General features: G+C 34.7%; 4 protein-coding genes and 1 pseudogene across 13 annotated transcripts; 2 read left to right on the top strand and 3 right to left on the bottom strand.

Moving 5' to 3' along the window:
- Positions 1-8,909: 8,909 nt before the first annotated feature.
- LOC148283770 (toll-like receptor 6 pseudogene) lies at positions 8,910-12,414 on the bottom strand (annotated as a pseudogene). The gene is made up of 2 exons (XR_015825509.1): positions 9,788-12,414; positions 8,910-9,253 (listed from the first exon to the last, which is right to left on the bottom strand). The product of XR_015825509.1 is annotated as a toll-like receptor 6 pseudogene (transcript).
- A 29,606-nt stretch (positions 12,415-42,020) lies between these two features.
- On the bottom strand, positions 42,021-70,301 carry LOC148283769 (zonadhesin-like). The gene is made up of 10 exons (XM_088243299.1): positions 69,622-70,301; positions 64,163-64,357; positions 60,832-61,029; positions 58,777-58,965; positions 56,449-56,652; positions 54,132-54,296; positions 52,844-53,050; positions 52,324-52,488; positions 47,602-47,870; positions 42,021-42,080 (listed from the first exon to the last, which is right to left on the bottom strand). Exons 3-10 carry the CDS (start codon positions 60,974-60,976, stop codon positions 42,021-42,023), a joined length of 1,404 nt encoding a protein of 467 aa, XP_088099425.1. The 5' UTR covers positions 60,977-61,029; positions 64,163-64,357; positions 69,622-70,301.
- A 7,101-nt stretch (positions 70,302-77,402) lies between these two features.
- On the bottom strand, positions 77,403-128,401 carry LOC148283767 (uncharacterized). The gene is made up of 6 exons (XM_088243296.1): positions 128,338-128,401; positions 125,577-125,793; positions 82,672-83,211; positions 81,333-81,536; positions 80,772-80,978; positions 77,403-77,729 (listed from the first exon to the last, which is right to left on the bottom strand). Exons 2-6 carry the CDS (start codon positions 125,659-125,661, stop codon positions 77,542-77,544), a joined length of 1,224 nt encoding a protein of 407 aa, XP_088099422.1. The 5' UTR covers positions 125,662-125,793; positions 128,338-128,401; the 3' UTR covers positions 77,403-77,541.
- Positions 88,772-109,275, top strand: LOC148283768 (zonadhesin-like). Its single transcript, XM_088243298.1, has 8 exons — positions 88,772-88,879; positions 91,789-91,980; positions 93,821-94,030; positions 96,908-97,087; positions 101,298-101,471; positions 105,117-105,290; positions 107,673-107,840; positions 108,374-109,275. The coding sequence occupies exons 1-8, from the start codon at positions 88,819-88,821 to the stop codon at positions 108,379-108,381; spliced, it is 1,167 nt and encodes a 388-aa protein (XP_088099424.1). The 5' UTR covers positions 88,772-88,818; the 3' UTR covers positions 108,382-109,275.
- Positions 120,919-143,852, top strand: LOC148283766 (zonadhesin-like). Of its 9 annotated transcripts, XM_088243287.1 has the most exons (12): positions 120,934-121,529; positions 124,383-124,580; positions 132,745-132,948; positions 134,417-134,584; positions 136,334-136,540; positions 138,446-138,613; positions 138,783-138,980; positions 140,619-140,789; positions 141,793-141,996; positions 142,075-142,242; positions 142,410-142,607; positions 143,659-143,852. In XM_088243287.1, the coding sequence occupies exons 1-12, from the start codon at positions 121,394-121,396 to the stop codon at positions 143,832-143,834; spliced, it is 2,196 nt and encodes a 731-aa protein (XP_088099413.1). In that variant the 5' UTR covers positions 120,934-121,393; the 3' UTR covers positions 143,835-143,852. The 9 variants fall into 9 exon arrangements, with proteins under 9 accessions (XP_088099417.1, XP_088099415.1, XP_088099413.1 ...); XM_088243289.1 differs by lacking the exon at positions 136,334-136,540 and having other exon boundaries at positions 120,925-121,529; XM_088243288.1 differs by lacking the exon at positions 140,619-140,789 and having other exon boundaries at positions 120,946-121,529; positions 143,659-143,851.
- Positions 143,853-144,179: the final 327 nt, after the last annotated feature.

The following is a 144,179-nucleotide window of genomic DNA, read 5'->3' as shown; positions in this document are numbered from 1 at the left end:
GTTCTACTAAAAATGTGATTGTACCAGCAATAAGTCCTCCGAATACTTCGGTAAGCCGATTTGTTTTTAAAAATCTGTTTTGACAAATTTTTGATAAGTTTTAACTAGCGTTTAGAATCTAGGGGTGTGCAAACGATGTCTGAGGTGCACAGGGGTCAAAGCACGTAGCCTGGGAGGAGAAATCGAGTGAACACGATCATCAAATAGTGAGTGATATTTTCTGCCATTTTTTAAATGAAGAACCGGCTGTCAAAAATTTTATGTTTGTATGGGGAATTCCAAATAATTGTCGGCGAATTTCGTTTTCGAATTGCACGGCGTTTGATATTTCAATTATTTTAGTATGGAAAAATATCGGCTTAAAATACAATCTTTGAGTGAATTACTAAAATTTTAAGAATAGCGGAGTATTTTATGTTCATTTGCATGATACTTAGACTTATTTATCTGAGATTTTAAAAGGATTTTTCTATATTTACAGCTGTAATAAGTGCTAAATTGACCCCGTTATACCAAATTTTACAAATTTTATTCAAACGTTTTAACTAAAATTCATGTACAATTTAGTATGTATTTCATATATAATTTAGAAGATTAAATAGCTTTATAGCTTAATTTACAAGAAACATTTGGCATTTTCCGAATTACTCCTGCGAAATTATCAGATAGGTGGGTGAATATTTATTTTTTGGCAAGAAAGCGATAAAAATACGGCTTTTCGAAATGTCAAAAGTGAAATACATATTCACCCAGGTAAATAATTTGTAGTATTGCTTGTATGTTAACCTTGGAAAGTGGCATTTAGGGTTATTTTTGACAGTCCTCCGTAAAGTTGACTTTTTTTTCCAGTTCACTTGCAAGTGCCAGAATGACTGTAAAAGTCTTCTTTATGATTAAAAACTGCAGTTGCATAAATAATTTAACGAAGCAGGTGACTGGTTGAAGCAAAGTGCATATTTAATGGGATTATTCCATATTTCAAACATTAAAAGACGGAGAAATGGGAAATACAAAAACCCATCAGAAAGCAAAAGGCAGTGTACTGTTTATTACACTGTCCCTAATGACAATGGTCAAGTAGTCAATGTCTGTCGTGCCACTTTTATTGATATACTTGGAGGAAGTATTAAGGTATTCGAGTCCTACTAATAGAGAAAAAAACGCGGAGAGACTATACTCACCGAAAAAGGGGTAATAAGAAAAAATATCCAAAATTCGATCTTGAAGACGAAAACCAAGTCATCGGGCATGTTAAATTGTTTCCACGACAAGAAAGCCACTATTCACGAGCTAAGACAAGTAATAAATTAATTAAATTTAAAAATAAATAAATTAATTGGAGATATAAAAACCTATAAACTACGCCAATTAGATTACCAAAGCCGGATCACGGACGAAAAAAAAAAGATTTACTCAACATGATCGAGTATATGCCTTCTGAAGAAAACAAAAATTTCTACAAAAATCTTTTCCAGTAGAGAGTTATGATAGATATCTTTTTCCATTGATTAATAATTATTATTTTTAATTTACATACCTACATTATAAATGATGTATTTTTTTGTTCAAACTTATTAGTTTTACGCATCCTTGAATTAAAAATCAGACATTTTAATGGATATTGGTGATAGGCCCTATTTTATGTTTTTACGCTAGGCACTTAGGCCTGACTAATGAAATAGCAGTTGGTCTTAAGGCCTTCTCAATTACTTTGTTATTTTATACCCTTTTAAAATAATATTTAACTATTTAATTTTCACTAAACTTATTTCTTACACATTTGTACACATTTTAAAGAATTAAAAAATATATGCTGTATACCAAAAAAACTGAGTATATCTTTAAACCCTTGTAACTTTTTTTCACTTTTCTGGTGCTTAGGCCCAATTTTATTACAGGTCTTCATTTGTTGATTTGTGTCGCATGATTTTGAAGAAATCTTTAGAATATGACACCGACTTTTCCAGGTATTTATGAATAAACTTCGTACTGATTAATGATCCATTCAAATCATGGAGTAAATATACCATATTGTAAAATCTTTATCATAGGACAAGGTAGATAAAAATATGTAGGAAAATGAAGAAAGGGAGATAAAAGTGGAAGAAGGTAAAAAAGGTGGAAAAATAAAAAAAGTGGGAAAAAGGTGAAAAGATAGGGAACCTGTATAAAATACAATCTCATTAGAATATGATATATCTCTCTACTAGAATTGCGCTAATAAATTAAAAACAAATAGGTTACGTTGAACGTTCCCTTTCTTGAAGGACTACATTTTTGAAATGTGTGGTCGCCTGCCCTTCGAGTTCTTCCGCGACAGCTGGACTGTTCGTCCCGAGTTTCCAAATGAAAAAGAATTTATTTCTAGCGCACGGATATCGTATGGATGAGTTACTACCGCGGCTGTCAGATGGCGCTGAATCAGGCAACATAGAATTGTATTCCAGTACTAAAATGCTTTCAAAAAACGGGTAGTTGGACATGTTTTTTACAACGTTACAATATATATCGCGAACAGTGTTACTTAAAGTAAACATACGTTTATTCATAAATATATAATTTACAAAATGATACAAATATCAGACCTTATACAAAAGTTCGATAAAAATGTAAAAAATACATTCAGAAATTTTGAGCGGGAATGTTGCGTCCTTTATTATATACATTCTACCTACTCTAAAGTTACGTCTCGAAATGCGTCTCGGGATGAAACAAAAGGTTTCATCCTTCGGTGCACATGTACATCGTATCTACCAGAAATTACCCGGATTGATGAGCTAATGTGTTTTCGGTTACCAAGCAGACCCCTCGGATATCGATAGTCGCTTCTATCTTGCGAACAATAATAAAATATTTGAAAACAGTGCTTTGTTTATTTGGTTCTTTATTGTTTACTTGTTATTATGAGCAAGTGACTAACTTACTACTCTGTTAATGTATGTTTTTTTATTTGAATCATTGTCATAAATAATCGAATTATTTCCAATTTAAAATTCATAAATAGGGTTAAGGTTAAACTAAATGTTTTACGTTATTTAAACAGAGTTCCAGATTTAGCAATTTGTAACAAAAGTTTATTAGTATCATCTTCTGATTGCCGCTTGGTAAGTGAAGATCCTCATCACAGGACACTTTCTATTCTATTTCATTTTCATACCAAAAAAGAGAACCTTCGCACTCATACGAAGTTCATGCGTCATTTGTTTTTCTGCCAACATCGATGAAATTAATAATTCCTTATCAGTAATTAACTAGAAAAATGATTAAAAAAATATAGATACCGAAAACGAAACAAATTAATTATATGCAATTATCAAAAGCACTATTAAGACATGTGTCCCCCATGTAGACAAGTGGAATCACATAAATATCCACCAAAATATACGCCAGCCTTGATTAAGATTACAAAAAAAAATCAGTATTTTTAAGATGTGGAAGCAATATAAATGCCAATTGTATTATACAACCTATTCATTACTTCGATCCCGTCAGAAAAAAATAGCCAATCAAGGCGATTAAAGTTATAAACTGCACACTAAAATAATTTTAGAGTTAATTCATTCGTTAAATAAAAAAAAGAATCATGTTCACTCCCTAAAAGTATATTTTATAATGCAACTTAAGCACAAAATAGCCAAAAAACTGTGATACATTTTCTATGTATTTTCAATTGGTTTTCGTGCGGAATAGCAATATCGAAAGTTTAAATAATATTAATTTAAATCACTTGAATTGAAATCTTTGCCCAAGTACTACCTCAAATGCCTTGTACAATTCTAATTTAATAATTATTTTGATTATGATTTAATAATTACATTTTTTTTTAATTTAAGTTTCCTTCGATTTCGACTCTACCTTCCGGATTACCAAATCATTAGACCATAAAAAAGGAGCAGGGCCAGATGGAATCCGGTCAATTTTTATTTCTAAATGTTCATGGCTAAGCCTCTTTCAATATTGTTTTCATTGACTATAAAATATGGTGTTATTCCATCAATTTAAAAAAAGGCTATAGTCTCATCAATTTTCAAGAAAAATAGCAAAAATAGCATAAAAAACTATCGTCCGATATCTAAACTGTGTATTTTTGGTAAAATTCTTGAAGAGATGATTTATGATAATGTTTTTATAAACTGTTATAACTGTCAAACATAAATTATAAATCAGAATCAACACTAATTTATGAAAGGAAAATCAGCTGAGTCTAATTTGAACATTTTTTTTTATTCGTCTCGAAGATCTCGCGAAAGCGATGAAACAGGTCACTGGATATTCCAAATTTGTGGATTAAAGTATCACTCGTCTTTTAAATAAAAGTAAATAAATATAAATACACAATAAATTACAATGAACTTCCATCAAGAATTTTTACTTACAAACTGAAATGTTTTAATTTGTACATGTTTACAAATTTTAAAATTCAGTTATGAATAAATGGTGTCAGGTAGATGCGATTTTATGAAAGCGTTTTATAAAATAAATCAAAAGCGTCTCATCCTTAAACTTTTGTCAATAGTTATAAGGGGAGATTTGCTAAGATGGATAACTTCGTATATTCTCAATCGCTCACAGGCTGTAGTGGTTAATGGAGTATATTTAGACTGGTACACCTCTTCCTCGGGAATCCCACTAGGCTCGCACCTAGGACCATTATTTATATTATAATTATAATGATAAAAATACGATGTCAGTCACGACGAAACCTGGTAACTGGTATATAGTTTTATTATTATAACTAACATGCAGTTCCACCAAGAAATGTCAGTAGAAAAACTCAATCTGTTAATATTATATCCATATTAGGCGGCCTCCGTGGTGTAGTGGTCAAGACGCTTGACTCACTCACGGAAGGTTCCGGGTTCGATTTCCGGTGAGAACACAAAAAAATAAAAGTGATTTTTCTCAATCCTGGGTTATTTTGTGATGTAATTCATCAATGTAATTGGGCTTTCTGGCCTGTTGTGGTGTAAAAAAAATCTAATCAAATCAAATCAAAATAAATCAAATATGTAAATGACATTGGTGATTGTATAAAATATTTCAATTATTACTATTAGCTGATGATACTAAGATATTAAAAAAATATCGTACAATTGTACACTATAATAAAATAATACGATTTGAAGAAGAAACGTGCGTAATTATCGTCGAAAATTAAAGCTAATTAATTTTATCGCATATTGTTTTGCCAACCCCTTTGTGTATCGACTATCGGCAACAATGTTCTCCCATCTCCAAACTCCGGCTTTGTGCACCCTCTGGCGGCACTTGCTTTCAAAACTGCAAGATAAATATTTAAATTACCATCGGCGGGGTTGAACGAGCAGAGGAGCATGGGAGCGGAGGAGCGGAGGAGCGGAGGAGCGAAGCACCCAGTACCCGGGACCTACCTACCCACATGCGAGGTAACCTCGTACAATACATAATAACATGCAGTGCTCCAGTGCGGGGATCTGTCGATCAGCGGTTATAGCAGTTCATGGCGGATCTTGTCGCGTATCTCACCAGGGATGCTGGTTTGCTGCTTGGCTGAATTGTTGGTGCGTCCATCAATTGACATTATATTGGGCGTCAACGTAAGTTGTGTCCGTTTTTTCCAAATTTAAAAATGAACACTAAAAGTTTTAAAAAGGTAAATGTTGTACGTCATTTGAAAGAAAAAATTTGCTCAATAAGATATTGTATTTGCTTTAACGTTACGCATGTTATTTTATTTGATTACAAGCCTCCAAAATTAATAAATACACTTACAAATACACGCAATATTTTTTTACAAATCTTTTTCTATGTTTGAATGTATGAATGTTATGGAGAAGGTAAAAAAAATAAAAAATGCGTTAAATTTTTAAAGATTATTTTATTAGATATTTGTAGAAATTTTAGTTTGAATGTTGTTTTTTTAAATCACTATGGTTAAAATTGACCAAATTATCTTCATAAAGAATTGAAAAATTACAATAAATGCTGATTCTTAAAAATTAACAACACCGTTTTTTTTTCTGCGACTAATCACTGTGATTTAACAATTTATTAATACATGTTTAATTATAAGTAAAATATGCTCACAGTGTAAATGGATAAACATAAGTACGTAGGATTTACACAATGCGTCTACACGTAAAATGCGAAAATAAAGAATTATTATTATTTTACATAAACAACTTATACAGGAAAATGTAGGCTCGGCTTTGCAGGAACAATCAAACAACAATATGTATGCTAGATTAAGATATTATAAGAGAAATTCAAATGAAAAATACTTTGAATATTACGTGGATTGGGAAAATTGAGTTAGAAAATGTGAATCTAATTTGGTAAAACTATTCAAATTTTAAAATTATTTACTCAGTCACAATTGACATACAAAACTTAATTATCACAAATACGAGGGCTCTTTCAAAAGTACCCAACCTGAAGTAAAGATTACGATTTTTGTTTAAAAAATAACAGTGGTCGAAAGTACCAAACTTAAAAAGTTTAAATTTTATGTTCAAACGTTGTTCGGTATTTGTTTTACAGCCATCAATAATAAATGCTCTCTATGAATTTATAGATATGAACAAAATTGGTCATTGGTGATATAATACTTTAATTTGAAAGGTCTAACCAATATCAAAACTGAGATAGATTTTACTTTGGAAGAGTCCGCTTCTTTGTTAACAACAATAAAAATTGGGTGACAGATTTTAAACGAGGCCGTACGAGCTGCCGAGACAAACAACACACTAGTTGACCTAAAGATAACCACGCTAGAAATAGTGAAGAAAATTCACAGAACGATTTAGCCTTTTCGGATTATTTTCTCCTTCCAAACTTGAAAAAAATACTTGTTAGTAAAATATTTACTGACAATAAAGAGGAGTATGCGGTTAACGTCTATTTTGATGTGTTAAACGGTTCGCACCATTTATGGGTTTAACGTGTATGGAAGCTATTAAAGAAAACTAGGTAAAGCTAGGTTAAGAAAACTAGGTAAAGCTAGGTAAAGAAAACTGGATCTAAAAGAAAATTATGTATGTTGGAAATACATGTATTTTTCCTATTTTTTTGTGTTTCTGGGACTACCCTCGTATTCAATTTTTATTTGTAGTGAAGTCTTTGTTTTTCTGAATATTAAAAAAATATATATTGACATACTAAATTGGCTTAGGTTTGATATATTGACTGTTGTTTTCCAAAATAAAATAAATATTGTGATTTCTGTCAACTTATGCCCTCATTCAGGGACAAAACTCAAGGTGGGGAAAATAAATTCTTCTATCCTTTTCAACAAGTTTTTCAGATTAGAATGTACTTTCATCGCCTTGAATTTAGTCTCTGAATTAGTGACCCTGACAAACACTAACGACGCCGACGCCGACGCGCGATGGGCGATGGGCAAGATGGGTTTAGTTTCTATTACCGATGACTTTCGTGCAAAATAAATATGCTAGCAGATATTTTGTAATTCAAACCAGTTTTGAAGAAATAAATTAAAAATGTGAAAATCTGTCAGTCTCAATCACAACAGTACATTCAAAAGTCGTGTCAATTCTGAAGAATCTGAACCCCTCTTATTAGACAATTTAAACACAAATAATGACGAGAATGATGTCAAGAACCATCTACAAAGGTTCTCTGTTATTAGTTTCTGCTACACTCACACGGCGGTGCGGCGCGTACATATTATCTATCTTCATACAAACATAGGTATATATTATATTATATGGGTAATGTACAAGAAAGTTAGTAAGCATGAGCGTGTACAGGGTTGACATTTACAAATTTGTCTTAGAAATTAATATAAATTTATTTCGCCATATGAATTATACATAAATATAAAAAAACAGAACGTCTTTATTAATTTTGACTTACTACTATAACACCTAGCATTGATAAAATCAGTAATTTTAACTTATGTAGACAGGTAGACTGCGGTAATTGATTTATTTAACCCCTTTAAACCGGAGTTAATTCTTGTGTAGAGGTAGATAAAATATATTTTCACTTCTGTATATACTAATGAAATATTTTAGCATTTTTTATCTTTAATACATGCATGTATATATAAACTATTAACATTAGTTTTCAATGGAAACTGGGTCTAAACTTACAAAATTCATGAAATACTTTTTATTATATCGAAATATATTTATATATTCAATCAAATTGCCAGAAATAGAGATTCTAGTAATAAGAATACACACTCGCTGCTATTGAATGTAGATTATTATTAAATTTCCTTTGACATTTATCTTAAATTTAGAATGAACCCCCGGGCTGAAGGGGTTAATGAATTTTCAAAAATAAATACACAAATTAGTACAATTATAATAATAGAGAAATATCACATACTACAAATGGATTTAGAATAAATAAAAGTATTTTCAAAATCAATATGGATATTTGTGGAAATATTTGTAGTATTCATAGACAAATTTTAAAAAGAACTTTAAAAAAAAATACGTGACTAGAAAAACGCAACATGTTTGTCGTTGACAGTTGTGACGTCAAGATTCGTAATGATGTTCCAAACTAATTTGAGTGGCCAGGAAAAATGAACATAAACCATGACGTATTAGGGGCGTGGCCAATGGAATGACCGCTATGCGGGAATTGAAAATATAAAAATATTTGTTTTGCTACTTATATAATAAGCAAAAATTTATTTTTTTTACTAGGTAGTATTTCATAGATCTTTATTACTTTAAAAATGCAAAAAAACTGACATTTCTCTATTATGTAAGTTATGGTGAAACGGGTAAAAAAAATATTCTGTTAGCACCTCTCAAATAATCCAATGATCTGTTATTAAGGGGTAGACGAAATACATATGTTCGCATGAATATTTATGATTTAACTATTGTTATAAATGTAATACAAGTAGTCACAGCCTTGAATAACAAATGGAGGAAGTCTGAGATACTCCGTTAAACAAAATAAGTTCGACCTCTCGAAATGCGAGTCTGTCCAGCACTAGATCGACTCGAGTCCCGAATAATAGTCGCACCAGAACATTCCGCACAGTTGGGGAGACACATGATCGCTTCGGGTGCAGGCGGGTTGCCGTCAGCGTGACGCGCGGACGACGGAAGAGTCGCGCGGGACGCAGGCGGTAGCCCGCAGCTCCCGCTGGCGCCGCCCCGCGGTCGAGGGAGCGAGCGCGTCACCGACGAAGGAGGCCGCTCGGCGAGAATATCGGGCATTGCGAACCGAAGTTTTTCCCAAAATCTTTTCTCACCCCAGTAAAACACATCGTGTGAACGCAAATATCCTAGAAGTTCCGCATCTAAATTAATTGCGCTAATCTTAGTCGTTAAAATGAAAACTATTTTATTATTATTTAAAGATAAATTTTTCGATTTGAATGTAGATAACAACGATAGCCGTAAATCGTGACTTGACCATTCTAAAGTCAAAAAATTGACTGTCAAAATAATAACGATTCTTTTAGAAACATCTGCGCTACGTGAAATCCTGTCAGCCAAATATGAGTTTTCTGACAAGACAACATGTACGTCTCTATAATGCAAGCACAGAGAATAGCCAGATTGTTCCATTTCTCGCGATATGTCGTTGGTCACAAAACGTTCGTCCTTAATACTGTAAATGAGATATGCGTCGTACATTTTTTCAGACATCATATCGGCCACATTAGATAATGTGTTTTCTTTAAATAATCGAACGCCGTATCGAGAATGAACCCACAAGCGAACATCTTGCCGAAACGCGTAAATTAAAGCCCCCAATACGCACACTGATATTATCAAAGTTATGAGAGCGGCGAATACGGAAACAATATTTTGACCGAAAAATATGGGCTCTGTGAAAACATCTCTGTGTTTGATGGATGTTGCGAGAGAATCCTCCATTAAACTGCCGCAGCGATTCAAGACGGAGGATATGGTTTCCCTCTCGAGAATATTATCGGAACAATACATTTTTTCCGGGTCTCCGGGGTTAGTTCGCAGCCAAGAATCTAGCTGCGCAATACTGTGGCAATCACAGGACCACTTGTTACCTTCTAAAGACACATGCGCCAGACTTCCTGATGATGATGCGAGAAGCTGCCAGGGATAAAAATTTACAATTTTATTTTCATCCAGTGTCAGAATTTCTAAATTTACCATCGACTTAAATGTGTCATTTCCAATATACGATATTTTATTGTGATCTAGATATAGTTCGTTTAAATTGTACAGTTGATCAAATTCATCGCCTTTAAGCTCTTGTATATTATTGTTTTCTAAATGTAAGATTTTTAACGAGTCAACACCTTTGAACGTTCTGTTATGAACACTATAAAGATCAGTATTATTCAACAGTAATACTTGGAGTTTCTTCTTTCCTATAAAAACATGACTCCCTATTTCATTCAATTTATTTCCATCTAAATAAATTTCAGAAGCATCCATTGGAATTCGAGTAGGAACCGAAGTATAGCCAGCATTAGAACAGTCTACAATATTAGAAGTCCATGTGAGGTCATGATAACACGAACAGTTTTTAGGACAAGTCATTTCGCAGTCACAAGCATCAAAATCACAACAATGACATAATGCAAAACAGTGAGCTTCGTACCCGCATAAAAAATGAGAAGACTCGAGTTCTACTACGCGCTTGGTAATCGATCGTCTAAAATGCGCTAAAGAGCAAAATACTGTCTCCAAATCACTTACCCGGGGGTACTGACGTGTGTGCGCTAGTTGGTTAATTCTTTGTAACCATTCCATGGAACAATCGCACAGGAAAGGATTTCCACTAATATAAAATTCCGGGATTTCCTTTCCGCTTTCGACCAAACTAAGTGCCAAAGCCCCTATGTCTAAAGATTGTATCATATTATCATACAGAGTTACTTTAATGAGATTTTTTTTGTTGACAAATGTCGCTGTTTGGACGGATTCAATGATATTATTATCTAAATACAAATGCTCTATTGTATGCGGAATAACGTTCGGTTTAATAATATTTATTTTATTAAAACTTGCATCCAATATTTTTAAACCACGTGGACAAATATTAATACAATTTGGAAGATATTTAAGGTTATTACTGTTTATGTTGAACCATTGAATATTAGGGGGTAAGTCCTCATAGCGGAATATATCTATTTTATTATCTGACACATTTAACCAAACGAGAGAAGGTAACTTTTCAAAAATGCCAAATATTTCGTGAATGTAATTATCATCTAAACGAATAGCTTTTAATGACGGGTTTGAATCAAATGATTTTTTTTCAATATAATTAATTTTATTATCCGCTAAATTTAACACTTGTAATGCGGGTAAGTTTAAGAAATTCGATGCAAATATTTTAGAGATTTTGTTTCCAGCTAAACGCAAACCATATAGATGTTCGAGTAGTCCAAATGACGAGTTATCTAAAATACTTAATTTATTTTCCCCCAAATCAAGAGATTTTAAATTTCGCAATTTTCTTATTGCTTCTGGGATTGATTCCAAAACGTTTGCATTTATCACTAGATCTTCTAAATTTGATACGTTTTCAAATGTTTTTGGATGGATATGTGAAACGTTATTATGGTCGATATAAAGTTGATTTAAAACATATAATTTAGAAAAATGATTTTCCGCTAATTGCGTTATTTTATTTTGAGATAACGTCAAAGCGTGAAGATTTTTTAAGTCATCAAAAGCATCTTCGGCTATATTATAAATTTTATTATTTTCTAAATTTAGAATTTGTAAGCTGTATAGATTTTTGAAAATGAGAGAATCTAAGGAAGTGAGAGAATTTTGTGATAATCTTAAAACGATCATTCTTACAAGACTGGAAAATAAACCATTGGGTATGTATTTGTTAGTTAATTCGTTTTTGGATAAATCCAATATCTGTAGCTGATTAAGTTCATCGAATGATCCTGATTCTAAATTGTACAGGGAATTATTTTTTAAATAAATTTGCTTGACGTCTTTACAGTTACTAAAAAGTGCACTAGGAAAGGAAGACACACAATTACTCGATAAATTAAACACTTGTAATGCTGCAAGACTGCTGAGTGCCTTTTCTCCAATAGAAGATATTGCATTGTTTTGAAGGTAAAGTGCCGTTAACGACCGCAAACTGAATAAACTGTCACTCTGAATGTTAATGATATCATTCCAAGATATATCTAGTTCCTCTATTGCTGAATTGCATGCGTTGATGTTTCCATGGTCGGCAAATCCACAATGCTTGATGTCTTGAATACGATTACTGCTCAAATTCAAACTTTTTAGAACTTGAAGTGGACAAAAAACTTCAGTTGGCACAGTCCATATGTTATTATTAGAGAGATCCAACTGCTTGAGTTTACTCAAGCCCCAAAAACTATCATTTGAAAGTTCTAAAGTCATAGATGGCCAATCATTATTGTGCGTTTTGAGAGAAAGATGTTTAAGCTCAAACAAATTGGCAAATGTCTTTGGTGGGACGTGACGAATTTTACAATATTCAATTTTTAACTCGTCCAAACTTTGTATATTTGACAAAAAATCCGAAGATTCATTATAAGTTATAAGAGAGCTTTCAAAAAAAATAGCCTCACTACAATAAAGGTGAAGTATAGTAAAATTAAGAACGTGTAGTGAAGAAAACTTTGTACCGTTAATTGTTCTGAGATTACATTTCAAAGCGGGTCCCCTAATTTCACATTGTCTATTTAGGTCGTAACCCGATGAAAATTGTAGCAATAAAAAACACAGGAAAAGTCGAACCACTAGCGATATCCACACTCTTAAAAAGCACATTATTTGTTCATCTATCATAATAACTCAGAACAAATATTTTGTAGGTTTTGTTGTTAGGGACACTAATATTGATTCGCGTGATTTTATTTATCAATACACTATTCTCATGACTTTATTTGCTAGTTTAGCAATCACTCGACAGCAGAGCGGAGTTATTGCAACAAGTTTCGTTGCGATAATATTTCTAGGGTGATATCAGCCGGAGCCCAGCGAGCGGTCGGATACACGGCTCTCGGCTGACTGGCTGAGCATCGCGGCGCCTGCTTCCGGCGCCTGGCGTCGGCGTCGTCCGCCACCCCCGCCCCCACCACTTCCCACTATATTTGTTACACGCTCGTGCAACAGTTATTTAAGGTATTCAATAGGAGAGGTTCGTTTGTTGAATTAAAAACACAAACTCAAATTATACGAATGATAATACAAAAAATACGAATAGGGGTAGAAAAATAAAAACAATACAAGATTTGTAAATACAAAAATTTCTATTAAAATTTTGGTAAGATATCAAAAATTAATACTTAAAATAGATCGAGTTCTACAGTTATTTCTTTTAATGTTCAAGAGTGTATAATATGACGCGTTTCGTCTTGTTAGAACATAATCAAACTAAATTAATTTAATTAATATGATTGTATATTTATATTCTGTTTTTCATTTTATATCTTATCAGTTTTTATTATTATTATTATTATTTTTATTTTTATTCTCATGTACTCGTTTATTCAAAATTATATAAATTTGAATAAATAAACAACTATAACAGTGTAAGTCACTCTCCAAGCACAAGTTCAAGTTTTTTTTTTTGGAGAGTTACAGTTATAACATTTACTAGATGTATTAAAGTAGATTTGTATAGAATAAAAAAACTTATACCATTTATGAAATAAATTGATTATTAATAATAATACAAAAATAAATGCTTTTATAAGGAATTTCTTTATAAATATAATTCTTCTGTACGTGTGATGTCACTGAACTCTTCCTAAACGTCTCAAACTTATTTACGTGCGGTTTTCAACGAAATATGGACCTTTGCGCTGCACGTGTTCAAAGATATTGATTTTTTAAATCTAATCTGCAAAAAAAAGTGAGAAGCATAAATCTTTTTTCATAGACCTACCGGAGTTGTATTCGATAAGAATGCACGTAAAAAAATGGAATGATATTGTTTTTTTTTGTGTTTAAAAATTTTGTTTTTGAATGTTTGTACACAACATAGGCTTTTTATGGATCCCAATTAGATTTTTTTTCTTCAGTTCTTTATAATTACTTCCTATTTATTTCTTTTTACTGGATTTTTAGTAATACTAAAATAATATTAACTGACATTCAATACATTTTTGAAAATTGCATTCATAAATACAGTGCACCCCTGTTGGTGAAAAGACCAGAGTTTGACATTTGCAAAAAGAATTCTATATTTGAAAATTAATTATTTCATGTTTTGGAATTTCACTATAAACAAGTACATACCTAGGTACCTGCTTAAATTCAATATTTGAATATAAATGATGTTTAGTTTTGTAATTCAATCATAAACAAGTACCTTTTTATCAATGAAAATCTTTTTCTCTTAGTCCGGACAGTTTTTGCTCACATTCACAACACAATCAGGCATTTTTGTTTTCACTTCTTTTAATTTTGAATTAAATGTCAAATTCACGTCAAAACCCGGCTGGCTGTGAAAGAATTACTAAATCGCATTTGATTTGAGTAAAGTGTAATAATTTAGAGGGCTCTGGGTAAAGCGATATCTGAATTTTCTTCATTTATATGTATTCCCGTATTTCCTCTCTTGATCTTGAAACCAGAGCAGCAATTTTTGCACGATTTTGATTTAAGCACGACGAAAACTCTTAGCCAATCACCTGAGGAGATAAAATGAAAAACTAACCTTTATTACAAATGTGTTAATGGCTCAAAAAAGGCGAAAATGTTTTAATAACCAAATGTTTGAGTAGGTCCCTGGATGGTTCAAATTCACCCGGTAAGTGGCGCTGCGATCTCAATGTCAAATGTCACTTAGTACAAAGTTAATTGAAAATTGTATTTTTTAGAGATTTTACGTTTGCTGAACCAGCTAATAGCAGGAAAGCCGACGTTTGGGCAGGACAACGTCTGTCGGGTCCGCTAGTATATGTTTATAAATACTTTATTATTAACATAATTGCTGTAGAATGATAAAGGTGCACAATGGTGCTAATAGTTTACGGGGGGTATTTAACAAGCATTTAGGATTTCTAAATAAACCAAGATCTTTATCTTGGTTTTTTTAGAAGACCTTTAATTAAAAATCAATTAAGGTACATTTTTTATTGTTTCAGCATTTTATTTGTGGCAAAACCTTTTGAATTTATTTAAAATAAAGCACTTTGTAATTTTTATCACATAATAGTTTAATATATGATGACACTATAAATTTCACGTACTATTAATTAAACTTAAATATAAGAGTATTGCCAGATTGCTACTTAGGTACTGATAGGGTTGGGTGGAAGGGGCCAGGCAATGTGCAGTGGAGGACAGGCGCGTCCCGTCCATAGATACTGTGGATGCGGCGCATCTCTTGAAAATTAAAAAATAATATGAATTTTACAAAAAAAACATTATAAATACGAGATAAAACCTTCAAATATGTATTCCTAAAATTCTCACTGAGAACGTTTGGGTGCACGTGATTCAAACAATATCTTCAGTATACATACCTAGCTACATATGCGTATTTCCTATACCAACGTACGTACTGAATATCTAGGTATCTTGTTTTTAATAGTATTTGTTGTTTACGCGGGATGCTGCTTGTCGAGTTGAGTCAAGTTCCCATAGCAATTGTCCAAATTTTCGCGCATGCGCTTTAGGTTCATAAGGTTTTAAATTTCTCTTTCAAGACTCGAGAGATGAGAAGTATCCAACTTGTGTAGTGCAAAGAAAAAACCACTCTAATAACGTTTATCATAAAGTTTGAAGTAGCGCATAATTGACACTTGGCCAAAATTTAAGAACGATTGTCTCGGGTCTTGTTTTAGGTATTTTGATGTTTATATTATTTATATCTTTTTTACACCTACGGGGACCGTCTTGGAAGATCATCGATGGCGATCCTCTAGCTTTGTTCGGTGGAACTAAAGCTAGGGTTCCGATAACACCGTTTTCCTAGGAAACCACACTCTAGTCACCGTTACGACGGCTGTCCACCGCATCACCGTTCACTACGGCCGTTAAAATACAGGCACCGCTGTCCTAGGAAACCCTAGCTTAAGGGACGCGGAATTGAAGTTGGATGAGGCGAGAGTGCGGGCTAACGGTAAGGTCTCCCGGAGGCGTCTAGTGATGTCCACATGCTCCAATTAGGAGCGGAAAAAGAAGATGAAAAGAAGAAAATTTACAACTTCACCTCTAGACGCGCCTGTGCTCTTTCAATTTATTGATAGTCAACTATAAATTATTATTACTCTAATGGACAACTCAAAAAGCGTATTAAATCATTCTGAATAAATCTATTGAAATAAGAAACATGGTGGTTTTTTGTCAGCATCCTTACTGATAAAAGTCGTCGCACGTGCCTGGTGGAGGGAATAGGGTATTTGTAGTCTGTTTATATCATTTTGATTTCCTGTTGCCCATAGTAGTTGCAAAGAACATATTTTAGTTTCTACATAATTCGTACATTATTTTTTTTTCCGTTTTTGGAACAAAGTTTTTGATTTAAAATAAAAGACTCGATAATTTCGCCACTTTGCTAATTCAATTCTTGATATGAATTGTCCATGTCGATTGTCTGTCTATTGTTAGTCCTAAGTATTTAAAATGTTCAATTTCAGTTAATCGTTCATTATTTATGTAAGCACCTACTAGATGACATTTTTTTCAATATTCAAAAGGGATAATATTGCATTTTTTTCATTAAGTGCAATAAAGTTTGTGTTTGTCCATTTAGTCAATATAGTAAAGTCTTCGTTTATGTCACTGTTTGTTAATACGTCAGTTTGGTTTTTGTAGAATCGTCCAATGTCGTCGGCATACATAATAATTTTTCCTTTAACCCTTAGCACCACACGCTATTTCTGGCCACGCATCAACACACGTGGGGGAACATGGTCCCCCAAAAGGAAAAATCATATTAATCAGTACTTTTTTTTATCACTAGACCGGTTTTTTTTACGAAATAAATTTAATACGTTTTATGAATGTTATAAGAGTATTTATTTATGACGCGAAACGTAAAAATAAAAATTTCTAATGTCAAGCAAAACAAGTTACAAAAAACACGTTAAATTTTAAGAGTTAACTTTAGAAAGCAGTTATGTATTAAAATTAGGAATAAAAAAATAAATCAAGTCTTTTTTGTAGTTATCTTAAAAATTACAAAACGCATGCATATAAAAATATATAAAAATACTCAAACATCTAAAATCACAAGGGGAATGCACATAGTACTTAGTAAATATAAAATATCATTCAATTTAAGGAACCTTATTTCAATCTTAATATTTTTGTTAAAATAATGTTTAAAGCCTAATTTTTATTTTTCCTGGCATTTGACATATATTTTTACGTCTACATAATGATTACGACACACATTCTTCATTTGAATTTTTGGAGCGCACTCTTGGAGTGTTGCTGTCTTTGAGTCGTGGGCACAAATGACAGTGCGATTTATTAAGTCTCTTATTTTGGCTCGGTCCTTGTGCAGGTTGATCTTCAAGTAGCTCAACTTCAACCCCACGGAGAAACTTGTTTCCAAACACCATGTTTCCAATGGAGACATTTCATTCTTGGCTCAAAAATGTCCTCATTCACGTTTTCTTTACAGTGTACAGTCAACAGATCTTCTATATGCTGAAAATTCAATTTTTTATCCAAAGTGTGCCACAAACCTACAAAAACAAATAACAAAGTAAATGAAACTACAAATAAACAAACGGAATTACACTCGTGAGGGACTAAGGTCCCCCATTGACTCGTACCTCTCAAACTAAGCACAGTAGCCGGGCGCGCGTTCACTCCTCGCAATACTTTGGGCGGCACTGGAAATACACGAACACTCAACCGTGCTACTTTTCAAACACTTAAAATATTGTCTTAAATGTAATTGGTGGGGAAGCCTACTCCTCCATGTGTGGTATTAAGGGTTACAATTGTGCAGTGACAAGTCATTAATATATAAAATACATGTCAAAAGTGGACCCAAAATAGATCCTTGTGGGACTCCAAAATTTACTGTTTGTATTTTACATTTTTTTTTCATTAACTCTTGTGTGGCTGTGATGTCACACTAGTCGACATAGGACACAAGACTTGATATATCACTCTTATTTAAAAAAAAAAATAATTTGTATTTTTTGTAATCTTCAAATGGACATTTTCAAACCCGATTTGCAAAGTAAAATTTGTACAACTATGCTAAATGTTAATACAAAAAATATTCATCCTTGCTACGCGAAGAATGAATGTCCACTAATTCAGCAACACATCTATACAGATACCTTATACAAGAGAGAGCACGAAGATAGAAGTCATAACAAGAAAGATAGAGACGCTGCTCTGCGGCGGGTGTTGTCTAAAACAGATTTAGTCTTCAGTCGGTTGATGACAGTGATAAGGGATGCGCACGCGTAACATGAGCGGCGTATTTGTGATTTTTATTTTATTTTGCTGTAACAGCGCTAAATTATATGCTTTCCGCATAAATTATGAAAAAGGAATTATTAAACATAATGTTTCCATGTTATTTTTTTTTTCAAATGTCTGAACTTTAGAATATTCCGTCTTTTACTAGTGGTAACACGATGTTACATCACCGCGCGCAAAGTGATTATTTACCACAGTCTTTTAAGAGTTAACAAAGGTATACTACTTTCGATTTGTTAAGTACGATTTTAATAGTTTGTATTCTTGAGATTTTACTCAAATATCTTTTTTTATCATGGTCTCAAGATGTACCGTATCAAAGGCTTTTTTAAAATCCAATATTTTTTTATTTAAAAAAAAAAAAAAATATTGATAAACCCTTACGGGTTACATACATTTAACAAAATGTTTTCACTTTCAAAATTCACATTCTACTGTTAATAATAATATTTTTAACATCTTTTGTAAAGGTTGTCGGAGTCTTTTGTTTAGTTTTGTCTGGTAGTTTATTGTATAATTTCAGTCCATGGTTTATAAGTCTCGATTTTCCTTTGTTTTCTTGAAAACCACGTTGGTTTAAGCATACGATGTTGAGATTTTTTATATGACCCATTAATCGTTTAAGAATAATATATTTTTCGAAGATTTTATGAAATACAGTTAAAGTTACCGTTTGATCTCCTCCTTTAAATATAAGAGTTATTCTTGCAGTTTTGAATTCTTGCAGGTAGTTTGTACCTGTCTGCTGATAATATTTGATATTTCTTCTCTACATCACTTGTTAAAATCCAAAGTTTTATATTTATTTCTTTTATTCTTTGAGCTGAGTGTTATTTTTTTCCAGAATTGAAATTTTTTATTATTTTCCAAAGTTTAATGCTGCTGCCTTCTGCTGATTTTATATAATTATGGTAATACTGTTTTTTTGATTTTCTGATTTCATTTCTGATTTTTTTTAAAATATCTTTTAGTTCGGTTACAAATTGACTGTTATTTCTTTCTTCAATCATTTGTTTATTTACTTGATTTTATATTTTTTGAAATATGATTTTAGTTAGCCAACCCTCCTTTATTGACATTGTAAAGTTTTTCACCTTGGTTTTTGTGTTCTTTTTTATTTTGTTTTCAATAATGTCTTATCACTGTTTAAAACGATTAACTTCTTATATTTTTTTTCATGAGATTTCTTTTTAATTTGACGTAATCTGTTATTTCTAGGATGTATTTTTGTTTGGCTATTATATTTGTCTTTATCGATCTAATCTATCGACATTTATCTTTATTTAGATAGAATTCTCTGTGATCACTTAGTAGAGTGTCTTTGTAGTCTATAATTTATTTAACTTCGATATAATATTTGTTAATACATGATCAATAATTCAGTTTTCTCCTCTGTGATTCCATGTTGTATAAATATAACAAATGTCAAGTGAAATTTCGTTAAAAATTATATAGTTATTAGATATTGGGCTTTTACATAATCATTTGTTAGTACAGCAAGTGTACAACAAGTGCCTAAACAAGGGCACTTTTGGTGCAGCTTGGGAGAGGCAAAGGCTTGTCCTGATCCCCAAAGCCAACAAGCTGCCTGGCCCGTTGGTATACAGACCGGGGAAGGTGCTGGAAAAGATGATCCTCCAGAGACTTCAGCCGTGCCTGGAGGCAGGACTCTCACCTCTGCAGTATGGTTTCTGACCGGGACGGTCGACGGTTGACGCAGTGGCCGACGTGGTGGGACACATTCGTAGAGACTTTGAAGGAAGCGTAAAGAGGAGCTGTTATACTGTGCTGGTGGCACTCGACGTGCAAAACGCGTTTAACTTCGCGCGCTGGGATGCGATTATCAGAGCGCTAGAGATGGACGTTGGTGCACCTGACCACCTAGTCCGACTGATCCGGGATTATTTTGGGGGAACGCTTACTTACAGTGATCCCGGACTGAAGGAAGGGGGGCAGACGTAGAGCGTGACTGCAGGTGTCCCACCGAGATCGGTCATTGGCCCTTCCCTGTGGAACGTTATGTATAACGGGCTTCCATCTGTTTGATGGATTCTTCAAAACATAGACCAGGGCTTCTCTGGTTTTTGGAGTTCCGCCTGAAACACGGAGCACATATCACAGACTTTCAACTTTCTCGACGGTAGCTCTCTGACGTACATGACGTACTCTGAAGGTACAAAGACTGCACTCTCTTTGCCGTCCTAGAGACTGCCATCTGTGTAGATGTTCAATTCTTCTTGAGCCGTCCCAGGCAGAACCTGATCATCGTAGCAGTGATCTATCGGATAGCGCTCCGCTGGATGAGGAAGTGAGAAAAAGTTTCCCACTCCCTGGTAAAATCTGTCCTGCGGCTTGCCGACTTGTCTTGCAAGGTGAGGTTCTTGTTCACCATGAGGTATGAGCATAATATGATGCTTCTGCAAGCTCCCTGATTCTAGGATTGAGTGGCATGAATCCACTCAAAACCTGGGCCTGCGTTCAGTTTTTGCCAGTCGACTTTCTTGTTGACCTTGAACCACATGCTTGAGGCGTACGTAATCAGATCAGGTCAGGTCAACAAAGGTCAGGTCAGCAAAGTTCAGGTAAGCATAGGTCAGGTCTGCAAAGTTTAGGTCAGCCTTTGCTGACCTTTGTCAGGGGTCAGCAAAGGTCAAGGTCAGGTCAGAAAAGGTCAAGGATCAGCGGAATTTGATTGGTTCGCTCAACAAAGGTCAGGAAAAGTCAGGTCAGCAAGAGTCAGGTCTGCAAAATTTAGATCAGTGAAGTTCAGGACAGCAATGGTCAGGTTATTAAAGGTCAGGGGTCAGCAACGTTAAGGTCAGCAATGGTCAGGTCATCAAAGATCAGAAGTCAGCAAAGGTCTGATCAGGTAAGCAAAGGTCAGATTAGTTCATTGAACAAAGGTCAGCAAAGGTCAGGTCATTAAAGTCGGTGTTAAAAAAGGTCAGGACATCAAAAGTCAGGGGTCAGCAAAGGTCAGGTCAGCAAAGTTAAAGTCAGCAAAATCAAGGCCAGCAAAGGTCAAGTCAGGTGAGTAAAGGACAGCAAAGAAAGATCGGTTCACATAGCAAAGGTCAGGAAAAGTCAGGTCAGCAAACTTCAAGTTATTAAAGGTCGGAAGTCAGCAAAGTTAAGGTCAGCAATGGTCAGGTCATCAAAGGTCAGGTCATCAAGGTCAGGGGTCAGCAAAGGTCAGGTAAGTTCACTTGGCCAAGGTCAGCAAAGGTCAACAAAGTTTAGGTCAGCAAAGGTCAGGTAATTAAAAATAAGGGGTCAGCAAAGGTGAGGTCAGCAATGGTCAGGTCAGAGGTTTTAAATAAATTTTTTTAGTCATTAATTTATTCTTTTTATTATTATTATTTTTTTAGGTTAGGTTAGGTTAGGTTAGGTTAGGTTAGGTTAGGTTAGGTTAGGTTAGGTTAGGTTAGGTTAGGTTAGGTTAGGTTAGGTTAGGTTTTTTTTTTTTTTTTTTTTTCTTGGTTGTGTTGCATTGTTTTTCCCTTGCTTATTATTTATCAAGGTGATATATTTGTGCTGTTTTTAGTGTTAGTGCTTTGTGTATGATTTTACGTGTAAGTGTTTGTGTACTGTCAATTAGTTTACAATCACATCAAAAGCACTAACACAAATACATGTGTCGGCGCCCCCGAATGCGACTATACTTGTTTGTGTTATGTATTTTGTTATTTGTGTTCGTTTTTATGTGAGTCATTTTGCGTGTTTGTGTTTTGTGTACCTATCTCTGTTTTCATGGGCTAGTTTCGCTTTCCGACATTCGTCCAAGTGTTAAGGGAACCTTGAGAAACCTTAACAGGAAAGGGAGGTATCTGTGGAGAAATTTTGATTAGTTTACATTTTAATATTGTTATTATCACAGAGGTTAGGTTAGGTTAGGTTAGGTTAGGTTAGGTTAGGTTAGGTTAGGTTAGGTTCTCTCTAACACCTTTCCCAACCCGTCCAGCATGCAGAGAGGTCTGTATGCAGACGGGCCCGGTGGTTTGTTGGCCTTGGGAATCAGGACCAGCCTTTGCCGCTTCCAGGGTGCGCCGAAGATGCCCTCATTGAGGCACTTATTGAACACGTCGAGCACCTCACCGGAGAAGTTCTCAGCGACCACCCGTACCACCTCGTTTGGAATTCCATCGGGTCCTGGTGCCTTGCCATTTTTCAATCGCCCGACAGCCAGGGATAGTTCTGCCCGAGTGAAAGGTGGTGGTCGGGTAGACTCCTCTAGTGAGTCATCCAACGCGTCCCCCCTCATCGGGCCATGATCAGGGAAGAGTTTCCCTACCACGGCTCGCACGTTCTCCGGCTCGCTGAGGAACGGGTCAAAGACGCGGCCACGCAGTTTCTGCCGCACAAGTTTGTACGGCAGCCCCCACGGGTCCGCGTCGATCAGTTCACATAGTTCCAGCCAGCACCGTTCTTTGCTCTCTTTAATTTCCTTTTTTAAGGCATTTTTTGCATTTTTGAAGAAGACTCTTCTCTCCGAATCTTCCGGGCGTCTTTGCGCCCTCCTACTGGCGGCGAGACACGCCCGCCGGAGGCCAGCTATAGTGTCGTTCCACCAATACACCTGCCTCCCGCGGGGCCCGCCACCCCGCTTTGGCATAGAGGCGTCGCAGCCCCTAATTATAGCTGCAGTCACCTTAGTGACTGCTTCCTCAGCGGTGTCCTCAGGACGTAGGTCAAGTTCCTCCGCGATGGCCTCGGATAGGACGTCAGCTCGAAGTCGCTTGACACTCCATCCGATTGGCGAAGGGTCAATCTGGCGGCTTCCACCATTCATAAGCTGAAAAGCTATATAGCGGTGGTCGCTCGCCGAATAGTCATCTGTCACCTTCCAGCCTTTGATCTTTCCTATTGTCGTCTCATCGGCGAAGGTAACGTCGATGACTGACCGGGATGCGCCTCTTCTAAAAGTCGGCGCATCTCCAACATTCGCCGTATGTAGACGCAGAGAGGCCGCTAAAGCGCCGAGAATCTGCCCTCGTCGGTCTGTCGTCGCGGATCCCCACTCCGCCGCTTTCGCATTGAAGTCGCCCGCGACTATGACCGGGATCCTCGCATTTTGGGCATCATCTCGAAGGCCCTCCATTTGCTCTTCGAACAACTGTGTCGAGGTATTCGGGGAGCAGTAACAGGAGTAAATCCTGTACCCGTCTACCTCTATCCAGGTCCATCCGGTTCCTCCACCACCTGGCGCAGCCTTTGTGATTTGTAGGCCTGAGGGCAAGTAGATCGCCGCCCTCGTGGTCGGATCTGGGTACCATCCCTTTTTCACACTTTTCAGGTTTCGGTACTGCTCCGACACAATGACGACATCCACCCGCCGCTCTCGTGCCACCTGCAGCATCAGATCCTGGGCAGCTTTGCAGCCATTCAGGTTGATCTGCAGGAATCGGATGGTCGAGGAAGGGCCTTCTTTGGTCTCTTTCTCGCGGATGCGAGCGCCTCTTGGAATGTCTTACATCCGGAGCTTCCACTCCGGTGTTTGACACTCTCTCTGCGGCCACTGCCAGCGCAGAGGAAACAGTGTGGGCTTCCCCGGCAGTCCACGGCTTTATGTCCTGGCTGGCCGCAGTTGCGGCACATTCCAGATCTGTCCGTGGACTGGCACGATGCCGCCATATGCCCGTACTCCAGACAGCGGTAGCATCGTGTGAGGCTAGCCCGCTCCCGGACTCGGCACACAACCAGGCCAATCCTGAGCTTACCTCTATTCAGGAGCTCGGTGGTGTGTCGTCCATGAGGAAGCACACACCAGCACACCTGGGTGCCTCCAAACGAGGGTCGCAAACTCAGAACCCGGATGTGCTCCGTCCTGTCCGGGTCAGCCTGTTTCACCAGGGCGTCCATAACGTCCCCGATAGTAACTCCTTCGTCAAGGTCCCGAATGGAGACCGTTGTAGTGGGGATCATACGACGCACGATCGTACCTTCCCCAGCAATCTCCTTGACGATCATTAAAAGGTTTGCCACGGATCTCTTGGCTTCCAGCAGAAGATCTCCTGACTTGGTGCGTCTGGCAGCTCTTACCTGAGGCGCATCAGGAGCGATCATCTTCGGATGTTTGGCCAATTTTCGGCAGATTTCCGCATAAGAGGCTGAATCTGTCGCCTTGACAATGACTGCCTCGCTTTTGCATGGTCTGCCGACATTCCCTGTATTTTCGCGTTTTTTCCCTTTATTTTTCTTCCTCGCGACTTTCTTCCACTCCCCATCTGTTGGTGGTGCCATCCGTTTCGCTTGAGCTGAGGTGGAAGAAAGACCCTCTAACGGAGAGATGGCGGGGGATGGAAGAAGACTCTTTGCCTTGGGCATTTTATCTCTTTTTAGAGCCGGTTCTGGCGGTTTTGCAACTTTTGCTTTTTTGCCATGGATCGAGATGTTCAAGGCCACATTTTCCTTTCCCGTGATGGAAGTGGGAGACGCGGAAAGATCCTCCAAGTGCTCATCAATTAATTGGAGGGAATTGGTGAGAGACACGATTCCCTCCTTCACAGGAAGATGAACATTTGTTCTCCCTAGGATAAAGACTTTGAGTTTCTCCAACTCAGCGCGATGTAGCGCAAGCAACTCTTTCAGCCGCGAAAAGCTTCCTGTAGCAGAAAATGCGGTGGGGGCCAGGTCGGCCACCCCCTCCGCACTGCGGTCACTGGCTGACGATGCCCGGGAGCCCGCTTGCTCACTCCCGACCACCGGTACTGGGCGTCCGACACCCTGGTGTTAGAGAGAATGATTCTCGAAAGGTTGCAGCCTTGCCTAGAGACGCGACTGTCGCCGCTTCAGTACGGCTTTAGACCCGGAAGGTCGACGGTCGACGCAGTGGCCAGTGTTGTAAGCAGTGTACAGAGCGGCTTCGAAGGAAGCGTGAAGAGGAGCCGGCATACTGTGCTGGTGGCGCTTGATGTGCGCAACGCTTTCAACTCCGCCCGCTGGGAAGTGATTCTCAGAGCGCTGGAGTTGGATGTCGGGGCACCTGGCTACCTAGTACGACTGATCAGGGACTATTTTAGGGGGCGAACGCTTAGCTACGATGGCCCTGGTCTGGAAGAAGGTGGCCAAACATGGAGCGTCACTGCGGGCGTCCCACAGGGATCGGTCATTGGCCCTTCTCTGTGGAACGTTATGTATGACGGGCTCCTCAGGATTCATCTCCCTGAGGACACAAAACTGGTCGCATTCGCTGACGACATTGCGGTGACAGTGACCGCAAAGACGGTGGCCGCAATGGAAGTAGCCGGAAATGAGGCGCTGCGAAGGGTAACCCGATGGATGACGCACGCAGGCCTCGAACTCGCCCGGGAGAAGACGGAAGCGGTGTTTTTCACGCGGAAACGTGGAATTGCGCCGCCAAAGTTGTGTGTCGGGGATTTCGAGGTGCCCTACAGGAGGACGCTGAGATATCTTGGCGTTCACCTTGATGGCAAACTACGCTTTACCGAGCACGTTCGCCAAGCGTCGAGCAAAGCAGCCGCTGTCGGCGAACAACTCGCCAGATTGATGCCGAACATCGGGGGACCAAAGTCCACCCGAAGAAAGCTTCTCAGTGAGGTGGTTCACTCTACCCTATTGTATGGCGCGCCTATATGGGCGGGCGCAATGAGGGTGGAGAGGACCAGGCTCATGATGGCCAGAGTGCAGCGTCGGATGGCACTGAGGGTATCTATGGGATACCGCACGGTGTCTGAAGACGCGGCACTCATCGTGGCGGGAATAGTCCCCGTGGACCTACTGGCCGCCGAGAGGCAGGCCACGTATGCGGGCATGGAGAAGGAAACCGCACGGGCTACGATGATGACTCGCTGGCAGGAACGGTGGGATTCAGCGGCGAAAGGAAGGTGGACGCGGAGGCTGATATGCGACCCGGGTGTTTGGATGGAAAGGGAGCACGGATGCCTCAGCTTCCACTTGACTCAGCTACTGACGGGGCATGGATGTTTTGGAGCCTTTTTGAAAAGAATAGGCAAGGAAGAAACAGCCATGTGCCACCACTGCAACTCTAGTGAGGACACGGCGGAGCACACAGCATTTGAGTGCACCTCCTGGGACCAACTCAGGAGGGAGCTAAAAGAATCTCTTGGGGGGACCCGTGTCTCCCCGGAAGAGATGGTTCCCTCCATGCTCCAAAACGCGTCCTCTTGGTCTAGCTGGGAGAAGTTCGCGAGATCGGTAATGCTCGCGAAAGAGGAGGCCGAGCGGGAAAGAAGGCGCCTCCGCCCTCGCCCGTTTGAAGTGGGCGCAGGTGGACCTACACTGCCCGGTGACACAGGTGAGATGCCTTAAGCTGTGTATGGTTAGGCTAGGACAGTGATTGGATAGTTAGGTGCTGTACTAGTTAGGAGCACCTGTCACTGACCGGGCTGGGCGGGCCATAGCGCCCGCGACAAATGAGGCGAGGTAAAACCTCGCAGACCGGCAACCCAGCGAAGAATATTCACTCGTGAGATCCGCTGGGTGTATATGCTACTGCGAGAGGGAGGAGTTTTTTAGCCAGTAAAAATCTGGCACTACCTGACAGTACGGGCTGCCAGGTGTCTATGAAGATTTTCTCCTCCTTCGCAAAAAAAAAAAAAAAAAAAAAAGGTTAGGTTAGGTTAGGTTAGGTTAGGTTAGGTTAGGTTAGGTTAGGTTAGGTTTTTTTTTTTTTTTTTTTCTGGTTTTATTGTTTACCGCCTTGCGTGTAATGTACAAGGCTTCGGCACTTTTATTATTTATTTTCATGTTTATTATTTGTTCATTTTTTCAAATTTTTATTAATTAATATATATATTTTTTTTTTTTTTTTTTTTTTTTTTTTTTTTTTTTTTCAAAATTGGCTTTCGCTCTTTTCATTTATGAATTTTATTTTTATTACAATTTTTCTCAAAAATTCTACAAATATTCCTGCAGTTTCTGGATTCGTAATGACTTCATTTAATTTCGATATATTTAGATCTTCTCCCAGCATTGTTTCCAAATCATGTTTATCTTTACTGAAGATCGGGCATTCAATTATCAGGTGAGGAACATCTTGGATCGAAACATTATCACATGGGCATGTGTCAGAATTTTTTATTTTAAATCTATGCAGGTACTGATTCATTCTCCCGTGTCCAGTCAAAATTTGTGTTAGTTCGAAATTTAGTTTAAATAATCCAATAGATTTAAATCTTTCGTATATAGAGTTGAAAAATAATTTTGTTATTTTTCCGTTACTTGAATTGATGTACCTCGCGTTCCACATTTCTAATGATCGCTGCCTTATTGTCTTTTTAGCAAAGCTGATCGGAAATTTATCATATTCACTAGCTGTTTTCTTTTTTGTTGCTTCTTTTGCTTTGCCATCCGCTGCTTCATTACCTTTTATTCCTTTGTGTCCTCTTATCCATCCTACTATAAGAGATTGTTGTCTTGTATCTAGTTCTTCTGCTTTGCGTTTGATGCTCACTATTAAAGGGTTTGTTGATTTTCTATCTCTTAAACTGTCTACTCCTGATCTGCAGTCAGTCAATATTGTTATATTTTCCCATCTATTTTTTGGTTTCTTTAGCACATACAAAATTGCTTCATTTATAGCTAGAAGTTCCGCTTGAAATACAGAACAGTAATTTTCTAGCTTAATTTTCCTTGCCGGTAGCTCTTTTTCTCCTTCAAAAGGAACAAAAGCAGCGCCAACCCTCCCATCCAATAGACTTCCATCTGTGTAAATTGTTAATTCATTTGGGCCTGGTATTGGAATTTTTTCATCATAGTAAATGTATTTTGCATTTATTCGAGTGGCTGGGTGAGGAAGTGTATGAATGTCAATTACTCCTTGATAATTTCGGTCATTCGGAAGGCATTTGAGTTGTTTCGTGCGTTTAACACTGTATAATTCTGCCTGTTCTTTAATCTTGATGTCAAGTGGCATGAAAATACTAAGCACTTGTGCCGAAATCATAGATATCGAGCGGTAACCTTTGCAACATCTGATTGCGATCTGTCTTTGTACAGCATTTAGTTTTTTAACATTGCATTTTCTTTCCGCTGCTTCAACCCAAATACTAGATGCGTAAGTTGCCAACGGAACTATAGCTCCATGGTAAATTTGTTGTATGACTTCCGGTGATGCGCCCCAAGTTGGTTTTGCTGCTCTGATTAATTTGTTTGTGTAAGCTGCAATTTTTTTGCAAGTGTTATTTATATGCCTAGACCAATTTAGGTTTCTGTCAATAGTTACTCCCAATATCTTAAAATAATCGACAAACTTAATTTCACAATTTCTCATATGAATAATGGGAGGTATAATTTTCTTTCGCGTAACAAACATGGCGTTGGTTTTTTCTTGTGAAAAGTGCAATTTAGTTTTCTTTTCCCATACTACTATTTTTTCTAATGCCTTATTCGCATTTGTTTGCAACTCATTTTCATTATCAGCAACAATGATGAGGAAAATATCATCTGCAAATGCCCTGATTTCTACATTGCCGTCAAACGTTATTCGTAGAATGTCATCAATTATTACATTCCAGAAACTTGGGCCGCACGCTGATCCCTGGACACATCCTTTTGTAGTTTTCTTCTCTATTGTAGTATTATAATGGGTGAGTTGAATTTTTCTATTTTTCAAGTAACTTTTAACAAGCATATACAAATTCACCGGACATTTCTTATTTTTTAACTGCAGAAGAAGAAAGGGCCACCACGCATTATCAAATGCACCCTTGATGTCCAGTGAAATAGCTACAGCTACTTTTTTACATCTTAAAGCTTTCTTCAAAGTTTCTATTGATGCGTTGAGTGCATCTTCCGTCGATTTTTGTGGAGTGAATCCGTATTGGAGATCACTGAGTTGTTTTGTATTATGCAGATTCCAGTTGATTCTATTTATCATAAGCCTTTCCATAATTTTGCCTAAAACTGGTAAAAGTCCTATGGGGCGATATGAACTTACGTCCGAATGGTCGTCTTTTCCTGGTTTCGGGATAACCACTATAAAAGCAATTTTCCACCGCGTCGGAAAATGTTTAATTCGTAAACAAGCATTGTATATCTCTCTTATAAGATCAGGATTCGACATATAAGTATGAAGGCAAATATCTGCTGTCAAGTGATCACGTCCGGGGGCTTTCTTAGGATTCAAGTTTTGAAAAATTTCTAGTATTTCGCTATCTGTAAATGGAGGATCTTCTTGATAATTTAAAAATATTTCGTTTGTTATTGAACTTCTAATTTCTGATTGCTCATCATTATCTTCTTGTTCTACATCATCAGGAAAGAATCTGTCAACTAGCCTCTGAGCGGTTCTTTCTGCTGTTTCCAATTGTTCATTCCCGTCTTTGAGAGTGGCAGTAGGCAGTTTTACTCTTTGTTTTGTTAATACTCTATGGATTGCTGTCCATGCTGTTTCTTTGTTTTGAATAGAACAATATTGCCTGGAGGCATCATGGATGATTCTGTTTTTGCATTACTTGGTTAGGTTAGGTTAGGTTAGGTTAGGTTAGGTTTTTTTTTTTTTTTTTTTTATATATGAAGTTGCATTATTCAATACCTTGCTTGTTTAGTCGTGTTGTTACCACCTTTATGTAGGCACCTAGTTGGTGGCCTAATTTTGTGATGTACAAAGTTATGTGGGTGCACAGAATGAGAGCAAGTAAAACAGGGTACTTACGTTTTACACAAAGATTTATTCACGAAACTAAACTACTGAAGCTAACACATTGAAAGAAGGATTCTAATAACTATATTAGGCAAAATAAAATGAAGTTGGTAAATCTAAATTGGCGGTAATTTTGTGCCTCGAAGACGCGTGCGGTGAGGTCGGAATCCGGTAGTTTTCTCGAAGCCGGTTTGGCCCGTTCGTACGCTCTACGTCGGCGTTCGGCAATGTTCGGCTCGTGCCGTCGTTGTCGACCCGCCACACAGCCCCCTTCCAAGTTTTGAAATCTGTTTTTCAAAACTGACGCTGTATCACCCTCCTGCCGCTACGCGTTGTGTATGCCGGTTGTTCTGTTGGTGTTTCCGTTTCTGCTGGACTGGCTCGTTCTTCCGCTGTCTGGAACGCCGGCTTGCACCTGTCCAGCGAAACCTTTTTATGTTCGCCATCCACGTCCAGTGTTACCGTCTTTTCCGCCCTGGTGATGACCTTGTAGGGCCCCTTGTAGTTCGGCATCAGGGGTTTGTACACTCTGTCGTCCCTCAGAAACAAGTGTGTGGCTCTCTTTAGTTCCGGGTGGATGAAAACGTTACCTTTATTGTGGTGCTCGACTGGCCTTGGTTTGACGTTTTGCATGAAATTTACCAGTTGCCTAGTGTAGGAGTCCGGGTCAATGTAGTCGTTCGTCTGCTCCAGGATGTCTGCTGGTAACTTTAGTTTGCACCCATACAGCATCTCTGCTACTGAGTGCTCTGCATTCGTGCGCAGTGTGGCCCTCAGTCCGAGTAGTATGGTGCTGATCGATTTTGTCCACGGAACAGGGTGGTGAGCTTTAATGGCCGTCTTCAGCGTTCTATGAAATCGCTCGATCATGCCATTACTTTGTGGATGGTAAGGCGTCGTGTTGGAGTGTGCTATGCCTGATCTGGAACAAAACAAGTTAAAGTCCGTAGACATGAATTGCCTACCCTGATCAGTTATAATTTTCTCCGGTACGCCGTATCTCGCAATCCAGTTGTCCCAGATGGCTCTGATGATTGTGTGGGTCTGGATATCTGCGATAGGGATTACTTCCGCCCATCGAGTGTATCGGTCGATACATGTGAGGCAGTACCTCAGTCCCTCTGATGGTGGAAAAGGTCCGATGAGGTCGACATGGACCACGCAGAATTTCTGTCTCGGCATGTCGATCTTGATGATCGGTGTCCTCGTGTGTTTGTTGACTTTGCTCTTCTGACAGGGTATGCAGGCCTTCGTCCAAGCTGCGCAGTCTGCTTTCATATTTTTCCAGACGCCTCTTTGACTGATGGTCTTGGTCGTGGCGTCGGCTCCTGCATGGTTGAGGTTATGCACTTGGTTGAAGAAAGATCTCTGTAGCGTTTTTGGGATGTACGGTCGCATGTTGCCTTTGTTGAGATCGAAGACGATTTCTTGTCCCTGCATGTTGGTTTTGATCAGGTTCAGAGCAGTGTTCTTGTCGTCCAAGAGTGCGAGTAGTTCGTTGTCCTGCCTTTGTTCTTTATGGATCTTTTCGAACGATATGTTTGCCTCTTGTTCGATCATGTCGATTCTTGATAAGGTATCGGCGACGACGTTGTCTTCTCCTTTTATGTATTTGATGTCCGTGCTGAACTGTGAGATGTAGTCTAGATATCTGAGTTGTCTGGGGCTTTCTTTGTCGTGACTTTTCCTTCTAAACACGAATTGTAGTGGTTTATGGTCCGTGTATATACAGAATTCTCTGCCCTCCAGATAATGTTGAAAGTACCTTACAGTCTCAAAAATGGCTAGTAGTTCCCTGTCGTACGTACTATATGAACACTGAGCCTTGTTCAACTTTTTTGAGAAGAAACTTATCGGTTTGTAGTTGATGCCGTCTGTGGTTTGTTGTAGCACGCCTCCGATTGCGTAATCTGAGGCGTCTGTCCACACTGACATCTTGCTGCTTTCCTCTGGGTAGCTAAGCTTAGTGGCGTTGATCAGCGAGTTCTTGACCTCTTCGAAATCGTGTGTAGTGACTTCGTTCCACTCTACTTTTCTGTTGTCATTCTTTTTTGCTCCCTTGAGGTAATCGTGTAGTCGTATCAATTTGTGTGCTGCTCGTGGTATGAATCTTCGGTAGAAGTTTCCCATGGCCAAGAATCTTCTCAACTGCTTAATGGTTTCTGGCTTGTTGAGGTTCGTGATGGCTTCCACTTTTGTTGGCGAGGGTCCGATGCCTTCAGCCGAAATTTCATAACCAAGAAATAACAGTGTTTTCTTGGCAAACTCGCATTTAGATGGGTTTACCACCATTCCATGATCTTGAAGTCGCTGGAACAAAGCTTTTAAGTGTTCCACATGTGTTTCTTCGTCTGGTGAAGCGATCAATATATCGTCGATATATGCGTGTACTCCTTCTAGACCTCTTGTGACTTCGTTGATGTGACGTTGGAATGTTTGTGCAGCGCATGATAGTCCGAATGGCATTCTTACAAATTCAAATAACCCGAATGGTGTGGTTATAGCTGTCTTTTTAATGTCAGTTTCATTAATTGGAATTTGGTGATATGCTCGTTGTAAGTCAATTTTGGAAAAAATTTTACAGTTAAATAAGTCATTGCATATATCGTGGATATGTGGCAAGGAATAACGATCAGGTACCGTCTGTGCGTTTAAGCTACGGTAATCGCCACAAGGGCGATAAGTACCATCGCTCTTCTTCACCATATGCAATGGAGAGGCCCACTCACTCTTGGAGGGTCTACAAATACCTTGAGCCACCATGTGATCGAACTCTTGCTTCGCCTGCCTCAGTAGTTCTGGGGACAGCCGACGAGTCTTACACATAACGGGTTTGCCACGGGTATCTATATGGTGGATTGTGTTGTGTTTATCCAGCCCTGCGTATGGTTTATTGATATCTACTAGTTGTGGATACTTCAATATGAGTGAGTGGTAAATGTTGGTTTTGTCTGTTAATGATATGGAACATGTTATGTTGTTGTTTGTGGAGATGTCAAATGCTCTGACTATCTTGCCGTTTGTATTGTCTACTAACCGTTTGTTCCTAACATCTACTAACAGGTGGAAGTTGTGGAGAAAATCTGCTCCTATAATAGGGCGTGTCGTATCCGCTATTATAAACTTCCATGTAAACATTTGTTTACATCCCAGATTCAGTGTTACCGTGGTAACTCCGAAATTCTGGATCGTAGTCCCGTTCGCTGCATAGAGAATTAGCTTAGACTTTTCTCCATGGCGTTTGTGTAAAGATCTAGGAATTAATGATATTTCCGATCCGGAGTCAACGAGGTATGACACACCGGTATCACGATCTTTAACAAAGAGACGTGTTGTGTTGGTTGAATCAGCCGCCTCCGCTATGATTCGACCATCTAGTTTTTTGAAGCTAGATGCGGTTTAAATTCACATGGTGTGACGCATTTCTTAGCTTGATCGCCAAATTTTGTGTGGAAGTAACAAAGAATAGTTTTCTTGTTATTTCCGTTGGCCCTATAGCTTGTTTTGTTGAAATTGTTGTTGTATTTGTTGTTATTGAAATTGTTACTGCTGTTACTTGTTGTGTGTTTGAATCTATTGTTATTGTTGTTGTGACTATGCTGTTTGTTGATTGTGTGAAATAAACTCTCTACCTTATGGGTTAGAGCTTGTACGGACTGTTCTAAACTACAAATGTTATTTTTATTGTTGGTACCTACTACCGCTACATTATCCTGTGTGTACACCTGTATTAGGCGATCTGCTATCGTCGCTTGCCTATCCCAGTCATCTTCGCTTATGGCTAAATGCGCTTGGATCGTCTTGGGCAGTTGTTGTATCCACAAGTATTGCAACGTCGTTTCGTCTATTTGTAAACCTATTGCTAGCGTCCGCATCTCTCTAAGTAGGCTGGATGGGTTTCGATCCCCAAGCTGTAAGGAAGAAAACAGTTTTTCTCTCCTTCTGTCCTGTGGACAGCCCATGCGTTGGATTATAGCTTCCTTCAGCCTCGTATATTTTGCTCGGTTCGGTTCCATGAGTAAAATATCTGAAACTTGTTCTATGTGCGTTTGTTCAAGTTTTGACACTAAGTGACTATAACGTGCGTCTTCTGAAACTATGTTTGCCAACTCGAATTGTGCTTCTATCTGTTTAAACCAAAGTTCGATGTTGTTCACCCATAGCTGTGGTAGTTTAACGCTAATCCTATCCGTGTGGAACATGTTGTTTGCTGTGTTGATATTTGTCAAGTCAGTGTTGTCCTTGTTAGCCATTGTTTACAGTTTAAAAATATTCGTTTTTAAAAAAAAAAATTCAGAAAAATGTATGTAATAATGATTACAGTATAAGTTAACATATTGAAATAAAAGTATTCAATAATGAGTGTAGTTGTATTAAAAAGTTAAGTTTAAATTATTAGATTTAAATTTAAATTTAAATTTAAATTTCAAACAAAAATATTTATTTTTTAAATGTCAGAGTCACTATTTGTTATGTATGTACTGTGCAAGTTATAGAAAAGAAAATTAAAAACAGAAAATTTAAATAATTATTTTACCATACGGCGGAACACATTTTCCAACTATTAGGTATTTGTATTCTCCAAGCCTGAGTGGTCCCCTCAATATTAATATTCCTTTTGATTGTCCGTTGTACAATATATCAAGTTTAAAAATGTTTATGGTAAAACTTCAAATCTGTAACACATAATAACATGCATAGCCTAGGTTAAAAATATAAACATATATAGTACAGTCACACGATATAATGTATATAGAAAAAAAGTATGGATACTAATGTCCACGTACTAAGTTAAACATTCGTCGGCTTAGCCGCCCGAATATCTGTTTGTTTGATAGTTTCAAGTTGTTTACAAAAATAAAATTTTACAAATTGCAAGTATTGTGCACGACTGCGCCAGCTGAAAAATATTTCCGATAGATTTCGCTGGTAAAAAAAAAACTTACTCCCGCAGTGCGTTCACAAGGAGAAAACTTTCGGATGCCTACGTCACGCTTGTCTCGCCATATAATATTTGTCAAAAATAATTATGTTCCGGTACCCTGTAAGTACCTCTACTCAATCTGGCACCCTATGTAAATGTTCGTGTGAATTGTTTGTGTGTTCGACTCAAGAAAAATAAAAAAAAATAAAATTTATATGTGTTGTAGGAATGTATTACTCGGCGTGCGATTTTTGGTGAGCGAGTCGCTCGAACGTATTATATTATGTTTGTTTATAATAATTTTAGTTAAATTATGAATCACCTGTTTGAATTAATCCCGGCCGAGTAATATTGTTAAGAAATTAATCACAGTTTAATCAATTCACTAGTTACATTAATTACATTTACATTAGTTACATTTACATTGAAGATTGTTACCGACAGAAAAATTCACTCGATTCGCTCGGTCTTTGAAAAATCTAATTCTATTATATATTATAATTAATTAACCTTACAATAAGTTAACCTTGAAATAGATTAACCTTGATTAATTACAAATAAATTAAAAGTGCAATCAAATTAAAAATGAAATTTTAAATTTTTCATGTACCGACCGAAAAAAAGTAATTGTTGTACAATTTTGTCAAGCGAAGATATTTCTGTCTGAAATTTTGCGCAATTTTTATGGAATTTGAATGGGGTCACCGTGATTGATTGTTTAATGTTGTGTTTTCGTGTTCAAACGTCGGGGTATACCACTTTTAGTCGTGTTGTTACCACCTTTATGTAGGCACCTAGTTGGTGGCCTAATTTTGTGATGTACAAAGTTATGTGGGTGCACAGAATGAGAGCAAGTAAAACAGGGTACTTACGTTTTACACAAAGATTTATTCACGAAACTAAACTACTGAAGCTAACACATTGAAAGAAGGATTCTAATAACTATATTAGGCAAAATAAAATGAAGTTGGTAAATCTAAATTGGCGGTAATTTTGTGCCTCGAAGACGCGTGCGGTGAGGTCGGAATCCGGTAGTTTTCTCGAAGCCGGTTTGGCCCGTTCGTACGCTCTACGTCGGCGTTCGGCAATGTTCGGCTCGTGCCGTCGTTGTCGACCCGCCACACTTGCAATGTACAAGGTTAATATACACTTCAAAGCGACAGCCATTAACTTGTTTACTTAAAAATATTTACTTTACTGAAAAACTTTATTTCGTCACTTTATAAAAGGATCAGTAAGATGTCTCGGCTGTGACCTGTTTCAAGAGGTAAGGACAGAAAACTCGTCAGAAGAAGGCGGACCGTTGCCATTCGTCAACAGATCCTCCGATCCACCTGAACAGTGTTCGGCATTTGGTGTCCTGCTATCATTGATACCTTTTATTGCCTTCACTATATCTGTCATGTATAATGATACCTCTCTTGACAAGTCCCTGTGACTAATCACTACATGCACGTCGTGTAAATCCTCATTTAGACTTCTGCATCGCGCCTCCAGTTGCATTCTCTGCAGACTAAAAAAGGGGCAATGCATCAATAGATGGGAGACATCTTGGAGAGTAACATCATCGCATGGGCAAGTGTTGATCTCAGATATTTTGAATCTGTGTAAATAACTCATAAATCCGCCATGTCCTGTCAGGATTTGTGTGAGTTCGTATCCTGCACGCTGCAGTTTCCTAAATTCAAAAGCATGGTAAATAGATGGAAAAAACATTTTTGTTACCTTTCCTGTGGGTTCTGCTAAATAGCGATCATTCCAAAGCTGTAAAGTTCTGCTTCTTATTTTTCTCTTAGCAAAACTTATTGGGAAGTCAGCAAAATCAGGAACTGTTTTTTTTAATGTTGCTTCCCGAGCCTTTTCGTCAGCTCTTTCATTGCCAATTATTCCGCAGTGTCCTCGAATCCAGCCAATGTACACATTTTGCGATCGATTTTTTAATATCTGGATATCAGTTCGTATACTCATGACCATTGGGTTCACCGAATTACGATCCGCAATCGCGTGAATACATGATTTACAGTCTGTCAAAATCGTTATATGTTTCCATCTATTAGGCGGTTTTTTTAAAGCGTAAGCTATAGATTCTCTAATAGCGTATATTTCAGCCTGAAAAACTGAGCAAAAGTGATCGAGTTTAAACTTCCTGGCAGGCAGTTCTCTTACGCCATCGTAGGGTACAAATGCTGCACCTACTTTGCCATTTAAAAGACTGCCATCAGTGAAGATCCTCAATTCGTTCTCTTTCATGTCAGGCAGCGTTTGGTCATTGAATCCATAGTCTATCTGGTATCGCTCCGCGGGATGAGGAAGGGAGAAAAAATTTCCAGTTCCCTGATAAAACCTGTCAGTTGGCAAGTCTTGCAGAGTGAGACTCTTCTTGACCTCATAAGCTTCTGCAAGCTCCTTGATTCTAAGGTCGAGTGGCATGAAGCCGCTAAGAACCTGAGCAGACACCAAGGAGATTGTTCTATAGCCCTTGCAAGACCTGATGGCAATTTGTCTCTGAATGGAGTCCAATTTCTTCCTGTTATATTTTTTATTTACCGCATCTAACCACACACTTGAAGCATATGTAATCAGGGGCTCGACCGCTCCTACGTACATTTGCTGCATTACCTCCGGTGATGCACCCCATGTTGGTTTAGCGGCCTGAACAAGTTTGTTTGTAATAGCCGCAGCTTTTTTACAAACATTGTCAATATGTTTAGACCAATTCAGGTGGCGGTCTATGGTTATACCTAAAACTTTAAAATGATCGACGAATTCCAACCGGACTCCATTCATGTGGATGATGGGCTGCTGGTCTTTTCTTCTAGAAATGAACATTGCATTTGTTTTTTCTTCAGCAAAATTTAGTTTGGCTTTTAATCCCCATTTTGTTATAATCTCTAGAGCATCTTCCGTTTTCTTTACGAGTTCATTTATGTTGTCTTCTACAACGATTAATAGGAGGTCATCTGCAAATGCAGTCAGTTCGACTCCACGGCCTAAATCCTTCTGAAGGACATCATCTACAATGTAGTTCCAAAAACTTGGTCCACATGAGGATCCCTGAACACACCCCTTGGTCGTGATTTTCTCAAGTGCAGCATCAAAGTGTGACAATTTAACTCTTCTTTGGTGATGGTAACTTTTTACAAGCATAAACAGGTTTCGAGGGCACCTTTTCCTACTTAGTTGGCACATCAAGAATGGCCACCAAGCATTATCGAAGGCTCCGCGGATGTCGAGTGAGATCGCTATTAATATTTTTTTATCATGCAGCGCCGTTCTAATTATCTTGACGGAAGCGTTGAGAGCATCTTCCGTAGATTTTTGAGGGGTGAATCCAAATTGTTTTGAACTTAACTTACCTTGACGATGAAAATTCCAGTTTATTCTATTGATGATCAATTTTTCCAGCACCTTACCAAACACTGAAATGAGGCCAATCGGTCTGTAGGATCTGATATCTTGTAAGTCATCCTTTCCTGGTTTTGGTATAACTATGATCTTTGCAATTTTCCAGCGAGTTGGAAAATGACTTATTCTAAGACATGCATTATACAAACTTGTTACTAATGATCTATCCACGTTAAAAAAATGAAGGCAAATATCAGCGGTGAAGTGATCCTCTCCCGGTGCCTTACTCGAATTTATATTTGTTATTATATCTTCTATCTCTTCTTCCGTGAATAGTGGATCGTCATCAGTATAAGGTATTACTTCTGCCATCCGTTTGATTTCGATTTGTTCTCGAGTTTCTTGCTGCGTATCATCGTCTGGAAAAAACTTCCGTAGTAGTCGCTCGGCAGTTTCCTCAGCCGATGCTAGATGTTCGCTGCCGTCTTTCAGGGTAGCTAATGGGATGTTCCTTCTTCCTTTAATCAGCACTCTGTGAATTGCAGTCCATGCTGTTTCCCTGTCTTGTGAAGCGCAGTAACTTTTCCATGACTCGGTTTTGGCATTTTCTATAGCGTTTTTGTAATCTTGTTTTGCTTTTAAATACTCAGGAAGTGTTATTGTCTCTCTTCTAATTCTTCCTGAGTTCTGGAGCTTGTGTTTACATTTTATCGCAATTTTTTTAAGCTTGTCAAGTTCGACGCTCCACCATGGGCAGGGTTTCCTTTTATAAGGTTTTCTAATTGGTATGCTTGCCTTGCACGATTCACTTAATATGTCCATCAAATTGGCAATTTTTGTTTCCAAGTCAAGCGTGTTTTTACATTCGGAAAACGATTCTTTTGTTATTTTTCGAATCCTTTGTTGGCATTTTATGTCTTTAGAAAATTTCTCCCAATTAGCTTTTTTGGTATTGTAAATGGCAGTTTTTGAATCCGTAGGGTTCCATGTTCTAGCAGAAATTTCGAAAGAAATAGGATTGTGGTCACTGAGTTGATTAAAGTTGGGTTCCACCTTCCATTTATCAACACTGTCTAATAAGCTAGTGGAACAGAATGTCAAGTCAATAACGCTCTTTAAGTGACGGTTTCCACGGTAGGTATCGAAAGTAGGCTGATTGCCATTATTTAAGGTATGCAGATTTAGTTCCGAGAAAAAATCTGCAACTTCTTCCCCTCTCCGATCTGTTCTCGTACTACCCCACCAAACGTTTTTAGCGTTCAGGTCTCCTCCAATAAGAATATTGTTAGTCTTTAGATGTCTCAGCTTATTGAGGATTGGAGAGATGTCAGAGTTGGGTTCAATATATATGGATCCAATAATAACAGGTCCGACTTCTGTGGCTATTCTCACCAGTGTAGTATTGGAATCACTAAATTTACTCAACAAAATACCACACAAATTGGATTTGCAAAAGACCACTGCTGCTTTGCAGATTGGCTTGGAAGATGTCACTGTTTGAAAAACAGTAACTCCTGAAGTTTTAATTCTGCCAGAATTGCCCGTGTAGGGTTCTTGAAGCAGCAGTATATCGGCTTCCATCCTGTTGGCGAATGCTTCTTCTTGTGCCGCTTTGCAGCGGCCCAAATTCCACTGAATTATTTTAACCGCGCCGTCGGCAATAACTTGGATCCCCTCATTTGATACCCGAGTCGTGTTAGCCATAGTTGATCCTTTCCATGGTGCGGAGCACAATTCTTGCACGATAAGGACAGTCCCTGTCATTGGCTCTGTGTTTCGAGGCGTCGGTCTTTCCTTTTACCATCTTGACACAGTTCCAACAGCGATACTCCTCCTCTTTATCTTTATTTGTGCAAGTTGAAGACTTGTGTTCGCCCGCGCAGTGCAGACAACGATCTTTGCTCTCGCCGCATCTGGAAGCAGAGTGTCCGTAGCCCATGCATTTAAAACATTGCATAATCGGGCAGCTATCTTCAACTCGCACGCGCTGATAGCCTATGCTTATTCTGCCTTGAGTTATCATTGCTTCACGAACATCATTATTAACTATGAGGACGACATTTCTAAGTCTCTCGCTATTTCGGTTTTTAAAAGTCCGTTGAAGTTTCAAAGCGTCTTTGTCCTGGCCAGCGACATCGAATATTGAGTCATTCTGTTGGAGAATATACTCAATTATTTCGTCATCACGAGTCTCCTTCTCGATTCCTTTAAGAATAACAGTGGGCATGAGTCGTTTTCCCTCTTTAGCAACCAAATTGCCTTTCGTCAGTCTCGGAAGAGCAATTCTGATTTTATCAGCATCATCAAACGTTGGGCATTTTATAATAACCTTATTGTCTTTGGCTGATATTAGCGCACTAACCCCTACCTTCAAATCTGCTGGTCTGACATCCTGCCTCAGCGTCGCCTTGATATCGGAAGTCGTCTTTGATTTATCTGTTGCACTTACAATAACAGCGTGTGAAGAGTTTGACGCTGCAACAGACGCATAACTGCTTGAAGAAATCCCGCTGGCAGTTGCATGTGGCATCATTGCATTCCTTTGAATGAGGGCCATTTTTTCTTTTAAATGAGTCACGTCCTGCAACTGGCTCCTTCTGGCCAGTTCTGTTGCCATATCAATAATATCTGTAAAAATTGACATCAGACCTTCCCGAGTTTCTTTATTGATATTTCCCTTAAGAGGATCTACCAATCGCAAACCTTTGGTAGATAGTTTTATCACTTCTAAAGAGATGCTGTCAAGCGGATAGTTATCTGCTAGTTTACCTTTAGCTGCAGGAGAAAAGATGGATGCTGCGGGGACTGGGGTTGTTGATTCTTCTGTCGTTACTGAAACAGAAGATTTCTGTGCATTAATTGGAATTTGTTTTGTGTTCCTAACAATTTTAGCCTGAACAGCCTTTTTTTGTTCCGTTGGTTGCTTCTGCGGTGCAGGTTGCTTCAATATTGGGGCTTGTTTCTGCGTGGGGTTTCTCTTCAGAGTACTTTTAGTGCTTTTCTCTAGCTCCGGACTGCTAGCCGTTCTTCTTATTCTAGTCGTGGGAGGTGAACGTGGTGTGAGACCGGACGTCTCGAAAGGATTTCCTAAAGCCGAAAAACTCTCCGGTGACGACATCTTTAAGCTGCTGTTTCAGCTAGGAATGGATGTGGGAGGATGTTGGCCTCCTTTTCCAAATAAATTTGGAAAAGATGTCTACACCCTCACTCGGAAACTTCCGGGTGAGGTGAAACCAAGCTCAACGTAAAACCGCCCAGCACCTGCACTAAATTGATCTGTTTATTAAAACAGTTCAAATAGTCGATGTGGTCGCAAGGATAGCGACCCCAAAGAGGACCTGTATCTAAGCGAGAGTACGCCGCGCCGAGAGTACAGCGCGCCGACCCTTAACCAACACAACGAAATAGCCGGGTAGGAAATAAATCCCCCCCGCTAAACGAAAGCAGCCGCAAAATACATTTAAAAAAAAAAAAAAATAAAAAAAAATTCCTAGTCCGTGGAGGAAAATTCCCCTCTGCCGTGATCAAGATAAAATCGGATCTGATCCGTTGACCTTTCCTCGACAATCCCGACACAGACGGATATCCTAATCTACCCCGGGAACAGAGTGGTCTGGAAGATAAGGTGGTGACTCCTACGCTTCCATACCCCCTGTCCACAACTGATACCCCAAACTCCAGTTACGAGGGTGGTTCCTCGAACTAGAGAAGAAGCACAGCCGGATACAAGCTAGCTGGCCCTCGAGGTCCGCGGAGTGTCACCTCAGTGACGGATGAGTGCCCCGGGAATGTTGGCAGGGAAGGGAAGAACAGTGGAGGGAACCTACGCAAACAGCCAAAAGAGTAACCACACAGACGAGAGACTCCCTTCAATACCAAGGCACGTCCTTTCCTTCGCTATACTACTCTGCCTTCCCTGTGGTACACCCAATGAGATTATATTACTACCCACTTAGGTATTTGAATAAAAAGCGGTATAACTCCGGAACTAGAAGAGATAAAAATACACTGTCACGAAGTTAAACGTACTTCATCAAATGGCGCGTCTAATGGAAAACACAAAATATTTCTACCGCTTATCACAAAGAGAGCGTTCACCGAAAAAGAGTCGAAATTCAGTTTTTGGGTAGAAAAATGACACAAAATTGATGTTTTTCAAAATTAAAAACTAAAACTGCACTTACCTTATCGATCCGCGTAGATTGTTACGTCACTAGTAACACAATCCACAACCACGCGGTGTGTCGAAAAAACGGTATATCTCGGAAACGGTTAGGTTAGGTTAGGTTAGGTTAGGTTAGGTTAGGTTAGGTTAGGTTAGGTTAGGTTAGGTTAGGTTAGGTTAGGTTAGGTTAGGTTAGGTTAGGTTAGGTTGGTTTTTCTTATGTTTTTTATCTTTTTTTTCTTATTTTTTATCTTTTTTATCTTTTTTCTTATGTTTCTTATGTTTTTTATCTTTTTTCTTATGTTTCTTATGTTTTTTTATCTTTTTTTATCTTTTTTCTTATGTTTTTTATCTTTTTTCTTATGTTTCTTATGTTTTTTATCTTTTTTCTTATGTTTCTTATGTTTTTTATCTTTTTTTATCTTTTTTCTTATGTTTTTATCTTTTTTCTTATGTTTCTTATGTTTTTTATCTTTTTTTATCTTTTTTCTTATGTTTTTTATCTTTTTTCTTATGTTTCTTATGTTTTTTATCTTTTTTATCTTTTTTTAATCATAGGTTAGGTTAGGTTAGGTTAGGTTGGTTTTTCTTATGTTTTTTATGTTTTTTTTCTTATTTTTTATCTTTTTTATCTTTTTTCTTATGTTTCTTATGTTTTTTATCTTTTTTCTTATGTTTCTTATGTTTTTTATCTTTTTTTATCTTTTTTCTTATGTTTTTTATCTTTTTTCTTATGTTTCTTATGTTTTTTATCTTTTTTCTTATGTTTTTTATCTTTTTTATCTTTTTTTAATCATTTTTAACGTTTTTCTTATGTTTTTTATCTTTTTTTCTTATTTTTATCTTTTTTCCTATTTTTTTTATCATTTTTATCTTTTTTTTGTAAAAATCGGCCCACGCGTTTTCGAGATGTGAGTTTTTATGAACGAAAGTTAGGTTATGTCTTCGTAGCTCGGTCGCCTTGCGCGTTAGCGTGTCCGACGTCATGACCGATTCCGCGCGCACGATTAAACCTAGATGGAGAGAATTTTTTTCGTCAAAATCGGCCGGCGCGTTACGGAGATGCATTACCGCCATCTGGCGGCGAAAGCCGAAACTAAAAAAAAATAAATTAAATAAATATATTTGAATATGAAATAAAATAGAACAACACGAGAGAAAAAATAATAAAATAAAAGTTTCGCATTTTGGCCGCTAGATGTCACTTAATAAAATTAAATAAAATAATTAAATAGGTTAGGTTAGGTTAGGTTAGGTTAGGTTAGGTTAGGTTAGGTTAGGTTAGGTTAGGTTAGGTTAGGTTAGGTTAGGTTAGGTTAGGTTAGGTTAGGTTAGGTTAGGTTAGGTTAGGTTAGGTTAGGTTAGGTTAGGTTTTTTTTTTTTTTTTTTTTTTTAAATAATTTTATTATCCTTCATTAATTTTCACCTTGCTTATATATGCAAGGTTTTTTCACAAACTACTTAAATGGTTTCTTAAATCTAAAAAAATAATACAAATTTTAAACATGTTTTGAGAATAAATAAAATTGTGAGTGCAGTTTCAACTGCTTTTTGCCTAATAACTTGACGTCTTAAAGTTCAAAAATGTACACATTACAGAAAATAGGTGTAAAAAAGTTAGCATCCAATGGCTCCTTATTTCTCTACAGGGTTTAATCATATTTAAATGTTCACATAAGAAAAGCATCAGAATTAGTTTCTTAAATCTAAACAAAGTACACTATTATAAAACTTGTAAAATAACTACATAAATGAGTTTTCTTAAGTTATACCACCAACTTGAAAAAGTGCAGTTACGTAAAAATTTAGATAGAATCGATACATTTACATTAAGAAGTAAACTTTCATAATTTAGAAAAAGGGAAAAGAAAAACCGTAAAGATCCTCAACAAGAATAGGAACATAGTTAGTTTCTTAAATATAAACAGAATTTTATAATATATAAATGTTCACATAACAATTAGTTTCCTAAATACAAAACATTAATCTTAAAAAACTAGTCTTAAAATTTAAGCAAGGTTATATAAATTACATAAATATGCACATGAAAATAGCTGCAAAAATAAGTTTTCCTAAGTCCCAAGTCCTAAAAACATGCTAACATGTTCTAAAAACGCCTTATAGTACATAGTTCACAAAAAGTTACAACAATTTATTGTTACTAGATTACTTTAGTAAAGTTCAGTGAAAATTCAAGTAAAAAAAAAACATAGAAAATACATATGGCTAAACTACATAAGAAAAGATTAAATATAAAAAAAACATCAGAAAAAAAAAAGAAATGAAAAACAACCGACCAATTCCTGGACGGTTCCAAAAGGGGTTTTAGTACATTGATATAACAATAAAGTAGTAACATATTATTTTTCTTAAATCTAAACAGGGTTATGAAGTACTTTAACATTAACATAAAAAGAAAAAAACAACAAAGTTAGTTTCGTAAATCCAAATATAAACCATTTCTGGAAAACGTGAAGAATAAATCGAATTGTTTCAACAAAGTAGTATAGAAACGAGATTCACACTTACAGAAAATACAGGTAGTAAGAAAATGAGAAAGAGTCGCATAAACAGTAAATAAAGAAAACAAAATAACAAACTAAAGCTATATAGTCTGAGTTATCCGATAATAGCGTTACATTTGTTGGCACACATATTGATAATCAATGAATTTGCATTAAGATTAAGAGAACAACAACAACAAGAAAAGAACAAGAAACAGAGTTTAACTTACTTATACCTACGAGCTACGTGCCACGGTTCCCCACCAGGTTTTTGCATATATTGTTACAAAATAGTATTAAAGATAAAGAAATAGTAAAGTGATGTCAAATGAAATGAATTTTTGTGCAAATGAAAGCACCTTACAATAATAAAAATAACTTTTTATTTACAGATTTTCACTTTTAGGACAAAATTTTGCAACAAAAGAAGAAGAAGCACTGTTCAGCTGCTTTACACCTACATATTAGGTTCTCCACAAAGATTATACATACATGTTATAAAAAAGTATTGAAGATAGTGAAGACGACATATTATATGAAATAAAATGAGTTTCTGTGCAAAATAAAAGCACCTTACAATAAGAAAGATAACATTATATTTACAGGTTTACATTTAAGAGTTATATTTGCACTTCACGGTTAGCAAAAGACATGGACTTATAATTATATTTACATATGAACAGTGAAAATATGTTGACATTTAGTTTAAAATGGTTTAATAAAAATGATTATGTTTGCATTGAGAAAAGAGTTCAGGAGAAAATAAAAGTTAGAATAAAAAGAAAAATGATAGTGTTTGATTTGCCACCAACAAAGTGATAAATATAAGAAAAAATAAATATTTTTTTTTTTTTTTTTTTTTTTTTTTTTTTATTTTTTTTTTAGTTAGGTTAGGTTAGGTTAGGTTAGGTTAGGTTAGGTTAGGTTAGGTTAGGTTAGGTTAGGTTAGGTTAGGTTAGGTTAGGTTAGGTTAGGTTAGGTTAGGTTAGGTTAGGTTAGGTTAGGTTAGGTTAGGTTAGGTTAGGTTAGGTTAGGTTAGGTTAGGTTAGGTTAGGTTAGGTTAGGTTAGGTTAGGTTAGGTTAGGTTAGGTTAGGTTAGGTTAGGTTAGGTTAGGTTAGGTTAGGTTAGGTTAGGTTAGGTTAGGTTAGGTTAGGTTAGGTTAGGTTAGGTTAGGTTAGGTTAGGTTAGGTTAGGTTAGGTTAGGTTAGGTTAGGTTAGGTTAGGTTAGGTTAGGTTAGGTTAGGTTAGGTTAGGTTAGGTTAGGTTAGGTTAGGTTAGGTTAGGTTAGGTTAGGTTAGGTTAGGTTAGGTTAGGTTTTTTTTTTTTTTTTTTTTCTTTGTTGTGTTATTTGATATCCCTTGCTTATAACTATACAAGGTGATATTTTTGGGCTGTTATTTTTGTTAGTGCTTTGTGTATGATTTTATGTGTTTATGTTTTGTGTTGAAGCTGTGACATGGACTATTTGCACTTTCCGACATTCGTCTAGTGCCTATCCATCTTCGTCCCGCCCGCCCACGTTTTACTAAACAATGTCGCGATTCCCAGTCCAGTGTCACGCTTCATGCACAGGCGGTCACCTTGCGGTTTTTGCCAAGTGCGCTCTGCGTACACTAACTTAGTCACCACAACATATCCAGCAACACGTGCGCATGTCGAGACTCGGAATTGGAATCAGCACCGTTGTCAAGGGAACCATGTAAAACCTTGACTGGAAAGGGATTAACATAAATTTATATTTCTATAGCATAATAACAATAAATGTAACGAAAGTTACATAATAATTTGTAACAATAAGTTATTTAACAATAGATACTTAACAAAAGTTACGCACCTACTTCATAACAATATATATGTAGCAAAAGTTACATATCAACTTCAAAACAATAATGTAACAAAAGTTACATTACAGAGTCAGTCAAAGCAACAAGTAACAACAAGTAACAAAATAACAGTAACAACTGTAAAATGGTTAAACTATAGCAATTTAAATATAAAATATAGCTATGTCTATTGTTAGTGCATGCATATCACAGTTGAAAAGTTTTGGGTACCTGCCCCATTACTTGTTCATTGGCCTTATTTTTTCTATTATTAGTTTAGCGTAAGACACGAACTTTTGGGACAATATGCTGTGCTGTAGAACTGTCCGAAAATCTTCAATTGCAATTTTTCTTTTGTTGCACTCTTTTTCCAAATCATACCTTTCTTTCGCAAACATTGGGCAGTGAAGGAGAAGATGTTGGACATTTTGCTCGCTTAGCGTATCGCATGGGCAGGCACTGCTACTCTTCAATTTAAATCTGTGAAGATACGAAAGTGTAGCACCGTGACCTGTGAGAATTTGTGTTAATTCAAAGGTGTGTTTGTTTGCTTTGCCAAATTGCTTGCAGTCATTTAAATTTTCAAAGAAATATTTAGTTACTGACCCAGTAGAGCTTGTTTGGTATCGGTTTTCCCATTCTTCGAGAGACTTTTCTCTTAGTTCCCTTTTTGCGTAGCTTAGTGGAAACTTTGTGTATAGCTTTACAGTTTTTACGTGTAAGGCTGCATCTTTCGCTAACTCGTCAGCTCTATCATTTCCAGAGAGACCGTTATGACCACGTATCCACAAGAATTTGCATTCAATGCCTCTTTTCTCGAGATTTCTCGAAGATTCTTGTATGCAGAATACCATGGGATTGTTAGGCGATCCATCATCTAGCGCCTGAATAGAGCTTTTTGAATCTGACAATAAGTTGACAGTCTTCCAGTTTTTCTTTTTGCTAGTGACCCATTCTAGTGCCTTCACAATTGCGAAGAGTTCGGCTTGGAATACCGTGCAGTAGTCTGCCATGGGAAGCTTCTTACTGTACAACTCTCCGGAATTGTCAAATGCGGCGAAGGCAGCGCCCACTTTCCCTCCAGTTTTACTGCCGTCCGTGTAGATGTCTATTTCATCCTCTGGAAATTCAAGTCTGGCGTACGTTTCTGGATGCCCAGTAGATAAGCCCACTTGTTTGCTTGGATGTGGAAGATCTGTATAGGCGATCCTTCCTTGATACAATATGTCGTTTGGAGCATTTATGATAGTATGGTTCAATTTTGTGTAATAGATATCGCTAATCTCTTTAATTCTAATATCCAATGGCATGAGTCCTGCAATTGCCTGGACCGAGGTGAGGGATGTAGTTCTATATGCTTTGCTTATTCTTATTCCCATTGACCGTTGAATTCTATTTAGTTTTGTCTGGATATTTTTCCTCTTTGCTGCTTCTGACCATACCGCGGCAGCATAAGTAATAGTGGGTTCTACTACCCCGCTATAAATCGTTCTTACTATTTCTGGGCTGAGTCCCCATGTCGGTTTGGCCATGAATGTTAGGCGATTTGCTATTTTCGCTGCTTTTTTTGTTATTGAGTCAACGTGTTTACTCCAATTTAGATTTTCGTCCAGAACTACACCAAGGATTTTACAATCTTTGACAAAATAAAGCCTTTTTCCTCTCATAAATATATTTGGAGGTTGTGCTTTTCTCTTAGTTATAAATAGAGCATTTGTTTTTTCTTCGGAAAATTTTAATTTTACTTTGTCTCCCCAAGAAGTGACTAAGGAGAGAGTTTCGTTTGTTATTTGTTCCAATAAGTTCGTATCTTTGTGCTTTATTAAAACTAGGACATCATCTGCAAATGCTTGTAAATGAACATTGCAGTGATAACTTAACTGTAAAAGTTCGTCTAGGACGATATTCCAAAGCACCGGTCCACAAGCAGATCCCTGTATGCAACCTTTGTTTGAACTTTTATTTGAGTATGCGCCAGCGTATTTAACTTCTACCATCCTGTCGGAGTGGTAGTCTTGGAAGACATTGAATATGTTCTTCGGGCACTCAAGTTTTGTTAATTGATTTAAAATATGGGGCCACCAAGCGTTATCGAAGGCCCCTTTAATATCTAAGGATATAGCACAGACATGGTAACCATTCTTTGTTGCTTCTTTAATGAGAGTGACCGCATTCACCATGGCGTCTTCGGCACTCTTTTGTTGGGTAAATCCGTATTGATTATGGCTTAGTTTTTCAAGTTTATTGAATCTCCATGAGATTCTTTTGATTAAAAGTTTTTCTAAGACCTTTCCAAATACGGGTAAAAGACCGATTGGCCTATATGAAGACACGTCTCCGTAATCTTCTTTACCTGGTTTTGGGATTACTTTTACTCTGGCAATTTTCCATAGTGCTGGGAAGCAGCCGAGTCTCAGACTCGCATTAAATATGCTATGAATGGTGTTTGGAATGCATTCGAATGTTTTTTGGCAAATGTCTGCAGTGAAATGATCGCGGCCCGGTGCTTTACTGGAATTTAAACTAAATAGAATATTTCTTATTTCTAATAACGTAAAAGGCATATCATTATCGGCTAGTAGATTTTTTGCTATATTTTGCCTAATTTCGAGTTGCTCGCTTGTTTCACCGTGCGTGGTATCATCCGGAAAGAAATGTTTAAGAAGCTCAGTTGCCGACTCCTGCGCTGAGGTGGTTTGAACGCCGTTGAATTTAAGCGTCTCGGGGGGTCGTGATTGTGAATTTCTTAATATTCTTTGTACCGTAGACCAAACCGTATCTTTATTTTGTCCCGTACAGAAATCCTTACAGCTTTTAGTCTTAGCTAACGAGATCGCCTCTTTATATTTTTGCTTGATCTCTATGTATGCTGGTAATGTTACGAAATTTCTTCTACCAGCAGCCGAGTTAACCAATTTCCTTTTTAATCTAATGACTTCTTTTTTAAGATCATTTAGTTCTGCAGTCCACCAGGGACATTTTTTGGTTTTTGAGGCTTTAATGTTGGGGATGGATGAGCGACAGGCTTTAGATATTGCATCTGTAATAGTACTTACCTGTCTGTTTAGGACGCTCGGTTCAATATTTTCGTCTATTTTTATTGAATTTAGCTCTTTTTCTGTTAATATTTTCTTTAAGGTTTTTTGAAATGTTTTCCAGTTTGCTTTGCTGGTTTTGTATAGAAACGTCGTAGCGTCATTTACACAAGTATTAGAGTCCGTTTCTAATGTAATATTAAATGTAACTGCATTATGGTCTGAAAGAGCGGCTAGCTGTCGGTCGACTCGCCATTTTTCGACTAGACCAATCATGTTTGTAGAGCATGTTGTGATGTCTATGATGCTTGTTAACAAATCATTTCCTCGAAACGTTTCGAATGTGGGTGTGGTTCCCTCGTTTAATATGTGAAGTTGATTTTGGGACATGAAGTCTGTAACTCTATCTCCTCTTTTGTCTGATCTGTCGCTGCCCCACCAGATGCTCTTAGAATTTGCATCTGCCCCGATAAGAATTAGATTTTTGATCTTATCGTTCAACAAGGTGCTGATTTTGCTCAGGCAGGAGTCGACGTCTTCGCTTGGAGTAAAATATTGGGAGCCTAATACAAGTGTTTGTAATGTTGTTTTAATTTCAATAAAAACGCTCGTAGTATCACTATATTTATCTAAGAGTATGCAGCTCTGAGATATCTCAGAGTTAAAAATTATAACGGCTGCCTTTACTGGTGAATTTCGGCTACACTTTTGAAATATTTTGCCACTGAACGTTGATTTATTGATCTTTCCGGTGTTACCAGTATACGGCTCTTGTATGAGTGCTATGTCATACTTTTGTTGTATAGCTTGTTCTAAAAATGACAATGTGGCTGCCTCGCATCTTTGGAGGTTTGCCTGAGCAACTTTAATGGTTTTTATAGATTTACTGTCCATAATCGACCATGTTTCTATATCTAACTAGTTGTCTTTGGTGTGCCGGACACTCCAGACTTAGAGCTTTGTGGTCAGTTGGTGTTTTGCTTTTATAAACTTTGTTGACTATGGAGCAGTTGTAACATTTGATTTTAATGTCGGTATTTAAGCATTGAGCAGCCTTGTGCTCTCCGCCACACTTCCAACAGACCTCTTTGTTTTTGCAATGAGCAACGGAATGTCCGTAACTCATGCATTTTTGACATGAAATGATGGCCATGTATTCTGCCACCCAGACTCTGTCGTACCCAATATTAACGCGTTCCATTTTAACGAGGCGGGACCAAATTTGCCAAGTTTGCTTCTATTACCCTCATATGACCAAAGCCCAGGCTGGATTTCCTCCATAGAGAGTTAGTTATTAATTTCTAAATTTATTTCAATAGAAAGGGAAAACATTTTTGCGAAGGATTTTTACATTATCCACATTTATGGATGTTTCGACCTGGCTGGTTTTATTGGCCACTTTACACGCTGTGTAAAAATCACCGTTCTGCCCATGTTCAAACATCTACATTTCCTCAACTCGTCCATCTATATAATAATACAGCCAGATAAATCTCACCTACATCGATAAAGGTTTCAGATCTTTAACATCAAGTTCATTTTTTTATAATTTATTGCCCAAAAAAAGTTATGTTCAAAACTCGTTTACTTATCGCAGCTGCTCCAAATTTAATTTACTTTGTCCCCATTTAGATATTTTTAATACAAAATTTTGTGACTTAAAAAAAAAACTTTTTGAAACACTGTAAAATAAAATATTTGTCAGTGTGTAATAAGTTAATGTTCCTTTAATTATGTTTATTTTATTATAAAATCAAAATTTTGAATTGGTCAACTATATTATGAAAATCCCTCTCTTCCACTCCTCCACTCTCTATTTCCTCATCTTTTTCAGAGCTCTTTTTTTTCTCATGTCTTCTATAATATTTTTTTTTTCTCTTTACTTTGTAACATGTTCTCTCATTATATTTGTGAAAAACTTTAATTGGATGTATGTACTATTTTTTATATTTTGTATTCTTATAGAACAACTGTTGTTTTTCCTTAATAAATAAAAATAAAAATAAATAAAATACAAGTCAACAGGTGTTACACAGTGAGTTAAGTGGCCACTTGAACCACCCAATGACAGGTCATAAGCCTTGTAAATGCTAAAACATCCCTATTCCCGTCTCAAAAATATGTTTTCTCTCTGTTGCAGCAAATTTGTATCTCTCTGTTGCAAAATGGGTCCGATTACGTATGCAATCATCATATTACCAAAGTTAAAGTCTATCTTTTTGAAGCACCTATCAAGCTTTCTTTAAATTTGCATTTCAATTATTTACGCAAACATTTCTAACACAGTCCATTTTCAATATTTATAAATAAAACAAAAATCAGTTGGTGGTAGAGCGAAATTTCTACCTTGGACTTTTGACTCTTGAGTTCGCAACTCCACAACGAGACCTCTCCCGGACTCTGAAAATTGGTTTTGCCATTGCGTTGCGATTTTATAAAAATTAGAGATTGAATTAAAATAACCTTCATTAAAGAAAGAAGGCTGATGATTATAGGCAAATCCAATAACTTTAAAACACTATTTTCTTTTTTACTTACGGCATTTCTCAACCTTGCGACATTTTCCTTTGTGTAGAATCAATCCAGGCTTACAATAGCATCCTGGAACACATTGTTTAGTGCAAGCGGGATTCCTTATATCACACGTGGGTGGACATGCTGAGCCACAATAATTAAACTCCATATTTGGATCCAGGCATCGAGCTAAAAAATGAAATTAATCCCTAAAGAATTTTAATAAATCGTGATTTCAAATGCCAACCATTTCTTGTGACGTTTAATTTGAATGTTTCATCAAAGTATGTTCAATTTAATAATACGGAGCAATTGATATAATCCAAAATAAAAACAAGCTAAGATCAGGCCAAAAATGTTTAAAACATTTATTACGGATGATATTTTAAAAATTGACATATTTTTTGTCTAAAAAATCTTGCCAGACACACAGAATGTACCAAATGCTTGTTAAAATTAAAAAGGTTAGATGTTCGTTCGCAAGTATCTTCACAGATGTCAGTATACCCTTATTTAGTTTTTTAATGAATCCCTGTTAACTTACGACAGCTTCCCCTAGGAACGCATGAGTTATCCCTGTCTCTGACATATCCTGGAGCGCAGTTACAGCCGCGACTGCAGATAGTTGAAGGATATGGCTGAAGGGTTGTTGATTCAGTTCCTTGTGCCCCTCCTTTAAGATACTCACAAGTTTCTGAACATGCGTCAACACATTCAGCCGGGATTTGGTTGGGTCCGGGACAAACGATAGCTGAAAGTACAAAAAAATATCGTATTTTAGTTAATCCATTTTGTTTCTTTAACCCTCCCTCCGCGGTGATGTGTAGCTAGTACACATTGCGTCTAATAATTATAATATCTTTATAAATATAATAGATATTGGGTTCAGATTTTCAGTATTCTTCTATTACACATTTACGTATCGACTGAAATAATTTGTTATTAAATAATAAGTACTTATTAGGCACAGAAAAATATTCTATCGGAAATCGGGGATAAATTACAAATATCATCAAAAGTGTACTCTCAGTCAGTCACGTAGTCCAGTACTATAAAGCTACTTAGTAGCTCTAAGGAAGTTGGCGCGGGTGCACGTTTCACCCGAGTCGTAAGCGAAACCAAATGGTATTTTTATGTTTTCAGCAGTTAGATTTAAAATAGTATCATCTTTTAATTAAATTATGGCGAATTAAAGCCATTTCCTATAAATATTATATTTTTCCCTTTTTAAATCTCTTATTCTTTTAATGTGTAGTGACTACACAGCACCGTAACGCGCGGGTGTTTTTAGGACAGTAAGGGAAAGGTTAAAGGTTGCATGAGTGTCGCTTTATCAATTTCCGCATATAATTTATTTATTTATTTAAGCTAATCGGCAGGCTTACAAAACCCTTTATGGATTGTAATAAAATATTTATGTACGGTGTCCTCACTTCTAAACATTCTTAGAAATTATGTATTTTTTATGAAAGGTAAGGTAATAATTGCATGATCTAGGCATACGTGGTATGTGTCATCTTTAATGCAATGCTGTTTAAAAATGCTGTTTAAAAAGTTCGTCGGCGTCGGTTTAAAAGACAACAGAACAGATTTTAAAAACAAAATGTTTATTCTAGAAAGCAAATTATCATTTTTTCATACGTGTGTATCGGCTCAACGATAAGTATACTCGTACAATAAAAAAATTCAAAGAGCCAACTAAAACATTATCATACATTGATCAATAACTATACTTCATCAAAGTATGCATGAAGTACTGTAATTAAAAAAAAAAAGGTTATCATTTTTTATTATTTTTGCAGTACAATAATTTTCTTAAAGTATGTACTTACGACAATCTTGTTTCAGTATACAAGTGTCGAGATGCCTGACGTAACCAGGTTTGCAGACGCACTTTCTTTGTCCACAAGGCTCCTGTCCGCAGCTGGAGGCTCCATTGCAGTTTTTATCACAAGGAGCATCGCAAGGCACCACATGGGCATTTGGATCATCGCAGCCTGTAAAAAATATTTATAAGATATTAATTTATTTATTTTTACATAAACGGCATAAATTGCCTTTAACATATATAGAACATTAACATGAAAAAAAAACATATATAAATACACAACAGAAAATGATAACAATAGTAACAAGTAGGTAAATACACATAAGCAACCAAAAATATTAACGAAATAAATACATAAAGATGAAAAAGAAAAACATTATTGAACATAAAAAAAAGTTTAAAAATTATATTGCGAGAGAAAAAAAGAAATCAGACTCGTTTTATAACTATCAAGTCTAGAACTAAATATATCAGCATTGTCCTCATACTTATTATAATATCTGTGGAGCCTAGGGATAGGCGAGTGCATGCTTGGCCCTAGAACTTGCCAAACTAAAAGGAGATCTGTGGCGAGCATGTCGACCAGGTACACGGAAACACACCAACTCCAGGAAATCTGGACAGTCAAGGAATGAATTGATCACTTTATAAAGGAATAATATTAGGTCAGTTAGGATTCTTCTATCGGAAAGATTTAAAAGATTTGTTAAAGATAATAATTATAGTAACTGGAATATGTAGATTGAAATGAATATATTTTAGAAATTTCTAAGGAGTAGGCGAGTCCATGCTTGGTCCTAGTACTTGCAAAACTTTTTATTTTAAATTTTAAATTCGGAGCTCGATTGTTGTGAACTCCTGAATCTCATTAACTTCAAAATACCTAATCAAGTCACTAGAAGTACGGAGTTGTTTGCAACTACGAGTACATACGTAGCTACTAACTATGCACGACACTCTCCGATTCCGCGTTTACATTCCTTAGCCAACAAATTTACTTGTGAAATAGACATTTTTAATACGACAATTATCAATTTTAAAACGTTCTTAAATGCACTGTTTGAAACAAATTATTAATGTCGTAATAAAACTTTCTTTTTCATACAATTCTTTCTCTGTTTTTGATGTGTATTATTATTATCTTATCTCTTTCTGATATTAATTTATAAAATATTTTTGTGTACCGTATATTATATTATTTTCACATATATACTTACTGTTAACTAATTTTCATTATTTGTTTTTAACAATAATTTGTTGATACCATTTTTTTTTTATACTTATAAGTATATGAAAATGTATTTTTTTTTGCTTGAATTCTTTACAAGTTATTTACAATTTGCTTTTTAATTCAATTACTTTTATTATATCCATTATTTTTTTTCTTTTTTACTGTGTAAAGTTTCACTTTTTATTTTGCATGGCAGTATGCTTCTTATTGTTTCTAAATGTATACAAAAAATCATTGTTTATCTTTTAAATTTTTACGCACTATGTTTGTACTCACCTGTATATTTTTTGTAAATGCCCCTTGGGCGTATTGTAAAATTAAATAAATAAAAACAAAAAGAAGATCTGTGGCGAGCATGCTGACCAGGTACACGGAAACACACCAACTCCAGCAAATCTGGACAGTCAATGAATGAATTGATCACTTTATAAAATAATAATATTAGGCCAGTTATGATTCTTCTATAGGAGAGTTTTAAAAGATCTGCTAAAGATAACAATTAATCACAATTAAATAAAGTAGCTGGAATATGTTTGTTTAAAATGAATATATTTTAGAAATGTCTTCTGACGCGCTCGAGTGAATCAGAATGTAAACTATAATGGGACGACCATACTGGAGAAATATATTCTAAACGACTTCTAACCAGACTTTCTAAAGTGACTTGATTGGTGTGATATTTTTTAATTTGATAGTAATCCTGCAAATAAATCCCAACATACTTAGCGCCTCATTTGAAATCTTGTCAATATGTTTGATAAATGTAAGTTTATCATCAAAAATTACGCCAAGATCCCTAATGAAATCAACCCTTTCAATTGTTGCGTGGTTCAACAAATAATTAAAAATCAAAGGTTTCTGTCTTTTAGAAAAGGAAGTTACCTGGCATTTATCTATATTGAGAAACAAATTATTTTTATTCAAGATATATTGAAGTCGCAAAATATTTTTCAGTCTATACTCACATAGAAGGTTTGTGAAGAAAGGCACGTCGACTGATATCGTCAAGGGCAACATTGTTTTTTTCACAGTCTGGTGGTGTTTTTTTTTAATAGTAAATTGTAATACGGCGATAATAAAATATTCTTACATTTATCGGGTAACACACACTGTCCACCTTTGTCAAGGAATCCTTGTGAGCACTGGCACCGCGGATGGCACAAATGATCGAAACCGAGCGGAGGGGGTGAACATTTCACTGTGACTCCTTGCATGTAGCTCATACAATCTGGTTCAAATGCACAATATGGGGGACACCAATTCCACTGCTCATTGATTCCGCATCTTTCGGGCGCTGTAAGTAAATCAAAAAAAGTTATCTAAGCTGGTTTCTCCGCATGCGTCCCTTTTTGAATATTAAAATGATTAAAAGCATGTATACAATACTCAGTTCACTAATGTAGATGAACTATTTCTTCAAAAATTCATTAATAAATATGGGAAAATAACATTAGACTCCACTTAACATAAATTTTTTAACATGACCCCATTAAAAATAAAAACACGAAAAAAAATATCGGGTTTAAAAGAGAGGCGTATGCTGAGGATTTCTTAAAATTGATTTTAGTGTGTTTTATTCAATTATTTAAATGGATCATTTTTTATTTTGATTTTTTATCTGTTTCAATGTTATTATATTATACATATATGTTTTATTGTTATAAGATTTTCGACATGTTGTAGAGTAATTTTTTTTCCAAAAATATCCAAAGCTGAACGTTTGAGGAATACCTATTTTGCGCTGTGTCAAAATTCAATAAGATATCGCATAGTGGGCTGGGGTGGAGCTGCAATCTTTATATTTGACCAGTTAATAAAGGTGCAGAAGGCAATTATATAAATTTTATTAAAAAAGTCTTCAAGTAGTGAATCGGGACCTTTATTTTGAAAAGCCAAAATGTTGAATGCAAGTCAAATGTTTATAAAGACACTTTTAGTAGACATATACAAAAACAAAACAAGACTTATCATCACCCATACTAAAAGCACTAGATCTAAAACTGAAAGCAAAATATACATTCCACCTGTGAAAATTTATTTTGCTCAAAGACATTTGATTTTTAAAGGCCCTCGTGTAAACAATATGCTCCCACAAGAAATATTATGTTTAGCTAAAAACGAATTTAAAATTCGAAGAAAATAGACGTTCAGTTTTAAATATGGGAAGGAGCCAGTTAGAGCAGCAAGAGTTTGTGTGTAATTCACTTTTTTTTCAGCGTGGTGTTTTTTTTAAATATTATTTTGTCAAATTTCATATTTCACTAGATTCTTGTATTTTTCTTTCAGTTTATACCTTCTTGGAGATTTTTCTACATATTTTTTTCACATGCATACTCTGAGAATTAGATTTTTTTAGTTCCATCATTTTTGTAAGATTTTTATAGTTTTTAATATTATTATTATCTTTCATAAGATTTCTATATTCAAATCATCTCTAGACATTACTAAAATTAAATATACTGTTTTATATAAAAATAAATAAATGCTGCCTATATCAGAACAGGTATTTACTATATTTTGTGAGGATAGATAGTACCCAATATGTTCGCTTATAATCTAATTTAAATTTAATTTAACATAATTGTATCACACCTAATTTTACTAAATTCTAACCTTTTTCATTGTTTTGCTAAGAGGACAAGTATTAGTATTATTTCCTATAATAAATGCCGATTTTTGGCACTTAACTGAATAATATTATTTCGAGTATATGATTAAGTGAATAAGAAAGAAAAACATATCAACAGATAGAGCTGTTTCAATTTGCGATTCGCAAAGCAAAATCTAATACAATTTAAGAGATCCGAATGAGTTATAACTGAAAATTACAGTTTTTTTTTTTTTTGTAGATGTGTACCTAATAATAAGCTAGTATTGCAGTTTTCATATATTATTCATATAGCTGACTGCATGTGACTATGGACGGGTCAGTTACAGTACCTACTTTGAAGGTTGAAAGGTTCCCGTGTCATCTTTGATCTATTCTTTTTGTAACCCTTTTCTTCTTTTTATTTTCTATTCATTTTACTTTTTGCGAAGACATTGTAATTTTTAATAAGAAACTGCATTGGCGAGTTTATTGTTATAAAGAAACAACATACTAATCAATAAATGATACTGTTTTTTGAAATTCAAACGAAAAATAGTAAATAAAAAAAATGTCGCTAATATTGTGTTATAACAACAAAGATTTTATAAATATTTTTAAAAAAATATATGCCATAGAAAAAACTTATGTACGTCAAGGAGTCAAGACGCATAAACTATAAATGAATTAGTAATAGAGGAACATTAAATGAGTATTATAATTTTCTTAGCTCGACAGTAATTTCAAAACGACTGAGATTCGTCACCCAGGAACCTTCTGCTTTGCAGCTAGATAGTTAAATAATTTTAATTAAATTTTAACAATACTTACGACATCGGAAAATGCTTATGCAAACATTGTTGTTGTCTCGCACATACTGTGGGATGCACTCGCATCCTGGATTATCACCCTGGCACGGATGCCAATCCCATGGATCTGGGACGTCTAAAGAAGCATTTTGGCAAGTCCGCATTGGCTCCATACAGGGGCTGTATTGTTCATTACGCTTATTACACACTCCTGTTAAAAAAAAAAAAAAAAAACAGTGATTCTAAATGGTACCTGAGTAGGTACTACTGGTAAAACGTATGTCCATCATCAAAAAAAATACACTAGTGAATTTGGTGGATGTATATAAAAAAAAGTTCTTTAAAATTTCAATCCCCCTCAATTACAGCGTATATTTTTTCTTGCTATATTAGGCAAGGAGATTTTAAAAATTTATTTTTAGACCATGGAAAATGCATTATAAAATATTTTTTAAACAGTTTTAGTCGTTCTTCCGTTGTCCGTTAGAGGGATAAGTAACTGAAGATTATTATATTATATCTTTTGAGCTGCAGGTCAGCTCACACATAACCTTTCGACTGCGCAGTTATGCGAGAACTGGTATAAAATACACTACGCTTTGTCTGATTCTGGATCATGAAACTGCGTAAGTGCTTTAGTTTCTTTAAGGCTGTCCCTAAGAACAGAATTTTTCAGGTCCGCGCATGCGCAAATAGAGATTTTTAATATCTGTGGAACCAATTCTAACAAACACATCCAGGCTTATTTCATTTGTATCGTGACGGTTTTATAACAAATTAACTTGAAACGATGACATTATAATATTAAGCTATAAATTAAAACTCTTTTATGCTGAAGTTATGGCATAAAATTGCTTTTTAGCTAATTGCAAAGCACCTAATATGAATTTCAGTGTTAGTAGTAGGCACGAATTTTACCTATATAAGTGACTGCTTCCCAAATCGAAAACTTCACCGCACCTCCTGCGAATGCATACCACTTTATTCATTTTGTCCAAAGTGCATGCCTCAGTTTTGCATGCTGTACGAATCTCGACATTTAGTATCATCACACATTGGCCGAAAATATCGCATTTCAATAGCATTTAGCCTACTTTTATTCAATTTTTTCCAATTGCATACTTCTATTCCATACATTAGCATCGATACCACAATTTCGTTGCAAGCTTATAATTTTGTCACCCTCCTGCAACCAACATTCATTCGCCAAGCTTGATAACAATGTACCATTTGCCTTGCTTCTGGCACTCACCTTCTTTTCAATACCTTTTTCTGTATTTTTATCCCTAGTTATCGATCCCCCTATGTATGCAAGCAACACTTATGTATGCAAGTAAAACATGGAACTAGCAGAAGAAGGATGAAAGCCGATTGAACGCGGTTGAAATTCTATCTCTTAGACGAATGAGTGGGTATCAATGTATGACACGGTTACGAATGATGAAATCAGGCAAGAGTGAAAATCTGAGTCAGGTATAAATGCTAAGATTAAAAAAGGGCCTCTAAAGTGGTTTGGTGATATAGAACAAATGAATGATGAAAGAATGCTAAAACAGGTATATGTGGCGAAGAGAATGAACGGTAACGTGGAACGAAAACGAACAAGGAACACCTAGCATTATCAGATAAACCAAAATCTTTAGTCTGGTCATGTCAAAAGCAGGCAGAAGTTTTGGGTAGTTTCAGCCCATTTTTTAATAAAATATTTTTAATGTTTTTTTTTTTTGATTAACAGTTTTAATTTGCTGGTCAAATTTTTTTAGAGTATATACCGAACACTGACGAACGTTTTTATGCAAAAAAGTCTATTTTTCAAATAATGAAGGTTACTTCCTTTTCCCCAAACACGGTTGATTTTAATAAATAAAACTTAGCGGCCTTCATTTCATGAAATTTTCGTAGTTTAATAAATGTTAAGTATCCGCCGGATATTGAGATATTATCTGGTATCCGGCCGGATAGGCCGGATACCTATCCAAAATAGTAAAAAATAAATGGTTTTTGGTATTATTTGGTTTCTTTAAATATTTATATATCTGATATTTTTCACTACTTACTGTGATTATAAGCTACTTACCGCACAGTGCAACAGGAATGCAAATATTTGATTTTGATGAAATATGCGTGTTGATGGGATTCAGCACATATCCTGGACGACATACGCATCGTCTTTTAGGACATTCCACTGTACATCCTGCTTCGGGGTTCAAATTCCCACACATTTTATCACATGGCGTAGGACAAAGCTCTAGAAGAGCGTTAGGATCTTCACAACCTGAAAACCACAAAAAAACTAAATATCTACAAAAAATTTATTACAATATTTTGAGTTTGTCCAAATGTTTTTAGACAAAAGATTGGGTTTCACCTCCTAGGAAGGGAGTCATTAAGATTAACAAATCACAATAGAAATAGAGAGTGCTTTAGAGAAAAAAATATGTAAATATAGGCGTTAACAGGGCTTATGGCCGGTTATTAGCTGGTTTAAATGGCCACTTTAAATAATGTGTAACATTCAAAATTTAGCCATTATTTAAGCATCAATACTTCTTCAATTTTTTCATCTTTTTAGAGTACTTCCTCCACATACTCGAAACCACTTAAAAGACCGTGGATCTTCTAATCGGTTTCACTTATTAAAAAAACAGTGTATTTTTGACAATAAACGAGTTTCTCTTTTTAAATTTTAAATTTTAAATTTTAAATTTTGTTTATCACGACTGCCCCTTTTACTGTAAGTGGCAAATGATATGGAGGGCCTTTGTCAGATGTTGTCATTCGGCTTCATGACCATATTGCGAACACCAAAAACTGTACTTACTAATATCACAATATTAACATATTAAAACTGAAGAACATTTAAGATAAGGTAATATAGAAGTCTAGGCATCTACAGGTCTTATGACCTGGCATTGGCTGGTTTAAATGGCCACGTGTGTTGATATATCACAATAGCCTATGTTCCAAATAGTAATTTTACAAATGTTTTTTATAAATATATTTTTTATTTTTTTGTTCATAAAAATTATTTCATCTGTTCATTTTAGTGGAGTTAAAGAGCTGAAACCTATATTGTTGTGTAGCAATTTATCTGATTGAATTTTTTCACATACCGGGCAACACCTTCCATGTGAAATAATTCATTCCTTTACTAAAATCAACAGATTCAAGAAACAGAGATGTTTAAATACAGGCAAAATGGTAAATGTTACTAGGTGGCAACCTAAACCAGCCAATGACAGCTCGTAACCCCATACCTAGACTTCCATATTTCCTTCTCGAAAATGTTCTCGGTCTGTCTTGTAATTTGTAAAAAAATTAATTCTCTTGAATCGGTTATTCTACATCGTTTCATTAAAAAAATTTTCGGGAAAATGGAAGAAAAATATTACTATTTTTATTCCGAAATGGGGACATTTTTTAATACCATGAGCCATGCAGAACATACATTTAACGCAAACTTTATCTGCATTATAAAAATAATTAGCTGCTTTCTTGGAGTCCTTTAAAATCATACAGAAAATCATTCTTTTTATTATTCCCTATACACCAAACGGACAGAGTATTTAAGTCAGCCTGTAATTTATAACAATCGTCTGTTGACTTGGCGTTTGAGAATATTTTAAAGTCATCAGCATAAATTAAACATTTAGATTTTAGTTAATATAGAAAATCGTTTGTAAAAATTAAGAATAGAAGAGGTCATGGGTGAGAGCCATGAGGTACCCCTGATGTGTTCCAGGTTTGAGTCGAAGCCATTTACAGCTACAATTTGGTGTATGTTGGTAATATAAGCCATCCTAGTTGATCACCAAGAATGTCAACGTTTTTCAATTTTTTTTCAAGTGTGGAATGATTAACTCAATCAAATGCTTTCATAAAATTGGTATATACAAATGTCCAAAAAGAGTATCGGGTATTTGTTAGTTCAATAAAACAAAAACTGCTAGTAATCAAGTTTTTTGTTTGTTAAATATTATAATACAAAATGGAAAGTTATGTCGAGAAGAACATGTAATCCAAATGGTGATCGTTACGCTGCTGGCATTCTTCTAATCTGGAACGAAGATTGGTGATAACACACTGACACAAAGCCTTTGGTATTCCTAATGTTTTGTTTCAATTTCGTTAGGTTCGTCGGATAAATCTCATAAATCTTACTTCTAAGGTATCCCCATACGAAATAGTTAAGCGGGCTAAGATCGGGACTTCTGGGAGGCCAGTTGATGTTACCTCTGCGTGAAATTACCTAATTAGGGAATAATTCGTTGACAGCTTCAATCGATTGATTTGATGTATGGCAAGTGCCCCGTTTTGTTGGAACTACATTCTTGAGTTGAAACCTTAAAACTCCTGCAACTCTGGGCAAAAAAGTTTCGCAGCATACATGTTCAATGATGGATAAAGACGGATTTTGACGAACTGACGCCTTCACCTCTTTGATTTTTCCTGGTCGCGGACTGAACAAGGGCGACCAGAGTTTTGAATTTTTACCGTTGCACCTGTGTTTTCGAACATCCGGATCCATTTTCGAATGCTATCTTCACTTGGTGCATTGCGTGTACGATACTCCGCGCGATACAAACGTTGAGCAGACACTATTAAATCACCGTTACGATAATACGCTCGTACGCGCGATGCGTCCCCGGGTACTTCTCCATTGCGACTAAAACTCCACAAAATGGCGGATTCCACGATACCCTTCCCCGCGCCCCTCCGTCGCTCCAAATCAACTTCAGCGCTAAAACGAATACCCGATACTCTTTTTGGACATGTTGTATAACATCTACTTGTGTTTTTGGAATTGGAATTGAAAAATATAATGCAAATATTCCAGTAAGTTAGAAATCGATTTTTTTTGAACAAACGGTGCTGTACGCAGAGCAATTGGGTAACGTTGTTATATATACGAATATAAACGAGAGATTTAAAAAACTCCAAAACTGGACAACACACTTACAGATATGGAAATTTTTACGTCATTTTTGTTACCAGATTTGTGAATAGGAATTGTGTGTATGAGTTTCCATAAATTTGGGAAACTGCCTTCGTTAAGAGATTTATTAAGTATTAAGTGCAGAGGTTTAGCAAGTTAATGACCACAGTTGATAATAAATATATAGGAAGGATACCGTCCAAACCTGCGCCTTGGTTTAGGTTTAATTTCAAAAACTTTTGTTCGATCTTAATTAATGAAAACTCAATTTTTCAAGAAAATTATAACAGAAAGCTTCAGAGAAGAAACTCATTATATTTAACTAATAAACTACCATTCAAGTCAATATTTTTGAAAAGTTAGCCAATGTTATAGCTGTTATAACGTTATAACGACAATACCGTCTCATTCGTAAAGTATTAATCAAACCTAACATGTCAACCCGTTAATGGTGACGTTTTGGAATACTTACATAAATCTGGTGTTACGCAGGTTGATCCTATTCGCACAAAACCTGGAGCACATCGGCATTCCGGTATGCACGGGTAATCCAATGGAGGACTTGGGCACTCTCTTACAAATCCATCCACATAAGAGGGGCAGTCCAACTCAAAGGTACAATATGCAGGACATGGTACCAATACCTCATTTACACCACATTGAGTAGCTGTAATAAAACAATTATTAGGTATTATACTCAGAGGTTTTCCAAAGAGCCAATACTGATAGAGAACTTTTGTTGAATGAGAAGATTCGGTAAATCTCATATCTGGGGCATCTACTGCGTGGAGAGAAATTCCATTTTCTTCAAATGACTTTCAAATAGATTACCTAGAAGCCGATAGGAGACAAAAATTCTGCGCAATATAAGAGATTGGACCGGAATAATACGTTTAAAAGGACTGTTCCAGGCAGCGCAAGAGAGGGAAGTATTCACCACAGTGATCGCCTACCAAAGGGGAAACCTGACACTCCACACGAAGAAGAAGAAGTATTAAACAACTCTTTTAAAGATAAACCTATAATTCCTATGAGACTTTTTATGCACATTCTTGCTCAATGCTGATTATCGTGGTCTCTGGGGATGTCAGGCACTAGGTGTTTGATATGCCTTCTTTTTTCCGGCACTGGGCCTTGTTGAAGGCAACGTTTAGTGACGATCCCGTTAGTTCCTTTATTTGGTGGTTTCATCTTGTAAAGAAAACCATCTTCTTGCTCCTTTAACTTGAACTGTCCCAGTTACTTCCAGCTTTCGGACTCTCCTTGTTCTTTTTTACAATATGTCCGAAACTAGATTCATCCATTTTCTGCATTTTATGGAGAGTTTTTTGCTTATTCAACAAACTGGTAATAAAATGTCCTGTGATTTGTATTTATATACACAATTAATTTATTAAACATTAACAATATAACATAACTTTGATTTTTTAATAAATAGTGTTTTAAGAAACCACATTTTTACAGTTAAAATTTTTCTACGCTTGCTATATAAGAAGAAAAAATAGCCCAGCATTTTTGTCAGCGCAGCGGTGGCCTAATTATGGTGGTACCGATGAATACGGTTAATGGATTAATTACAAAAGAACTTGCATGAAATAAAAAATCATGAAATGTGTTGTGATAAAAAAAAAACTATATTTGCTAAGAGCTATTTTATTTCACCAAGGGTGTAACGATGTTCCATCAGTGTATCACTTCTTTGTAATTTGAGTAGAGCACATCAAACTTGCAAAAATGGGATTGATCTGAAAGGTTCATAATGTTGTTCGTCTTCTTCTTCTTCAGCCTGTAGCCACCGACTCCTGAACGAAGGCCTCCTCCATCCCCCTCCACGCCAAATGATCTAAAGTTCGACATGGTTGGTTTTAGAGAGGTTTCGACATTTGAACGCCACGCTTGGTGAGCGAATTGGCAAGCTGATGTTTATTCTATGAAAGCTGCTACCTTTTTTCATATTTTCTTCTAGCCGATTTTTTGTAGTTTTGTAGCGCTGGGAGCTCGCTATTTACCCTTTCCCTATCTGCTATGATACTTATGGTAATATCAGTGGTATTCCCTGAGTTTCGCTGAGCCTAAAACCACTCTGGGATGCTATAGAGTAGGACTTGTTAGTAGTGTTGCTGGTGTTTTTGCAACATTATGTTTTGTAGCATTTTTAGGAACACACTCTCGGTTAGAGATGTTTGTCATGAGTGTACTACTACTACTACTATTTGAATCCCTGGTGCATGGTGTTCTACTAATACTTTTTTTTGTGATTCTATGAATTTGAATTATGATTGTGCCCTAATTAATTAGAGAATCAATATTTCCGGTTTAAAATTTAATTCGTACATTGTAAGTGTATACATGGCTGACCTTATACTGGATCAAAGATTTGGTTTAGGAACGTAGGAAATGAAATTATAAAATGTGGTCAGAGTTAAGACAAGTTTGATTTCCCAGTGCATTCTAGGTGAGGAGGATCTCGACTTTATGAACGACTCGACTCTACAACCTTTTAAAAAATAACCACATTATCTTTTTTCTCCCTTATCAAAATAATCATATTTCCAACTAACATGCAAATCCCACTCAATTCTCCTGGACATTGTATCCACAAACACTTGTCAGATTTCATTTAAAAACAACTTATTCACCTGTATTGTCCATTCAACAAGAAATTAGTCAGACTTACGTGTGCTTGAATTTTGTCCATTGGTCGTCTTCAAAGTGGATATTAACAGTAAAGCCAGTGCCTTTACTAGACACATCATACTGTTTAAACTAGTATGCAATCAAAATGCAGTAACCTTCCAATGAAATGACTTAAAAGTTATGTTTTATCCTTTTTATTGTTATAAAAAGGATAAAACATACTCACTTACATTTAATATTATTAGAGTCGTGATGTCAAATGATTACGATATACGAATGTATAAAACTGTTGCGTTTATCCAAATTGATAATAATCATATAAACAAAGCGTTGCACTGCTTTTATTGTAGTTTTTTTAATAACTGGACGCTGTTAAAATAAAATTGACGTTTGAAAAAACTATTAATATATTTAAATGGTTTTTACAGAACTCACGAAGTTTAAATAAAAAGTTTAATCTAAAATTGATCAAATAACAATACCAAGGCCACCAGATTACAAAGAACGAACAATTTATTTTTGTGTGTGGGCATCACCAAACCAACATATTTATGTTCTCAGAATTGGTGTGCGATATGTGGTGGACAAGCTGTTTTTATAGTCTATTGACTGGCGACTGAAGCATAAGGCTGATCATCTCGTCTTTGTGTTACAATAATAATCAAGGTAGGCTACACTTGGTCTACCAGTGGAGCGTTCACATTTTCACATCTCTAAAATATTATTTTAGAGTCCTCCAGTTTTGGTAAATTTACCTATGTCTCTTAAATAAAAAAACTTTTAAAGGAAATTATTTTTCTTGCTGTACAGGGCATGTTTATTCACTATTGTGAAGATACGGAGAACGGGGTGGTTTGCACTTCTTTTGGCCACATACACCATCTCTCCTCGACCGATGCGTTGCGACTCAATGCGTACGCTGGTTTAAGACAAAAACATTAAATAAAAATAAAATTCGTCCTTGACACCAATACATGAGGAAGGGAAATTGGAATAAGATCTCAAAAGTCACGTGGTCTTAAGTATGTGCTCTTCTTCTTCCAAGTCGGTCCTTCAATGCTGAGAATCGTGATCACTATGAACACTTCTGATTAGTCTGTTCCACTCCAGTCTGTCCTCAGCCCGACGTACTGACTCATCAAATTTTAGCCCCGTAGCCACCTTTATTTGGTCTGTCCATCTATATGGGATTCTACCCCGGCTTCTCCTATCTTAAACTCGGCCAGACATTATTGCCTTTTCTAGATTGTCTGGCTCACGTCTAGCAATATGTCCAAAGAAAGACAGTATCCTTCTCAAACACACCACTGATAGACGATTTGTAATATGGAGCTCTTCCAGTATCGATGCATTCGTCCTTCTGGATATCCAAGGCACTCGCAGCAGCCTTCTCTAACACCACATCTCGAATGCATAGATCCTTTTCCTCTCGTAGGCACGCATTGTCCCGTTTCAGCCCCATACAGGAAAACGGAGAATATCAGGGCTTCCATCAACCGCTTTTTTGTGTCTATTGATATACCTCGATCTCGCCAAATCTTATCCAAACGGTTCATTGCTTCTTTGGCCATTTGAATCCTGCGACCAATCTTAGGTCTACAACTGCCGTTGTTAGAGATAAGCGAGCCGAGGTACACAAAGTTATTTATCAGTTATTATTTCAAGGTCTTGCATCTGTCTTGTCCTTAGGAGACTGCCAGCTCTGTCTACAATCATTAGCTTTGTCTTACTTTTATTTATTTTATGAACCAGAGCCTTACTCTCCAACTCTATCCGTCTGAAGGCTCTGTCTGAATCCGTATGCGCTCTAATTACCCCGAATTTTCGAATTTAAAATTACTTATTTCCCTATCGCATTTTAAATATTCTCTCAAAAAAAAGTAGCCACCTTAAAACGACTTAAAATTTAAATAAATCGTAATTAAAGTAAACATTGCTCGCTGGAACATCATTTCTGTCACTTGGAATGCGGTAACATGTGTACCGTAGGTTACTTGAGGCCTCCGTAAATATCGATCGATGAGTAGTGTATCTTCGTGATCACTCAGGAAAATTTATCTCCAACTATACTGTCACACAATGAGGGTATTTTATTTTTTATTTTATTGAAATAAACAATAAAATAAAAAATAAAAAAAAAAAAATAAAATAAATTTAATTGTATTTGTAACTAATATTTTACATATTAGTTACAAATACAATTAAATATACATACATGTAAGCATAAGTAATGCAGAGTATTTAAAACAATATTATTAATTAAGAAAGAAATATAAACTATATAAAAGAATAAAATATTACCAGTTATAGAATTATCGATAAAAAAAGATAATTTGGTATTTGAAATACTTTGAACCAGTTAAAAAAAACTAAGAAAACAATTTTGAATAACATTTAAAAATATATATATATGTATTATTATTGAAAACGAATATTTAGGTAAATAGTATATGTTTATGTATAAAAATATATAATGATGTAAAAAAAATGATAAAGAGAAATATTTTTTACTTATAAATTAATTCAAGAAAAGAAACGAAAAAAGAAAAAAAATCACTAATAAAGAAGTTTAAAACATTTTTTTAACAATAGTAACAAATAGTTACCTAGAACTATTACCAATGAAATAAAGAAGAAGAGCCGTTCTATATGTACTAAATTTCATGTGAAATGAGTCACCAATGTCCTAGTACTTATTGCCTAGAGAGTGAAGTCTATTGATGACTGCATTTTTACCATATGATGTCGAAGTATTGTTGCCACAGTATCGGTAGGTTTGCCGAGATGTCCTTTTCGGTACATTAAAACTAATTAGTGATAAAAGTGCAGGGGTGTCAAACATAAAATGGATTATCTTATATAAATTTAATAAATCAGTTATAACTCTCCTATCACTTAGTCTCAATAATTTCAAAATAAACAGTAACAAATCATAATTTAAAAATTCAATACCAACACCTAATTTAAAATTTATAAATCGTAAAAACTTATTTTGGACCTTTTCAATACAATATTGGTGCCTAGAATAATGAGGAGCCCAGATTGTAGAGTTGTACTCCAAAATGCTTCTTACAAGTGACGTGTACATTATTTTAAGTGCACCAATATCTTTGAAATCTTTAGTGGTTCTGATAATGAAACCCAACATTCTTAGAGATCTATTACTAATGCTATTAATGTGACCAATAAATGATAATTTGGTATCGAAAATAACACCTAAATCACGTATTTCGGAAACGGATACAATTATGTACGGAAACGGGTATGTTACTTTAGTGCTTAAATGTGACCTACCCAAAACTTGAAGATCCAGGGCCGGTAGTATATCTTCGTAATCCCTCTGGAGAATTTATCTTCAACTACACCAGCATGGTGAAGGAATGAATTCTGTATCTTCTGATTATAATTGCCCCCTGGTAAGATTTACACTGGAGATGTCTCGAATATGATAAAATAATTATGTTTCCACGTAACCATGGATTTTTACATTTTTTTGGTATTATTTCCGTGTTAAAAATATTAATATCAGTAGTATGAATTCAAAAATAAAAATTATTTTACCGAATGTTATTAAATATTTGGAAATAACCACTTTTTTAATTTCCTGTATCTTTATTGAAGACATGATTAAATTGATTACAAATTCGAACAAGCTATTATTGTGAAGACCCCTCGTGTGTTCTTTAACATGAATATCAACACTTCTTGATGTTCTTCTAAGGTAAGCTGAAGGACAATAATTAGTTTAAATGAAAGCGGCCTCCGCGGTGTAGTGGTCAAGACGTTTGACTCACAAACGGAAGGTTCCGGGTTCGATTCCTAGTGAGATTTTTCTCAAGACCAAGTGTTCTGTGCTGTAATTCACCACTGGCATAAAGCCTCCTGGCCTTTGTGGTGCAATAAAAAATAAAAAATACAAAATACAAAACGTCAGTCAGTCAGAAAAGTCGGTAAGTGGTCATATAAAATATTTAATTACATTTAGTCAAATGTTTTACTTGAAGTTAATGCTTTAAATATTAATAGTAAAACAATATTTTGTTCAATTAACGTTTTAACATAATATAATTCGTAAGGGTTTATAAAAATATTTTCATATGCAATGCTAAAAATACATACATGAAAAATATTTTCCTCTCTTAAAACTGTGATTTGTGATAATTATTTAAATGAAAAAGTTCAGCCCCATGGGAAATTGTATATAATAAATAATTTCTTGCGTTCGCTAAACACTGATTTGAATCTACTATATACGTTTATTTTATTTTTTAAATAAAAAAACGGGCAATTGTTTCGCCTTGTTAAATAATTTTCAAACGAATGTTTCATGCAATATAGACTCAAATAAGTGTTTGATTTTGATGTTAAAATTATAATACTATGTAGTTCTACAAAATAAACGCCAACTGAATAAATCCACATTTCAGTGTTATCAGAAAGCGTCTTAATTAATAACATTAAAAAAAACATTTAATATTGTAGAGGTATTTTTTATACTCTACTAAAATGTCTCTTGCTAAAACTTTAAATGGTATATGGACTTGGCAGCGGTTTTCTCACTTCTACTCTTCTGAAGACATGTGTGGTAGTTGTGAGATCTTTGTACACGGAGACTTTCTTTTTTATCACGTCGGGGTCACCATTTTATAGAGGTATTTTATTATTTCATTTCATTTCATTTCATTTATTTATTCAGATATTTAGAACATTACAGAAAAAGACCCAATTCATTCTAAATACAATAATAAATCACAAATTACAGTAGATAATTATGTTATTAAAATAATATAACAAAATGTAAAAAGAAAAATTAAATGTTAGAAAGTGCTTTCCTAAGGGAAGGCCCACTGTCGTGAAATATGTCGACATCCGAGGCGATGCGATTAAGTAGCAAGATTGCCCTACCAACCGGCATAACCATTGGCAGGTTGGTTCTGCATCGCGGTAGGTAAAACAATCGATGCTGTCTTTGTCGAAGATAGTTATCAGGTACGAACAGACCTACATCCATCAGAATTTCTGAGTTATGTATGCGACCACCGATCACCTGGAAAAAGTGAACACCCAAATGAACGTCCCTCCTCCTCCATAATGACTGATAGCCTAGCATTCCCAGTAAAAAGTCAGTTGGGAAGAGCCAAGGATAATATCCACACTCTTTAAGGTACAGATAGCGCAGAAATTTTTTCTGCACTCTCTCCACCATCAAAGAGTATCGAGTCTCATGTGGCGACCAAATAATGGAACTAAACTCCAAACGACTTCTTACCAAGGAATTATACAATGTCCTCAAAATCTGAGTGTTAGAAAAGATCTTGGCATTTCTAAGAACAAAACCAAGCATTTTAAGGGAGTCATTACATAGATTAACTATATGAAGATTAAAAGATAACTGAGCATCAAACAACACCCCGAGATCTCTGGACGTTGAAACCCTTTCAAGTCTTACTCCGTCCATGAGATAACGATAGTATATTGTTTTGGATGCTCTTGTGTATGCCATTACAAAACATTTGGAAACATTGAAGAACAATTTGTTTTGTTTGCTCCATTGAATTATATTTTGAATGTCACACTGAAGTTTAATACAATCAGAAGAAGTCGGCGGCCTCCGTGGTGTAGTGGTCAAGACGCTTGACTCACGCTCGGGAGGTTCCGGGTTCGATTCCCGGTGAGAACACAAAAATCAAAATGAATTTTTCTCAAGCCTGGGTGTTCTGTGATGTAATTCACCACTGTAATTGGGCCTACTGGCCTGTAGTGGTGCAAAAATAAATGAAAAATGAAATGAAAATGAAAGTCAGTATTTCACAAAAAATTTTTAGGTCGTCAGCAAATAAGAGAAAATTACAAAATTTTATGACTTTACCAATATCATTTATAAAGATTAAAAATAACAATGGTCCCAAATTAGATCCTTGAGGAACCCCTGAAGAGGTATTAAATGTTTCAGATTGATACAGTCCATATGACACATATTGCTTACGATCTGTAAGATAATTTGTGAATAGCTTCAGAAGAATGTCGCTAAAGCCAATCCTCTGAAGTTTCAGAAGCAAAAGTTGGTGATCTACCTTATCAAACGCTTTGGAAAAATCGTTGTACGAACAGTCTACTTGAGCACCTTTGTCGAGTGACTTAGTGACAAAATTCGTAAACACCATCAAATTTGTATTGGTTGAACGCCCAGGCCGAAATCCATGTTGTTCGTTTGATATGAATGGTTCTAATTGGGGATAGACAAAATGATATATCAACCATTCAAATGCCTTTGCAGGAGCAGATAAAATTGCCACCGGCCTATAGTTTTCGATACATGTTTTATTCCCTTTTTTAAACACTGGAGAAATTTTGGAGATCTTCCATAACTCCGGAAAGACACCTGTTTTTAAGGACAGATTGAAAATAACAGTTAGTGGTTTTTTGAAAATGTGTACACAACTCTTCAGCACAGCGGTTGGAACAAAATCGGGACCAAGTGAACAAGTGTTCTTTAAAGAACTAATAGATTTGAAGACATCAGTTTCGCTGAAATACTATTGAAATATTTTGCGAGCCTTGAGACGAACTTTGTTTATTTAGATGCACCTCTTTATTCGGAGTAGAACAGTAAACAGATTTAAAATTACTAGCAAAAGCATTCACAATATCCACATTTCGAACGTCTTGACATTTCCAGGTCATGGAGTCCATGATCCCTCCATCCCGGCGCTTAGAGCCAATATATCTCCAAAAGTCACTGGGATTTCGCAAGATATTTGATTCGATATCGGAAATATAAAAGTCAAAGGCTGCATTTCTTTTCTGTTTTACCTCGGTTCGAAGATTACTAAAAAGAGAGTAGTAGTATGGATCACCAGAAGACTTCCACTTTTTGTGGTATCCGTGTTTTTTTCTGATGTCACTGATAATATCACGAGAGAACCACCTCGGATATCTCCTGTTACTCACAGCCGGGTGTTTCCTCGGAAAGCACATATCTAAACAATTGTAAACAGTGTTATAAAAATAATGAACAGCCTCATTAACATCAGTTAAATCTATTATGCCGTCCCAATCAGCATTAAAAAAGGAGTCGTAAAGGGAGCGGAAATCACCTTTAGTAAAATCCCATCCCCTTTCCGATGTTATATGCGTTATGGGAACGGCGGTGCGTGTGTTTAGAGATTTAACTTTGTACTGAAAAAGCAATGCAGGATGATAAGCATCCTCCTTAGTGAGAGGAGACTCGCTTCGAAAAATGGATATCGGAACTGTTGAGAAAATTAAATCTAGCGTTCGTTCCTTATTGTTAAGAATGCCATTGTATTGAGTGAGTTTCAGCACAGAGCAGAGGAAAGAAAGGTCAGTATCCACCTCCCCCCCTCGTGCAGAGTACAAATTAAAATCACCCAACACAATGACACGCTTATCAACAAGTAAATGTAAATTACATAACAATTTATCAAAAAATAATTTAAAAGATTCTACAGTACTTTGTGGTGGAAAATAAACCACACAGATAAAAATAATCGTGTCAATGTAGGTTAGCTTAAGCCACAAGTCTTCATTGGTTGTTTCCAACTCAGAAAACCGCTGAATATTCATCGCTTCTCTGTGTCTCACGGCCAACAAACACCCCCCACCCTGCCTGTGAGCACTACTAGAAGTGACACGATCTCTCCGAAACACTACAAAGTCAGGAGTAAAAAGTTCCGAGCTTAAAACGCTGGCACTGAGCCATGTCTCTGTCAAACATATTATATCAAATTCACACCAGACCACTTCATTGTAGAAATCTATACATTTAGAATTAAGGCCGCGTGTATTTTGATATAAAAATGTTAAATTGAAGGTGCGAGAAGCAGAAGTGGCGCCACCTAGTCATTCTTCCCGCGCCCCAGGTAGGCGCGGGGTCACCATCCTGTTCTTCCACTCCTTCACGTACGAGTGACATGGCCAGTGGGAAGGTTTCAAAACTTCACCCACTGCAGTAGAGGGTATTCCCACTTTAAAGGAAGCGTAGTCTCCCCTCGATTTAATTTTAAAGACGTTAAATGAGGCTGAGCTTACTAAAGATTTTAAATAGTCATGAAAACAATTCACAGTAGTGTCTTTATGGAAAGGATAAAAATGGAAGTATAACAATCTAGAATTACGATTATCTTCTTCCATCTTCATATTCCCACGCACAGGTTTTGTACGGCGCATTTTGGGCACCGTCCATTCTCCTTTTTCCTTGGCCGGTAATGGAGCGGGCAGTCCAGGAGTCCGGGTGCCCGATGTCCCCGGGACCGGCACAGCAGCCGACATAGCGGGCGACACGGACCGGGACGTCGGAGTACTCCGGGAGCCGCTCCGCGCCGTAACGGGAGCCGCGGGAGAGATCTGCGCCACTGGCAGCGACAACAAGGAGTTTTTCCTAGTTCTGTTTTTAGCCACTGACACACCGCTCAGTGGCTGCTTTCCCTTAGAAGAAACTATATTTCGTGACGCTCGTCTAGTCAATATAGTTGTCGCAGGAGGTGCACTAGGGCGAGCCGGAGCCACGCGGGTAAGAGGTGGAGGCGGGGCCGCAGCTCTAGAGGCGTAAGTAGTTTGCGACTTCGCTAAACGGCAATCCTCGGATATTCCCGCCGAGGTAGGTATACGAGCTGAGTCGGTCAACAGAGTCGGATCAGCCGGCATTGGCGCTGTAGTCGGCAGAGCCGGTGCAAGCGGGAGGGCAATATTGCCATGGCTTGTTTCACTAATTGACACCGCACTATTTGGCAACGTTGTAGTCGGAGGTAAACTCTCTAGACACATTTTTGATTTTAAGAATTGATCTTGAATTGGCGAACAATTCATTAAGAACTCTAAAACTTTGTCAAACTTTAAATTCAGAGCCCTTACTTCCTTGAGAACATTGTTAGAATTCAATTCACACGAACAAATCATATTAAACTGTAAACTTTTCACGGGAGCTCTGCACGTGACAATAGCGGACGACGCACGCCACTGAGTTTGTGATGTCCTCTATTGAACACTTTTCAAAGTTTAATTGAATTGGTTTAGACCTCCGCTATATTGCTGCAAAACTGCATGTATTCAGAATGCAGACTGTTTTATCAGTTGATTTATTTTGACAGTTGCAATATTTCAAAAAAAATGTTTTTTATTTTCAATTTACCTTTCAATTACAAGATCTTACGCCTCACGTTTATTTGCACTGTTACATCATGTCGTCCAACATCTTTTCACAATGTTTTAAACTGTTTTATGCAAATATTTGTTGGTATATGCATGATCTTTGAATCCAGCCAAAACAAACTTAGCAACTGATTGTTATTGTGGGATGGAATGAATTGAATTATACTCTACTAGATAGTAGTTATTTGTTAGTTCATGTAAAACATATGATTGCATGGATTTAATGGATTTAACCTCAAGGAATCAATAAAATAATTTAAGTTACTTACAATTTTTGGTTTATTACACACGAAAATACAGATTATACAAAGAATACATTAAAGTGAATTTGAATACTGGTTGAGGCAAAGAAGGGCTAGTGACGTGTTACGCGCCTTTATATAGGTCCATTGGGCACTGCGGCCAAACAACACATCCTCGTCTGTCACTCTCTGGTCCCCACAATATAATATGCACTTGTTAAGGAAAAAGTTGTTGTTATTTTTTCGTTGAATCTGAATAAAAATATAACATTACTAATGTACTTCTAATGAACAGGCATACTCATTTTTTTATCTTCGGGCCACATATGTATGTGATATGTATCAACAGTCCGTATGCATACTATCGAATCTACATTTTGCAAGATTTACTGGACAACAAAAACAAACCTTGATATGTTTTTAGAAGCTCTCAGATACTGTAAAACTGCACGTGTGTCTATCGTATATATTTTTTTCAAAAAATTTGCAGAAAAATAAACTATCTCGGTTAAAACTCGTTTTATTCTAGTTTAAGACACCGCCACTGATAAATCAACAAATATATTTGTTAATAAAACAGAATCATAACAATTCTTATTAGCATATGAGCCAATACCAGGTCAAGCATTAACAACAGCTGCTTTATGATTTTTTTTCTTCGGTATCTCAAAAGATAAAATTTTTAAAAAATATGACTCAAAACTAACAAGTATCCAAGCGTTAATTTGTTCAATTGGTTTGATTTTTAATGCTGATTTTTAAGACTATTTCATACAAAGAGTTTTAAACTCGTTTAAGCAATTTAATTTGAAACAACCAGCCCTTAATAAATGAAAACGCTACGAGTGCAATACCCCCCGAGGCCCAAGAAGGGTAGATAAATGCAGCTGGAAACAGTTTCAGTCGAGCGATTATTGTTAGCGCGTATCGAATCGGGCTATGGTCCCGTAGCTAGTATCGTGGACTTGCGGATCAGAGATCCGAGGTTCGAACCCCACTCTACACTGCATAGAAGTTTGGTAGGCCGCTGGTTGAGGTTGGCCGCATTAGATTTTTTTTTTCGAATACAAACGGTTGTACAGGTCAAATGATTATAGATAGAAACTATAAAAAATATGTATATATAAAAATAGTGGGGCCTGCCATCAAATAATATGCTGGCGCGACGACGCGACGGTTTAAACTTTATAAATAATAAATATATAATTTTAAAATAAATGAAATATGGACAAAACAATGAGAGAGTGGGAAGGAAAAGAAGAAAATTGATAAAGAGTAATGAAGGGTGAAAGAAGGAAAGTAGGAGTGGAAAATTGCATCTGATTTAATGATTAACAGCAAGAAAGGAGACATAACGTCTATTCTCTGTTATTCTGAATCAAGCCTATTAGTTCTCTTCTGTACCTATTATATGAAGTGTTAAATTTATCAATACTACTAAAATTCTTGCTAAATGCTTCATATTTACGAGGGATGGTAGAATGCTTTCGTTTAGTTCTAATGTTACGAATATAGAAAATATCAGACAGTCTTGTTGGTCTGGAGGGGAAACGGTAAGCAAGTAGATTAAGAGAATCAAATTTATTATTTACAATTTTGTAAAGCAGGATCTGATTAGATAAAAGAAACAAAAGAAAATGAAAGGTTCGAAAAAACAATCAATGACAAAAACGATTCCATTTATTTGTAAAAGCGATCTGATCTTAAAAATCTGAGAAAGGCAATCTGATTAAATCCAGAATTCTTAGTCAAGGTCTTGTTTATTTACAAGATTGATTTGATTGAATTTCTTCAATGTCTTTTAACATGCGGTCGGGAGAATGCATCTACCATTACTATTAAGGACATATCCTGTCTTACACCGACAGCTGTACGGTATACAAGGCTTGGTGCAGCGCGTGACTGGTAAATGTTTATTTTCGCATGTTATGGGGCACGGGTTTCCACACAAAAACACCTCAGCGTTAGGATCCCCGCCACACCCGAGAGCTGAAAACAAACAGTAATATTGACACTAATGTTGCAATAACAATATTCTCATCTCTCATTAAAATCTAAGCATTCCATAGACACATTCTCAACGCACCCTATAAACACCTTCGTGTTTACAATATGCTCCTACAAGATAATATATTGTACTTCAAAAATGTTTTGAGAATGCAGAATGGCTGGATTTCCTCCCTAGAGAGTTATTCGGACCTTAATTTGATGCAACAGAGGAAAAAAAATTAGCAGGGAAAACCAAATTAAGTCCACTTTCAGGCAAAGGGGATTTTTAGTATTATGCAATTTAAATCTAAAATTCACTTCCACTGTCCAATACAAGAATTAGAAATAAGAAAATGTTCAAAAAGGCTATATACAAATTAAAAATGAAGTTGAGTAGAAGTAAAATGGACTGTCTTATTCGCCTAAACTAATATTGAATCAATTGCTTCACAAATGTACAGTTTATGTTATATTTTGTTTTTTTATTGTACGATTAATACTGTAATATAGGTGTTCATAATTTAAATATTAACTTAAATACATAGTGTTTAAAACCGTCTGAACATTTTGTTAATTATCTCTGTATATTAGGTCTTTTTTGTTTATTCTCAAATGTAAAAATAATAAAAAAGTATAATGTTAAGTGTCCTCAGCACGGGTACCCAGTGAGGTCACATTGTATTTTTTATTAAGCTTAGTTTCTAATGGAAAATAAATAAATAAAAATGTGAGTCTAGGTATTTACAGGGCTTATAACCTTTCGTTGGCTGGGTAAGTGGCCATTTTACACACTGTGTAACATTCACCATTCTGCCTATGTTTCAACAGGCCTTACCGGTACCGATAAGGGCAGGTATAAGGGTAATAAAAACGTGAATAAGATATATTTACAAATTGAATATTACAACCAGAATTATCTTCTTTTTAAAAAAAGAGAATACAATTCTATAAAAAAATATTTTGACTAAAATATTTAAATAAATATATATTTTTTAAAGTATTACCGAAGGCATCATTTTACTTAGAAATAAATGAAGATGTCACAAAAATGTAAGTGATTTAAAATGCTTATATCTTTTTTCAAAAACAAAAAATCAAGATTTTGCTTCGGAGACTTTCATATTCAATTTATTATCTTTGAATTTTTTGTTCAATACTTTAGTCTTTATATGAAAACCCAGATACCTAAGTTTAGTAAAAATTTTAAATGGCGTAATCTGCCGGTCTATTTTTAGTTACATAAAATTATATTTTAGTTACATAAAACTTTTAAGTATATTTTTTAATAGGAATACCTTTTAAAATTATTGTTCTGATCTAATTTGTGTTTTTTTATTTTTTTTATTGTTGCGCGATTAAAAAAAACATTCGTTTTACAATGGCAAAATCGTATGATTTCCTCATTTTGCGTGCGTTTTATCAGACTACTGCTTAACCGATGTTAATATATTTCTAGTTTAATTTAGGTATATTTATTTATTCATATTTTTTGCTTACAAACTATAATTAACAATAAAAATAATGTGACCTCACTGGGGTTTCCCGTGCCGAGGACACTTAACAATATACTTTTTTTAAATTACATTTGAGAATACACAAAGAAGACTTACTTAAAAAAAACAAACATAATTAACAAATATTCAGACAGTTTTAAAAACAAGGTATTTATGTACATCTATATTATTTATGCACAATAAGTTTTTCTGGGTTATTATGCCGTGTGTCGTTCGTACTCTCTACCGACGTTTCGGATCGCGTTACAGCGTCCATCATCAGGGTTGATGTTATTTGTGTATGAATATGTGTTACGTTAGGTACTTAGAATTTTTACCGTGTCGTAGTCGTTTTTGTGTGATGTTATGTATTTGGGACTTGTACCGTGTCGTAGTCATTTAGATTAATGTGTACTATTATGTACTTAGGATCTATACCGTATCACAAATCTGTGTTACATTGCAATCTTTATGCGATTTCTTTATGACTGGGTACCAGGATGTTTTTAATCGCATCCCATCATCTCTGTTTATGTTGTCGGGATGTTTGTAAATCTCAATTGCTCCTTTTACTAGTCGTGTTTGGTGGTTCTTTGGCCTCCCTAAGATAATCGGCTCAAAGGAAAACTTATGCCCCGTTTCTATGTGGTGCTCGGCCAAGGCCGATTTTTCGGGGTAGCCGAGCCTGCATGCACTCATGTGCTCCTTTATATTATTTATATATTATTTATATTACGAAACACACAATGAAAATAACAAAAACCTAACATAAGCTATACACTTGTGGAGCAGTTGATTCAATATTGGTATGGGTGAATGAGACAATCCATTTTACTTCTATTATTTTATCTTTTTCACTATCTATTTTTTTTATAGCCTTTTAAAACATTTTCTCGTTATTTATTGTTTAATTAAATAGTGGAAGTAGGTTATAAATTTTAATTAAATAATACTCAAAATCTCTTTGTCCGAAAGTGGTTTTAGTTTGTATTTGTTTTAGTTTGTATTTGTTTAAGTTGTCTATGTGTTGAGGATCTAGTAATTGTATTACTTGTATGTGATGTATTGTGGGGGTTATGTCTTTCATTTGAGTAAGAGTAGTTTTTGAATCTATTAGTGAGTATTGTTTTAGCGTATAATTGTTTTGGTGTCATAATATGTGATTTATGGAATATTTCTTCAGTGTATATATATTTTTATTTTTTTTGATTACATAATACGTTTTGAAAAAAAAAGTACTACCAGAAGGGAATATGAAAATCCTTGCATGTACTACCCAGTAAATGCCAACACTTCTATATTCCGTTCTCAGAAATGTTATCCCTCTCTGTTGCAATAAATGTCGATTTTGAGAGTAAGTCTGGGGAGTGGAATTTGCATTGTCAACCAACATTTGGACAATATCAAAATATTTCTGAGCATCATTTATTTTATTGGCTGGTTGGGGAAAATTCTTATCTCGCAATAAACTCACTAATGTTAATGTAAATGACAAATCAATATCAGAGCAATCTGTTTACAAATATTGAGTAAAAAATTGTATACGTACGACATTTCCATCTTAGGACACATGTGTTGGTCGCGTCCCGAACATATCCATAAATGCAATCACAGCCTGGAAGGCAGCGTCCTGGTTGGCAATCAATGGGTTGAGGAGGTTGCCAATTAGCTTCCAATACGTTGTTGTAGGGACATGTTTCTGGACAGCGATTCTTGCAAGGGACGTAAACTTCGTTAGGGCCACGGCACTGTCCCGCTAACAAATTCAATCTTGGATAATACGAAGTTGCTTTTCACTGATAAATATTGAAATCAATTAATCCAACTAATTGTTTGAAAAAATTTCAAAGCACAGAATGAAAAAAAAACCAGCACCTCCGAATCGAATCAAAACTAGGACCTCAAACATAGTAGACGAATGTGCCAACTACTACATTTAAAAGCGGAATTATCCACAATTGATTTCCTTTACAGATTTTTCACCTGAGAGTATTAATCGAACCGAAAGCAATCGTCCAGGGTTTTGGTTCCATCATCTGCCCGGATACATAATAATTGAAGTGTGACTTATATACCATATTTTGAAACATTGCAGAATTCAAATACTCACGACAACTCCATGTTGGAATGCACTTCTTGTTTGGGCCGATCACGTATCCCACTTTACACGCACAACCAACAAAAGTGTTAGTTTTCATTGAACATTTCGATATGCATGGTCCTGGATTGGGATAGTTCATATTAGTGCAAGTAATGGGGCAAGGATCCCCACATCTTCTTGGCTCTGCATATGGGTCTCCACCACACCCAGCAGCTAAAATTACACCATCACAAATACCTAATTTAGAAAAACCATTTTACCTGGTATGGAAGTAAAACAAAAAATTAGTGGAAGAAGAATGAATTCAGTTAAATTGCGATCTCTTAGTCTTGAAAATCACTATGCAATAGTGTAGTGAATAATGAGATTCGACAAGAAATAATATCTGGGATAGGGAATAATCAAAATGGTTTTGGAACAAACTCATGATAAAGTAGATCGCATTTGGCGAGAGAAAGTGCCAAACATGCTTGGTATATTCACATAACCCAAAATCTGAAGTCTGATTTTGTCAAAAGCGGTCGAATCAAAGGACTGTATGACAAGATAAATGAATGTGGAAGAAGCTACGAACGTATGTCAATATGGACGCTTGTGACGTTTTCTACTCTGTATGAACCAATACGTCTATAGATAATGATGTGTCGATAGTATGGTATATTACTGCGTAAGTGTAAGTATTGGATGTTGACATAAGTTGAGTCCATTTAAAAAAAAAATAGAACAAGAGGGCAAAACAAACAAATATTACAACAAATTATTCAATAATTTATAGGATTTCAAAAATCGCAAGCAGTTTTGGCAGCTTTATTCCCTCTTATGGATAAGAACATTTTCATTCCAATGAAATATATAATATGATTAATATTAACTTAGCCATTTTGTTTTTCTTCTGGTGCTTAATTTTAAATTTGGAATAAAACGGACACAAATTAAATACTCCAAAAAAATAGGCTCACGAAACAAAATAATAAGTAAGAGCTCATTTTCATTAGTCAGTGTATTCGAATTTTAATTTTAGTGTGTGCCAAGAAAATCTTATTTCCTTTTGATTCACAATTATCAAAACATTATATTTTCTGTAAATCAATAACTTGAAAAGTTTGAAGAAAATAATGAGATGGACGAGGGAGAAAAACATAAGTAACAGTAGTACAAACCGGGCCAACCAAATAAGGTAGTTCTGGAAGAGTTGGGTTGGTTTAGATTACATTCGCTAAGTTAAAGAAACATTTGTAAAAAAATAGTTCAATTGAATCAACGATTGATGATGCTTATTATTTTTTGTGAAAAAAATATTGTAACAATATGCAATGAATAAATCGACTACAGGAAAAAGATAACTTACTGCATGACGATTTTAAGACGCAATTATAGTCTTTATCTCTGGCATAACCATTTTTGCAGATGCAGCCTTCAACACACATCTCTCGGGTACCGAGAGGGCAAGTTGGAGTCATGGTAGGTGGGTTTGAAGTTTCTTCTGGACTTATGTAGGGACAAAAGTCCTCTTGGTCTCCGAACGGTGTCAAGCAGCTCCATTTACATGAAGTAAACGATTCGTTCGGGTCGATGCACAATGGAGGTGCCATGGTCTGTGGTGCAGTTGGTGGTCCGGGTGGTATAGTCGGTGGTACAACTGGTGGTCCGGGCGCTATGGTCGGTGGCGCAGTTGGTGGTTCGGGTGCTATGGTTGTTGGAGTAGGTGCTGGGCTGGGCGGAATGGATGGTGGTGCAGAAGGTGGACTGGGTGGTACGGTCAGTGGTGCTACTGGAGGGAATAATGGGGAGGGGGATGGTGAAAGTGACGGAGGCTGTTGCGGAAAAGGTGACGGAGATAGTGGAAATGCAGGTGGTGAAGGCAATGGTGACAATGCCTTCGTTTGCACTGGAAAAATGAAATACGTTTTTGGTTAGAAGAAATTTTGAAGGAAAAATTACAAAAAGTGCCTCGAAAAAAAAAGTTATATTATTAACTTCGTTATTTTAAATTGTGTTAAGCTTAAAATTTTCTTGTGTGTTTGTAGGAATCAATATTTTTTTTAGATTATTTTTTAAAAAGTGATATTAATCTAGAATATGAACAATTAAATGAAAAAAGTAGGAAATTCAAACAAAGAAGCCGAAATGCTATTGCATTGAAATAATATCAATCTAGCTTCAAATTAAAAGTAAAACGATTTTCTGGTGTTATCGAAGTGAGAAATCTTAAATAAGGAGTACCCCAAGGAATGATCTTGGGACTTATGTCATTTTCAATCCTTATTTTATTTTATCATCATCATCATCATTCCATGTCCGCTCCCTAGTTGAAGCTTTGGGTGTCAAAAAAGAGCCCCCATGCATCTCTATTGGCTGCCAGCTCCTGTGCGTTCTCCCAAATCAGATTCTCGTACTGAAGTTCTGACATAAACTGCCGACGAACAATCAGCAGTGGACTTCTAGGACTCGATAACCTGGTGCCTTGCAAAGAAAGCATTCGTGGTTAAGGCTCTCAGGAGGCATCCGCAGTATATGGCAAAGCCAACCGTATCGCCTCCGCTTGCTGGCAATTGTCACCGGAGTTTGCTGTATCCGTTCTCTCATTACTTCATTTCTCCCAAAGTCAAACCACCGCACACCCAAGATTCTTCTGAGAAACCTATTCTAAAAACTCGGTATTTTTCTAATTTGGGCCCTAGTGAGGTGCCACGATTCGCATCCATAGAGGGGAATAGGTTTTATTTATTAATTTTAATTATTTTTTTAAAATTAATACCAAACGTCTTTCTTGAATGTTACTAGATAATAATACAAAGCAACAATTATCACAAACTATTAAAATAGGAAGCGGTGAATAACATACTTAAAAAATTAGGCCAAATCTTTTTTTATGATGCAATGGGATGGCAAGAAAAAATATTATAATAAAAGTAGTTATAGTAATTAAAGTAGAATTCAAATTCTTACACTGAAATGCAGACCACACAGAAACAAGAACGAAAATTCTAAACCTCATCTTGACTTCTTGGTACAGAAATATTTCCCAGAATGATGATATTCTACAATTATACACCAAAAACATCGTACATGAAAAGGTATTGTAATATTTTAATTACCCTGACATTAACTAATATCGTGATATAAACATAAAAAATATTTTTTTAGTACTTCGTTAATTGTCGCTCAGTAAATAATATTTGTCGAATCGTTTTATAACAAAAAAAACATTCAACACTGGTCAACAGATTGAAAAATTGGCGAAGTATAGATGTTTAAACTTGATATTTTGTTGCAACAGTGGAGAAAACGTTTTTGAGAAAGGAAAATGGATGTCTACGCATTTACAGGGCTTATTTATTTTTATTTATTTTCTTTTATTTTATTCAGAAAACATGCATTTATACATAATAAGTATTAAAAAAAAATTTCACCATAAAAAGACCAATTAAGTTTTCATAAATTATGCAAAAGATATAAACATTTAATGTGACAAAAAAATAAATAAGAATTTCCAGCGAGAAAAGAATAATTGTTAACATTTGCGTTTTCCATGGAGGTAGTAAATTAAAATAAATAAAAACACCGAATGCACACTCCGAGCCATCCACGCACACACATGAACGCACATATAAAACATATACAAACATATACATTACATGCGGCACATATACAAAGCATAAACCACTCAAGATGCACATTCAGCAACTATCCCAAATAATCGACCTCATGAAGAAATTTTCTGTATAAATGCTTATGATCTGTAATTGACTGGGTCAAGTGGTCACTTGACACATTGTATTTCATTTAATTTATTTATTTTCAGGTACATTGAGAACATTACAGAGTATACAATTAATTATCAACACATTACAAAATATACATTTCAGATTTATTAAATAGAAAAGAGAAAAAAAAAAGTCATGTAAAATTGACATACATATTACAATTTATTATATAAATAAAACACGAGTGATACTTTAATCCACAAATTTGGAATATCCAGTGACCGGTTTCATCGCTTTCGCGACATCTTCGAGACTGGTATCTTTATTAAAAAGTTAAATGTATTTATACAGAACAGAGGTAAGGATACATAATTCAAAGTTATATGTAAGTAAATTAAATAAAGTTATTTTTATCTTAAGGATCATTATCATAATGATAATAATGAATGGATATAATGCTATTTTAATGAGTTTAAGTATTTTATTTTATTTTTGGTGTCTCATCAAACTTGACAAATTAGAAATTCTCGAAATTAATAGATTAAAAAATAAACCCGACGTAGAATTACTTAATGAACAGATAACACATGTGCATTCTCCATTACTTTACCCATTGTAATATAATTTTACTAATGACTTTTTACCCTTTGTTTTTCAGAAATCATTATGTACAAAACCACACTCACGAAGGAATTATGTATGCGACCATCAATGAGTTCAAAAAAGTAAAAACCCAAATGAATATTCCTTCTCCCCAACAATGATTGGTAGCCCAGCGTCCCTAGTAAGAAGTCAGTCGAGAAAAGCCACGGGTAAAATCCATACTCCCTGAGATACAGATAACGCAGAAATTTTTCTGTACTCTATCATGAAGGAATACGTGGTTTCAATTGGCGACCAAATGATGGAACTAAATTCCAAGCGACTTCTTCCCGAAGAATTATACAGTGTTTTCAGAACCGGAATATTAAAAAAAAAACCTTGGCATTTCTAAGATCAAATCACTAACTATTATAACTTCAGCCTCTGTTTAAACTTCTACATTTCCTCAACTCTTCCATCTGGTGACTTTTGTGAGGTAAAACTGCTGAAACCTTTATCATGTGGGTGAGATTCATCCGGCTGAACCACTTCTCCTTCAAGGCAACGCCTGAAAACGATTTTTCAGTTTTAATATTTCTTCTAATGCCGGTGAGTTAAATCAACAATGTTTTTTGAGTATGTCCAAATGTTTATTGACTGGGTTCATTTCCTCCCGATGGAGTTATTAAGATCTCATTTGGACACACTAGTTGTTTAACTTAAGCTGGCGCGTTCAGAAAACTCACACTAACGCATTAAAAACCTGCAGAATGTTGATTTTAAAAAACGTTTTATTAAATTTTAACCAAATGCGCTATCTTTTTTTAATATTCGGTGTTGGATTAGAGGGTTGTGTATATAAAAAAAAAATACAATGGGTTAAGAAAATGTAAAATTAATTTACTAAAATACTTTGTTTCATTATTTCATATTTTTCAAATAATTTTTTTAAATGTTGCATTTTACTAATTATAGTCCTTCCAAGAGCAAGGGGCCATTTAATTTTGAAAAAATGATTTTTTCGAGAACTAAAATACAAAGCTGTGTAGATTGTCTTAAGTATACAAATAACAAGATTTATTGTTTATCAATAAGTGTAAATACATATTTTTTCCGATATAATTTGTACTGTGCATTTTAATAACACTGTATTTATTATTATGATGATAAACACAAAATAATAAATAAAAAACTTGCTTCTCTAAAAATAAATACTCGTAAATATATGACATCTTCTTAAGTAATTGTTTTTTTTTTCACTCTAATCCAAAAGAGATTTTTAAAAACATTTAATATGACAATATAGAACATCAAGATTTTTAAAATGAGTATTCTGTACATTAGAATTATTTTGGGTAAGTTTCGTAAAAGCGCCGTCACTACATAATCAATTCACCTATTTATGATTTGATTAAATGAGAATACCTACATATTTATAAACCAGTGTTTTTAATCCATAACGTAATACTCGTACATTTTATTATTTTTTTACTACTAACAATCGCAGCAAAATTCAGACGAACGCAGAAGCATCCTGTGTATATTGTATTACCATATCATAAGCAACCAATAAAGCAATAGTTGTCTATGTCACGCTCATAAGCGCGTCTGAGCGAGAGAGAGACATATATTATTTTTGTAATGTGTATGCCGTGCGATGACATACCATGGGCTTATTCACGGATACTACACAATGCGCATGTGTAAGTATAGCGCACGCACCAGCTTATAAAAATCCACCAGTACGCAAAACATTGTTAATATTGAAAGGTTATTAGTTCGATTATGGATTAAATCTCTTACATAAAAAACCTGAAATAACATTAACATGCAGTCGTATTTCGTCATCATTCCCTTTCCGCACCTAATGGTGCATAGGGCACTGCATTGGTACACCAATCGCAGCATATCTTGATCATTTTTTGTTACATGAAGGTAAGATGATCACTCTTACGCTTCAAGTGCCAGTCTAGGGGCCATGAAAATATTCTGGTGTGAAAACACCCTTTTAAATAAATATTTTATATCAACCATGTCGGGAATCGAACCCGAGACCTCTCGCATGGACAAACGAGCTGACCATTACACCACGAGGCCGACAAACTTAATATGACTTTTAAAAAAAAAAAATAACCTACCTATTTCTGTAGCTCAATCACAGATAACTATCGACGTGCTAATAAGCGACGTGATAACAATATCTCACCATGGTTGTTTGTCGTATTCGCGATCACAATGGAACATCCGTGAACACCTAATATTAAATGTCAAAATATTTACGTTTCGCGACGTATAATCCTTCTGCGCAATCACATATTTGAATTTCACCGTTGTAAACACGGAAAATATTCTAAATCTGCTATTTTTATTTATTTATTTATTAATTATCATGCTATTTATTGCATTTAGCCAGTGGTTGGCAAGCCAAATGTCAAGAAAAGCAGTCACCATAGTAATCGTAATTTAATTGTCACTTTTTTGTATTAGATACTCCTTACTATTTTGCAATATTGTATTATTTTTTAAAGTAAACGCCGATTCTTCCCCAATGAACTGTATTTATTTACGAGGAAAATAAATAACAAACCGACACGAGCGTTGCTTTATGATTGCGATAACTTAAGCATGTTAATTATTGTTCGTTGTGATCGCTCAAATGCTTATCATATTTTTAAGCACGTCTATAGTTATTTGTGGTTAGAAGACACAAATCTCAATTATTAAGATCTTATCTTTTAATTTTATTTTTAAAAAAATATTTGACAATCTGATCAGATTGAATTCATCTGATTTAGATAAACATTATCGAATAAAACAAATCGCACCTCCGATAAAATATAGTCATAACATTAAAAAAAAAAAAAATGTTAAAGTTAAGATATATATTAAAGGAAAAAACAAATTTAAATATACATGACATATTGGCGTTGTTTTATTGGGTGAACGGTTAAACAAAATGAAAATACATTATTTTATTGCATGTTATTTTAATTTTAAGGCTCCACTGGAAAGTCTAGTTTTTTGAGTTATGACCATAAGATGTGCGATAAACACATTAATTGTGTTTTATGTACACTGCAAATTCATACGTATGTGTGTTTATTTAATAGTATCTGTGGATGGTACAAAATATTAAATACACTGGCAAATTAATGTAACAGTTTATATCTGCTAAGCGAGCCACAAGTATTGTGTTCACAACTCTTATGAAAATGATTATTTTTATATTAATTTTATGTGTCAGTGTAAAATGTGTAACAGCCACAAGTAAGCTTATATTTGTTTATTTATACATTTACTGGCCTTTTACCCGTGGCATTGCCTACGTGGAAGTAGAGAATTTTTTCATTACTACTACTACCATCACGCCATTTCCCCGTAGGGGTAAGCAGAGAGAATGAACTGTCACACACGTCTATCTTGGAAAACATTTTTTGCTTCTTCCACATGCCCTTCGGTTCTGCCTGCTTTTTACATGACCAGACTTAAAATTTTGGTTTATCTGATCATGCCACCTTCTTCTTGATCGTCCTCGTCTTACGTTACCGTTCATTTTCGCCATATATACTTGTTTTACCATTCCTTCGTCGTCCATTCATTCCACATGACCAAACCATCTCAGAGACCCTTTCTTAATCTATCGATTATACCTGACTCAGATTTACACTCTTGCCTGATTTCATAATTCTAAAAAATCATGTTCTAAAAAATCTTCTAAAAAAAATGAACGGTCAGGAGCAATGTAGAAAATAAACATGAACAGTGACGTTTTAGGGGCGTGGCCAATGGAATGACCGTTTTTGCGGGAATTCAAAATTACAAATTTGAAATTAATTTTTTGCTGGACAATATTTCCCTATTGGGTTTATGATGACGGTTTTTTGCTTTCCTGAAAAGTTACACTTTTGGAGTTATAATCATATGTCCCCCCAACAAAGATTTAGTCTAGAAACATGTAGCTTCCCGTGGTCTTAATAAAAATATACACGTGCTTCAGGGCTAGACAGAGGAACATTCCTTATGATTAACTTTTTTTTTAATTCTAGTGATTTTTATTAAAAAAAAAATTTCTATAAAAAAAGTATGTATTATTATAATTTAGAACCTGAGAAAATCCGGCATCCAGGGATCTCGGGGTGCTGTTTATCGCTAAGTTATCATTTAATCTACATATAATATAATTATGCATTTAACCCCTTAAAATGCTTGGATTTGTTCTTGGAAATAATAAGATTTTTCAAATATTCAAGTTCTGAAAACACTGTATAATTCCTCGGTATGAAGTCACTAGGAATTTTGTTCCATCATTTGGTGGCCAAATGAAACCACGTATTCCTTAATGATAGAGAGGGTACAGAAAAAAATTCTGCGTTATCTGTATCTCAGAGAGTATGGATTTTACCCGTGGCTTTTCCTGACTGACTTCTTACTAGGAATTCTGGGCTACCAATCATTGTTGGGGAGAAAGGATATTTATTTGGGTGTTCACTTTTTCCAACTCATTGGTGGTCGCACACATAATTCCGATATTCTGAATGAATTAGGTTTATTTGTCCCTGATAATTATCTTCGACAAAGGCAACACAGGTTGTTTTACCTACCACGATGCAGTCTGCCGATGGTTATGCCGGTAGGGAGAGCAATCGTGTTATTCAATCGTATCGCCTCGGATGTTGATATATTTCATGACAGTGGGATTTCTCTTAGGAGGGCAATTTCCAAATTGTAATATTTATGTCCATTTTATATGACTTCACTATTTAATAATGATGTGTAGAGAATTAATTGGATACTATGTAACGTTCTAAATGAAACTAAAAATAAATAAATGAAAATAAAATAAACCAATGATTCCATCCATTCCATGATGAAATTCCTAATATTCTTCTATACCACCAACCCCCCCCCATCTTAAAGACCTCTAATATTTTTTTATCTCTTTCGGTAAGGCATCATGTCCCACAACAGTACATCAACGTTCTCATATGTCTTAGCAAGTTGCTTGCGGAGTTTTAGGTTTATGTTATTTTACTAATTGTTTATTTTTTTTAACGCAAGACTCGCTCGATGTATGTGGCAGCCGACTTCTCCTTTTGTTTTACCATCGCAGAGGTGATAATTTAAACGCTCTCGCGGACGTAGAAAAAGCTATTTTCTCGCGTATATACATACAAAATACGCGACGTCAAAGTGTTTTCTGCGGCCGTGAGAGCGGTTCCAAATAGCACAAACTCTTTCCGGTTTTTAGAGTTGCTCTTAACATTACCACATTTATTTGCTGCTCATTACGGGCCACAGTCATCATTTTAGTTTTGCTTCCGTTTATTTTCATTTGATTAATTTTAATAAGTTGGAAATAATATTTTGTGTTTCGTTCTGATTTTTACATATTTTTGTATTTTTTTAAAATATACGAGCAATTGAGATTCGTATCGAATACGTATATAAATTAGAATTCGTGTATTTAACCTAACATAGCTTAATCTAATCTAACCTAGCCTAATCTTATCTAACCATATAAAATAATGTATATGGATATCAGTTAATTTCTATTCCCGTAACTAATATTAGATAACTTGAACAAAAAAAACTGTAAAACTTTGAAAGGAGAATAATATAAAAGCTTACCCATTTACAAGGTTTGTAATATATGGATATTCAAATGTAGGTAATATGGTAAATATTTACACATTGTGTAAAGTGATCACTCAAACCATCTAACGAAAGGTCGGGTAACGTCGGGTAAATGGATTGATTTAAATGTTACCTACTCAAAGAGGTTTATCTCTGTTAGAATTTAAATATTTGTTGTAAAAAATAAATTGAAAATATTGATTTTTGCCTTTTTTTGTACCAGTTCGGGATCATGCTGTGAAAAAATACAGTAAAAATCCGTCGAACGCCCCGACCACTAGCTACAAAGCAGACTTATCACCACAAGGTATCTCTTTTCACGAATTAGTCTTAGATAAGAGAGTAGCCATTGAGTCAAAAACACTCGTCGAGGATTCTCGTTATTTTTAAGAAACATAACTGTAATCTTTATTCTCCCGCACTCAGCTAACACTCAAACTAATAAAAATGTGTGATTTAGGCAATATAAAAAAAAAGTATTCAAAACTTGAGCTTCGATTACTTGGCGAATTATTTCTTGATCATTTTTATGTTTTTTTAAGCCTGTCCTGACCCTAACGCCGAGTTTGTCAAATGTCCCGACCCATGTCCTCACACGTGCGACAATTGGGCAGACACGTGGAGGGACCCGATAATCGACTGCCAGGAAACTTGTGCCCCAACGGGCTGCACGTGCAAGAGTGGATATATTTTGGATCCTGCAAATGGCCAATGTGTCCTACCACAATATTGCAGTAAGTTTAATTTAATGTGATAAAAATTAGTAAGTATGGTCGGAGTGTGGTATTTTAGTTAATTTAAGAAAGAAAATTTGACAGCCACACAAAGTTTATAGCAAATATCTCGGTAACTCATTCAATGGAGTTTTCTAAGACGGCTTCTAACACTCATATATTAATAAGTTTAGTATGGTAATCCTATGTAATACATAATTATGAACAATTCACCACCTGCTTGTATGTATCATCACCATCACCATTATCATTCCCTTTCCGCACCTAATGGTGCATGGGGCACTGATTCGGTACACTAATTTCAGCGTCACTTTTGCTACATAAATCATCTTACGCCTCAGGTACCAGTACAGGGACTGTGACATATTCTAGTGTAAAAACACCCTGTGTATTCTGTGTTACTATAGTTTTAAGTCGGCCTAGTGGTTTAGTGTTCCGCCCATTTACCTACCATGCAAGATATTTCGTGTTCGATCCCCGATATGGTTGACATGAAATATTTGGATATTACTAATATTTAGGCTGGCACCTGTAGCGCAAAACTGATTATCTCGCCTTCATGTTAAAAAAATGACCAAGATACGCTGAGATTGGTTTACCAATGCAGTGCCTTATGCACCATTAGGTGCAGAAAGAGAATGATGATAATGATAGTTTTAAGTCAGTAATTTTGCATACGTTTATTTGTGTAAATTGTTTGTGGATACCTTATTCCTGAATTAATATAAAGAGGAATTGAGGGGATCCTGGCGGTAGGGATGACGTGTTGGCCTCTGTCCATACATCTTCCTCCTCCCTCCTTAATCTGCATAGAGTTAGTATTCTGTAGGAATATTAATAATAAATTTTCTTTATGCGCAGCTGACAAGAGTCACGTCCTCCAAGAGTCAATAACAGCTGCGGGTGGATGGCGAGCTAAAGGATCTCCGGCGATGTAAAAACACCCTTTCAAATAAATATTTCATTCAACCATGTCGGGAGTCAAACCCGAGACCTCTTGTATGGTAAACAAACAGTTACACCACGAAGCATACAGAAAATAAATCATGCATCCCTGTCCCTAATCCTGCCCCATTTACGAAAAGTGTTGGGGTGGCGATTATAATTTGCGTGGATATTATTTGACTGTATCCGTTGATCCGTGTTAAAATTTGCGAGGAAATAAATAATGTCCTGGCTTCTGGGTAGTTTTTTTCCTTTTTGGTGAACACAGTACCTTTACTATAGTTATTTGCAAAATATAAAGATGAATGTGGCGGAGCGGTGGTCAGATGATGTAAAAATGTTCAGATGCTGGCAGATGATTATAGGACGAGCAGATGCGGGCAGATAAAATTAGATGCATGCGGTAGTTGGCAGAAATCATTAAGAAAAAAAAATGTAATTGTTGATGTTGGTTGCTATGGATATGAAAAATTGTTCCCATAGCAACTGTAGCTACCCATGGCCAAAAAGACGAGGAGAATAACAAACATTAAAAGTTGGGAGATCACAGGATGGGTAGGATAGGTGAACCTTCATCCACCGGTGGTCTACCCAGCCACAAATCACTTAATCCCATCAACCACTCGCGCAACCAAGTGTATTTCCATTTTATTTATTTTTTCATTCTTTTTGTTAATGTCATATATACATATATATATTCACGTATAAATATGTGCACGTATTATGTTTCTTTACTAACTGTGTACAATATGTAGAAACCTATTATTGGTTCCGAGTCGATGCAATATATCTGATGACGACTATATATATGTATGTGAACTGTTGATTTCCAAAATAAAAGAAAATGAAATAACATAGTCTAAGGTGACATTAATTATGTTTAATTTATTTACAGCCCCAAAAGTATGCACGGCAAATGAGCAATGGAATTCTTGTTCAGACTATTGTAACTGGGAAAAGAATTGCGATGGATATTTGTATGGAATAAGAAATTTATGCCTTCAGCCACCAAATGGAGACCCATCATTAATACCTTGTATTGGTCGCTGCGTTTGTCCATCGGGTTACGTAAGAATCAAAGACAAATGTACCATTCCTAACCAATGTAAGAATATGAGACTATTGACTACACTCTCACAATTTCAATCAGTTTCCTCAGATCAGAATGTATCTTCATGCAAACAGGCTTGGATGAACTCAACTGCTACAAATGAACAATGCTTTGAGTACATCCAAGTTTGTAAACAGGTTGGATTTCCTCTCTAGGGAGTAATTTAAATCTAAATTTGTTGCGACTGATGGAAAACATTTTTGAGAAGGGAAGTCTACGCACTTATGGGGCTTTTATTTTTATTTAACACTTTATATACATATAAGGGCGGGCACATTGCCTTAAGACAATTTCTTCCTACCTACCTAAACCGTTCAGTTTGAAAAATTACAAATACATGAACATATTGAATTTTACAATTTTATACAAAATTAAAAACAAAGAAACACACTATGCTATGAAGAGAGGAGAGGGGATGGGAAGAAAAGAGGAAGGATAAAGGAATAACTTAAATATTTAGATAGTGACATTTCAATCTTGACCTTAATGTGAATAAAGATGGGGCATCTCTTACATTAGTGGGTAGATTATTCCACAATCGAGCAGCTACTACTGTGAAAGAGAAGGCAAGTAAATTATAGCAATGAAAGGGTATTAAAAGGGTTCTCTCGTTTCTAGAACGAAGAGGTAGTCCGTGTTGAGATAGAGGTTGGAAGAGCTCTCTCAGATAAACAGGCGAAGTGAGATTATTTAGAATATTGTGGTGAAGTGATAGAATGTGAATATTTCTTCTTTGCCTGATACTGAGCCAGTGTAGTTGCGTGCGATATTCGGTTATGTGGTCGAATTTGCGAAGATCAAAAATATAACGTATGCAAACATTTTGCAATCGTTCGAACTAATCAAGTAATTCTTAGTTGGCATCTGGATAAGATACATCTGCATAATCAAGGAGTGGAAGAAGTAAGCTCTGGACTTATATTTGCTTAACATTAATTGGCAAGAAATTCTGTAATCTTTTAAGTGAGTGCAAACTACTATAAAGTTAACGACTAACTTTGGGCTTTATGGCTCATGATCTGCCAGGAAATGGGGATGTTTAAACATAGGCGTAATGGTAAATGTTATACAGTGTGTAAAGTGGCCACTTGTGTGTGAACCAGCCAATGTGTGTGAACCAGCCAATTAGAGATCATAAGCCTTATAAATGCCTAGAATTCTTGTTCTTCTGACCTTCTCAAAAATGTTTCCCCTCTGTTGCAACAAATTTAGTGCTAGAAATGATATGTGTATATTTCAACTGCAATATATTCTCTTTACCATTTTCTTTGAATCAAACATCTCTAGCAGATTCTACTTAAACGAAATCTAATTTTTCATCCAGTCTAAAGATTTCTTCTCGTTTATATGATAGCATTGTAAATTTGGTAATGCATCCAAAATAAAATACGCTTATTGGATTTTAATTCTACTTTATTAAAACAATTATCAATAGGGTATATCAACCTTAGAGTATATACTCTAAGATATCAACAATGTTTTAGTATGTACAAATGCTTGCAGACTGGCTGAATTTCCTCCCAAGGGGGTTATTCATACCTAAATGTATTGCAACAGAGAGAAAAACATTATTGAGAAGGCAATATGGAAGACTAGGCATATGACATGTCATTGGCTGGTTTAAGTAGCCACTTTACACACTGTGTAACATTCACCATTCTGCCCATGTTTAAAAATCCACATTTCCTCAACCCTTCCATCTGTTGACTTTTGTGAAGTAAAGGAGCTGAAACCTTTATCATGAAATGTTACAGAGTGTGTGAAGTGGCCACTCAAACCAGCCAATGACAGGTCATAAGCCCTGTAAATGCCTAGACTTCCGTATACCCTTCTCAATAATGTTTTCCCTCTCTGTTGCAATAAATTTAAATAAAAGGGTATATTGTGACGCGTTTCGTCTTTTAAGGACATTTTCAAAACTCAGAGTTTCAAACAGAGTTTTGTAAATGTCCTAACAAGACGAAAAATGGCACAATATACTCTCTCGGATGTTTTAAAAAATAAAGTAGAATTAAAATCCAATAAACTTGTTTTAATATAATAAATAAAATCACTTTGTTTTTATGTAGAACTTATATTTTTATAATTTGACAACCAACTAGTTTCCGCAATACTATGCCGTCTTCAGGGTTAATTACAAACTAACATAATATATATTACATTTTCACAGTAATAGTAGAGTGGGCGTGGCTACAGAAGTAGAGGAGAGGAGGTTTGTGTGTGGATGTAGGGAGAGGTAACATATTTAAAATAAGATTATTACCAAGATTTATTTGATTATTAATAATATTAGAATTTTTATTTACAGCCTTTCTAATCTTCAATATTTCAAAATAATCAAGTGCATATCCATTTTTGTTTGTATGTAAAATTTCTATGCCATCTTCAAAATTGAATGAATGACTGTATGTTAGGATATGTTCATCAAACTCTAATACATAAAAACAAAGTAATTTATTTTTTATATTAAATAATAATATTCCACAAAGTAAGTGCTTTAAACATCAAAAATATAAACGTGTTTTATTTTGGATACATTACCAAATTTAATTTGCAACTATTCTACCAATTCTAATAATATAGATGTATATAAATACCTTGTTTTTAAAACTGTCTGAATATTTGTTAATTATGTTTGTTTTTTAAGTGAGTCTTCTTTGTTTATTCTTAAATGTAATAAAAAAAACTAAATTGTTAAGTGTCCTCGGCACGGGAAACCCCAGTGAGGTCACATTATTTTTATTATTAATTATATTTTGTAACGAAAAATATGAATAAATAAATAAATTGTTTGCATACACAATAAATAAGCGTTTTAAAGTTGAAGCATATTTCTATCTATTTTAAACCTGTTTGATTGTGATTTTTCAGGTTGTACTGAGCCAAATACAAAACTGGTGGGGTGCCCAGTACCCTGTGTGGGGAATTGCACCTACTTTCCTCCCACTGGTTGTACAACACAGTGTTTTGCTGACCAGCTCGGATCTTGCATTTGCGCCGATGGTCATGTCCTCAATTCACTCAACAAATGCATTCCGTTAAATCAGTGCCGTGAGTTCTTAAAATACCATAACTATCTATATATGGTCCTACTATATGGTCCCCTTTTTACAAAATGTATATAATGTTGAAAGAGTCCAAAGAAAATTTTTAAGATTGATTAATTTCAAACTGCATATTCCTATCAAATCAACTACATGTCTTTGTTTAACTTTTTGAATTTACCTACTCGGGAGGATCGCAGGAAAATACCTGACCTAATATTATAAAAAAACATTAATTTTAAATTCAGTTGTTGCGAACTCCTGGATTTAATAAACATTAATATACCAATACGTAGAACTAGACAAAATAGTCTTTATTATTGTCACCCTTCTCAAACCAACTATCTTTGTCACTCCCCAATACCGCGTATACACAGACTAGGAAACGAATACCTCTCATATCGACATGTTTAACTCTAATCTCTGCGAATTCAAATCATCTCTTAATAAATATTTAATAATATTCTATAGTTAATTAACGAATTATTTGCAAAAGCTACTTATGCTAATGATCTGGTGTTGACTCATTTTATATTTTTTTTATCTTTTGTATGCTGACATACGTACATGTATACATATATATATTTCTTGTTATTTTTATTTTTCTTTTTATACCCATGTTTTAATATTGTTTTTAAATTTTTGTAAGTCTAATCAATTCATTATTTTGTAAATTTTATATTGTAAATGGCACTTATTCCGTATAATAAATAAATAAAAAAATTAAATAAATTAAAAAAATTAAGACATTTGTCATGTGGTCTCGTTCCCATTAGAACGAAACGGCAAGAATTTTGCAATGACATGTTTTAATAATCATCATCATCGTTCCCTTTCCGCACCTAATGGTGCATAGGGCACTGCATTGGTACACCAATCGCAGCGTATCTTGATGATTTTTGTTACATGACGGTAAGATGATCAGTCTTACGCTTCAGGTACCAGTCCAAGGACGATGAAATATTCTAGTGTGAAAACACCTTTTAAATAAATATTTGATATCAACCATGTCGGGAATCGAACCCGAGACCTCTCGCGTGGTAGGCAAACGCTCTGACTATTACACCACGAGGCATGAGCTGTAAGACGTGCAGGGATACTTATTTATTGTACAACGCCCTTGAGGTAATTTTTACAAAAATTGCGCTACATAAATTATTAAATAATATAATCAACTATACTTTCGGTGTCAAAGACAATCCATATACGCAGCTATTGAAATCCCAATGTGGTACCCTTTAAACTACTGGATACGGATAAGGAAATGATAATACAATAGAACTCCAATTATCCGAATCCATTGGGACCGGACTCCTTTAGGTTAGTAAAAAAATCGGATAATTGGATTTTTCCGATAAAAGAGACTATTTTAATTAAGTACCGTATTTGTTTAAAATGAAAATGAATTATTGAAAATGAAAAATAAGCTTTTAATTAATTAAATGAAAAGGCAAAACTTTTACATCTTAAGCGTAGTTACAAGTGCTGTACATTAGTACAGCATGTACGTACCGTATTGTAACGTACGTACGTACGCTGTTGTACGTATGCGTATGCTGTACGTACGCTGTTGTACGTACGTACGTCATTGCTTACTGAACATCTCCGTCAAAGTAAGCTGTTTGACTGTCATCACCAGTTTTCAGGCAGCCAATTCGTTATGTTGCGAATCGCAGTACGTTATATACTTTTTTTTTCTGAAATTCTGAAAGGAATTCGAAAAGTCGGAGATCGGATAGTTGGAGTTCTGTTGTATCAAATTCAGTTTTTATTTTGCATTCATATAAAATATTTGCGTTCTTATGATTTACCGTATTTTTGGGACCATAAATCGAACTTTTTTACTTCGAAAATCCAACCGAAAAATGGTGAGCGTCTTGTGGTCCGATACGTCTTATCGTCCGCAAAATACGGTACACAAATATCAAAAATTTTGGGGCCGTTTTCAAGTCGACTGACGAGTTTTTAATACGCAATAGGTCTGACATCTTGTCAGTGATTAGCTGTGAACAAGTGGCGAATAAATAATACAAATATAATTAATAAAAACGAAACAAAAAACACAGATGTTTAAACAGATTGGCTTAATTCAGCTATTGACTAGAAATGTAAACATTCTTAACAGTATTATGTTCAATTAAGAATAGAGATATGTACACAATAACATTACAGTGAGTAATTTGATTTAGTGGCCAGACATTTTGCCAATCTCCTTATTTGTCATTTTTTCATTACCCATTTTCAGTCACTTTGTTACATTTATTTAAGATCTTAACCTTTTAAGTCTCAACATTTTGTAAAAAAAAAACGCCTTCACTGTTTTTTCTTACCTAAAAATACGATTCAAACACGTAATATATAATAGATTTTCTAAACACAGTTTGATTTTCATGATCGCACCAAATACGAAAAAAAGTTCACTTTTATTTAAAAAAATATATTTATACAATACAGCACAACTACCAATTACGCTGTACATATATGATTAGTTTCACAAAAACACGTTTAAAAAAAGTTCAAATTGGATTAGTAAAATACAACAATTAGTCAATAAAAACTTTAGCTAATAAAGACAACTGTGACCTTTAACTAAAAAAACGGTAACAATGTGAAAAAATAAAATATCTGCAAACAGGTTTATAAATAAATCACTAGTAAAAAATATTCTAAAACCGGTAATCCCAGCATGGAAAAGATCCAACTCTCTCTGTAGGCTGTATATCAGTCCACTTATCCTCTCTGCGAGCATAATCAACGGTAAATTCGTCCTGCATTCAGGAAGATAAAATGAACGCAGTTATGCAGAAAGCAGCCAGTCCACAATATTGAAAAAATGCGATATTGGTGTATCATGTGAAGTAAGGTCAATCTTATGTTTTGCTAAAAACAGCCACGCTGCTTTCACACAAAAAACTGTAATAATCACCTTCTAAAAATAGTGTTGATCACAAAAACGGCATTTTTCAATTTGTAAAAAACACTCACAACTCTAGAAAAATCTTACAGTACTTTAAAATTACTACTAAAACTGGTCAAATGTGTAATTAGATACTTGTTTGAAAGATAAAAAACTAACATATTAATTGTTCATCATTTGTCAAAGTCAAAATTATTTCAAATTTGATTATTCACTTTTTTTACAAAACTGCTATTATCTCAGTTTTGCTTTTCAATGGCTGGCTGCTTTCTGCATAACTACGTTCAAATGGTCTGTGTTGCCTAGTTCTTAACCCTTTAATGCCCATTTTTTCTAATTCTAATTTAAAATATTTTTTTATGATTATTTTTGGTTGCAAATACTGGGAAAAATAATGAAAAAAAAAGTTAATTTTTTTCTGTTTTAATTTTGTATTTTAGTTCATATATTTGTTTGACTTTTTTTAGGGATTTTTACAGCTATAACAAAAAAAATAAATAGAAATATATTAACAATACTAGAGTCAATTTAAGAATTTTGCTGTAAATCGAATAATACATAATATAGAAGAAAAGAGTTGACGTAATTGTTTGTGTGTGACGTTTGTATTCATGTGTATGTATGTAAACGCTTATATGTGCTAATGAATAGGGGAGGGTGTGTTTGTGCGTGTGTCTATGAATAAAGGAGAGGGTGCGTGTGTATGGGTGCTTAAGTATTTTTAAAAAAACTTGTATTTATATTGGAAAGAGCTTCGTAAGAATTTTGACCATAAAAAAAAAATGGTTTGTACCTACTTCGAAACCTTTTTGAAAATATTTTAGTCAAGCAACGTATTGTTATTCTATTCTTTTAAAGAATGGTAAATTTAAAAACATTTTTCTGAAAAAAAACGCATTTTATTTTAAAATTCAATTGATACACACTGAATGAATAATGAGCATCGAGTCCCATATAATACGGTAGGTAATCACAAAATGAAGTAAATACGTTTTAATGTCAACAATAAAACAAGGTAGGTATGACACTTAAGAAACTTGTGAGACCAAGATTATATAAAAGAATAGTGATGGGTACTTTAATGGGTAGTATCCACACTCTCTCATGTATAGGTATCGAAGAAACATCTGTACTCTCTCCACCACTAGTGAGTAAGTGACTTCTTCGGGCCTTCACACCACCACTCTCTCTAGTAATACTTTTTTTTTAATATTTTCATCACCGCACCACTTTCTAGAATACTACACACTCTTTTCTTTCTCTTGTAATACATTTGATTAATAATAATTTTATTTTTTAGCTTGTTCCGATCCTAACGCAGTATTCATGAATAATCCTCCCCCGTGTCCACCAACTTGTGAGTTTTTGACGGGGCAAAAACCTTGTAACCGCGCTGGATTAGCTTTTGGATGCACTTGTAAGGAAGGATTTGTTCTGGATATTAATGGAAAATGTATTACCAAGGATAAATGCCGTAAGAAAATTTCGTTGATTTGAAAAAAAAGTTATTTTGTTTATTTTTCCAAATTAAAATACTTAAAAATACAATAATATGACTTACGTAAAATATAACAATTTTATTAACAGCAAATTACGTGCTATAAAAAATACAGATTAAAATTACAGTTATTAAGTTGAATTTGGAAAAGATACCCACAAAGATTTTAAAAGCCGTTTACACTTGAACAATACAATATTGTTTTGTCCCAAGACTCGACCCTGAAAGACCAAATGCTATTCTTCGGATTCACTCATACAAGGAAGCGTTTGCAATTCAAATTGATTATACGTCTTCCTCGACAAGCCGAATTCAGTAAGAAAAACCGCCAACAAATATTTACATTTACAACTTTCAATGTCCCTTTCACTGTCGCTCTAAAACCCCTTCATCGTTTACATGGTAGAGACAAGGAAATAAATAAATCAATCTATCACCCAGTTCAAACCCCTTTATATCGACAGTGATAGGAAATATTAGTGTCTCCTCTCTGGAGCACCAGAACGTCCCCAAGGGACCCTCAAAGCCAGTCACAAAATTATTTTTATTATTATGTCGGTTCTCGAAGATATCTAGGAATAAATTAATTTGTATTTTATTTAGTTTTTTATTTTATTTATTAAAAGAAAACAACAGCCACTGTAAAAAAACGGTATTCACAAACAAACTAAACCAGTTTTATATACATAAGTATAAACAGTGCCAATTTTTTTAAATAAATAAAGTGTAAGCGTATGTTGTGTATTCATTTTACCAGCGCTCACGTGTGAACTGCGGCCAAATTTTTCCAAATTGTCCCAGCGTTCTGTCCTGCGCGGTCGAGGCTATTCATGAAACTGTGACTAAACAATATTATATTTTTATTTTATTTATTGGGGATATCAACAGTAATACATTTAACAAAAATACAACAAATAAAATATACAGAGAATAAAACCAATGACAGATATCCACAGAAATACATTAAATACACGTACAATACATACTAGTGTGTTTGTGTGAGTGTAAGTAAGTGAGAGGGTGGGTGTTATATTGGAATGAGGGTGGACATGTGTGTAAATATTGCACAAGTGTCAAGTGTCGAAAATATAAATATATTGAAAATATTAAGAATTAGAGATAAAATATAATAAAATAAGATAAAATAAGACTTTATTATTGAAACTAAGTAAAAGAGTATATAGTATTGTCTATATGTAAACGGTCATTTAACGTCTGAGCGTGGTCCATTCCCCTTTTTAATTATTTTAAGTGGTTGAAAACGAGACACAATTTTTTTTGACTTCAAAAAGAGAAGTCAAATTGTTTTCTATGACTTGTTTTAATTAAATTACCTAATTCGAGAGTGCTTTTATTTTGTTGATGAGATTCATTTCGATTAACAAAATATTAATTGTATTGTCTTATTTATGTCGTAGTACGTGGCGGCCTCCGTTGTGCAGTAGTTATGACGCTTAACTCACGGACAGAAGGTTTCGGGTCCGATTCCCGGTTAGAACACAAATATTAAATGGGATTTTTCTCAAGCCTTATGTGTTGTAATTCACCACTGTAATTGGGTCTTCTGGCCTGTTGGTACAAAATATCATTGCAATGAGTTATTTGATTTAGTGGCCAGATACTTTGTCATTCTCTTTATTTGTCATTCCCCATTGTCAGTCATTTTATTACGTTTATTTAAGAACGTAACCCTTAGGTCTCAACATTTGAAAAAAAAAATCATGAGAAGAAACGCGTGCACTCTTAATTTTTACCTAAAAATACGATTCAACTACGTGATATTGATTGCTTTTCTCAAAATTATTTTCATTTTTGTGATTGTAGCAAATATAATAAATAAGAATTTATTAAATTAAATGTACAATCCAGCACAACTGCCAATTACGCCGTATATATAAAATTAGTTTTTACAAAAACATGTTTATAGCTGCTGCATTTATGTTTTTATACTTTAAAACTACTTTTAATTACTTATATTGTATATGTATATGAAATCTTTTTATTGCTGCTCTTACTATAATGTGTCAATAATTTGAAGATGTTTTTTTAAATTTATTTAAATTTATTGTCTTTTATATTATTTAAAGCTTCTTCTCGTCAATTCTTTGAATCCCTTAAAATATGTTTGTGTATATTTATGCTTTTCCTTTTTGGAAATGTTTTTTTTTATTTTTTTATATCTGAGCATGTTTTTCATTTTTCATTTTAATTCTCACCTTTTAATTACTTTTACAAAAAAAAATTTTTATTTTTAATATTATTTCCATTTGTAAATACTATCTACAAACTTTAAAATAACTTTTTTACTTTAATTTTTAATTTAAACAACTTCCATCTATGTATTTTTTTCCTTCCCTTTTTTGTACTTTCATTGATAACCTTACATAATATGATTATTATATAATATGGAAACTTCACTGGTCCATTAGAGTTAAGTTTAACTGTGTAAAATATAAAATTATGTAACCGTACTGTATGTTTCCTGTATAAAAGAAAATAAAATAAACTAATTAAAGTTTACATTGAATTAATAAAGTACAAAAATAAGTCCAAAAAGACTTTAGCAAACAAAAACAACTGTGACATTTAACTTTAAAAAACCGGTGATAATGTGAAGAAATAAAATATCAACAAACATGTTTGTAAATAAATGAATTAAGCTAATTAATTAATAAATTCCTCATTGAGGAAGTTCAGTGGTTTTAAAAAAAAATATATTTGTTAATAGACTGTTAAACTAAGTCAATTTTTATTTTTTTTAAATTTTTATATATCGTATTATCGGCGCTACGATTTTTCAAAGTTTTGTATTTATGAAATAACTCCGCGTGTAACGTCAGAAGTTCATTTCCGCTTATTCTCATTCAGTTCTTCCCATTGGTCCAGAAGCGACAAGCAGACCGTAAATCTTCCATAGCTCTTAGATTATAGGTTGATTCACATGAACCAGTGACGTCATTTAAAGTAGTGCGTTTTTATCAAAATATTTATTATTATTTTTTCTGTACATTTTCAAGAAACTTTGCAGTACAATTTAATGCTCTAATTTTTACCCCGCGTAAGAAAACATTTTTTGTATCCAATTTCCCGTGGGGCTGAAGTTCCTCATTATGATTCATAATTAGAGAGGAAGATTCTAAAAATGTTTATCCCAGCATGGAAAAGATCCACCTCTCTCTGTCGTCTGTTCGACCGTTCAATCATCCTCCTTAAGGGCATAATCAATGGTAAATTTGCCCTGCATTCAGGAAAATCAATTGCCTGTTTTGCCTAGCTCTTCAGTAATTGCTCGGTACAGATAATTTTATGCGTTCCAAAATGTTAGGATTATAAATTAAACCCTTCAGAAGTTTGAAGGCCATCATTTACAAGGTAGTGCTCTTTCTGGCGCGCAAGCTTGTGCTATCAGGCACACCTAAAAGGAACAATGATGGGTATTTCAATGGATAATATCCATGCTCTCGTGTACATGTAACGAAGAAACTACTTCTGTACTCTCTCCACCATTAGTAAGTAAGTGGCTTCTTCAGGCCTCCACATCACCGCACCACTTTCTAGAATACTACACACTCTTTTCTTTCTCTTGTAATACATTTGATTAATAATAATTTTATTTTTTAGCTTGTTCCGATCCTAACGCAGTATTCATGAATAATCCTCCCCCGTGTCCACCAACTTGTGAGTTTTTGACGGGGCAAAAACCTTGTAACCGCGCTGGATTAGCTTTTGGATGCACTTGTAAGGAAGGATTTGTTCTGGATATTAATGGAAAATGTATTACCAAAGATAAATGCCGTAAGAAAATTTCGTTGATTTGAAAAAAAGGTTGATTTGTTTATTTTTCCAAATTACAATATACCAACGTATAACGGCTTAATTATAATAATAAAAATACTTTTATAGTTTTATTCCACTTTTATTTATAACTTTTTTTTTACCAGTGACCGGGGTTTCGTCGTGACCGACATCGTCAGACTGGTGTAACGGTATAACGGCTTACGTAAAATATAAAAATAGTATGAACAGCAAATTGCGTGTTATAAAAATTACAGTTTTAAATTACAGTTATTAAGTTGAATTTGGAAAAGATACACACATATATTTTAAAAGCCGTTTACACGTGAACAATACAATATTTTTTGTCCCGAGACTCGACCCTGAAAGACAATGCTATTCTTCAGATTCACTCATACGAAGAAGCGTTTTTTTTTGCATTAAAAATTGATTACCTATACCTCTTCCTCGACAAGCCAAATTCAGAAAGAAAAACCGCCAACAAATATTTACATTTACAACTTTCAATGTCCCTTTCACTGTCGCTCTAAAACCCCTTCATCGTTTACATGGTAGAGACAAGGGAGAGTATAAATAAATCAATCTATGGCCCAGTTCAAACCCCATTATGTCGACAGTGATAGGAAATGTAAGGATCTCAAATATTCTAGTGTAAAAACTTATTTTATGTCGACCATGTTGGGAATCGAACCCGAAAGCTCTTGTATGGAAGGCAAATACGCTGACCAATTAGTTTGTGATCGTAGAGCAATATTTCACAGTAGTGGCCGCTCGATTGTGGAATAATCTACCTACTAATGTTAGAGACACTCCTTTTTTATTTACATTTAAGTCAAGATTGCAATGTTACTATCTAAATATTTAAATTGTTCCTTTATGCTTTTTTTCCTTCCCTTCCCTTTTTTTCTCCTCATAGTAAAGTGTTATTTTTTTAAATTTTGTTTTATTTAGTTAATCTTTGTTTTTAATTTTTGTATAAAATTGTAAGATTCTTTAAGTCCATGTATTTGTAATTTATTCAAACTGAACGGTTTGGGTAGGTATGTAGAAATTGCCTAAAGGCAATATACCCGCCCTTATATGTACATATATTGTATATGTATATAAAGTGTTTGATAAATAAATGTTATATTGACTTTTATTTGATCTTGAAGAGGTTATCTGGTTATCTAAAAAGGCTTATATTCCAGGGTAAAAAAAATACTTGTAACTATTCTAAGTATCAAACCATATACTTTTGTACTTGTCAAGTTGTGTAAAAAAAATAAATTAAATCCACTCATTTAAAGTTGAAGAAAATCACGTGCGTAGTTGTTCTAAGATCATAACCATTTGACTACGAGAAGTATATACAAAATAAAATAGTTAGTTTAATAACAATACATGTGCCAGCCAGGATTTGTAGACGGTACTACCTGTTTCATGTACCAATTAGTAAAACATCGTATGTTAAAAATTATTTTTTTCGTCGGACTTTTTCAGTGTGCAATACAAAATTTTAAGATATAGATTACACAAACATCACTCTGTCAGATTGAAAATTAACATTAACACTAAAAATGCATTGTGTAACTTAGTAGATATTATAATAATAAATAAGTACATCTCCCTTCCCCTCCTTATCCTCTCTTCAAGCATCCTTGTCCTAATCCCGCCCAATTTACAATAACTTACTGTTCTTAACTTATTTTTTTTATTTTTTTATTATTATTTAAAATATTTACAATTACATGAAAATAACATTTTTATATGTAAACTTATGTGTTTTATATGTAAATGTATTTATTTGATATGTAATATATTTTCTTTACTAACTTTCTATAGTTTGTGGAAATCTGTTATAAGTTCTGAGTTTATACACTATATCTGTTTGTTTACTATAAACATGTATATAGAACTGTTGATTTCCCAAATAAAATAAAATAAAAAAATAAAATAAAATAAAATAAAATAAAATAAAATAAAATAAAATAAAATAAAATAAAATAAAATAAAATAAAATAAAATAAAATAAAATAAAATAAAATAAAATAAAATAAAATAAAATAAAATAAAATAAAATAAAATAAAATAAAATAAAATAAAATAAAATAAAATAAAATAAAATAAAATAAAATAAAATAAAATAAAATAAAATAAAATAAAATAAAATAAAATAAAATAAAATAAAATAAAATAAAATAAAATAAAATAAAATAAAATAAAATAAAATAAAATAAAATAAAATAAAATAAAATAAAATAAAATAAAACAAAATAAAATAAAATAAAATAAAATAAAGTATATCGTAAGACCAGTAATCCACCGTTGACTAAAAATAGCATAATTTTCAAACCGTTCTTCTTTAATTTATTTGGTACTAAAACAATTTGTTATCTTCAGCCAAAATATGCTACAAGCCTAATGAGGAATATTTGACATGTGGATCTCCTTGCGAACCTACATGTTTGGACAAAAACCCCAAATGCAAAGCTAAATGTGGGCCAGGATGCTTTTGCAAAAAAGGTTTTGTAAGAGATAATGGAAATTGCATCCCAGTCAAGAATTGCAGTAAGTCCACCTCATTACAAAATCTCATCAGTCGTCTACGGAGATTAAGAATATAGATAATTATATACATTTATTTATATTTATAATTATCTAAATTCAATATGTTACCCGAATATTGCAAAACCATGACCCGGATTCAATTAAATAAATTTGCAAAAAAATGGTATCTGGGTAGAGAAAAATCGGAAAATTTACTCAAAGTGCATTCTTTAAATAATAAATGGTATAAATTAATATTGTATAACTCTATAATAAATTAACTAGTAGGTAGTAATGTAACTGTTTATTTAGCATTAAAATGTCTACCTTAAAACAGGTTGTACCTGGTCAGGCAGACTAGACATGATCCAGAGAAATCTATTACCTGTGTGTATGTAGTAGATAAAGAAATTGTTTTATTATTATTATTATTAATGTCGGCTATAGCGGCGCATCAGTCACTTAGTATTTCTGTTGTCAATATTTTTATTTTTATTTTTAAATAATGTTCAACATACGTCTATTCTTGACTACATTTTGATTTGTTTTTCCAGAGTGTTAACTCCAAGAGACGACACTTTAACACACAGGAAACCATCTACAGTAAAAAAAGATGTTTAAACATAGGCAAAATGGTGAATGTTGCAGTATGTAAAATGGCTACTTAAACTACCCAATGACAGTTCAGAAGCCCTGTAAATGCCCAGAATTTTATTTTGAATTATTGTTCTTCATCTCCGGTTATAAAATATATATTAAAATACATATATGTATCTAAAATATGCAAACCATACTTATTATTTTGTATTAATTTATTTTTTGGATTCAATTCCTAGTTTGTTCATACATTAGTAATTAGTAAAAAAATATCTATAGAAGAAAACTATAAATGCCTTTTCAAATTGTTATTTAATATTTTTTAGAAATCTGTTATGCTGTTGTTTTCTCAAAATTATTATTTTTATTTTTTATTTATAATAAATTTTATATTTGAAGCACTTACTTTGTAATTGTTTATTTTAATTCAAATTTACACAATACTCGAACAATTTGGTTTAAAACATTTATTTAAAAACTTATTTTATAATTCAGGTTTTATTGTTATACAAGCTTCCTTATTAAAGCAAGACAGGCATCATGGCGCAGTAAATTAAACGGCCAATTGCGAAATTGGCGTCGTGGGTTCGATTCCCGAAGATCGCTACAAGAAAAAATCCAACAAAGATTTTTTTCTCAATTTGTCCAAGTGTTGTGTGGGGTTCTTCCATTCATAACATAACATATCCTCTCTTTCCTACCTGCTGACAAGCCTCTAAAAGAGGCTTGGGGTTTTCCTTTTTAAAAAATGTGTTGTAGTGGAATCTGCTTCGTGTAGTAATGATAAATTGTATGGAATTATAAATTTACCAATGTTTTTTCGCAAAATGGCGTGTATAAAATAAAATATTTCAGCTTACATATTTTGTCCAGAGTTTTATTTACAACTTAATCGACATATCTTGATAAATATAATTCCTCTGTACGTGTGATGTCACTGAACTCTTCCTAAACAGCTCAATCGATGAACGTGCGGTTTTTAGAAAAATATAGATCTTTGCGCTGTGCGTGTTCGTAGATATTAATATTTTCACTCTAATATGTAAAAAATGAGTGAGGGGCATAAATATTTTATTCATCGATCTACCAGGGTTGCATTCGAGGAGAATACATTTACAAAAAAATGGAAAGATGATGTTTTTTGCATAGAATTAAAAATAGTCCAGAAGGAGCGTAGAATCATATATGAATACATCGGACTGTGTCCAATAATTTCCTCACTCCGCCTTACTTTCACCGCGAGCATTCGTGAAGTTGCCGGGTAATGTTGCTTGATGGAGAAAAAAAAATCAAAACACAAATGTAAGGTAAAACAAAGGAATCTGTTAATTTCTCTAAAATTTTATTGTGCACGCGGAAACATTGATTGACACAACAGAGTAGATAAGTAAAGGGTCATTTAATAAGAGTTTTTGAATCAACGAACTTTGAACTCAAAATGTAAAACAAATTTTATTTGACATAAAACGGATATTTTTATATCATGTTAAATAATATTTGATATTTTAAAGATAATTTCGTTCAAATGTCTCCCGCGGCGTTATTTAATCTGAGGTATAATTTTCATTAATTCTTGCATTAGATTAGCAGAGTAGGGTAAAGAAATTTACTACCTTGGCAACACTAACGAAATTTCCATTTTGTTTATTCGACAATATGGTTTTTTGAATTTAAAAACTTTACATTTGAATGTTTACAAACAGGATTTGTTTTTTGTGGGTCTCAATCAGATTCTTTCCCTAAACTCCTTATAATTTCTACCCATGTATTTCTTTTTACTGGATTTTTGGTAATACTAAAATAATATTAAATTCAAAACATTAAAAAAAAAAAAGTATTTTTACATAAGTACACCACTCTGTTGGTGAAAAGACCGAAGTTTGACATTTGCAAAAAGAATTCCATATTTGAAAAAATAATTATTTTATGTTTTGGAATTCAACCATGAACAAGTACCTAGGTACCTACTTAAATTTAATATTTTAATATTAACAATTTTTAGTTTTGTAATTTAATCACAATAAAGTACCTAGGTATCTACTTATCAATGAAAAGTATTTTTCCAATCTAATTTCGGGCAGAACAACGTCTGTCGGGTCCCCTAGTAATTAAATAAAATACGACGAATGAACACCAAACAATACTGTTTGAACATAGCCGTGGAAATTGGAACAATGTAACGTAAAATAAGTAGTAAACAATGTCGTTTTGAAGGCCACCGCAATCAATGGTGGTCGGAGAGTGTCTGCTTTGAGTTTCCGGTCATTAGCGCCGTGTTGCGTCTCTGTGTTGACAGGCCTGTCACCCGGAGTTTGATGTGTCCGGCGTTAGTATATTTTCCATTTGCTAAACGATGTTTGCTTAGTATTAAATCTAAACATACAAAGATAATAAGTCAAGTAACTTTATTTACAATATATGAAAATAAAATAGAATAACATTTATACGCAAATTATATCATGGTACGAAATCTTGTGTAACATGGAAAAAAATGTGTTTTTTCAACATTGTTTTCAAAAAATTGCTTAATTTCTATTTAAAAAATAAATCAAATTTGTTGATGACGCAATTTTCGTTATGGACACGAGTGAAAAGAAAGAAAATAAAATATTATTTAATTGACCTCACTGCTTCGTGTAAAATGTACATGAAACACTTTAAATTTTAATCTTCCACGATCGATAATATTGCGGGATCACGATTTCAGTAGATAACAGTTTATTATTTTCTTTATAAAAGACAGTTCTTCTTAGAAATCCTTTTGAATCCATTGTTTTCTACTTTAAGATATTTGAAAAGGCATTATGATCGTTTTTTTTGGGTCGATTTTTATTATCTTCATCTCTCCTGTGAGGTTTACTCAAGGTAGGGCAAATTCCTTATATTGAAAACAGATTTTGATAGCGGTGTATTTGTAGGGTTCATAGTCCACAATCAATGACACACATGTGCTAAAACGTTTCACCTGAAATAGTGCGATGCTGCCCGAAGAAAGCAATGTCATCATTTTCTTTACAATCTAATATAGCATATAATGCAACGCTAACAGTATTGCACATGAAATCGGGGGCATCGTTCTGCAGTTCATCCAAATCGTCCCTACCATGAAGAAATAAACTACAAAGGAACGTCGCCTATAAAGAGACCTCAGGGTGTGGCAACGCCAGTTAGTCAGCCCGACAAGTTCAGTTCACTTCAGTCCAGCTCGACGAAGTCACTCATGTCCAGCATGTAGTTTAAATGCAGTTTTTTTTAACCTATCATCGCCGCTACGCTCGTGCCACACAACCAAGTGCTGTATCTTATTCGCCATGTAATAAATACGCATTAAACAGAAACCTCGTGTCTTCTGTCAATCTCTTACTGGGGTAGGAGATCCAACCAATCCTTACCAACCTAAATCTTACATATCTATTTATTTATTGCTTTACCGACCTAAGCCAATTTAACGTAGTTATGCAGAAAATAAGATATTGGTTATATCAGGTGCGGTACGGTCAATTCCATATTCTGCTTAAAACAGCCAGCGCGCTTTATACAAAAAACTGTTTCAGTTTCAGTTTTCTGCCCATAGCATTAGAAAAATTTTAAAGCATAGATGTTGATGATAAGATTAATGCCTCCAGAAATTTAGTTCTTATAAATAAATGAGAGCGCAGAAATACTAATTTTATAAATTCATTAATTTAAAAACACCTGTAATAAAAAAAATAATACAAAATGGTGGGAGAACAAATTCCCACGTGGATGCGGGGTGAGAAATTGTGAAGCCCGAAACCCTAGGGCGTCTACGATATTATTTAGCGGAGTGGATGTATTTTAATTTTAATTAATTAAGAGAATATCCTCGATATGCTGTATACAGTGTCAATCGGTCATAACCCAACAAATAAAATATATAAAGAATGGATGCCACTTATCTGGTACATTCTTGATAGAATTGCAGTGGTCTGACTGGTGATCTGCGAGTGGCACCAACACTAGGACAGGCCCCCGATCTGGAGTTGAACACTGGGGGTTGGCGGAAATAAAGTCTATGATGCGGCACACATTCAACAAAATAAACGCGCGATTCATGACACGGGGTCCTTATTGTGGCGGGTGATTAAAGAATACTGAGGTGGGGAGTAAAGAGTGATTGTATGTACAACGAATGCTAAGATTGTGACAATATTTTAACAATGCATACCCACATAATTCGCAACCACAAAATGTTATATCCATCAATGTTAGATCTGGCTATTTTCTGCAAAATGCATATGTTAGGTTGTGTGGTCAGCCAGACCAGAATTTGCCTCATAAAAAAAAGGAATGTATGCATTATTTATGATCTGCCAAAGAAAAAAAGATTCCAATTGTTGTGTGGATTAGCTTATCCACTCTTTTCACAAATGTGTTATTATTTCAGTTTCATTATTCCATGGCTGCTTTTTGTATAACTACGTTCAATTACAACAGTTAACATATCCCACCTCTAAAAGTACACCGTAGTATGTCTAAACTGGCAATTTGCAAGAGAGAAAAAACAATAAACGAAAACGGGGTGGCATGATATGGTTTTTGGTTAACGATTTTTATTTAAAAACTAATAACCGTATCAAACTAATGAGGTTTATTTTTCCTTCAATTTTTCATACAGATAATTCGATCTTAAAACAGTTGAAGATAACTATTAACTTTCCATTGTAATCGGGCCCCGGTCAAAAATTGCAAGCACAGCGACAAAACCGTCCGTTACACGTCCGTTGTTAAATCAAAAAATTGCTACCCTCTTTTTCAATGCAATAGAGCGAAAGGCATCTCTATAAACAGGTCGCGCATTATTTCTGTGTTGAAAACAGTTCTGTGTATAAAATAGTACATGAATCCTCGACTAGTGTTTTTGCCACTCTAAAATAAAAATCCTTAAAAAGTAAATCAGTGGAGAAAAAGTCCGCCTCATAGTGCAGTGATTGGCGCGTTCACCTACCATTCATTGGGTCCCGGGTTCGATTTGTGAAAGTTGACTTAAGTTATTTAAATGTAACGGTTCTTGAACACTGAAGTACCTATTGTATAGTAAAATAAATAGTCTTTGCTATTGTTCATCTAATGAGGTAGTTCATTGGGTTAATTAAAAATATTTTTATTGTTAATATACTATCAAACCAAGTAAAAAGAAATCTCTTGATTTTGCTTTGGGCCAGCGATACAGAGGGAAACGATTAAAATTATTATTATAAAATAAATAAAACAACTTTGTTTTTAACCACTAATTTTTATTTCCACCGACCGGTTTCAAAGCAAACAGGCTTCTTCGTCAAGGTTTACGTAACTAATGAATTGATTCCTTTTTTATTTTTATCATGTTTACCAAATACTACACATGGAAAAAAGGAATCAATTCATTAGTTACGTAAACCTTGACGAAAAAACTTGTTTGCTTTGAAACCGGTCGGTGGAAAATAAAAAATTAGTGGTTAAAAACAAAGTTGTTTTATTTATTTTATTTTAATGAATAACCACAAAGTTAGTGCTTCAAATATAAACTTTATATTTAAAATTATTATCATTTTGCATTGCACCTACTTGTAATTTTATTTTTATGTTTTAGGAAGTATAACTTCAACACTAACTCCTTTCTCACCCTCACCTCCTTCCAGTATTCCACTATCTCCACCCACACTATCTCCTACTAGCCCACCACCACCTTTAATTCTACCTACATTACCTCCCGCTATTCCTCCATCTCCTCACCCACCCACACTATCTCCTACAAGTCCACCACTACCTTCAATTCTACCTACATTACCTCCCACTATTCTACCTTCTCCTCGCCCACCAACACTTGCTCCTACTAGCTCACCATCATTCCCACCCCCACCCACACCTTCTCCTACCAGCCCACGTATACCGCCTCCCCCTCCATCATCTACCCGATCAACTCCATCATCACCTAATCCACCCAGCACGGCACCAACTTCATCTTCTCCTTCAAGTACGACAGGCACACTGCCGCCTACACGTATGTTTTAAAAATCATCCTTTGTATAAAAAGTATCAATGAATGTGTCTAGCAAAAATATTTAAAATATCTAAAGTAGCCAACCAGTAAATCTCTTTATTAAATCGCCTATATTTTTTAGGCAACTGAACATATTAAAGATCCATTTATAAACAAGAATTAATAAATTAGTAAGTCAATCACAAACAGCAATTGCATGTGACCGCCACATGCCATATTAAAATTTATGAAAACATTAAGGAAAATCAACCAAATTAAAATTTTTAAAAACTGCAATTAATTTGCAAACATTATACGAATTTGAAATCTAAAAAGTTTCACAAGCCGCAAATCCTATTATTCTGTTTTATATTTAGCCGCATGTGGGTCCAATGAAGTATGGAATTCATGTCCAGCATACTGCTCCTTTGAAGAAACTTGTATTAGTTATGTGGATGGGGTGACTTCAATTTGCCTTCCGCAGTCTAACAAGACTCCATGCATTGGTCGCTGCCAATGTGCCACAGGTTTTGTGAGGAAAAATGGTCAATGTATCACTCCAGACAATTGTAAGTATCGTCGGTAATTTATTGATAAAATTTGTATGAAAAAAGAAACCTTGATTTATATTTTAACGAGCTGAACCCGGCAATGCTTTGCTATTGCTAGATTTGAGTACATACTTGTATATAATATATATTTTATATTAAATGAACACAATCAAAAGTTTGATATCAATTACGTGTAGCTAAAATTAGATTTGCACATTTACATTATTATTTATTTATTTATTTATAAACGACATTTCTGCCATTTATATATATGTGGTATAAACAGTGCTTAAAAATAAAAATAAGGTTAAAAAATCGACTATGTAATATTAATATACTCGTACATTATTAATTACTTGAAATACATATATATTTTAAAGAAATTATACAATAACAAAATACATTAATCAATCAAATTATAACTATTCCAACCCAATCTTCTGAAGATGATTTGTTCTTTTTGATAAAAATGTGTTGGTCACTTTATTTTTTAAGTTAGGCAGAGATAAACTAAATATATCAAAATGTGATGCATAACTATAACATGTGTTGGTCACTTTATTTTTTAAGTTAGGCAGAGATAAACTAAATATATCAAAATGTGATGCATAACTATAACATGTGTTGGTCACTTTATTTTTTAAGTTAGGCAGAGATAAACTAAATATATCAAAATGTGATGCATAACTATAACATGTGTTGGTCACTTTATTTTTTAAGTTAGGCAGAGATAAACTAAATATATCAAAATGTGATGCATAACTATAACATGTGTTGGTCACTTTATTTTTTAAGTTAGGCAGAGATAAACTAAATATATCAAAATGTGATGCATAACTATAACATGTGTTGGTCACTTTATTTTTTAACTATTCCAACCCAATCTTCTGAAGATGATTTGCTCTTTTTGATAAAAATGTGTTGGTCACTTTATTTTTTAAGTTAGGCAGAGATAAACTAAATATATCAAAATGTGATGCATATTCATTCCCGGTATTCTGTAATCTAACAATAGGTGAGTTATATTGAGCTACCGTTCGAGAATTTTGACAATAAAATATTGTAGATGTTCTGCTTAATCTAGGTGGTACAAAGAATGAAATCAATTTCAGTAGATCAAGGGTATCAAACATTGGTTTTATTATTTTACATAAAGTCGTAAGATCGGTCGATGTTCTTCGTTCTTGCAATTTAGTTAATTTAAGAGAGTCTAAAATTTTGTTATAATTTAATTGATTAGAAGAAAAACCCATCTTAAAATTAATATGGCCTTTGACAAAGTGTGTTTAAAAATTCTTATCGCCAAACTATCTAAACTAGGAATAAGTGGTCCTATGATTAAATGGTTTCAAAGCTACTTGACTGATAGAACATTAACGGTAAAAATTTGTGACACTTTGTCACAAACTTTCTGTGCTACTAGTGGAGTTCCACAAGGCTCCCATTTGGGCCCAATACTTTTCATCATCTTTGTTAATGATGTAATGGATGTATTTGATGATGTGGAGATATTGATGTTTGCCGATGACATGAAGATTTTTAAAATAATCAATACTGTAAATGATTGTAATATTCTGCAGCGTAATTTAGATAAAATGTTTCAGTGGTGCTCTGCTAATAAACTGCAATTGAATATTAAAAAATGCCAGGTAATGAGATTTTTTAGAATAAAAAATCCCATATTATTCGATTATCTGATGGGAAATACTCAATTAATCTCAACTTCTGAGGTGCGCGACTTAGGCGTCATTTTCGACCAAAAATTATCCTTCATTAGTCACATTAACAACATAACTAGTAAATCTCTGAAAATGTTGGGATTCGTGTTACGTGTGACTAATGAATTCAAAAACATAGGCACTTTGAAGTTGATGAATACTTCTTTAGTGAGAAGTCAGTTAGAGTACAACTCGACAATTTGGACTCCTTACTACAATTGTCATCAAAATTCTCTGGAAAGGGTCCAAAAAAAATTCTTAAGATACATAAATTTTAAACTTGGAATTAGTCATGAATTTTTAAATTACGATTTTTTATTAAAAACATTAAATTTGCTTAAACTTAACGATAGAAGAAAAATTATAGACCTGTTAAATTTGTATAAAATTGTGCATTCTATATGGGATTGCCCAGAACTTTTGTCACTCGTCAACTTCAGGGTGCCTGGAAGGATAACTAGGCGGGTGCCACCGTTTTGCAGTAACAACTCACGCACAGTGTATAATTGTAATGCCGTATTAAGCCGACTTCATGAACTCGGCAATAGTTGTTCCCACATATCGGATATATTTAATGTGGGGTATTGTTCTTATAGAACAAACCTTATAAACTTTTTCAAAGATGAGCAGTAATCATATTTAATGTAGTTACTTCATATATGATTTTCTGTTTTTTTTTTTTTTATATATATATATTTTTATTATAAACCTTATTATGTTTAAAATTTGATTTACTTTTTATATTAATTTTTAAAGTTCTCGTATACTTTTTATTTCAAACTTTTGTTTTATTTAAACTTTTTTTTTTTTTTTCTTTAAATATTATGTTATATAATTTTTAGGCTTGATTATTGTTCCTTAGTTTTGAGTGCAAATATGTAGTTTAAAAAATATCAAACCTTATATGTTTATATTATAAATTTGTAAAAGGCAATTATGCCGTGTATGTTAATAAAAATAAAAAATAAATATTCTGAATTCTCTCAATAGAATCTGAGAAAGTGATTTGATAAGGTGACCATATTGGAGAATTATAATCTAGTTGGCTTCTAACTAGAGATGTGTAAAGATATTTTAATGTGTTTATATTATTACAATCTTTTCCGGTTCTAAGTACAAATCCTAATAATTTTACAGCTTTGTTAGATATTTTAATAATGTGCTCTAAATAATAATTTTGAATCGAACAAAACACCCAGATCGCTCACGGTAGAAACATCAGTTATTTTAATTTGATTTAACATGTAATTAAATAGAAACAGATATTTTATTTTATAGAATCTCATAGCTTGACATTTGCTTATATTGAGTTGCAATTTATTTTGTTGGCACCAGATGTTTAATTTGGACAAATTATGGGACAAAAGGTTACAATCGTTAATGTTTTTTATCTCTTTGAATATTTTCATATCATCTGCAAATATGAGAACATGTACATTTTCAAATATATCAATTACATCATTTATAAATATTAAAAACAACACTGGACCCAGATGCGAGCCTTAAGGTACTCCACTAACTGATTTAAATTTATATGATAATATATAATTTATTTTCACTGACAGGTTTCTATCGAACAAATATGTTTTAAACCAATTTAGTAAATTACCTTTAATTCCAGATCGTTCTAATTTGTTAATTAGAATTGTATGGTTTACTTTGTCGAAAGTCTTGCTAAAATCTGTGTAAAAAGAAACGATTTGGGTTTTTTTGGATAGTGCATCAGATATAATATTTTGATTTAGTAATAAATTAGTTAGTGTCGATTTATTTGAAACAAATCCATGTTGGGCGGGAGTTATTGATTTGGTTATTGGAAATATTATTTTATCCAGCAAAAGTTTTTCCAGTAATTTTGAAATCGCCGAAAGTAAACAAATAGGTCTATAATTTATTATGTCAGTTTTATCACCTTTTTTAAAAATAGGAAAGATCCAGTTTCAGTGATCTGGAAAATGACCTGAAGAAAGTGATTTATTAAATAGAAGAAATAGTGGATAAGCAAGAGTTAAGGCACACTTTTTTAGAAATAATGGTGGAATATTGTCTGGTCCAGAATTTTTATTTTGATCTAGGAGAAGTTGTTTTAAGATGTCTTTAAAATCAATGTTAACATCGTATAAATTATAATTTGTGGAAGTTTCGAATATTGGGACATTATTCATATCATTGTCATGATCGTATACACTTTTAAAGAAATCAGCAAATAAATCGACAGTATTTTGAATATTACTCGCTTTGTTGTTTCCATAATGCATGGAAGTAGGTATACCTGAATCATATTTTTTAGAGAATTTGTATATTTCCAGAAGTTTTTTAAATTATTATTTATACCGAGTTCAACATGGTATATATAATTATTATAACACAAATTTGCCAGTTTGCAGCATTTCTTTCTTAATTTACTAAATTCGGTATAATGAAATACTGATCTGGTCTCTTTATATTTTTTATGTGTCGCTTTTTTTGAGGTTGTAAGATTTATTAATTCTTTATTAAACCATTTTGGGTACTTGAAATTTTTCAAAATTGTTTTAGGAACTAAATTACCGATAACTTTATCAATTTAAAAAAGTAACATTATTATTTATATCATCATGATTAAGAATAGACCAATCAATTTTATTAAGATATTCGTTAATTAAATCGTAGTCGGCTTTAGCAAAGTTAAAACTGGGCTTAGATAATTTAAGATTGTTATCGTTAACAAAAATAATCGATAAGTTTAAAGGCGGATGATGCATGTCTATAGCTAAAAGAAAATCTAATGATTCAAATCTAATTTTGGAAGAATCAATGTTGGTAAAAACGAGACCAAGTAATCGATTTTTATGGTTAAGGACATTATTAATTTGCGGAAAACTAGGGTATAAAGCCATATCTGAAATGTCTCTTTAACACAGTGAGAGTGGTAACTGATCAATATCGTCGGCATAATTCCAATTAGGTAAATTATAGTCACCCATTATTACAAATTATGAATTAAGATATTTATGGGCTAAAATTTCTACATCCTCATAGTGTTTTTTATATACACAAATATTTGATGCGGGGGAATATATACGGATCCAATAATAGTTTTGTAAGTTTTGTCATTTAGAATTATAAATAGATGTTCCACATCACAATTTTTAGTGAGTAGAAGTCTTGATTTAATATTCTTCCTGACTGCTATGAGAACGCCTCCTCCTCTTGATTTGGAACTTGTATTGTAGTTTCGGTCCATTCTATGGACTTGGTAGGTGGAGAGTCCCAATTCGCTTGTTAAAATATTTTAATCTAGCCATGTTTCTGTTAGTATTATAATATCGTATATCTGTGTTTTGGATTACATACATTTTGAGGATATGCGGTGACAGGGATTTTGATAAATAGGTATTTAAACATTGTTTTCCTGTCGCTGCCTTGCAGATACCTACCCGATACGCAAAGACAACTGCATGTCAGACCTTTTGTTAGTATGGACAAAATTGACGATTCGTTTCACGACAGAGTATCAGAATAAAATTTTATGTATCATTACGTTTTTCGTTTTTCAACAAAGTTTATCAAATTTGTATACCCTGCAGTCGAAGATAGCAGATAAAACTGGGCGTTTTTACGGGTTTTTGGATGGTTCTAGTTCCCATAATAAACAATTTATTAAAAAAACAAACCAATAGTGACACGCCAATAGTAAAAATTAATCGCTTGTAAAAAATTCACTGCTCTAGTGACATAAACTAGACAGGAAATACGGGAATACGTTTGTATGAAGAAGTCAGACCGCGTTTATTTTACAAAAATTCACTTGATAATGCTTTTACGTAACCATAGAAACACGTTCAGTTTTCTTAAATAAAACCATTTACCTATTAATACACATAATGTACCTTGAGCACTCTAAAATTATGACAATTAACTCATGCCAAAACGATCAGTCATACCCAAAGCGTATTAAGTCGCTGTTTAACCGTCAACTGAGTTTTGACATGAGCTTGACATTTAATTCGAAACCAAAATGCCTGATTGTGTCTTGAAAGTGTGTTAAACCGTTCGGATAAACGTAAAAAAGATAATGTTACTTTTCATTTGTAAGTAGGTACCTATATAGGTACTTGTTTATGATTGAATTTCATAACTGAAAAACTCTTCTCTTATTGTCAAAAGGGGTACACTTAGTGTAGGAATACGATTTCCAAAAATGTATTAAATGTCAGTTAATATTATTTTAGTTTTACCAAAATCCCGGTATAAGAAATAAATGGGTAGAAATTATACGAAATTTAAGGAGAGAATCTGATTGGGATCGACAAAAAACAAATTTTGTTCGTAAATATTCAAATACCAAAAAATTACATCCGCCCTTTTTTTATGCACTCTTCCCGAATACAGCACTGTAGGTCGACGAATAACTTTTTTTCTACACATTATATTGAAGATTTTAAGAGCTATTAAATTGCCCATGGCAAAGCTCATCATTATACGAAAAACAGCACGAAAATCGGCCCAGTAGTTATTTAGTCTATCGAGCTACGCATACAAATCTTGCCTTTTATATATATTTTAGAAAAAAAATCGATGATGAGCATTGCAGTACAAAATTGAATTTAGTGCCGGTATCTCGTTCGGCTTTACTTTTCTCTGAACTGTCAACGGGTGTTTGAGAGGAATTTATCATTTTTATCATAATTTCTTATTTTTACAGGCTGTGATGATCCAAATGCTGTACCAAAAAGGTGTCCAATGGCTTGCGATAGGAGTTGTGACAACATAAATGTAGATCAACACTGCACTGTGGATTGCCAACTAAGATTATGTGCATGTCGACCGGGTTATGTCATAGGCCCCGAGGGACCATGCATTCCAGAAAGCGATTGCTGTGAGTGAGATTTTACTATATTCCTTATTATCTTCATCATCTGATATTAATTGTTCCGACCACATCTAGAAATTGCCACCACTCCCCGTCTCCAGCTGATTCCCTACAGTTTTTTTATGGCCATGGACGTTGTGTTCCTGTCCACATAATTCACTACCTTTAATAAGTATTTTACTTTAGTCTCCAGTAGCTTAATCACAAATAACTATTAATAAACGACGCGATAACAATTTCTCACCATGTTTGTGCATCGTATTCGCGATCACAATGGAACATCCGTAACACCTTATATTAAATGTCAAAATAATTACTAATCGCGACGTATAATTCTGCTGTGCAATCACACATTTTAATTTCACCAGTATAAATATGGAAAATATTCCAAAACTGCTATTTTATATATTTTTTATTATTTGTCATGCTATTCGTTGCATTTAGGTGGCGGTTGGCCAGCCAAATGTCAAGAAAAGCAGTCGCCATAGTAATTGTAATTCAATTTTCACTTTCTTGTATTAGATACTCCTTACTATTTTGCAAATGCAATATATTGTATTATTTTTTATAGCAAACGCCGATTTTTCCCCAATGAAGTATTTATTTGCGAGGAAAACAAAAAACAAACCAACGCGAGCGTTGTTTTAGAGATTACACTCGCGTTGACTTATGACTGCGATAACTAACAAGCTGACACGTTGTGTATGCGTTTGTAGGATGAAAGCGGTAAAGTTACCAGATCGGGTGGATTTGCGTGGCATGTGTGAAAAAGGCCAATTACTTTTCTCTCATATCTAAAAAGAGAAAATTCAACCCTACGGGAAATTGGATAAATTAAAATAAAATAATTAGAGTATTAAATTATACGTCAAATTTTCTTGAAAATGGGCAAAAAAAATATTTTTATAAAATCGAATTACTTTGAGCGTCGTCACTAGTTCATGTAAATCAACCAATGATAAGAGAGTTGTGGAAGATTTCCGATTTAAGTAAATCGGTAAGTACCGTCAACGGAACATTCGTCAGAACTAACGGAGAAGAAGCGAAAGAGAACTTGAGAAGGCACATAAGGATTAATTTCAGAAATACAAAACTTTGAAAAATCTTAGCGCTGATAATACGGTACATAATTTTTTTTGGCTTAGTTTAATAATCATAACAAAAGTCTACAATTTATGCAAGAAAAACTAAATGTGAGATCAGAGTGAACATAGATATTCAGAATCAGATAAAAGAATTAGTGTATCTAGGAAGTATATTTATTAGGGATGGAAAGACTGAGAAAGATATTGAAAGGAGGGTGAGTGCCGGGAACAGGTTGAACGGTGCACTAAAATCTACTTTGGCAAACAAATGTTTATCGCAGGAGGCAAAACTAGCAGTTCACAATGGAGTTCTAGTTCCAACTCGAATGTATGGGAGTGAAGTATGGAATTGGAAAAATGATGATGAAAGTAGGTAAAATGCTGTCGAAATGCAATCTTTTAGGCGAATGTGTGGTAAAACGATAAACGAAGGTGCACACATGTCAAGATCCGTGAAGTGTGTAAGGCTGAGACATGCATTACCGACAGAATCAAGAAAAGGATGCTGCGTTGGTTTGGACATGTAGCGCGAATGGACAGCGAAAAAACAACCAAAAGGATCTGCGATGCGAATGTTGATGGATGCAGAAAACGAGGCAGACCGAGAAAGACATGGCACGATCAAGTCCATCAAATACTTGAAGATGGACATGTCATAAGTAGGAATAATCGGCGTGCGTGCATGAGAAGATGTATGAATGTAGAGGAAGCGAGGTCTGTATGCCAAGATAGAGTAATATGGCGTTCTATCCTCTCTGCCTTCCCCTACGGGGAATCGGCGTGATGGTTTGTTTGTTTCGTTTGTTTATATTCGTAACACTCGACACACGTCGACGTGGCAGAGCAACCTGTAGTGCACAAGTACTAAAGAAAGCGTACTATCGTCTGTGAGAAGAATCTCATTCCTTCAATTAACCATGACTATTTTGACTGAAGTTATTCAGCCTGGTAATATTGAAGAAGATTCTTCAAAATATTCAGGCACAATAAAAAATTCTACATTCGTGGTTCTCTAAATAAAACTGTGTTTTTTTTATAATATAAAAATAACCCTTTTTTAAATAAAAATAAGCATTTTCTTCTATTTTTGTGTGGTATATACATGTATGGTGTAAACAAATAAATATATTATTTTTGTTCTCACTTTTTTACCCTTTCCTTATTTTTTCGTGTGTTAATAAACTGAAAAAACCCCTGTTTTAATTTTTAATTTTACTTGTATTATCATCAAACTAAAGCACCTATTTTTGTGTAGAGCATGATTGTCGCGCAGAAAAATTTAATAATTTTAATGCATTACCGTATTAATGTAGAATCAAACGGCTTAAAGGATCTACGATGCGAATATTGATGGATGCAGAAAATGAGGAAGACCGAGAAAGACATGGCACGATCAAGTCCATCAAATACTTGAAGATGGACATGTCAAGAGTAGGAATAATCGGCGTGCGTGCATGAGAAGATGTATGAATGTAGAGGAAGCGAGGTATGTGTGCAAAAACAGAGTGATATGGTTTTATATCCTCTCTACTTTCCCCTACGGAGAAATGGCGTGATGATTTGTTGTTGTTGATTTGTCTGCTGTTGACCTTTGTATCGTTGAGCAATTTAAGCATAGGCTTAATAAAATAAAATTTTAGAGAAATGTTTCCATTCGTGATGGAATCGTTATATATTATTTGATTACTTTTAATTTTGTGGATGTTAATTGTTATTGCATAACACGTGTACAGCTTAAAACATCTGTAATATTGACCATTTTAACTTTTCACAGCATTGTTCGTTTGTAACGGAACAAATGAGCACTTCAGTTTCTGCTTGAATCCTGAACCAAGATCCTGTAGGAATGCTAGTCTTCCTGTTCCTCCTGCCTGGGATTGGAAACCATGCGAAGGGAGGAACCCTGGCTGCGAATGCAACCCCACCTATGTAAGGGACGATAACAACCGATGTACCAGTATATACAACTGTCGTAAGTTACACACACATATAGAATTATTATATACCAGAAGGCGCGTAGAATCATGTTTGTCTACATCGCTCTGCGTCCAAAAGTCTGACATCCCGACTGCGCGCATGCGTAAAGTGCCCGCGTAATGTTACTAGACCACCCGTGTCAAATTATTTTATTACATTATTATGTTATGTTATGCACAAAAAAAAAATTTTTACAGGATTATAAAAAAATATATATAATTTTTTATTAGGCAAACGTAAAAAATAGATTATTTAATAATTAAGTAAATTAATACGGTTTAATATTATACTAAGGTTTAATAACTCTTAAAAGCCTGTGCTAAATAATTCCTTTGCGCGCGGTGATGTAACATCGTGTTACCGCTAGTAAAAGACGGAATATTCTAATGTTCAGATATTTGAAAAAAAACCATGGAGGCATACTGTTTAATATTTTTTTTCCATAATTTATGCAAATAAACATATAATTTAGCCCTGTTTTAGAAAAAAAAAAAATTATAAATACGCCGCTTATATTACGCAAGTGCGTCCCTCATCACTGTCATAAACCGACTGAATCTGTTTTACACACCACCCGCCACAGAACAGCGTCTCTGTCTTCCTTATTATGTTATAGTTATATCTTCATGCTCTTTCTTATACAGATGTGTTGCTGAATTAGCGGACATTCATTTTCGCGTAGCAAGGTTAAACATTGTTTGTATTAACATCCAGCATAGTTATACAAATTTCAATTTCCAAATCCGGTGTTAAAATGACAATTTGAGATTACAGAAAAAAGACTTATTTTATTTTTTTATAGCGAGATATATCAAGTCTTGTATCCTATGTCAACTAGTGTGACATCACAGCCACACAAGAGAAAGCCGGGTAAAAAAATCGACTGCCCTGGCAATACTAACAAAATGTCTGCCTTGTTTTATTCAACAATCTGACAAAAAGTAAAATAATCGAATTCTAAAATAAAATTATTTGTGAATTTGCTACTTACACATGAAGTGTGGTCCCATCCTATTTCCTTTTAATCCCAGCAGTATTTTGACACTTACAAACAACACAACACGGCAAAATTGCATTTAAATCGGTAGTTGCCGTACTAAGCAACGTTTACAGAGTAACTAATAGCCACAACGTAAAACTACTCATTTATGAGTATTAACTATTATACTTTATGCACACACGTTATTTATTTTCATGTTTTTATTAATCTATAATAATTAACGGTGAAATTATAATTTTATAATTACAGAAACAAAAAAATAAAAGAATTTTATCTGATTTAACATAATCTTCCAGGACTTGTATGTACCTCTTCTAGCGATGCTCCATCATTTAAATAGCTTCCTGAAGGAAAAATTTTCCGACCCCTGCCAACCACTCATGTACGATGATGTAACTTTCCTAGATGTCTCCTACCTGTCCCTCTTTAAGTTTAGAGATAATGCAACTGGAGGCGCGACGCAGAAGTCTAAATGAGGATTAGCACGATGTTCATGTAGTAATTAGTCATAGCGACTTGTCAAGAGAGGTAACATTATATATGATAGATATAGTAAAGGCAATAAAAGGTACCAATGATAGCAGGACACCAAATGCCGAACACTCTTCAAGTGGATCGTAAGGTCTGTTGACGAATGACAGCAGTCCGCCTTCTCCTGTCAAGTTTTCTGTGGTTTCCTCGTCACTAGAGCAAATGCGGAGAAGCTCCTAAACCGGCCACAGCCGAAACATCCCCCCCAATCCATACATGGATATAACACCTGCAAAACACCTATTCTCCTCTGCGGATGCGAATCGTGGCACCTCACTAGGGCCCAAAACCGTAAAATTCCGAGTTTTGAGAATAGGTGCCTTAGAAGAATCTTGGGTGAGCGGTGGTTTGACTTTGTAAGGAATGAAGTAATTAGAGAACGGTCGCAGCAAATTCCGGTGACAACCGTCACCAAGCAAAGGCGATACGGTTGGCTTGGCCATGTGCTGCGGATGCCTTTTGAGAGCCTTAACCACGCTTGTCTACTTTACAAGGCATTAGGTTCTTGACGTCCTGGACGTCCACTGCTGACTGTTCGTCGGCATTTTGTGTCAGAACTACGGGACGCGAACCTGACTTGGGAGAATGCACAGGAGCTGGCAGCTGACAGAGATGCTTGGAGGATCTTTGTGGACACCATATGTTCCAACTAGGGAGCGGACATGGAATAATGAATGAAATGTTTTTTGAAGTAAAAAAATAAATAACTATCATTTTAAAGTGAATGTAAACCGTGTACATTATAACCAAGGTAAAAAAAGAATGCAACTACCATATAAAAATCAAAAATAATACAAAAAAACATATCTACCCTACCTTCACTCATGATCCAGCATACAAAGCGTTTAGTGTGAATGGCTGCTTTTTACAAAGCAGGGTTTAAATAGGTTGAACGCCCCCTATATTTATCTGATCTAGCGGCTTCCCTCAAGGAACTCAAGGAACTCAAGGAACTCAAGGAACTCAAGAAAGTCAAGAAACTCAAGGAACTCAAGGAACTCAAGGAACTCAAGGAACTCGAGAAACTCGAGGAACTCGAGGAACTCAAGGAACATTTGTGTAGAAAGATATTTTAGACTACAATGAGGTAGATGAGCGGTTACCGAGGGTCAGACAAATGTTAGAGCATGCAACAATGTATGTTCTAATGTTTTCAAAAAGGCTGGATTTCATCCTCAGGTAGTTTTTCCGAGCCAAATTTCTTGCAACAGAAGGAAAACATTTTTGAATGGAGAATTTGGGTGAATCTCACTCACGCGATAAAGTTTTCAGCTTTTTTACTTCACAAAAGTCGTCAGATAGAAGAGCTAAAAATGTGGATGTGTAAACATAGGCAGAATGGTGAATGTTACATAACGTTTTTTATATAGTATAATAAAAAGTTACATGTTATAAAAAGAAATACATAATAAACCAAAAGTACAGAAACGGAAGACGAAATGAAATACCAGACCAAAAAAAGAAGCAACCTCTTGTGCTTGCTGTGGGATTACATTATTAATAATTTGAGTACAAAATACACACACATTTCAAAAAAGAAATGTAGGTATAAAAAATATTTTTTTATAAATAAGTGCATATACATATGCATGCAAATGCGCATGCGTGTGCACACGTGTATAATTATACACACACATACACGCACAGGCACACTCACTCACACGCAAATGCACACTCACTCACATACATACTAAATTATTAAAAAAAAGAAAATTATAAACTAAGATTTTTAAGTTGCTTAACAAAAGAACTTTAAGAACTGTAGATAAAACATTGAAAAAAAACATATTTCCTCAATTTTAAAATAAAAAACCTAAATATGCCTTAAATGTAAAGAAAAGCAACATTTAATTAAAGAGGTTGATAAACAAATATTTTTACCTTAAACTTGAATTTGTGAAGACATTAATAGTTTTTATTTCGTCGGGCAAATTGTTATAGAAATTTATTCCCTGATAAATGTAACTTTTAAAAAAATATTTAGTAGTAAATTTTCGCGTATTAATATAGTATTCGGGTCTACGGGAATAACTTAATGTGTAAATCTTTTTTATTCTCTTTTTTATTCGCTACTTAAACCAGCATAACAGGTCATAAGCCCTGTAAATACCTAGACTTCCATATTGCCTTCTTAAAAATGTTTTCCCTCTGTTGCAACAAACTTGGATGTTGGAGCATCGCTGGAAGAAGTGCATTTAAGTCCAGAAAGATAAGGAATAACTCGTATAGTTCTTAATCTTTTTGCACGGTTTATATGAACATGGTTGAATTGTTATTAAATGTTTAGATATGTCACACTGTTTTAAATCTGCAAAGCGAATGAACGTCTTTAATGAAATTAAGCATCATAATGTTTATTTTAACACTGTTTATTTGTGCAATGATTGCGAAATGTAGTGCAGAAACAGGTTTACTTAAAATGTTTACATTTCTTATATTTATTTAATTAAGACTGTTATTTACCCTGATTAAATTTATTTGTGTCAATATTGCGTGTGCATAAATATACATAAAGCCCCAGTTAAAATATTAGAATTTAAACTGGAACTTGGTACCTCGTTTTCCATGGTTTCGAAATAATCCACGAATTAACTTTTATTACTTGATTATTTTTTTTTTACTTTTAGTTTTTACTGTTGAAATTAATAACTTAATTTATTTAAATAAATTTCATTCTTATCTGTATTGAATTTCTTGACACACACCATCAAGACTTTAGTGTAGTAAGTTCAAAAGTACAGTTTTTAAATATGAGCGTTTGAAGTTACAAACTTATTTATCAAATTGGTTTTTAATATTTTATTTGCAATATTTTTGAACATAACAGTAATTTGAGCTAATTCTTATTTAAAAAATATCAAATAAATGGTTTTGCCATTTTTTTCTCATTGTTTTTGACTTAATAAACTACTGCATTGATCTATGTTTATTTTTATTTTTTTATATTAACATATTACAACGGAGATGTAGAACATTTTAAAAAAGGTAATATGGAAGTCTAGGCATCTACAGGGCTTATGACCTGTCAATGGCTGGTTTAAGTGGCCACTTTACACACTGTGTAACATTCACCATTCTGCCTATATTTAAACATCTATATTCCTTCAATTCTTTCATCTGTTGATGTTTGTGAAGTTTAAGAGCTGAAACCTTTATTTATGCAGGTGAGAATTTTTTCACCTACATACTAGGCAACGCCTGAAAATGTTATTTTTTCAATTTCTATACTTCTTCATGGACCAGGTAATTTATCAACAATATTTTGAGTTTGTCCAAATGTTACACAGTGTGTAAAGTGGCCACTTAAACCAGCCATTGACAGGTCATAAGCCCTGTAGATGCCTAGACTTCTATATTACATTTTTTTTAATGTTCTTCATCTCTGCTGTAATATTTTAATATAAACAGCTCCCCAGGGAGTTGAATCCAGTCTTTGTCTACAAAAATTTGGACAAACTCAAAATATTGTTTATTTGTTTAGTTTGATTCTACATTAATACGGTAATGAATTAAAATTATTAATTTTTTCTGCGCGACAATCATGCTCTACACAAAAATAGGTGCTTTAGTTTGATGATAATACAAGTAAAATTAAAAATTGAAACAAGGGTTTTTTCAGTTTATTAACACATGAAACAATAAGGAAAGGGTAAAAAACTGAGAACAAAATTAATGTATTCATTTGTTTACACCATACATGTAAATAGCGCACAAAAATAGAAGAAAATGCTAATTTTTATTTAAAAAAGAGTAATTTTTATATTATAAAAAAAACACAGTTTTATTAAGAGAACCACGAATGTAAAATTTTTCATTGTCCCTGAATATTTTGAAAAATCTTCTTCAATATTACCAGGCTGAATAATTTCAGTCAACATAGTCATGGTTAATTGAAGGAATGAGATTCTTCTCACAGACGATGGTACGCTTTCTTTAGTACTTGTGCACTACAGGTTGCTCTGCCACGTCGACGTGTGTCGAGTGTTACGAATATAAACAAACGAAACAAACAAACCATCACGCCGATTCCCCGTAGGGGAAGGCAGAGAGGATAGAACGCCATATCACTCTATCTTGGCATACAGACCTCGCTTCCTCTACATTCATACATCTTCTCATGCACGCACGCCGATTATTCCTACTTATGACATGTCCATCTTCAAGTATTTGATGGACTTGATCGTGCCATGTCTTTCTCGGTCTGCCTCGTTTTCTGCATCCATCAACATTCGCATCGTAGATCCTTTTGGTCGTTGTTTCGCTGTCCATTCGCGCTTCATGTCCAAACCAACGCAGCATCCCTTTCTTGATTCTGTCGGTAATGCATGTCTCAGACTTACACACTTCACGGATCTCGACATTTGTGCACCTATCGTTCATCGTTTACCACACATTCGCCTAAAGGATTGCATTTCGACAGCATTTTACCTACTTTCATCATCATTTTTCCAATTCCATACTTCACTCCCATACATTCGAGTTGGCACAAGAACTCCGTTGTGAACTGCTAGTTTAGCTTCCTGCGATAAACATTTGTTTGCCAAAGTAGATTTCAGTGCACCGTTCACCCTGTTCCCGGCACTCACCCTCCTTTCAATATCTTTCTCAGTCTTTCCATCCCTAGTAAACATATTTCCCGGGTACACAAATTCTTCTACCTGATTCAGAATATCTCCGTTCACACTGATCTTACATTTAGTTATATTTTCATCCCTTTCAAAAACCATCACTTTCGATTTATCAACAATCAAATCAAATCGCTTTTCTTGTATACATCGTAGACTTTTGTTACCAAGAATTGCAGGTCTTCTTTGCTACTAGCAAGAAGCACGGCATCATCCGCATACAGAAGACAGTTTTACCACTCATTTTTGCTCCCATTCTTAAATCTTTTAGTTCTTTCATACATTTATCGATGTATATGTTGAACAACCATGGTGACATTACACATCCTTGTTTGACTCCTTTAGGAATATTAAACAACGATTTGAATGACCCATTCAGCTTCACACATGCTGTGCTGTCTTTATACAGTTTTTAAATAAAGCATCCTGTTGGTATGATGTTTTATTATGTATTATCTTTAAGAACTACACACGGTTTAATACTATAGTATATCAACTCGAAATAATACGCTAATGCTCAAAAAATGTACATTGTTTCAATGCATTACCGAAGTATATCTAAATAATACTGTAAAGCAGTCAAATTCATAAAACATTTTTTTAATGTTTTAGTGAAATAATTAAAAAACAATGTGCTTTACATTTAATTTAATTTACTACATTAAAGCACTAAATAAACCAAAAAAATCTAAATACAACTGCATATTTAACTCAAAACTGATGATTTTTGACTTACTACACTAAAGTACTCATGGTGCGGTCAAGCATAAATGTTTAATATGTATTTTGTATGTTGATGTGTCGTAATATGTATATATGTATTGATTTTAGTACAGAAGAGTCCCGACTCAACACGAAATTTCCGAACAAGTCAGGGCATAAATAAAATTATAATAAGAATGATATTCCCATCCTTATTCTATCACTTTTGCCTAGGCGTAGCTTTATAACAATTTTACGAGTAAGGTCCTACTACTACTACTACTACCATCACGCCATTTCCCCGTAGAGGTTGGCAGAGAGAATGGACCGCCACACACGTCTATCCTGGCATATATTCCTAGCTTATTTCACATTCACACATCTTGTCATACATGCCCTTCGGTTCTGTCTGCTTTTGACATGACCAGACTTAAGATTTTGGTTTATCTGATAATGCCACGTCTTCTCTGGTCGTCCTCATCTCACGTTACCGTTTATTTTCGCCACATATATTTGTTTTAACATTCTTTCGTAGTCCATTCGTTCTACATGACCAAACAATCTCAGATACTATTTCCTTATCTTATCAGTTATACTTGACTAAGATTTACACTCTCGCCTGATTTCATCATTCGTAACCCTGTCGTTCCCACACATTCGTCGAGGAGATCGCGTTTCTACCGCCTTCACTCGGCTTTCATCCTTCCTCTGCCAGTTCCATGTTTCACTTCCAAACATAAGTGTTGGGAATTAAACTCCGTTGTGCACTGCCAGTTTAGCAAGCCAGTGTGGAAGGTCCAAAGGTATTAATTTAATACATATTACCACATAATATTCTTTATGTTTAATTTTCAATCAATAATTTCAATGCTTTTAATTGCTTGAAATTATTTTATAATTGTTATTTATATGTATTTAAAAGACATGTTACTTTGTTTTATTTTTGTTTTTTTTTTCACCGCAACGGGCCAGAAGGCGTACCGGTGCGGTGGCGGTGCGGCGCCCGGCGCCCGGCGCCCGCTGCGCAATTACAGTGGTGAATTACATCACAGAACACTCAGGCTTGAGAAAAATCACATTTTATTTGTGTGTTCTCACCGGGATCCGAACCCGGAACCTTCCATGTGTGAGTCAAGCACCTTGACCACTACACCACGGAGGCCAATTATTGTACTACTAACACGAAAAAAAATCATTTAAGAGTTCCCCCCTCCTACATACACGTATTTTGGTTGAATTTCAAAATAAGTATAAATCGTATCTACTTTGAAAAACAAACTAAACCGCCTTTTTACTGGTAGCTGCCCCAAGTTGTGGAGTGAACCAAATATGGAAATGGTGCCCGAAGTACTGCACATTTGACCACGACTGTGGCTCGTATATGTTCGGGTATATCCGGGACTGTTTGCGACCACCGCCCGGCTACGAAGACATCTGTCGACCTCGTTGTGAATGCGCTCCCGGATTCTTAAGAATTGGCTCAAACTGTGAACCATACGGCAAATGTGAGTATTTTTCCAAATACAATAGGGTTTTATCACTCGGGAAGAATATCGGATTTAACATGCTGTACATTATAAAGGATTTTTCAAAGACTATTTTAGTTTTTATAAAAGTCCTAATAATCAATAATTTCATTCATAAATTTCGTTTACAATATTCGGTGTCTCAGAAAATCCATTTCGTTCGGTTGGTAATGAATTTAGTCATATTAATCCACCTAACAGTACACCACGAACTATGCATTTATTTGAATGTTGGTAATGCCATTTAAAGAAATTTATACGACCCGTATTGTTGTCAATGCTTTTTCCTCCTCTCTCGCCAAACTTGTAGCTAGTAACTATAGTAAAATGGGGTGACATTTGAATTTCAGGTGATTTTGATCAGCAGATACATCGTTCATATATTTTATCTGTAACTTGGAAACCTCTGATAATTTTTAACTGTTTTTTTCTAAGTGGTAATACGGAGTACGCTTTAAACGAAAATTGTATTTGTCTTTATTTAAAATTATGGTGTATTATAGCAACCCCACTCAGAAGGTTGACTTTGATTACCGTGCTTTTACTTTTATTTTTATCTCGCTCACACATCATTTTGTCACTCTAAAAAGTATCTATTCGAATTCGCCATTTAATAAAAAAAGTTAGAACTTAGACAATTATCAAAGTTGCCCCGTTCCACAGTGCTCTATGAATCATAGATATTTTATGGAAAAACAACTTACGACGTCACACATCATTCAAGTCATACTTGATGACGTCAGGATTTTTTTTTAAATCTTGACTGAATGACTAGACTTTGATCTTGACTTGACTGAATGACTAGACTTTGATCCTTTGTATGTACCTTATTTCTTAACTTTTAGTTGAGTTTTAAAATTTATTTATTAGCTAAAAAAAACCTATGATAACTACCCATTTTAACCAATCATCAGATGCGATCGCAAAGAATTTTTCAGTGAGGTGCAGTTTTTATTTATGTTTCATCATTTTACTAAGTAAAAGTTTTGTTGCAATCCGAAATTATACATAGCTCCTGAAATGCATGGACATCACCAGACGTCTCTATGAGACACTATTGCCGGCCAGCACTCTCACCACCTCCCATGTCAATCCCTTTGCCCTAATTTCCACCGAATAGAGCCAAAAATCATCATCAGCGGGCTTCCAGGACGGCGGAAGCCTGCAAGTATGAAGAATAAGGCAATTTGGGTTAAGTTTTCTTTGATGTATCCTCAGCACCTATGCAAGGCAAATCCTCCGCTGTACCCACAAAACGTTCATTATAGGAAGCTGCTGCATCCGTTTAGTAACAAGACGAACATTTGATTAAATATGGCAAATATTCCATTCTTAAAGAGGTTTTCCATCGCTGTTGAAAAGCTTTTGCATCTAGGGGAAAAAATACGGGAAGATGTTTTTCCGAAGAAAAGTCCGTGCATCTACTTAATAATTCATTTTTATCTAGGTTGTACTGACCCAAACTCTCAAATTGTGGATTGTAAATATCGTTGTGACGTAAACTGCGATGGGTCTCCTAACTGTGGTTCTCAGCCTTGTATGAAGTATAAATGCGTGTGCAAAGATGGGTTTGTTAAAGACCCAACTGGAAAATGTATATCAAAGAAGGACTGCGGTAAGAAAAATTAATATACTGTTTTTTTTTAAAGGCATCTGCTAAGCATGCCGTGGATTGCGAGATGGCCAAACATCTCCTCTCTTTATGGTTACGCGTGAATGTTTACTGCCATTTATATGTTTTGGTTGTCGGCTTTTCCTTAAGAAGTAGGAACCTGAGCAGCCTGGCAGTACCTACCGCATTACCACAATTCACAAATTCCATATTCAAATAAAACTGTCAGCTGTATTTTTTTCTTCAAACAAATGAGTCTTCTGTGATCCGCATAAAAAACTAACAACAAATAATAATCGTACCGCTATCTTGCTATATAAAGTTACCGCTAAAGTGTCAGCATTATTATCATCACCGCATCCAATATCCAAAAATACTGATGCACAAAGCAGAATAAGAAAGAACCTAACATCCGCATCGTTCTCGCATGTACTATCCATAGTTCTACATTATCTCTGGTATTATCTGGGGAGCGACAGGGAACATTTCAAAACAGGTGAGTCGATTTCCATTATATTAAGTGGCAGTAAACGTTCTTAATAACGAGTGTGTTGGCTGACCTTGTTGGACCATCTCGGATCAGTTCATGCGCTCTCTAAGCTATCGAGGAATTAGCTTTGGCGCCTCTCTCTCGCGTCACCACTTCATGAAATAATTATCAAATTGAATTAGTTTTATTTTTATCAAATTTAATTACATTTTACATAATGAATGAATTATTTTATTTATTTTATTCTATTTACATAAACGGCAAATCTGCCTTTTACAAATATTTATAATATTAACATATTTGGCTTTAAATTTATTTTTTTTTCAAAAACAAGATTTAAAAAAAAAAAAAAATCACACCAAAAATTATACAAGATTTATATTTTTTTTAAATAACCTAAAAATTATACAGCATATTCAGTAGAAAGTTTAAATAATAAAACATTCTCCAGTAAAACAACAATAAAATCATAAGTACTGTTTCACACAGCTAGGCAAAGTGAACAAAAAATTGTAAATGAAATGCATGAATAAATAAATATAATATAATTACCATTCACCATCTTTGAAAAAGTTCAAAAGGTTTGTTCTATAGGAACAATACCCTACACTAAATATATCAGATACGTGGGAACAACTATTGCTGAGTTCATGAAGTCTATTTAACACTGCATTACAAGTATACGCTGTCCGTGAATTGTTGCTACAAAACGGTGGCACCTGTCTAGTCATTCTTCCAGGCACCCTGAAGTTGATGAAAGATAACAGTTCTCAGGGCAATCCCATATTGAATTTACAATTTTGAATAAATTTAAAAGGTCTATAATTTTTCTTCTATCGTAAAATTTTAACAAATTTAATGTTTTTAGTAAAAAATCGTAATATAATAATCGTAATATTGAATTTATTATGGATTTTTAGGCTGGGGCCGTGTTAAGTCATAATGTTTAGCATAGAAAAATAGGTAAATAGAAAAAATATTAACAGTCCAAAATAATAATAAAAAATGAATAGATACTTCACTAAATTTCACACATGATTTAAAATAGAATAGAATAGAAAAAAAAAATACTTATACATAAGTTGACAAAACATAGCTACAATAAATTTATTCCTACAGCAATCTCAGACGGTGGTCTCTTTCTTCCCTTCGGTTAAATCCAGTGCAAAAGTGTTCATTCTAAACATGACCTTTGTTTTGGAGAACTTCAAAATAATTAATTAAATGTAAAAATAAATCAGGAAAGTGTATTTTTCTTACAGTTACGTCATGTTCTGAACCCAATCAGGTTTTCGTTGAGTGTATCAATTCATGTCCAGAATATTGCGAGCATATCAGCAATAGAGTCACACCTTATCCCCCACCCATTCGCCCCCCCTGCTCTCCTGCCCCATGTGTCCCTGGTTGCGACTGCGCCCCCGGCTACATCAGGGATAGAGACAATTCATGTGTACTCAAGTCTAACTGCCGTAAGTTTTCCAAAATATAAAGAATGGGATTGCATTGTATGGTATGTTTATTGAGTTATTAAAAAAATCTTCATCGTCATTGTCGTCATCGTCGTCGTCATCGTCATCATGGACCTCATCATTATCATAATTTTCATCATCATCTTCTCTATCATCTTCATCGTCATCATGGACATCATCATCATCATAGTTTTCATCATCATCTTCTCTATCGTCGTCATCGTCATCATGGACATCATCATCATAATTTTCATCATCATCGTCTCCATCGTTGTCGTCATCTGTTGTCGTTTTTGAGTGATACTGTAGCATCCCGAATGGATAATGCTCCGGGTAATTAGACCACAGCAAGAGCCTCGAATATGAGCGCACTCATATTTATTGCTAAATCTCCTCTTCCAAGCCTTAATCTTATTCGAGCTATCAGGTAGAGGGCAAGCTTTATTAATCTTAGGTTTAACCAGTGGTACCCCGTTAGGTCACTATTACTATATAAGCTTATTGTTGTATAACTTTCTCGCGTAAACATAATCCCCTAAATTTTCAGTAAACTCTAATGAATGAAATAGTTCCAAGGAAGAACGTTATCAGAGACTTACGAATAGTTTTAGGTTTCAAGCTTATGTGCGATATTCACATTAATGGAATTATTAATAAGGCATACAAAATGCTAGGTTTTTTAAATGCGAATGTCTAATGACTTCAAAAACAATAAAACATTTATATTGCTTTATAACACATATGTGAAAAGTCAGTTAGAAAATGCTTTAATTATATGGAATCCCCAGTATAAAACATATATAAACAACCTAGAAAGGATACCGAAGAAATTCATAAATTTAATAAAATATAAATTTTACTGTACCTACACCAATTTCAATTCAAACTCTGGAGTATAAAAGAGTGATGGCAGATTAATTATTCCTGTTTAAACTAGTAAACAACGTCGTTGTGACTGCCATTTACTTACAAGTTCTTTAGAATACCTTGTACCCAACAGAACAAGACTCTGTACTACATTAAATTTGCCAGTACCTAGGACTAACTCAAAGAAAAACGAATTTTTCTTTAGATCATGTCATTATTATAATACTGTTCTCTCCGGTCACGCAGACAGTTTTCATCTCTCCGATATGAAATATAGAAGATTCCTTATAGACAGTACACCCGTTTAGTTATACGATGTCAGTAATTATGTATGTACGCGTATGTTCAATGTTATATTCTGTACCATTTATATTATTTTTTTATAACTTTTTTCTTTTCTTATTCTTTAAATTTAAATTTTTCTTATTTCCATTTACTTTATTTTTATTACTGTATATAAATAAAAAATTTTAAATTTTATTTGCAACTCCTAAGTGCCTTACATTTCTTAATTGTCAAATTGCTTTTATTTGATACCGATAATCAATAGCTTACATCACTGTGGAAAATTTATATTGACTATTTTCACAATTTTTGTTTTTATGTATTCTTATTTTCTGTATACAATATATGTAAAACTGTTGTTTTTTTCCAAATAAAAATAAATAAATTATGAAAAAAAGCCCTGACAATATGTTGAATTTTTTTTTTCATCACAACAGGCCAGGAGTCTCAATTATAGTGGTGAATTACAGCACAGAACACCCAGGATTGAGAACAAACACATTAATTTTTTTGTGTTCTTACCGGAAATCTAACCCAGAACTTTCCGTGCGTGTCCGCCGATAGATGTTCAAATATAGACAGAATGGTGAAAGCTACACAGTTTGTAAAGTGGTCACGAAACCAATCTGTGTAGATACCTGGACTTCTATATTACCTTCTCTGAAATGTTCTTTATCTATGGTGTAATATGTTAAAATACAAAGTCCTTGGTTGAAATAAAGATAAATTTAATTAAAATAATGTTTTTAATAGCTATTTGTGATGACCCTGACACGGTTTACAATGCATGTGGGTCCGCATGTCCTCCAACCTGTGAAACCCAGAGTCCTGTGAAGTGTCCTAAAATTTGTGTCCCAGGATGTCACTGTAAACCCGGATTCGTCCTCTATCTCAGCCGATGTATTAAACCCGAGGGCTGCCGTAAGTTTAATTTTTAAAATATGACACACCTTCGTCATTTTAAGTACTTGAAATCTATTTTGAATAGGCTAATTTTTAAGAGAATAGTATAATTCGCAGCTTTTTTTTTACTTTCACTCTGATTGAGATTAAGTCCAGGTCACTTCAAAAATCTTGTTTTTTTCTAAAGCGGTACCAACCTGCGGTCCAAATGAAAAATGGAACTGGTGCCCTGGGTACTGCACGTTCGATGATGAATGCGCCTCTTATGTCGATGGCTACATCAGAGATTGTCCTCCTCCTCCACCAGATTACCAATGTGTTCCTCGATGTCAATGCCTAAGGGGTTTCTTAAGAATTGGTTCCAATTGCTTACCTCCGGAAAACTGTAAGTATTCAGTATATAATAATCATGGTATCATCTCTATTTCTGAAATAGCAACATTCTATTCTATACATATAGTGCATAATGTCAAGTAAAGAGGATCTAAACCACATATTCCACTACACAAAATTGTGAATTCTCTTTCCCTGAACTATCCAGACACTACATAACCCCTCAATACTGTCATACAAATCCAACTTAATTCTTCCTAACTTTTAATCCTGAAATTCCCTTTGGAATTCCTTGATGTTTTTCATATCTTGATTAAATTTCAGATCGTCGCAGTTTGGACTTCATGTTTCAAAATTATGAAAATATATTTAAAGATAAAAATGTTGAATAGTGTTTGATCAGCTCAATACCTTTCAGACAGTGTACACTGATAACAGCGGGAATTAGAATTTAGTGGACTGCATGGAAATTGTTACCCACTTCAAAAGTTTTTTCGATTGTTTCTCATATGGAGCACTTCACTATTGCTATAGCACGGATAACGGTATCGCGTGGGTGATGATGAACTGTATAATTTAGGCTGTTTATATAACACTTACTTCACTTTGTACAAAATATGCTGATGTAAGATATGATAAAGATTTATCGTTAACACGTTAATAAAAAAATATCAAAAAAAATATTTTTCCTTAGTAGATTGAGAAATAAATTAAATAAAGATACTGCAGAACTAATTTACAAAACAATCATTCTTCCACATATTGATTACTGCTCAACAATATTATTTTTAGCAAACGAAGGAAATTTAAATAAACTAGAAATTTTACAAAATAAAGCGATGAGAATAGTTCTTAAGAAAAATAAATATAGCAATGTAAAAAAAAATGAGAGATGAACTAAAATGGTTATCTGTAAGAAGGAGGCTTAAATTTAATATGTTGATATTTATACATAAATATTTTCACGATAAATTACCAAAATATTTTAAGGATAAAGTTGTCTTAAACAAAAATTGTCATGAATATGCTACTAGACAAAAGGATAAAATAAGACTACCATTATTGAAAAGAGCTGAGTCGCAAAATTGTTTGATGTATAAGGGTTTAAAAATGTATGATGAGATGCCTGAATGTATGAAGAATGAAAAGTGTCTGAAAGAATTTAAAAATAAATGTATAAGTTACTGTAAGGAAATGTAAATATATATAGATGATGTAAATGTACATAATAGTTTATATTAGTTTTAATATAAGCTAACTTAAGAAATAAATAAAAAAATAAAAAAAGATTTATCAGAGATACAACTTTTCACATGTGACTTACTCACAGGACGGAAGAAGAACGAGAGAATTTAAAATAGGAAGAATTTGGGTAGGAACGGAATATTTACAGTCTTATATGAGTTGCCAGTTTAGAAAAAGTAAATTCGGCACTTAACAAACAGACAAGCCATTGTTGAACACAATTTTTTGATAGGCCCCCGATTTACAAACCTCTCCGGCATAACTCGTTTATTTTATTGACTGTTTTTAGGTTATCCCACGACAGAATCCTAACAAGTGGTAAATTGCAACGCTCCTCTCACTCATTTGTTTTATTGAATGTTTCAAGGTTGTCGTAATCCAGAATCTTAACAAGTAGTAAATTGCGACGCTCCTTGAACTAATTTAGTTTATTAACTGTTTTTAGGTTGTCCCAATCCAGAATCCCAACTAGTGGTAGATTGCTATGTTCCTTGTGATCAAAACTGTAACGGTTCACCTAACTGTAGTAAGGAACCTTGCAGAAGAAAAAAATGTATTTGCAAACCTGGATTTGTTAAAGATGTCTCTGGAAAGTGCATTCCGCAAGAATATTGCCGTGAGAATTCTTACAATTTTAACTTGCTATCCCAAATAATTACCATTCCATGTCCGCTCCCTAATTGGAGCAAATTGTGTCCACGAAGGTCCTCCAAACATCTCCTAAGTCAGGTTCGCGTCCCGTAGTTCTGACATGAACTGACAACGAACAGCCAGTAGTAGAAGTCCAGAACATCGAGAACTTAATGCCTTGGTAGAGTAGGCAAGCGTGGTTAAGGCTCTTAGGAGACATCCGCAGCACATGGCCAAGCCAAGCATATCGAGTACGCTTGATGCTTGATGGCAGTTGTCACCGGAGATTGTTCCGTCCTTTCTCTTATTACTCCATTCCTTAAAAAATCACACCACCGCACACCCAATATTCTTCTTAGGCGTCTATTCTTGAAACTCTGTGAGTGTGTAAAGTGACCACTGAAACCAGCCAATGACCGGTCATCAGCCCTGTAAATGTCGAGACTCATATTCCCTTCTCAAAAATGTTTTCTCTCTCGGTTGCAATAAATTAATAGTCAATAATAAAGCAAAATCCCCGTTATTATATAGATTTTTATATTTCCTTCACAAAAACATCAGTGAAAGCAGTTTACAATAGATAAATATCACATACTACGAATACCGATAAAAATATATGAAATGGATTAAGAATAATTAATTATATTTTCGAAATTAATATAGATATTGTGGAGAAATGTTTACATACATAAATGTAAAAAAAAAAAAATAGAAATACGTTGCTAGAAAAATGCGACTTGTTTGGCCTTAAATAAAACTCAATGCAAGGAACAAAATAACATGAATCGTGACTTATTAGGAGCGTGGTCAATGGAAAGACCGTTTTTGCGGGAATTCTAAATTACAAATTTAAAAGCATTTTTTTGCTACTAATAATAAGCAAAAAAAAAATATTTACTGGACATTATTTCATAGGCCTTTATTACTTTAAAAATGTAAAAATAAAGTGATATTTCCCTTTTGATCGTACAATATTTTTTTATCTCTAGCTCGAGAGTGTCCAAAACCAAATGAGGTGTATGTTTCCTGCATCGACCCATGTCCGGAATATTGCGAGTACATAAGCAAGGACAGAAACCTTCCTACAACCAATAAGCCACCGTGCTCTCCGAGTGTCTGTTCTCCTGGCTGTGATTGTGCCCCAGGGTATATAAGGGATAGAGACAATTCGTGCGTACTCAAATCCAGCTGTCGTAAGTTAAAACAATATATGTACATTGTACATTGCAAATAATACTTTTTCAGATTTAACCATATGTGTATTTTTCTAGCCAAATGCAAAGACCCTAACATGGTATTTAGCAAATGTGGATCTGCGTGTCCAGCTACATGTGAAACTCCAAAGCCCGTGAACTGTCCAAAGGTGTGCGTGGAAGGTTGCCAATGTCGACCGGGTCTAGTTTACTTTGTCAATAAATGTATCAAGCCTGAGGAATGCCGTAAGTTATAAATCCAATATTTTTTGGTTGTTGTTGACACGCGTCAACACAAGCACGTGGCACTTCACGTGTTTGTTTTGTTCTACTTCAGAATCTGTTGCTTTTGTAGTTTATGGAATAACTTTTCTTTTATTTTTTACTGAACGCGTGAAATTTGTTTTTAAAAGCTGTTCCGAATTGCGGTCTAAATGAGATATGGAACTGGTGCCCCAGATATTGTTCTTTTGATGAGGATTGCGGCTCGTACGTAGAAGGAATTGTAAGAGACTGCCCCGCACCACCTCCAGACTACCAATGTGTACCTCGCTGCCAATGCTTACCAGGCTTCCTGAGAATCGGAGCCAAATGTGTTCTTCCGGAAAATTGTAAGTTAATATATTCCAAAACCCTTATTTTTTCTTCAAATATCAATCAGATGCTTGCTAATGTAAAAGCGCATCCGAATGAATCGAAAACAATTCAAGCCACTAACAATATTATAATTTGTATCTACGAATACAGGTAAAAATCTAGAACCTGTGTATTTTATTCATAATGTAAAACAGTATATTATGCCTTTGTGCTTATGTTTGTACCATCTTTACCAAACAGATATGCTAACTAACTAACTAACTAACTAACCATCACGCCATTTCCCCAGAGGAGTAGGCAGAGAGGATAGAACACCACACCACTCTGTCCTGGCACACTTCCTTTGCTTCCTTCACATTCATACATCTTCTCATGCACGCACGTCGATTATTCCGACTTTTCACATGACCACTTTCAAGAATTTGTTGTACTTGATCATGCCATGTCTTTCTCGGCCTTCCTCGACTTCTACAACCAGACACATTCGCATCATAAATCTTTTTAGCCGTTCTTTCATCATTCATTCGCTCCACATGACCGAACCATTGCAAAAGACCTTTCTTAATTTTGTCGATAATGCTTAACTCAGCCTTGCATTCTGCTCTAATTTCGACATTAGGGCACCTATCATACATTGTTTTTCCGCACATTCGCCTGAGGGATCGCATTTCAACAGCATTCAGTTTACTTTCGTCCCTTTTTTTCCAACTCCATGCTTCGCTTCCATACATTAGGGTTGGTACCAGAACTCCATTATGAACTGCTAATTTAGCCTCTTGCGATAGACACTTATTTGCTACGACAGACTTTAAGGCACCATTAACTCTGTTACCGGCACTAACCCTCCTTTCAATATCCTTGTCCATATTTCCATCTCTAGTAAACATACTACCCAGATATACAAATTCTTCGACCTGTTTCAAACTATCTCCATTTACTACAAAATGCTAATAAAATGAAATGGAAAAACCTTTCCGAAGAAGAGGCAATAAAATGTGCCTTAACATTTTTTAAATATTTTCGTATATAAAAAGGGAATATAATATATTTTTCTCGTTATTTAAGGTTGTTCTGTACCAGCATCCCAAAAAGTAGTGGACTGTGATGCACCGTGTGATCTGAACTGTGATGGTTCACCCAACTGTAGTGAGGAACTTTGCAGAATGAGAAAATGTGTTTGTAAACCCGGATATTACACAGATTCTGGGAAGTGTATACCAAAAGAAGAATGCTGTAAGTGAATAAAATTGAATTTACACAAAACCTCCTGATTTGTGTTCTTTAAACGGGGGTTCTCCATTTTTCTAGTTTCCAGGTGATGTGAAGAAAATTGAATTATTGTGAAAAAATCTCACCTATACTAATAAAGGTTCAGATCGATAACATAATGAAATATCAAAAGATGGGGGCCATGATTTGCATAATTGTGTGTATGTTTGTAGAAGTTTCAGTTTACAAAATTATATATTAGGTCGGGGAAAAAGTCATTTCGTATTTCTCGCTTTATTTCAATGCTTTCTAAAAAATGTATCTATCATTTGATTTATGTCAAATATGCACTGTTCTATTTGATAACTTGTTGTCAA

This window comes from Micrasema longulum, unplaced genomic scaffold (assembly GCF_059751315.1).
Source record: "Micrasema longulum isolate JH-2025_06_02 unplaced genomic scaffold, ASM5975131v1 h1tg000199l, whole genome shotgun sequence".
Lineage (NCBI taxonomy): Eukaryota > Metazoa > Arthropoda > Insecta > Trichoptera > Brachycentridae > Micrasema > Micrasema longulum.
This window is presented reverse-complemented; position numbering and strand designations above follow the sequence as displayed.

What these genes read in the sequence shown, in the direction of transcription:
- LOC148283768 (XM_088243298.1), top strand. Translation starts at nt 88,819, where the DNA reads ATGAAAATGATTATTTTTATATTAATTTTATGTGTCAGTGTAAAATGT. An exon ending in ATGTACCATTCCTAACCAAT is followed by an intron (nt 94,031 to 96,907) that starts GTAAGAATATGA and finishes GTGATTTTTCAG; the next exon opens with GTTGTACTGAGCCAAATACA. An exon ending in TATTACCAAAGATAAATGCC is followed by an intron (nt 105,291 to 107,672) that starts GTAAGAAAATTT and finishes TGTTATCTTCAG; the next exon opens with CCAAAATATGCTACAAGCCT.
- LOC148283769 (XM_088243299.1), bottom strand. Translation starts at nt 60,976, where the DNA reads ATGTGTGGGAATTTGAACCCCGAAGCAGGATGTACAGTGGAATGTCCT. An exon ending in TATACTGAAACAAGATTGTC is followed by an intron (nt 53,051 to 54,131) that starts GTAAGTACATAC and finishes TTGTACTTTCAG; the next exon opens with CTATCGTTTGTCCCGGACCC. An exon ending in TCGCAAGGTTGAGAAATGCC is followed by an intron (nt 47,871 to 52,323) that starts GTAAGTAAAAAA and finishes TTGAATTTCCAG; the next exon opens with AGGATGAAATAGACATCTAC.
- LOC148283766 (XM_088243287.1), top strand. Translation starts at nt 121,394, where the DNA reads ATGGCTTGCGATAGGAGTTGTGACAACATAAATGTAGATCAACACTGC. An exon ending in TACCAGTATATACAACTGTC is followed by an intron (nt 124,581 to 132,744) that starts GTAAGTTACACA and finishes TTTTACTGGTAG; the next exon opens with CTGCCCCAAGTTGTGGAGTG. An exon ending in TTGCTTACCTCCGGAAAACT is followed by an intron (nt 138,981 to 140,618) that starts GTAAGTATTCAG and finishes AACTGTTTTTAG; the next exon opens with GTTGTCCCAATCCAGAATCC.
- LOC148283767 (XM_088243296.1), bottom strand. Translation starts at nt 125,661, where the DNA reads ATGCAATTTTGCCGTGTTGTGTTGTTTGTAAGTGTCAAAATACTGCTG. An exon ending in GATGGGACCACACTTCATGT is followed by an intron (nt 83,212 to 125,576) that starts GTAAGTAGCAAA and finishes TCATTTTTCCAG; the next exon opens with TGCAAACGAAGGCATTGTCA. An exon ending in CGTCTTAAAATCGTCATGCA is followed by an intron (nt 81,537 to 82,671) that starts GTAAGTTATCTT and finishes GTGTAATTTTAG; the next exon opens with CTGCTGGGTGTGGTGGAGAC.